This window comes from Mesoplodon mirus (assembly GCF_964341445.2).
Source record: "Mesoplodon mirus genome assembly, chromosome: 8".
NCBI lineage: Eukaryota > Metazoa > Chordata > Mammalia > Artiodactyla > Ziphiidae > Mesoplodon > Mesoplodon mirus.
In genome coordinates, this window is record NC_138984.1 from 57432211 (window position 1) to 57576389 (window position 144179).

Below are 144179 nucleotides of genomic sequence, written 5' to 3' on the forward strand. Positions count from 1 at the left end.
CAGTATGCATTAATACATATCAAATTCCATAATATGTTTTCCACCTACTCCTGTGGCTATCTTGTGCATATAGCAATTGAGAATTTCACATTAGGCCCAAACTATCATATCCCTCAGTATAATAAGTTATTCAGGGAGGCAAGCAGTATGAAGTTGTATTTATTCTCCATTAAGAAGAGAGAGAGAGAAAGAGAGAAAGAAAAAAATATTTACATGTATTCAATCAAATAGAAATACTTTTCTCCCCTTGTCCCCTTTCCTTCCCCCTTATGGGTTGTTACCTCTTTCCCAGTGAAGACTGACACTCTCTTCTCTATTAACATTTATAATATCTAAAAGATGTTCTTGTCAATCTAGAGTATCATCTAGATTGACAGTTATCATCCAATCAATCATCCATTGCTCCTTGAGTTTATTCATTGGTTTAAAAAAGATTTATTGAGTAGCTACTTTATGTCCATCACTGTGTAAGAAACTGAAGATACAGTGATGGCCATGAGAAATACTATCCTTGGCTTCATGGTCCTTGAGATTTGCTGGGAAAGATATTTTAAACGATATTGACTTACATAATTAATTTATATCAATAGCGAGAAATTACAGTAAGTAAAATTAGAGGATTAGGCATGTATATAAATGGACTCTAAAACATCTGAAGGTCAATGATAGCTTCGCTGAGGAAGTTAAGATCTAAAAGATGAATTAGTCACTGAATGTAGTGGGAATAACACTGTAGACTGCCAAACACAAGGAAGAGCAAACTGAACACACTCGCGGAACAAGAAAATCTAGCTTCTTTAACTAGCTGTTAACAATCTTAATTTACAATTAAGGAAGCTGAGGCACAGAGGAGTCAAATATCTGCTCGTGCCACATGCCTAATAAATGGCAATGCAAAGATATAAGCCACGGCTTTCCACCTCCATGGTTCACAAGTTTACTACTATGCAATACACATGCCTCTCCTATAACTTCATAAGTTCTTATACTTTTCAAGTTACTTCCTTCCAACCAACCATTCTAACTGATATAGGTGTTATCGTTTTAGAAATCTTAGTTCTCAGCTTTACAAATATTTTAGGACTCTTGAATTCTCTATGTCTTTATTATCTGTCTTTTGCTTCACCAGATCTCCAGAATTACCAACTACAGCAGAAAACTACACTTGCTTTGGAACAAAAGATGTGTTCACGAAGGAAGGGAAATGGAATCAGAAATACTGTGGTTGTTTTTCATAGGACTTAGTTGACCCATCATGAAACCTCATTTGTTTATACAATCAGTTTTGATTTTTAGAATTATATTGCTGATGAATAGAGTTATGAAACAGCACGGTATATGCTGGAAAGTACAAGATATTCAGTGTTGATGAAGAATAATACTTAAAGCAAGGAATACTAAGAGATAAGGCAGGACAAAGATCATAGACTGCTTTGTATGACATTTAAAAAATGCCTGTTTTATTCTGAAGATATTTTGTACACAAGTTAAGACTTCAAGCATGGAAATGATAAGTTAATATTTGCATTTTTAGAAAGACTGCTTTGATTGTAGAATAAATAGCATATTAATTTGAAGCAGACAGGACATGGAGTTCTGTTAGAAGCCACTGCCATAGTCAAGGCGAATGATGATTAAAGCCTGTATTAGAGGAGGAGCAGTAATGATGATGGAGAGGTAATTCTGTAAGAAATATTTTAGAGGTAGAATCTGAAATATTTGACATTTTACTGGATCTGGGGAAGAGTGAAGAATCAAGTCTAATCCCAGGTAATGAGATCCAGTGACTCACTGACTGGAGGGACCTCCAACAGAGAAACAGCATACACAAAGAGGAACATACAATTATTGGGGAATAATTAAATCTCTTTAGTGTCTATACGTGATTCTCTATAATAAAATAGAATTTCAAATCGAAGGAGTTCGAGTCATTTCTGCAAAAGGTTATAAAAGGAGGCTATTGACTCACTATTGCTATACAGAGATAATGTTTTCAACTCTTTTCAAAGGCAAACCTGATTACTCTTGTTAAAATTAATTTTAACAACGTTCTTATAATTTTAGGGTTTCAACTATTACCATCACTTCACACCATTTGCATCAAATAACAAACCAGAAAGAAATGTGGATCCCTCAACTGGACTCCATTTCAAAGGAGAAAAGTTTTAAATGGAGAATTATAAATGCCAAAGTGCAAGCTACTTTTAAAATTTCAATGTTACCTTCCCTTTCAAGTTTATTTACCAAACAACAATTGAGCGACTATTATGCATTCGGGCCCCTGCCTGGTTCTGCAGAAATAATCAGTTGAATTGCTTCTGTCTTATCCAAGTGGACAGACTTACAAATCTACCTTCCCTTTGTTCCCTATCAAACTATTCCACCTCCTGATTCCTACAGTTAATATGTTGCTACTCTTCTACACTGATTAGAGATTTTCAGTTTTTATATCTTTTCATTATATGTTTAAAAATTTGATAATTTTAGCATAGATTCATGTTCTGCCTCATATCCTAAACCAGAAAAATATTAAGATCATGTCCATGACAATTATACATGCAGTATTTTGTATATTTACTTATTTGAAACACTTTTTCTTGTAAAATAATTATTTTCCTTATATATTGAAATATTATATTCTGTGTAATTGATTAATATTTATTTTAATTGCCACAACAATCTGATAATATGAGATGTTATTCCCGCTTCACAGATGAGAAAATCTGAAGCTCAGCGCGATCACAGAGCTGAGAACTTTCCATAATACTAATCCATCTGAAAGCACTATAAAATATGCTTACCTTTCTAAAATACCTTTGTATAGCATAATTAAATTTCTTGTGAGTCCTCTTTTCCCTGCACCTCACTCCTCATTATCTTTGTAGACTTCAAGGAACAGAAAATGTAACAGTCTTAAAAATTCCAATCAGGGACATATCTTTGGTTTTGCCAGCTTTCCCATGGAAACTGTGTTAAAGTTAATACTTAATGTTTCAGGTAAAAGGTATATTATTTTTACATTTTATTGATGTTGCATTTTGCCTACTTTGGCTGTTGCAAAAGTTTTTTTCCTTCCAAAAGATTATGAAAATAATGTTCTTCAAATTTACATTTTTCCACAGGGACTTGAAAGGCATTATTGCTAGAATTCATTACACCAAATGATTTATTGCTTTTCTTAGGAAAAAATGTAAGATTTGGAGATCAAATTGAGCATTTTCAAACCTTTGCAAAATTTGCATCCGACCTTCCTTCTGACCAAAAGGAAAAGAAATAAGAAAAAAAAAAAAGTAAAGTGAAAAAGGCATCCTTGATTCTGAAATGATCACATGTATGCAACTCTCAAAGCTGGTGCTTCTGTCTCCACAATTTCATTGCTGACTTTCTGAAACATAATGTGGCCAAGAGCTTCTGAAAGCAGCAGGGTTGGGTAAAAAATAGCAGATGATAAAATATGTGTCTTTAGTTAACCTCAAGGCATAATCCCACCAATTGAGTGTAAAAGAAGTCCAGATGCAGAAAGTAACTTTCGATTTATATTTAACACCACTTTCTTAGTTCATAGATGATGAAATTAAGACACAGAGCAATGGAATTATTTACTCAGATCTTTGTCACACTCCATGCAATGTACATCAATGAAACCTTACTGGTGCCTTTTGCATCAGACATCAATGTAAATTCTATGCTGGAGTTTGGCCGACGGAGATGGAGAATGAGATATTTTAAATTGTTCTTCAAAATAAAATAAATATACAATCAATCAACAATATTTATTGAGTATGTACTTTAACTGTCAGCAATATCAAGAAGTTGCCAACTATAGGAGCTCATGAAATAGATTTCTTGCAGTAGCATTCTTAACTCAGCTAGTGTTTAGAGTCAGCTTGCTTCCCTCCATTCTTTCTCTCCTACAGTGATAAAGGGTAGTATTGCAAACATCCTATCCAAAGGTCACATCATGTCAAAATCATGAATTTTATTTCAATCTCCAAAGGGGCTTTGTGTGGGTGTTTCAACATTCATTAATTGCATTTCAGCCATGTTGTAAAAATATTTTACCTTACCTGCATGTCTTTCACATACAGTTCCCCAAGGATGCTACAAATGAGCAACAGTCACTTTCAGGTTTCAGAACAGTCTGCTAGACTGACTAGTGGGGTTTGAAGTTCTCCGAATCCAGATGATATAAAATTCACTGGATTTCTGAGCAGGCAATCACAGTAAGGTTTTGAAACAGGATGATAATCATCATTGGAGTTGGACATGATAAAGGAAAGACGGAAGTAGGTGTTAGGGAAATGAGTTACCAAAAAACAGACTTGCATCTGTGCATGGAGTTTTAGCATTTCCGAAGTGGGAGGAAAATTAGCTGTCACTTACCTTAAATGACTTCCCACTACATGTGAAGAAATTGAGGCCAGGACAGGGCAATGGATGTATTCCACATCATGTAGCTAGGTAGAAGAGAAGCAGGAATTAGAATCTATTTATTCTGAGTTTATAATAATTATGGCTATATAAACATTGAATATGCTTCGTTGTGAGGTAACATTTTATAAAATATATCCTTGATTCATTTGTGATTATAATGAGTTTAATCTGCTTTCCTGAAATGTTGATAGTCATCACAAAATTAACCGAACACACTTCATATGAGAACTCTTTCATATATGAAGACATGCTTAGTATCTATTCATTCTTCCCTAACTGTTCTCTCCATTTTGCTCCCCATCTATCTTATACATCAAGTTCACTTCACCATTGTGATCTGATTTAAACAAAGCACAGTGAAAGTCTAACCTCCCTTTTCCCTCCTCCCTTAAAACTGGGATTTTCGTTTTGAGAGGAAAAAAAAAACCCTTCCATTTTAATTCACACTGAGATTACAATCAAATAAAACCTCTAAGAAATAGAAGCACAGAATTTTTGGATTGGAGTGAGGCAGTAACCATTATCTCATTTTGCTACACTTTTATGCTTGAATGTCCCCTACAATTCCCCCTTGAAGGGTCTTTCCCCTGCCTACATTTGAACAGTTTCAGTGACAGGCTAACATACTGCCACCAAAAAAGCTTGCTTCATGTGTAAAATAGCTCTACCTGTTAGCTCTTCCTTATTTTTTGCTGAAATCCTGTCCCTGTAGCAACCAAAAATTGGCCCTAGTTTGCATTCTTGGGGCCATATAGCCTCATGGCAATACTTCAAATATTTACAAGCAGCTGTCTTATTCTCTCTGAATCTTTTCTAGTCCAAGCAAAATATCCTATTTTCCTCAACTGATCTTATATAATAAGGTTTAGTCTCCCTTAACTCTCTTGATTACCTAATTCCTGTTCTCTGGAACAAACTCAATTTGTTTATATCTTATTTCAAGTACTGTATAAAGAATGAAAAAGGTTTCTACAGATGTATCTGGCCAGTGCCAAATATTCTACTTAATATACGGATAGCAATAGATCAAAACTTATTTTTTGATGACTGTTTACTTCTGATGATCCCTCTGAAACTTGCTGATGGCTAAATCTCTTATGTCTTTTTTCAGATGTGCTGCCACTGAGCTGCATCTCCTCACCCTGAATCTCTGCCATTAGAATGTCAGAGCCAAGTGTAAACATCTATCAACTTGCCTTACATTTCAATTTCTTTTTTGTTTTTTTAAACATCTTTATTTGAGTACACTTGCTTTACAAAGGTGTGTTACTTTCTGATTTATAACAAAGTGAATCAGTTAATACATATACATATGTTCCCATATCTCTTCCCTCTTATGTCTCCCTCCCTCCCACCCTCCCTATCCCACCCATCTAGGTGGTCACAAAGCACCAGCTGATCTCCCTGTGCTATGCGGCTGCTTCCCACTAGCTATCTATTTTATGTTTGGTAGTGTATATAAGTCCATGCCACTCTCTCACTTCATCCCAGCTTACACTTCCCCCTCCCCATGTCCTCAAGTCCACTCTCTACATCTGCATCTTTATTCCTGTCCTGCCCCTAGTATCTTCACCTTTTTTTTTTTTTAGATTCCATATATGTGTGTTAGCATAGGGTATTTGTTTTCCTCTTTCTGACTTACTTCACTCTGTATGACAGACTCTAGGTCCATCCACCTCACTACAAATAATTCAATTTTGTTTCTTTTTATGGCTGAGTAATATTCCATTGTATATATGTGCCACATCTTCTTTATCCATTCATCTGCCAATGGACACTTAGGTTGCTTCCATATCCTGGCTATTGTAAATAGAGCTGCAATGAACATTGTGGTACATGTCTCTTTTTGAATTATGGTTTTCTCAGGGTATATACCCAGTAGTGGGATTGCTGGGTCATGTGGTAGTTCTATTTGTAGTTTTTTACAGAACCTCCATACTGTTCTCCATAGTGGCTGTATCAATTTATATTCCCACCAACAGTGCAAGAGGGTTCCCTTTTCTCCACACACTCTCCAGCATTTATTGTTTCTACAGTTTTTGATAATGGCCACTCTGACCTGTGTGAGGTGATACCTCATTGTAGTTTTGATTTGCATTTCTCTAATGATTAGTGATGTTGAGCATCCTTTCATGTGTTTGTTGGAAATCTGTATATCTTCTTTGGAGAAATGTCTGTTTAGGTCTTCTGCCCATTTTTGGATTGGGTTGTTTGTTTTTTTGATATTGAGTTGCACAAGCTGCTTGTAAATTTTGGAGGTTAATCCTTTGTCAGTTGCTTCATTTGCAAATATTTTCTCCCATTCTGAGGGCTGTCTTATCATCTTGTTTATGGCTTCCTGTGCTGTGCAACAGCTTTTAAATTTCATTAGGTACCATTTGTTTATTTTTGTTTTTATTTCCATTTCTCTAGGAGGTGGGTCAAAAAGGATCTTGCTGTGATTTATGTCATAGAGTGTTCTGCCTATGTTTTCCTCTAAGAGTTTTATAGTGTCTGCCCTTACATTTAGGTCTTTAATTCATTTTGAGTTTACTTTTGTGTATGGTGTTACGGCGTGTTCTAAATTCATTCATTAACATTTAGATGTCCAGTTTTCCCAGCACCATTATTGAAGAGGCTGTCTTTTCTCCACTGTATATTCTTGCCTCCCTTATCAAAGATAAGGTGACCATATGTGCGTGGGTTTATCTGGGCTTTCTATCCTGTTCCATTGATCTACATTTCTGTTTTTGTGCAAGTACCATACTGTCTTGATTACTGTACCTTTGTAGTATAGTCTGAAGTCAGGGAGTCTGATTCCTCCAGCTTCATTTTTCTTTCTCAAGATTGCTTTGGCTAGTCGGGGTCTTTTGTGCTTCCATAAAAATTGTGAAATTTTTTGTTCTAGTTCTGTGAAAAATGCTGATAAGGAATGCATTGAATCTGTAGAATGCTTTGAGTAGTATAGTCATTTTCACAATGTTGATTCTTCCAATCCAAGAACATGGTATATCTCTCCACCTATTTGTATCATCTTTAATTTCTTTCATCAGCGTCTTATAATTTTCTGCATAAAGGGCTTTTGTCTCCTTAGGTAGGTTTATTCCTAGGTATTTTATTCTTTTTGTTGCAATGGTAAATGGGAGTATTTTCTTAATTTCACTTTCAGATTTTTCATCATTAGTGTATAGGAATGCAAGAAATTTCTGTGCATTAATTTTGTATCCTGATACTTTACCAAATTCATTGATTAGCTCTAGTGGTTTTCTGGTAGCATTTTTAGGATTCTCTACGTATGGTATCATGTCATCTGCAAACAGTGACAGCTTTACTTCTTCTTTTCCAATTTGGATTCCATTTATTTCTTTTTCTTCTCTGATTGCTGTGGCTAAAACTTCCAAAACTATGTTGAATAATAGTGGCGTGAGTGGGCAACCTTGTCTTGTTCCTGATCTTAGTGGAAATGGTTTCAGTTTTTCACCATTGAGGACAATGTTGGCTGTGGGTTTGTCATATATGGCCTTTATTATGTTGAGGAAACTGCCCTCTATGCCTACTTTCTGGAGGGTATTTATCATAAATGGGTGTTGAATTTTGCTGGAAGCTGTCTCTGCATCTATTGAAATGATCATATGGTTTTTCTCCTTCAATTTTTTAATATGGTGTATCACGTTGATTGATTTGCATATGTTGAAGAATCCTTGCATTCCTGGGATAAACCCCACTTGATTATGGTGTATGATCCTTTTAACGTGCTGTTGGATTCTGTTTGCTAGGAGTTTCTTGAGGATTTTTGCATCTATGTTCATCAGGGATATTGGTCTGTAGTTATCTTTTTTTGTGGCATCTTTGTCTGGTTTTGGTATCAGGGTGATGGTAGCCTCATGGAATGAGTTTGGGAGTGTTCTTCCCTCTGATATATTTTGGAAGAGTTCGAGAAGGATAGGTGTTAGCTCTTCTCTAAATGTTTGATAGAATTCGCCTGTGAAGTCATCTGGTCCTGGGCTTTTGTTTGTTGGAAGATTTTTAATCACCATTTCAATTTCAGTGCTTGTGACTGGTCTGTTCATATTTTCTATTTCTTCCTGGTTCAGTCTCAGAAGGTTGTGCATTTCTAAGAACTTGTCCATTTCTTCCAGGTTGTCCATTTTATTGGCATATAGTTGCTTGTAGTAATTTCTCATGATCCTTTGTATTTCTGCAGTGTCAGTTGCTTCTCCTTTTTCATTTCTAGTTCTATTGATTTGAGTCTTCTCTTTTTCTTGATGTGTCTGGCTAATGGTTTATCAATTTTGTTTATCTTCTCAAAGAACCAGCTTTTAGTTTTATTGATCTTTGCTATCATTTCCTTCATGTCTTTTTCATTTATTTCTGATCTCATCTTTATAATTTCTTTCCTTCTGCTAACTTTAGGGGGGTTTTGTTCTTCTTTTTCTAATTGCTTTAGCTGTATGGTTAGGTTGTTTATTTGAGATGGTCCTTGTTTCTTAAGGTAGGATTGTATTGCTATAAACTTCCCTCTTAGAACTGCTTTTGCAGCATCCCATTGGTTTTGGGTTGTCGTGTTTTCACTGTCATTTGTCTCTAGGTATTTTTTTATTTCCTCTTTGATTTCTTCAGTGATCTCTTGGTTATAAAGTACTGTATTGTTTAGCCTCCATGTGTTTGTATTTTTTACAATTTTTTTCCTGTAATTGATATCTAGTCTCATAGCATTGTGGTCAGAAAAGATACTTGATACGATTTCAATTTTCTTAAATTTACCAAGGCTTGATTTGTGACCCAAGATATGATCTACCCTGGAGAATGTTCCATGAGCACTTGAGAAGAATGTGTATTCTGTTGTTTTTGGTTGGAATGTCATAGAAATATTAATTAAGTCCATCTTGTTTAATGTAGCATTTAAAGCTTCTGTTTGCTTATTTATTTTCATTTTGCATGATCTGTTCATTGGTGAAAGTGGGGAAGTAAAGTCCTCTACTACGATTGTGTTACTGTCGATTTCCCCTTTTATGGTTGTTAGTATTTGCCTTATGTATTGAGGTGCTCTATGTGGGGTGCATAAATATTTACAATCATTATATCTTCTTCTTGGATCGATCCTTTGATGATTATAATGTGTCCTTCTTTGTCCCTTGTAATAGTCCTTGTTTTAAAGTCTATTTTGTCTGATATGAGAATTGCTACTCCTGCTTTCTTTTGATTTCCAATTGCATGGAATATCTTTTTCCATCCCCCCACTTTCAGTCTGTATGTGTCCCTAGGTCTGAAGTGGGTCTCTTCTAGACAGTATATATATGGGTCTTCTTTTTGTATCCATTCAGCCAGTCTATGTCTTTTGGTTGGAGCTTTTAATCCATTTACATGTAAGGTAATTATCGATATGTATATTCCTATTACCATTTTCTTAATTGTTTTGGATTTGTTATTGTAGGTGTTTTCCTTCTCTTGTGTTTCCTGCCTAGAGAAGTTCCTTTAGCATTTGTTGGAAAGCTGGTTTGGTGGTGCTGAATTCTCTTAGCTTTTGCTTGTATGCAAACATTTTAATTTCTCCATCAAATCTGAATGAAATCATTGCTGGGTAGAGTAATCTTGGTTGTAGGTTTTTCTCCTTCATCACTTTAAATACGTCCTGCCACTCCCTTCTGGCTTGCAGAGTTTCTGCTGAAAGATCAGCTGTTAACCTTATGGGGATTCCCTTGTGTGTTATTTGTTGTTTTTCCCTTGGTGCTTTTAATATTTTTTCTTTGTATTTAATTTTTGATTGTTTAATATCTGTCTTTGCGTGTTTCTCCTTGGATCTATTTCGTATAGGAGGGACTCTCTGTGCTTCCTGTACTTGATTAACTATTTCCTTTCCCATATTAGGGAAGTTTTCAACTATAATCTCTTCAAATATTTTCTTAGTCCCTTTCTTTTTCTCTTCTTCTGGGACCCTTATAATTCGAATGTTGGTGCGTTTAATGTTGTCCCAGAGGTCTTTGAGACTGTCCTCAATTCTTTTCATTCTTTTTTCTTTATGCTGCTCTGCAGTAGTTATTTCCACTATTTTGTCTTCCAGGTCACTTATCCGTTCTTCTGCCTCAGTTATTCTGCTATTGATCCCTTCTAGAGAATTTTTAATTTCATTTATTGTGTTGTCCATCACTGTTTGCTCTTTAGTTCTTCTAGGTCCTTGTTTAACATTTCTTGTATTTTGTCCTTTGTATTTCCAAGATTTTGGATCATCTGTAGTATCATAATTCTGAATTCTTTTTCAGGTAGACTGCCTATTTCCTCTTCATTTATTAGGTCTGGTGGGTTTTTACCTTGCTCCTTCATCTGCTGTGTGTTTTTCTGTCTTCTCATTTTGCTTAACTTACTGTGTTTGGGGTCTCCTTTTCACAGGCTGCAGGTTCGTAGTTTCCGTAGTTTTTGGTGTCTGTCCCCAGTGGCTAAGGTTGGTTCAGTGGGTTGTGTAGGCTTCCTGGTGGAGGGGACTAGTGCCTGTGTTCTGGTGGATGAGGCTGGATCTTGTTTTTCTGGTGGGCAGGTCCACGCCTGGTGGTGTGTTTTGGGTTGTCTTTGGGCTTTTTATGATTTTAGGCAGCCTCTGTGCTAATGGATGGGGTTGTGTTCCTATTTTGCTAGTTGTTTGGCATAGGGTGACCAGCAGTGTAGCTTTCTGGTCATTGAGTGGAGCTGGGTCTTGGCGTTGAGATGGAGATCTTTGGGAGATTTTCACCGCTTGATATTACGTGGAGTTGGGAGGTCCCTTGTGGACCAGTGTCCTGAACTTGGCTCTCCCACCTCAGAGGCACAGCCCTGATGCTGGTGAGGCCTCTCCTGAGGATTTTAAAGATCACAATTCGCTGCCCTCTAATTCTGGATTTCTGAATACTTTCTGTTCTTTATTATTCCTCTTTATAGTCACTGAGCGTAGGGTTAATGATTAGGAGAAATGGTCTGGTGACATCCAAATTGTGCTGCTACAGCTTTAGTTTTCTATCCATTCTGTTTTCTTTTAGGAAGTCTGAGGTCTTCTGCCAGCGTTCAGTAGGTGTTCTGTAGGAGTTGTTCCACATGCAGCTGTATTTCTGATGTAGTTGTGGGGAGCAAGGCAATCTCCATGTCTCACTCCTCCACCATCTTGAAGGTCTCTTCTAAAGAATTCAGTTCAGAATAGGCAATGTAGGTTTAGGAGCATGTGATCTCCCTATTGATAGCTGTAACCAGTAATTGAAGCCTTCTTCATTCTATACCATCTGTAGACTCCATGTGGTCCTCCAAACTCTGAAACTCCACACTCCAGAGGCCCTCTTTTTGACATCACATTTCACTTTCTTAAATTTGATCCTTGAGTTTTGCTATTTATGTTTTTTGAGGAGAGATTCTGATTTAGTTCTCAACATATTTATTATTTCCCGCACTTTGTTTTGTTACTAAGTAGTATGAACATGTTTTTGCTTAAACTGATAAAAAGACAGATTTTCCTTAACTTATGTTGCCAAATTTTTAAAAGATCATTAATATCAGTATCGATGTGTCAGAAAATGGGTACTTTTTTTACTCTCCATATGGGAGTGATAAATTAATTTGGAAACAAATGAGTGTAAATTTTTTAATATTCATACCATGAATAATGAAGGGAATTAAGAATGATAACGTAGGTGCATAATTATTGACCTGGAGGAATGTTCATAATATATGGAGAATGATAAAATCAATCCAAAAAATAAGGTAGCTTATGTCCCCTTTCAGCTAATATAAAAACAAAAGTGTCTCCTTTATATCTGTTTAGTTAAGTCAGTCACAGCCTTTGCCTTCTATTTCCCATTCTTCACTATTATCCAAAATTGTATAGCAGTTTTTAAAGTGTAGTTATAAATTACAATTATTTTATAACTTTGAGATGTAAATTATAATTAAAAACAAAATACTTGAGGAAAGTAAATGCTAAAAGATACTATTTTTGAGTTCAATATAATATTTTATAAAATACTCAAATTATTGAAACTGTGCACAAGGTATTATCAATATTGTTGAAGTACAGTAAGTAATAGCAAACCATAAACACTAAAAATTTTTAACTTGCCTAGTCTGACTATGGTTTTTTCTTATACCTGATATCAATAATATGGGAATCACACATCATTATTTTTCATAATTTTATATACAAATGATTGCTGCTATTCATGGAGTGTTTACTCCATGACATTTGTTGCAACTGAAAACCAAAAAATATCCAGAATTTCTGCCTTAGAAAAATATATATATACTTGGGTGTTATTATCTAATAAAAGAAAGCAAGCTAATTTATACAATCCACATGAGTGGTAACTTGTCTTGATGGAAAGCACTAGACTTAGAATTAACTGTGCTCAATTTTTGTCTTTTTTCCCATTTGTGACATCCTGGGAAAATTCCTGGACTTTGTACAAAATATTTAAGTTCCAAAATGAGCATGGTGCATTCATCTCTAGGCTTCTTATCTAAGGTTTCAATGACACTCTGTTTCAAGAGGAAAATGATAGGCACCTTAAACTCATAATTGGATAGTTATATCTACCATGGATTCATTAGGTAATAAAATATCAGTGATTTTTTATAAAATTTCAATTACTGTGTTGTCAAAAACTATAGGATAATGGTTAAGACTATGAGCTTTAGCATATGAAAGATCTGTTTAAAATTCTAAATCCACTGCTCCTTATGTGGCCAACTGTATTCATTAGACTGTAAGCCACAGGAAAGCAAGGACTATGTCTACATTCTTTACCACTGATTACCAGGGACTAGTACCATGCTTAGATAGTTGGATGCTCAACAAAAGGAAAAATGAGGAATAAATGAATTTAACTCTCTAAATCAAATGTGGCTAATAATACCTACATCATAAGTTTGTTGTGAGAATGGGATTAGTTAATATATGGAAAGTATTTTGGGTTTTTTTTTTTTTTTTTTTTTTTTTTTTTTTTGCGGTACGCAGGCCTCTCACTGCCGTGGTCTCCCCCGCCATGGAGCACAGGCTCCGGATGTGCAGGCCCAGTGGCCATGGCTTATGGCCTCAGCCGCTCCATGGCACACGGGATCCTCCCGGACCGGGGCATGAACCCGCATCCCCTGCATCGGCAGGCGGACCCTCAACCACCGCGCCACCAGGGAAGCCCATGGAAAGGTTTTAATACAGTTCTTGGCAAATATTACAATTAAATAAATAGGAAGTATTTGCATTATAAACATGCAACTCATGATAATTACTGCATTATCCAGAATTCTCAGACAAATCTAAGAAAGGACTCTTTGAAAAAGATTATGAGAATGTTTTACCACTTACATATATCATGTAAATGTGTGGTCTCTAAATTATTGACATATTTTTCTTCTTTCATTTCTCAACATCAGGATCATAGAATTATGAGAATACACACCTTGGATTGCTAAATACCACTGCTTATTTCTGAGACTCTACCCTCATTTATGCAGTCCAACTGGAGTCTGACTTTTATATTTCCACATTTCATTTGGGTGATAACTGCATGAGTGCACACACCTACTGTGTCTTTGCATTATTGTCAATTGAGACTTTCCTCTGATGGCAAATTGCCTGCAGTTCTTTCTCTTCTTGAAAGAAAAAAACCTCACAACACAAAACCAAAAATGCTACCCACAGACGCTCATCATTATTTTCTCTCTTCCAGAGAACCAGCAAGTACAAAGAAAATCTCTTTACCCTCAACCTCAGGTAGTTTAGCATCGACCTTGGATGATTAGAGACATAATTACTCTCTTCTCTAATTTGAAAAGGATCCAAATAAATGTTTTATATCAACAGATACCCAACCAAAATAACACTCCCTTTTAATTTTTATGAATATCATGGTAGGTACGAGTGTAATTGTAGCATCTTCCCAATGACAATGAAATCAACTTGATAAAGAGATGTTGCTGTTGCTATTACTGTTCTTTGTTCACTAGAAATGAGTACAGTATACCAGTATGGTCTAACTTATATTTATATATAAATTAATTTGAATCATAGAATATTAGAAGGGAAGAGGACTACAGTCCAGCACCTTGTCTTGGACTGGGTTCCCCAGAAGAAGAAACCTAACTGAGGATTTGCAGCAAGTGATGTATTAAGGAAGCACCCTTAGCCAGATTGGTAAGAAAACAGAAGAAGCAGGACAGGGAAGAAGTCAAGAAAGGGTGTGATTTCAGGCAAAGTTCTAGCCTCAGCCTGATCATGAAGGGGAGCTCTGGAGGGTAAATAACACCTCAGAGTCTATTCCAACCAGCAACAGAGGGGCTAAGCCTTCACACTCCTGCATGAAGCAGTCTTTTGCTAAGTGCTGCTGCAGTGGCACGTAAATTATCATGTACTTTTTGGCTGCTTGCATTTTCCAGTGAATTGTGTCCTATTTTATGAAGAGCAGCAGAGATGCAAGTCATTAGAAGTTAAAGAACATGGACATTGGGGAAAGACCATACAGAAACAGTAAAAGGACCCAAGGGGAACATTGAGTGTCTATTACATGGGGTGAGGAAACCTGGGTTCTGAGATACTTATGTAAAATGGTCAAAGACACATAGCTAATTAGTGATGGAATCTGTCTCTTGATTCATAATCCAAGAGATCTTGTGCTAGTTTAAGGCAAGTACCAGTATATCAACACTTAATAATTCCAATTAATTTAAATAAAGGAAGATTTGTTAGTTTATGACTTGTACTGCAATTCCCCCATATGGCAATGGCAGTTTAAAAATTATTGTTGTGGGCCCTTCTACTACCAAAGATATTTACAGCTGTAATTCCCTGTGACTTTTAAAAACTCAGTTGAGCAGATGTTCAATCTGTGTTTTAGGGGATAAGTTTTTCATTAAAAAAAGCCTTCTAGAGAAAACGAAAAAATTTTTATGAATTATCTGACAAATCAGAAGATTTGCTGTTTGCCAAGTCCATAAACAAAACTTATAGATCTATTCCAACTTTAACACAATACTTACAATTTCCCTAATATTCATATTTGTGTTAGCTCATTTTTACTCAGCATCCTGCAAATGTAAATTTGTTGCACATATTTATGTCATTTAAGACTGTTTTGAATGAAACTTGATAGGTCTTTAGCATCTGGGAAGGGAATTTGTATTAAAGTCTTCAATTTGGACTTACACTAGATATACTGAATGAACACCTGCCCAGTGTTTGTGGTTTGCAAAGGATAATAATAAAATTGGTAGCGATACAATCATTGTTTCAACTTTCCTTAAAAATATTTTTATTAAAAATTTTATTAAAAATTAAAAAAACCTAAATTAAGCAATCAGGGAGAAAACAGGGAAGAGAATTACAGAGACATGTTAAAAGATTAAAAGATGCTTAAAAAGTTATCTCCTCACTTCATGCACAGATTTTCATTGCTTGTATAGTCAAAGAAAAAATAGACAGATACCCTGATAAGTAACAAACTATTTCCTTACTGTTTGTTTATGAAGACAAAAAATAGTGAGAATCCCTCTGCTATGAGGACAGATCATATGACAGGATGGATGGTTATCTCTTCAGGAGGGTGAAAGTTGGTTTGAAAATTGGTAATATAAATTATTATAATAGCATAAAAGAACACAAGAAGTCTTCTCAAGTTTACATTGTTATGTTTTGCCTGTGGCTTATGAAAGCAATTGAAATGAAATGTGAAAGATATAAAGATTATGGTTAACACCTGGCATGGTACTTTTGCATAGTAGGCATTTAAACTAGTATATGAATCTGCAAATGTTTTCCTTTTAAAAATACAAATGCAAAGTCAATTCTTGATAATATATAAAAAATATTATTTTCAGATTGTTTTCCAATGATGTTGTGCTTTGATTTTTCTGACTCTTACTTAGCTTGGTATTTTTCCCTCTTTCAATCTTCCTATCCAGCAGTGGACCTTAGAAACCCAAATACTTAATTAGCTATCTCTCATCCTATCTAGCCCATGAAAGATATGATCTAGGCAAACCTGTCTCCATTTTCATAAAAGAATTGTTTCTGCTTTAATTTTGCATTGCTTTAATTTCATATTTTATGGCTTAAAGCTCTTCAGCTAATAGATTATTTCAACTGCATATGTTTATTTTATACTTACATGTATACTGGGATTCATAAAGCTGATGGCTTTCAGGGACAATTTTCACATTACCTTAAAATCCTTCTGTGTTGTGATAATGATTGTAATTATCACTCAACACCTAATAAAATGGAATTCTTCTGCAGTTACATTCATCTTGAAATTCTAAGTCCCTTCTAACAACTGCTGAAGTCTGTCACAGCCCAGGAATTAACACAGAAGAATTTTTTGCATGTATTTCCCAGAACAACTCCAACCTAACACTTTCATTTGGAGATAAGAGAGTTCGCTTAGTTGTTATACTAATTAAGGAAGAATCCCAACAGCTCCGTGAGGAGGAGGTGTTGGCAAAGTACAAGGATATAGGGACTTTTACTCTCACATAATGAACTCAAAAACACAAACTTGGGAAATAAGAATATAAATACCAAGAAGAAACTTTGAAAGATTTTACATGTGTGACATGCTGTGGAGTAGACTATTATTCTATGATGGAACTACAGGAGCAGTGCCTGAGAAGAGAAGTAAATGAGAACTTAATCAAAGAGCAGGAAAGAAGAAAGAACCAGCATTTGTTTTTTCATCTGCCTCCTTGCTGTGAATAACCTCCAACTGTTTCTTCGTGGAAAACCAAGGAAGGAAAGAAACTAATATTTGTTTGAACACATACTATGTACTAAGCATGTATATATATATATATATATATATATATATATATATATATATATTCTTTATAGAGGGTCATTTTTACAGAACTTTTTGAGATAAGTAATATAAACATTCAAATGAAGAAAAAGGTGAGTAACGGCTATTTAGTGCCTGAACTAGGATTTATTTCAAGTCAGGGCAGGTGCCATCAGGTCAGACTGCCTCTCAATGATGGAATAAGCCATTGTTATAACCTAGTGATATTCAAAAGTCACAGAGTGAGGACTTCTAGTTTTCAATCTGACATGTAAAGAAGTTGGAAGTCATTACTCCATTCCCCATAACAAGGGAAAAAAAAACCAAATGAACTAAAAATCAACTACTCTTCTTAGATCCATTGAAGCATTATGGTTACAGGGCACACTGCTGCCCCCAAAACTGGAGAGACAAGGAGATACAGAGCAACACAGTTTACCAGGAATAGAAGCCCAAGAACAAAGTCCTGCCACTGGAACCAGTACCAGTAGGAATACTTTAACTATAATTACATTGACTGAAGGTTCAGTGTGGACTAGCTTGAGAGTTAAAAATGTGGGGTTCAGTCTTGGGGGACACCACATTTTTGTAAGTTTTACCTCCAAGAGCTCCATAAGGTTCTCATTATGAAGACAGGAGAAAAATTCCATTGCTCTTCTGGCAGGGAGAGAAGAAAAATAACCATTTTGAAATATTCCCAGAGTTTTATGTTATCTTTAACAACTCCTGTCCTCAAGAAAAACTACATTACCAAGACTAACACACTTGGGTTTTACCAAAGCCTAGTTAACATGGAAGAAGTGAAATACCCAACTCCATCCCCTTTTAGCCTTCCTGTCTCACCTATGGGCAGGGAGTACTGAGAAGCACTTGTGAAGGTCATAGCCCAGGGATATCCCTGACTAAAAGACTGAGATTTAATCATGGGGTTATAGAATAGTTCCCCTCCCCCCATACCTAACCATAAGCTCCTTTATAGTAACAGAAAGTGACAGCTGAAAAACCACAATCCTTAGACCTTATTTAATAAAGAGGCTCTAGGGAAACTTAAAGACAACAGAGGAGACAAAAACAAGAACACTAAGGACATTTTATTCTCTGACACCCAGGTATAGTAAACAGTAAACACAGTCTATTTCTAGCCAGATAAATATAAAACCTCACATTAAAGGCCTATTTTCCCCAGCTCCTTTCATCTGGTACATCATGAATAACTTTCAACAAAAAATTACAAGGCATGCCAAAAGGCAAAAAATAGTCTGAAGAGATAATGCATGCATCAGGTCCAAGATATGGTTGAGAATTTGGAATTATCAGAATTTGATTTTTTTTAAATTATGATTAAATTCTAAGGATTTCATGAAAAAAATGTATAACATACAAGAACAGATAAGTAATGTAAGCAGAGGGATGGACACTCTAAAAAGAATCAAAACAAAATCTTGGGGAAAAAAAGTATGTTTTGATGAGTTTATCAGTAGACTGGACATAGCTAAGGAAAGAATCAGTGACCTGAAGAGACATTAATAGAAACTTTCCAAACTAAAAAGCAAAGAGAAATGGAAATTTTTTAAAAACTGAAAAAAAACAAAAACAAAAACTGGAACAAAATATATAAGATCTGTGGTACAATTACCAAAGCTGTATTGAACATGAAATGGACATACCAGAAGAAGAAGAAATAGAAAAAGAAACAGAAGAAATATTGTACTATTGGCTGAGTAGTTCTAAAATTACTGACAGACACAAAACTACAGATCCAGGATACTCAAAAAATTCCAAGCTAGATAAATAAAAACAAAATTTACACTTACATGTATTATATTCAAACTTCAGAAAATCAAAGAGACAAAGAGAAAAACCTTGAAAAGAAGACACTTTTTTTTTGGGGGGGGGGTGCACCTTACCTATACAGGAACAGAATAAGAGCCATACCAGACTTTTTTAAGATACCATGGAAGCAAGAGGAGAGTAGGGTAAGATATTTAAAGTTCTAAAAGATTAAAAAACAAAAACAAAAAAATTAGAATTACATATCCAGCAAAATCATCCTTCAAAAGTGTAGGAGAAATACTTTGTCAGACAAACAAAAATTAAGGAAATTTGTAACCAGTAGACCTGATTTGCAAGAAATGATAAAAGAAGTTCTTCAGAGAGAAGGAGAATTTTATAGATCAGACCTACATTAAAAAAAGAAGAGCATTAGAGAAGGAATAAATATATAATAAAATACTTTATGTTTTGTATTCTTAATTGATATAATAGGTAACAGTTTGTTTGAAAGAATAATAGCAAAAATGTACCAGGTGATTATAGCTTATGGCTAAGTGAAATGAAAGACAGCAATGTGATGAAGGATGAGAAGGAGGAAGTGGGAATACTCTGTAACAAGGTATCCACACTTTCACTGAAGCAGTACAGTATCATCTGAAAGTATAAATAGGTTAGTAGTAAAAGTATGTTCCAACTTCAGGCAACTATTAAAAAAATTAAAAGTCAGAGTAAGTGTGAAAGAGTCTGCTTCTTTGTCCCTCCATCAACATTGTCTAACTCACTTTTCTGTGTCCAGACTTAGTGACCAGGTCTCCCAGACTTAGTTCCAGCTTCTTGGTGGGAAAGACATATATTGCGATTTTCAATGACTTCAAAAAACTGAAAAGAAATCTGAATTCTGAAATTTCAAAAATGAAATACACTCTTTACTTAAGCTTAATCAGAGTGGAAAACAAAAAGGATTTAAAAAAAAAAAAAAGTGGCTTCCCTGGTGGCGCAGTGGTTGAGAGTCCTCCTGTCGATGCAGGGGACACAGGTTTGTGCCCCGGTCTGGGAGGATCCCACATGCCGCAGAGCGGCTGGGCCCGTGAGCCATGGCCACTGGGCCTGTGCGTCTGGAGCCTGTGCTCCGCAACGGGAAAGGCCACAACAGTGAGAGGCCCACGTACCGCAAAAAAAAACAAAACGAAAACAACAGCATATGATATGAGATCATATATCACAAAGTGTTCAAAAAAATCCTCTGCTTAGAACAGACTATTCTGAAATGTGAATATGCAACCTAGAGGTTTTTGATCACAGATGAAGCATGCTGATAATCAAAAGTCCATGCCTGTCTGCCATTTTCAATAGTAATAGCTACAAAACAATCAGTGAGATGAAAGGAATGGCTACCTCAGCTGATGAAGAAATGAGCACGTTTTTACATAAAGTTCCCTTGTCTTTTTATGCTTATTCTTTTATCATTTAAGTCATACCCATGAGCTTCAAAGCAAATTTATGAAAAACTAAACAGAAAATGCAAACTGTAAATTGGTTAAAAGCAGCAACAATAGCAACAAAAAAAATCTACCCATTTCAGAGGAACGTGGCTATAAAATACAGAAAAAATATAGTTATGCACTTCAAGAAAATATATGATTATGATTTATTTCTCTTTCTAGCCAAACCAAATACGAGTTGGACAGATTCACACACATTAGGCTATTGGTATTGAAATGAATATTTCAATGATCACTTCCTCCAATCCCTAATCAGAAATCCAATCTGTTCTTTTAGAAAAAGATCCTGGCTTAAAATTTTTTAATCTCTGCAAAACTGTTTTATACTCACATTTTTTCCTTTAACAGCTCCATCCTCTTACCTCTTAACTGCTAAAGTTTTATGTGTATTTATGTAAGGCATGGAGTGCATTATGCACTATGCATCCTGCTGTTAGCTTCAGGGCAACAGGGCAGTGCTCCACGAATACAAGGGCGTCTATTGAAACTTTATGGATGATTCTGCATCTTTCCTGAAAATTAGTAATGATTTTTCAAGTTAAAGAAAAAAAAAAAAGATCCTGATGTGAGGAGAGAAAACATTATGAAAGGGAGACAAAAGTAAAAATGTTTCCCCTAGGCCTTCTGTTCCAAAATACATCACCAATAGAGAAAAGACAGCTTCTTCAATAATGGTGCTGGGAAAACTGGACAGCTACATGTAAAAGAAAGAAATTAGAACACTCCCTAACACCACACACAAAAATAAACTCAAAATGAATTAAAGACCTAAATGTAAGGCCAGACACTATAAAACTCTTAGAAGAAAACATAGGAAGAACATTCTATGACATAAATCACAGCAAGATCCTTTTTGACCCACCTCCTAGAGAAATGGAAATAAAAACGAAAGAGACTTAATGAAACTTAAAAGCTTTTGGACAGCAAAGGAAGCCATAAACAAGATGAAAAGACAACCCTCAGAATGGGAGAAAATATTTGCAAATGAAGCAACTAACAAAGGATTAATCTCCAAAATTTACAAGCAGCTCATGCAACTCAATATCAAAAAAACAAACAACCCAATCCAAAAATGGGCAGAAGACCTAAATAGACACTTCTCCAAAGAAGGTATACAGATTTCCAACAAACACATGAAAGGATGCTCAACATCACTAGTCATTAGAGAAATGCAAATCAAAACTACAATGAGGTATCACCTCACACCATTCAGAATGGCCATTATCAAAAACTGTAGAAACAATAAATGCTGGAGAGTGTGTGGAGAAAAGGGAACCCTCTTGCACTGTTGGTGGGAATGTAAATTGATACAGCCACTATGGAGAACAGTATGGAGGTTCCTTAAAAAACTAAAAATAGAACTACCATATGAGCCAGCAATCCCACTACTGGGCATATACTCTGAGAAAACCATAATTCAAAAAGAGACATGTACCACAATGTTCATTGCAGCTCTATTTACAATAGCCAGGACATGGAAGCAACCTAAGTGTCCATTGGCAGATGAATGGATAAAGAAGATGTGGCACATATATACAATGGAATATTACTCAGCCATAAAAAGAAACAAAATTGATTTGTAGTGAGGTGGATGGACCTAGAGTCTGTCATACAGAGTGAAGTAAGTCAGAAAGAGGAAAACAAATACCATATGCTAACACACATATATGGAATCTAAAAAAAAAAAAAAAAAAAAGTGAAGAATCTAGGGGCAGGACAGGAATAAAGACGCAGACATAGAGAATGGACTTGAGGACATTGGGAGGGGGAAGGGTAAGCTGGGACGAAGTGAGAGAGTGGAATGGACATATATACACTACCAAATGTAAAATAGATAGCTAGTGGGAAGCAGCCACATGGCACAGGGAGATCAGCTTGGTGCTTTGTGACCACCTAGAGGGGTTGGATAGGGAGGGTGGGAGGGAGACACAAGAGGGAGGACATATGGGGATAAATGTATACATATAGCTGATTCACTTTGTTACAAAGCAGAAACTAACACACCATTGTAAAGCAATTATACCCCAATAAAGATGTAAAAAAACAAAACAAAATACATCACCATTTAGTTTATCTTGAACTTCAGATTTTATTGCAGTCAGGTTCCAGTGTATCATTTCTCTGGGCCCACCTAGTAAACTTCAGATGGCCCACCATTGCTAATATCTGCTCTGGTGTGAGCTACTATAACCTCTTCTGCTAAAGCCTCTTAATCTGGTTCCCCTGCTTCTCTCCTACCTCATAGTCTATCACAGCTGACAGAGCAATTCTTATTAATATGCAAGTCAGACCTCTGACAGGGCCCTCCACAGCTCCCTGCTTTAGCATCCAACAACAACCTTCTAAAAGCCTACAAGTTCTTCCAGGATCCTCACCCTCCTCCCCACCCCTTTCCTCTTCCTCTTGCTTCTCCTCACTCACTCTGCTCCAGCGCTCTAGGCTTTGCTGTTTCCAGAGCAACCTGGGCACATTTCTGTCTCAGGACCTTTGCACTGGTTGTTCCTTCTGCCAGGAAAGCTCTTTACCCATATATTCCGGTGTGGCAAATTTCCCCCCCTCTTTTTTGGTATTTGCTCCTGTGAAACCCAATTTGAATACTTTATTTAAAGTAACCACTCTACCTCCACATTTATGCTTTTAATCCCCCACACTCTGATCTTATTTTCTTTGGGTATTTATTTTATTTGTCTGTTTCCTATTAATCTGTGTCTCCCAGCTATAATGTAAGATCCACAAGGGCAGGCACCTTGGGATTCTGTTAGCTGATATCCCCAGTACCTAGAACACTGCCAAGAACACGTTTGGTGCATAAAGTACTTGTCAGATCAACATGCTGATCCTCAACACCTTCCCCACCACCGACACCCTAGCACCACTCTTCCTGAACATTCAATCTTTTGCCAAACACACAGTCTCACAGATGATGAAAAAGTCTTTTTAATCCTTACTGCATGCCAAATTTCAGAAAAATTGCAACTATTTGGTTGATGACCATAATAACAAATAATGCAAGCAATGTATTTAATTCTTTTTTCAAATGAACAACAGAGCATAATAGAAAATACTCACAATTTATATTTCTACCCATTCCATTTCTTCTGATAAGAACCAGAGATCAACAACACTTTAAAATACTAGAATCCATCATTAATTGAGGCCAAGAAACTAGGTCTTTGAAGAACATGAATCAAATAGAATGGTGCTGGCACATTTTGTTCTACCATATATTTGAGCTTTCTGTTAATACTAATAATACCTGACATTTCTTTGATTCTGAAAGAACTGTGGCATTGAGCCATCTAGTCTTGCACAAGGCAAAAGTTTCTTTTCGCTGTCATCAATTATCAGAGACCCGTCAGTTTGGGAACACTGGACGACAGACTTGCAACCTTTTGCTTCTTCTGGGTATGTCAGTTTTATTTCCATATATTATGATTTTCTAATTTTCATTTGTATACATATTGGAGATGTTGTGTTTGATGTGATGTGCAGAATACCAAATTCTAACTCATTACTCACTTGGGAACCTAAAAGCATTGATATAAATAACAGTGGGACTTCCCGGAATCATTCTTGAATCTCTTGGTAATGTGTTGCTTGGTCCATCCACCTTCCATGTCTCATGTATTTGAGATAGCAACTCACGTTAAGAAATATAAATTGCAGTTTCGCTCAGCCTATAAATTCTAGATTTTCCTCCCCAACAAAAAGCACACTGTCTATATATACTCTTTAGAAAGCAGGAAGTCATTCTTAGCCTACTTCTGACTGACACTAGACTTGCAGCAGGCAAATCACTTGGTAAACCTCCTCTAGCAAATAATATGGCATTGTTGGAGAGTGAATGAGTTTGTCATGTATCCTTTTAGTTGTCAACTTTGGCATAATCATATCTTGCACGCTTTATTCTGTTCCAAAGATTTTCCCACATATTATCTTTTTGTAGCTGTATAAGCCCTGGAAAAAGATAGGATGTTTCTTATTCCCCAAATGTTACATGAAAAGAAACTAAGACCCAAAAAGGTCAAATGACTTCCCTCAGGTCAAACATTGAGGGAATTTTGCATTGCATGTTAGGAAAGCATCCCTGATGCCCTGATCCCTTTCAGTCTTATTTTAAAAATATTACTCTATATGTTAACCAGTATACATGCAGAGTCATTTATACGATAAAACATGAACTCACTAAGAAATCTGAAATGTCCTCTATGCTTCCATCTACCTTTGTTTAATCTCATCTCTTACACATCTCCACTGATACTTCTGGTTATCTCCAAAAAGGTTTTCATGTGTGTCCACAAACAAGCCTGTATCCACTCAGGATGTGGATCTTCTGCTAGTCTGTACTGGGAGCCCCATGTGTGCTCAGCTAATGTTTCTCTAGGTGACAATTGTCCTCCCAAGCCTGCTATCTCCCAAAGCCAGGCTGACATCCTGCTGCTTCCCTTTGGTCCTCATAAGACATTTTCTGCAGAAATGGGAATAATGGCCCCTTCTCCATGGGGCCTCTGACCTAATCCATATCAGATTGGGAACCGAAGCCTCCTTATTTGTTTTCTCTTCTCAGTCTCCCTTTTCTCTTACTCTAAACATATGAAAAGATGCTCAACATTACTAATCATTAGGAAGATGCAAAGCAAAACCACAATGAGATATCACCTCACACACTGGCATGGCTATTATGAAAACAAAAGGTGCTGGTCAGAATGTGAAGAAATTGAAACCCCATGCATCTCTGGTGGGAATCTAAAATGGTGTAGCCACTGCGGGAAAAAAAAGTTGTTCCTCCAAAACTATACATAGAATTATCATTTGATCGAGTAATTCCACTTCTGAGTACAAATAAAAACAGAATTGAAAGCAGAGACTTGAACAGGTATCTGTATGTCAATACTAGCATTATTCACAAAAGCCAAAAGTAGAAACAACCTTAAAGTTTATCAGTGAATGAACAGATAAACAAAATGTGGTATATCCATACAATGGAATATTTTTTAACCTTAAAAAAATCATGAAATTCTGATCTGTGCTACAACATGGAAGAATCTTAAAGACATTATGCTAAGTGAAATAAGCCAAACACAAAAAGACAAATAGCATCTGATTCCACTTGTATGAGGTACCTAGAGCTGTAGAATTCAGAGAGACAGAAAGTAGAATAGTGGTTACCAGGGGTGGTGGGAGTGGGGTGGTAAATGGGGAGTTGTAGTGTTTAACGGGTACAGAATTTGAGTTCTGGAAGATGAAAAAAGTTCTGGTCAACATGGTAGATTTTATGTTATGTGTATTTTACCAAAATTAAAAACTTTTAAAAAAGAGTTCATGTCTGATTGTCATCCATTGTATAATGCACTTTAGTTTCCATTTGTTCAAAATTCTTTAACAGGGCCCACAAAGTCCTACACCATCAAGCCTGTCTCATCCTGTGCCCATTTAAGCTTACCTCAGTGCCCCAGTCAAAGGGATCCTGTGCAGTTACCAGAACATACCTTAGGTTTTCCATGGCCTTTCTATATGTTCTACCTTCTAGGTGAATTATTCAACACCATTTAACTTTTGTAATTTTACTAGACAAACAATACACACAAATGTTTTGTGCTTTGAAAATGTATAAAATCTATGTGATATTAATAAATACATATTTGCAACTTGTTTTTCATACTCTACCTTAATGTTTTTTTACCTTTATCCACGGTAAAGACATTTTATTCATTTTAATATATAGCATGTGATTGCAGTACTACACTAGAGTTAATTTGTCTATCTCCATACTGAGGGAGATTCATTTCTTTTTCCTTCAATAACTTATTCCTGTTTCCAGTTGAATTTCTGAAAGAGTTTATTTAGAGTACTATAGGTAGAAACAAAATTGATGGATATTAGAATATGAAATATGAGCATCTTCAACTTTATTATTTTACCAAATTGAATTTTATGGTAGTTACCATTTACAGTCTCTTAAGGAACATGTAAAAATGTTTATTTTCCTGCATCTTTACCAGCAACTAGCATTATAGATTTTAAAAGCTTTTTTTCCATTCTAAAAGATGAGAAATTATATATTATTGTTGTTTCAATTTACATTTCACTGGTTAACAGTGCCAGTGAGGTGAGGATATTTTAATATGCATATTTGCCTTTTGGATTCTTCTTATGTAAATGGATTGTTCAAAACCTTGCTCCACTTTACATTTGTGTCATTTGTCCTTATTAAGTTTTAGGAGTTCTTTGTATATTCTGATTAAAAGTTTTTTCTTGCTTACGTGTGTAAATATCTTGGTAAGTCTGTCACTTGTATTTCTACTGTGTTTACGATACTTTTTCCTGTAAATAGTTTTAAAAGTTTAATCTAACCACATTTGTACATATTTGTACATATCTATAGTTTGTGTTTATTGGGTCTTATTTAATAAATCTTTCTCTGTGCTAAGTTCATAATGATTTTTTTTCCTATATTTGTGTAAGAATGTGTAAAATTTGAGTATTTTGTACAGAGTGAGGTAGGGATCTATTTTTTTTTCAATATGAGTATCCAGTTGTCACGATACTATTTTTAAGTGGCCCATAAGTATCTTCTAGTGTGATAAGCTTTGTACTTAATTAATTGGTTCCCAAATATATGTGGGCTCCCTATTGCATTTCTTTGGTTTGTTTATCTAGTGCTACAACATATCACAGTGTACTTTAAATAGGTATTTGGTAAACACTTCCCCACCTAAGAAGGTCTTAAAGCAGCCCAGCATATCTATATCTTAGCCTCCTAAACTCAGTCAATTCTCTATCTTTCAGTATAGAAAAAGGAAAAAGTCAGATAGGACATTACCTAAGTAAATAGCCTTGGATAGTAAGTACTCATAAGACCTGAGGAAAAGTAATAGCAGATACTCAAGTGTCAGATTTAAACAAGTTTCTTAGCTAGAAGGTCTTCAGTTACTTCCATTTCTGATAGTATATGGACCTTCATCTCATAGTAATCCTGCAAGAAAATCACTTGAGTATCTAGAAGGAAAGATATTGACCAAAGATAGGTAAAAGATACTGTAAGCATAAATTATAAATTACCAGAGACCCTGTGTTTTTTCTTCTTTAAAGAAAATGCCATAATATTTGTGAACTACATTGATTATAAGGATTTTTATAAGCAGTGACCTCATTTCCCCTTATAAACCAGATACCTGGATAAAAGTCTCAGAAACAGGAAAATCATGTATTTTTAGAAGAAATTACTACTATATTTATTTTCATGGATCTTTGAGGTCACCAATGAGGAGAGAAGATTCTGATACAGATGTCAAGGTATTAGCGTTAATGGGCAGGAAGGAGACAGTGTCCCACTATTTTCCCAAGTCAGACTCTTAGATGGTGCTGTAACACAGTGGACCTCAACCTTTGGTGTGTGTAAAGGTAACCTCAGAACTCTGTCGAGGTGTTGTTGATGTATGCATTGGACAGAGCAGGCAGACTAAACGGCAATTTGTATCTCTTTCTTCTGCCACTCTTCCCCATGACAACCACAATCACTGTGGACTCCCAAATGTACACATTCACAAACACCCACTATACCCAGACATGCTTCTTGGTCCAAAGATTTGGAGCCAAGTTTTCTCCCAAATAGAGTTCTGTAGCTTTGGGATTCCCTTGCTGAAGGGGCAGTGTGAAGTCAATGTGCAAGCCAGTGGTTGCTTATCTATAGAATATATTACTGTTTAAGGCTTCTTGTCCATGGCCAACTGACTTAACACATACAGATCTCTCTGTATAGAGGTGTTCTTATCATCTTCATAATCATAAAAGAGTATGTCATTCTCCTGATTAAAATCACTCATTTATTTTAGATTAACTTATTAGGTTAACTATTAGGTTAACTAAAATAGGTTAACTATTTTACGTTAACTTAAGTCATTTCATGCTGAGAGCAAAGAATTTTACCTTTGTTCTTCGGACTTTCATGTGTGGTCTTTTCTGTGGCAATTTAATCTCGCTTTACCCTTACAGCATGGTCTGTCACTGTCTATAGCTCTTCACACGTAAAGCATCTTAAAGCACAATTTTTATTTCTGCACATCTTATATATCAATAGGTGTATTTTATTTTTGTAAAGATAATACAGCTACATAGTAAATATCAACTAGAATTGGGGATCTTATCCAGGAATGTAATATCTTCCCATCTCATCCCTTAAGAGGCAACCCCTTTTATTCTTATTTATTTTTAGTTCTTCTGGCAGGTACCCCTATAATCCACAGTCATATGCTTTCACTTCTATTTCTTGATTTTCTCAATTTTGGATCATATTTGTTACCCTCATGATGTGAAAAAAGATTTACCTTCACTGATGCTTTCACTCATCCCACTATTCTCTTCCCAATGTTTAATTTTTGTATGTTATTTTAAATACAGATTATCAATTGCCATGTCCTTGGGTACTCTAGCTTTAAATGCCCTTTCACCTTTATATATGGAATTAAGGGCCTAAAATTATGCTATAAATTTGTTTGCAAGATATTCATGAAGGGATTTTTAAAAATATTTAATCATTGTCTCATTTTGGGGAGTAACTGTATATTTACCCTCCTTTATATCAGGTTAAGCATCTATATTTTTTTTTTCCAAGAAACGTCTATCTTAGAGCTGAGGGCTCCCAGACCTTTCCTGCTCTCCTTTACTAGAATGACTATTTCCTGCATTTCTGGTCTTCAGTTTCCTTGGTTTATTTTCTCCTTTTGTTAGAGAAATCCCTCCAGTAACTTTTTAAAAAATTGAAGGTAAACTATCTAAATTCCTGAAGTCTGAATATGTTGTTCTGCCCTTCTACCTGATTGATAATTTAGTGGTGTATAGAACTTTACACAGATAATCCATTTTCCCCCAAAACAATAAAACTCCATTGTTTATTGTGCTCTGGTGTTCTGAGTTGCTGATGAAAAGTCTGATATCAGTCTGTTTTTCATTTCTTTGTTTCTTGATTATTATTATTCTTGATTATTATTTGTTTCTTGCCCCATGTTGGAAGCATTTATAATCTCTTTATTGTTGTTTTGGTGAAATTCAAGATCATATATGTTCATTTGTGGTTGTTTTCATTCATTGTGCTAAATGGGCATTTGGTGAGACTTTTCAATGTAAAGACAATGTCATACCTTTCTTCAGTTCTAGGAAATAGTTTTGTAATATTTCCTTGGTAATTTCTTCCTATTTTTTTTAACTATACCTGTTCCTTTTATACTCTCAATCTATACATCCTTTTGCTCGATATGACAGGAACATGACTTTTCAGAAAAAATGAACATTATCCAGATGCATTAACTCCTCCTAAAGACACTTAGGTTTTTCAAGCTAAAATTCATTAAAAAAGGACATTCCAGTTGTTTTGGGGTGGTGTGTTTGTTTTGCTAGAGAGCAAATATTGATCATCCATACTTTCAACATTAGGGTGAGACAAGGGTTATCGGAGCTGATGGTTATAGTTGTCTTCCTCACTACTTTTTTTTCAGAAAAATTCTCACTCACACTTTCTGCTACACTTGCTGACTCTTAGCCTTCATGCTCCATGACATGGCAAAGAAGCCCAACTCCCCTCCAGCAGAAGAATCCCCTTCAAAATTGCAACTTGTCTCATCTGCCATCCAGGACCAACTGATTTCCATTTTTACAGCAATTTGTTGATAATTCTCACTAGTTTATATTTGGTGCTATTAAGTTATTACATTTTTTAGCATCTAAATATTTGTTTCAATGAGACTTTAACATGGAGAAAAACAAATATGTATGCCCTATTTATTAGCATAAATTAGTTATTTTCTAATATGTCTAACAGTCATTTTTCTAAGTTAGTGGGAAGAAACTTTTAAAATTTTTATTGTAGAAGTCAGACTGCATTTAAAATTAATAATAGAATCAAACATTTATCAAATTTCTAAAAGGTGCTTACAAATCTAAATGTATAAAACAAATAATACAGTTTTTAGAAACAAATACAGAGGAGATTATTTATAATACTGATGTAATTAAATAGTTCTTAATCTAAATATTAAAAGTGCCAATCAAAAAAAACCCCACAGACCAGAGGGCAGACAGCAGAAGTAAGAACTACAATCTTGCAGCTTGTGGAACAAAAACCAAATTCACAGAAAGATAGACAAGATGAAAAGGCAGATGGGTGTATACCAGATGAAGGAACAAGACAAAACCCCAGAAAAACAACTAAATGAAGTGGAGAGAGGCAACCTTCCAGAAAAGAAACTCAGAAAAATAAGAGTGAAGATAATCCAGGACCTTGGAAAAAGAATGGAGGCAAAGATCGAGAAGATGCAAGAAATGTTTAACAAAGACCTAGAAGAATTAAAGAACAAAGAAACAGAGATGAACAATACAATAACTGAAATGAAAACTACACTAGAAGGAATCAATAGCAGAATAACTGAGGCAGAAGAACAGATAAGTGACCTGGAAGACAGAATGGTGGAATTCACTGCTGTTGAACAGAGTAAACAAAAAAGAATGAAAAGAAATGAAGGCAGACGAAGAGACCTCTGGGACAACATTAAATGTAACAACATTCGCCCTATAGGGGTCCCAGAAGGAGAAGAGAGAGAGAAAGGACCAGAGAAAATATTTGAAGAGATTATAGTCGAAAACTTCCCTAACATGGGAAAGGAAACAGCCACCCAAGTCCAGAAGCACAGCGAGTCCCATACAGGATAAACCCAAGGAGAAACACGCTGAGACACATAGTAATCAAATTGGCAAAAATTAAAGACAAAGAAAAATTATTGAAAGCAGCAAGGGAAAAATGACAAATAACATAGAAGGGAACTCCCATAAGGTTAACAGCTGATTTCTCAGCAGAAACTCTACAAGCCAGAAGAGAGTGGCATGATATACTTAAAGTGATGAAAGGGAAGAACCTACAACCAAGATTATTCTACCCAGGAAGGATCTCATTCAGATTCGATGGAGAAATCAGAAGCTTTACAGACAAGCAAAAGCTAAGAGAATTCAGCACCACCAGACCAGCTCTACAACAAATGCTAAAGGAACATCTCTAAGTGGAAAACACAAGAGAAGAAAAAGCCCTATAAAAACAAACCCAAAACAATTAGGAAAATGGTTATAGGAACATACATATCGATAATTACCTTAAACATGAATGGATTAAATGCTCCAACCAAAAGACACAGGCTTGCTGAATGCATACAAAAATAAGACCCATATACATGCTGTCTACAAGAGATCCACTTCAGACCTAGGTACACATACAGACTGAAAGTGAGGGGATGGAAAAAGATAGTCCACGCAAATGCAAATCAAAAGAAAACTGGAGTAGCAATACTCATATCAGATAAAATAGACTTTAAAATAAAGAATGTTATAAGAGACAAGGAAGGACATTACATAATGATCAAGGGATCAATCCAAGAAGAAGATATAAAAATTATAAATATATATGCACCCAACATAGGAGCACCTCAATACATAAGGCAACTGCTAACAGCTATAAAAGAGGAAATCGACAGTAACACAATAATAGTCGGGGACTTTAACACCTCACTTACACCAATGGACAAATCATCCAAAATGAACATAAATAAGGAAACAGAAGCTTTAAATGACACAATAGACCAGACAGATTTAATTGATATTTACAGGACATTCCATCCAAAAACAGCAGATTACACTTCCTTCTCAAGTGCTCACGGAACATTCTCCAGGATAGATCACATCTTGGGTCACAAATCAAGCCTCAATAAATTTAAGAAAATTGTAATCATATCAAGCATCTTTTCTGACCACAACACTATGAGGTGAGAAATGAATTACAGGGAAAAAAAAACGTAAAAAACACAAACACATGGAGGCTAAACAATACGTTACTAAATAACCAAGAGATCACTGAAGAAATCAAAGAGGAAATCAAAAAATACCTAGAGACAAATGACAATGAATACACAACAATCCAAAACCTATGGGATACAGCAAAAGCAGTTCTAAGAGGGAAGTTTATAGCTATACAAGCCTACCACAAGAAACAAGAAAAATCTCATAAACAATCTAACCTTACACCTAAAGGAACTAGAGAAAGAAGAACAAACAATACACCAAGTTAGCAAAAGGAAAGAAATCATAAAGATGAGAGCAGAAATAAATGAAATAGAAACAAAGAAAACAATAGCAAAGATCAATGAAACTAAAAGCTGGTTCTTTGAGAAGATAAACAAGATTGGTAAACCATTAGCCAGACTCATCAAGAAAGAGAGAAAGAGGACTCAAATCAATAAAATGAAAAATGAAAAAGGAGAAGTTACAACACACCCCAGAAATACAAAGCATCCTAAAAGACTACTACAAGCAACACTTTGCCATTTCTGGAAGAAATGGACAAATTCTTAGAAAGGTATAACCTTCCAAGACTGAACCAGGAAGAAATAGAAAATAGGAACAGACCAATCACAAGTAATGAAATTGAAACTGTGATTAAAAACCTTCCAACAAACAAAAGTCCAGGACCAGATGGCATCACAGGTGAATTCCATTAAACTTTTAGAGAAGAGCTAACACCCATCCTTCTCAAACTCTTCCAAAAATTTGCAGAGGAAGGAACACTCCCAAACTCATTCTACAAGGCCACCATCACCCTGATACCAAAACCAGACAAAGATACTATAAAAAAGAAAATTACAGACCAATGTCATTGATGAATATAGATGCAAAACTCCTCAACAAAATACTAGCAAACAGAATCCAACAACACATTAAAAGGATCAGACACCATGATCAAGTGGGATTTATCCCAGGGATGCAAGGAGTCTTTAATATATGCAAATCAATCAATGTGATACACCACATTAACAAATTGAAGAATAAAAACCATATGATCATCTCAATAAAGGCAGAAAAGGCTTTTAACAAAATTCAACACCCATTTATGATAAAAACTCAACACCCAAAATTCAACACCCATTTATGATAGAAAGTGGGCATAGAGGGCACCTACCTCAACATAATAAAGGCCATATATGACAAACCCACAGCAAACATCATTTTCAGTGGTGAAAAACTGAAAGCATTTCCTCTAAGATCAGGAACAAGACAAGGATGTCCATTCTCACCACTATTATTCAACATAGTTTTGGAAGTGCTAGCCACGGCAATCAGAGAAGAAAAAGAAATAAAAGGAATCCAAATTGGAAAAGAAGAAGTAAAACTGTCACTGTTTGCAGATGACATGATACAATACATAGAGAATCCTAAAAATGCCACCAGAAAACTACTAGAGCTAATCAATGAATTTGGTAAAGTTGCAGGATACAAGATTAATGCAAAGAAATCTCTTGCATTCCTATACACTAATGATGAAAAATCTGAAAGAGAAATTAAGGAAACACTCCCATTTACCATTGCAATAAAAAGAATAAAATACCTAGGAATAAACCTACCTAGGGAGACAAAAGACCTGTTTGCAGAAAACTATAAGACACTGATGAAAGAAATTAAAGACGATACCAACAGATGGAGAGATATACCATGTTCTTGGATTGGAAGGATCAATATTGTGAAAATGACTATACTACCCAAAGCAATCTACAGATTCAATGCAATCTCTATCAAATTACCAGTGGCATTTTTTATGGGACTAGAACAAAAAAATCTTAAAATCTGTATGGAGACACAAAAGACCCTGAATAGTCAAAGCAGTCTTGAGGGAAAAAAATGGAGCTGGAGGAATTAGACTCCCTGACTTCAGACTATACTACAAAGCTACAGTAATCAAGACAATATGGTACTGGCACAAAAACAGAAACATAGGTCAATGGATCAAGATAGAAAGCCCAGAGATAAACCCACACACCTATGGTCAACTAATCTATGACAAAGGAGGCAAGGATATACAATGGAGAAAAGACAGTCTCTTCAGTAAGTGGTGCTGTGAAAATTGGACAGCTACATGTAAAAGAATGAAATTAGAACACTCCCTAACACCATACAGAAAAATAAACTGAAAATGGATTAAAGACCTAAATGTAAGACTGGACACTATAAAAGTCCTCAAGGAAAACATAGGAAGAACACTCTTTGACATACATCACAGCAACATCTTTTTTGACCCACCTCCTAGAGGAATGGAAATAAAAACAAAAATAAACAAATGTGACCTAATGAAACTTAAAAGCTTTTGCATAGCAAAGGAAACTATTAACAAGACCAAAAGATAACCCTCAGAATGGGAGAAAATATTTGCAAATGAATCAACGGACAAAGGATTAATCTCCAAAATACATAAACAGCTCATGCATCTCAATATTAAAGAAACAAACAACCCAATCCAAAAATGGGCAGAAGACATAAATAGAAATTTCTCCAAAGAAGACATACAGATGGCCAAGATGCACATGAAAAGCTGCTCCAAATCACTAATTATTAAAGAAATGCAAATCAAAACCACAATGAGGTATCACCACACACCAGTTAGAATGGGCATCATCTGAAAATCTACAAACAACAAATGCTGGAGAGCGTGTGGAGAAAAGGAAACCCTTTTGCACTGTTGGTGGGAATGTAAATTGATAGAGCCAGTATGGAGAACAGTATGGAAGGTCCTTAAAAAACTAAAAATAGAATTACCATATGATCCAGCAATCCCACTACTGGGCATATACCCTGAGAAAACCATAATTCAAAAAGACACATGAGCCCCAGTGTTCATTGCAGCACTATTTACAATAGCCAGGTCATGGAAGGAACCTAAATGCCCATCGACAGATGAATGGATAAAGAAGTTGTTGTACATATATACAAAGGAATATTACTCAGCTATAAAAAGGAACAAAATTAAGTTTTTATTGAGACGTGGATTGATCTAGAGACTGTCATACAGAGTGGTAAGTAAGAAAGAGAAAAACAAATGTCGTATATTAATGCATGTATGTGGAACCTAGAAAAATGGTACAGATGAACCGGTTTTCAGGGCGGAAGTTGAGACAAAGATGTAGAGAACAAACGTATGGACACCAAGAGGGGAAAGCGGCGGGGGTGTGTGAATGGTGGTGTGCTGAATTGAGCGATTGGGATTGACATGTGTACACTGATGTGTATAAAATTGATGACTAATAAGAACCTTCTATATAAAAAAATTAATAAAACAAAATTCAAAAATTAAAAAAAACTAATACTATACTTTCTTTGGGTTATTTGTATGGAAATATGTTAATATAAATGTATCAGACATTACATGAAACTCCTAAAAATCTTATATGTTGTTGTATAATAAGTCATAATTCTAGTTATTACTTTAAAATGTATATCTCAGAAATAACTAAATTTCCTTGTCAACTGCATTATTATGAAGTTTTATCAAATCTTTAACTGTGGTCATTTTTAAGTCTTTTATCATTTACAGACAATTCTGGGTGTACTCTGATGCTTTTGCAAAAATGTTCCTATAAAAGGGTTTCATCTTCAAGGAATTCATGGAAAAGACTCTGACAGGTACAGTTTTCTGGTAACTGACCATAATGCTGAACTGAATGAATAAGCATTTTCAGAACTCTAATGGAAAACTGATGAATTCATAAAATTGATAACAAAAGGTCAAGATGAAAAAAATTTAATTACATGGGACTGAGTGAACTGATGAGGATGCTTACAATTTTTGTGACTTTCTGTTTGAATTTAAAAAATGTTCTGTAAATTTATGTATAAAGAACAATGTAAAACAATGCCACTCTTCTCACATATTTTCTCTTGTTTTGGAAAATATAGATATTTTCTGTTAAAAACGTGATTTATGCTGAAAAAAAAAACCAAAACCCACAACCTATATCAGTTTTATTTTTGAAATTTAGAAATGTTGTTAATCAGGACACTTTTAAGAGAGTTGAAAGCCAACCATGGGATAAAAATAATTAGAGTGCATATAGATTATTTAAAGAACTACAAATCATTAAAAGAAAAAGAAAAATGGACAAAAGACTTGAAAATACTCTTTACAAAAGAGCATATCCAAATGATGATAACGGCAATGACAATGAAGAAAAACTAGGACTGGGAGTGGGAGAGGGAGGGGGAGAAGAGAAGGAAGGAGGTTATCAATTCATTGGTTGCTAGAAAATGCAAATTAAATGAGATACGTTACTCTCTGACTAAAGTAGCTAAATTGAAACAAACACGCAAACAAGTCTTGATGAGGACGTGGAGCAAAGGGAAAGAACACTCTGTGCTGGTGAGAGAATAAGTTGTAAATCACTTTAGGTAAGTGTGGCAGAATCTACTAAATCTAAATATAGACATACTGACTGTATGACCAAGGAATTCCATTCCGTTTATTTATTTATTTATTGGTACAGTGTTCATGGAAGCAATATTCTTAATACCCTTAACCTGAAACTATTCAAATAATTCACATCCTCAAATATAGAAAGCACAAGAAAAAAATTATGGTATATGCACATGATACATGCAGCATAACACTAAAAAAAAAAAAAAAAAAAAAAGAATCCTGACACAAAGAGTACAGGATATGTGATTCCATGAACATATACTTTATATAAACTGTGAAAAGTACAATAATAAGCAAAATTCATTTATATTCTTAGATGAATAGCATATTTGGGGGGAAATGGGTCTCCTCTGAGGACTGGTAATATTCTGTTTCTTGATCTGGGTACTAGCTCCACAAATGCGTTCAGTTTGTGAAATGTATTGATATTATGTGTACACTTGTCTGCATGTTTATGATGCTTCAGTAAAAGGTTACAAAAACAATGTCAGTGAGGGATGAGAAGAGGAGGAGAGGGCTGAGGATGAAGTAAATTTGATTGTATATTGATAACTGTTGAACTGTACGATGGGTACATAAGAGTTCACTCTACTATTCTCCCTACTTTTATAATTTTGAAATTTTCCCTAATAAAAAAGTAAAAATTAAAAAATATAGTAAAAAGTTTTTAAAAAAAGAACAGAACTCTTTCTTACCAGCAGATATGTCTGGAATTTAACACCATCACAAAATAACTTCTGGAAAAGCTAACATATTTAATCATGATGTTTACTGATATACAAGTCCCTAAAACAATGCATGGCACATAGTAGTTAACTCAGTAATACTTGCTGAATGAAATAATGATTAACTCTGGAAGACAACATGGTTGAGATAATTACATTGTAGCTATAAGGCATTAAAAAAGTCTCAAACTCTATATTAGGAGATTTTGTTTGTGGTGTATTAGTGCAGAAAAGATAAAATCTGCCTTTTATGTACTCTGGCTCTACATTCTTCCCCATAGGATTAGAAATCTAAGTCACTTCCTTTGTAAAAGTAAGCTCCTTGTTATTAAGTAACAATGTCTGTCCTCTCTGTGAAGAAAATGCTTCAGCTTTATAGTCCTATCCAAGCTACTCATTTCTTTGTGCTTTCTTCCATCACAATCATGAGCTCTTTCACTCCACGTAGCCAGTATTATTTTTACAGAAAAAGTCTATGAGTTTCCAGTTCCAAGGGATGAAAGCATATTTGAATTTTCACAGTATCTGCTTTTTTTTTTTTTTTTTTTTTTTGCGGTACGCGGGCCTCTCACTGTTGTGGCCTCTCCCGTTGCGGAGCACAGGCTCCAGACGCGCAGGCTCAGCGGCCATGGGTCACGGGCCCAGCCGCTCCGCGGCATGTGGGATCTTGCCGGACCGGGGCACGAACCCATGTCCCCTGCATCGGCAGGCGGACTCTCAACCACTGCGCCACCAGGGAAGCCCAGTATCTGCTTTTTAATAATGACAGAATAATCTTTTGGAAAATTTACTTTATTCTGTGCAAAAACAATTTTGGTTAAACATATAACTTTTCAGATTTTCTGTTTCTCACAAAACAAACACTCAATAAACTCATCTCTTTTAAAATGTTAATAGCAAATCTCTCTAGAAAATATTTGTATATAGTTTATTTATACTTCAGTTGATCCTGAGACTTAGAACTATGGTTAAAAGTTCAAGTTCAAGTACATTTCACATCAATTACAAAGATCTATAAAGTACTGTGGTATTGTTTAGTTTCACTTCCTATATTATGTGTCTGTATTCATGTCCCTCATAAATGTGAGTAAAATACCTTTAGATTATGACTATCATGCAAATAATAATAGATTTAAAAGATAATATACATAAATGCTATTATAAACTTCTCAAAGTTTCAAGTTATGTATTTAAGATGTTCTGGACATAACCTATTTGGTACTTATTTAACACTGACATAAATAACTACCTAGCCAAACAGTGGATTTGGACCCAAACTTAAAGTGGGCTCCACTCCAAATCAGATATGGTGTCTCATTATCGAAAATGAAATCCTAAGCTGTAAAATACCTTTAAGTGGTTTTAAAATAAGGATAAAATATACTCAGATTATTAAATATTAAAAATTGCTTTAAAATAAATATCTGAAGTTTGAAAATTTATTCTTTCAAAGAGCCTGCTTCCATTCACACTTACATCCTTCCAACAAATAAGTTTATTTGGTAAAGACTCCAGAAGGATGTCCATTTGGATATGTTTTCAAGCAACATTCTGTATTGACTGCAGGCCATTTGGCCGACAGTAATTAGTGGTTGAGTTTTACCACCTACCTTCAATGCCATCTGTTTTACAATAGAAGTGCTTAATTTAGAGTGTAGATTTTGCAAACCTTATAAAACAGGAAATCTGAGACAATGATTAAAGAAAGAATGATTGGGTTCCAAATTCTCTCTATTTCTAGTCCCATCTCCCTCCAATCCATTCTCCACACTGAAATAGAGTGAACATTCTAAAATATAAATTTGATTAAATTACAATCCTACTTAAAAACCCTTCATTGACTCCCTATCTTTCTTAGGATCAAGTCAATAATCATTTTGTAAGCCTTTATCTTCTGTCTTCTGAATACTCCTTCAGTATCATTTTTGAGGACTGCCTCTCTCACTTGCTGCTATGGTTTTTCCTATGTTCATGCTCTCTTTTGTCTTCAATGTATTGTCTTCTTTACCTAATATTTCCCCACTCAACTCTACCAAAGTGTAGACTCTCAAATTCCAATTTACTCTTCCTGTAAGACTTCCCTGGAGTCTAAGTTAATATTCCTTCCTATAGGCTTCCATAGCACAAATGTTAATAGTAATTATTGAACTTCTCTCTCTGTGTTGCAATTGCCTATTTACTTGTCCATCTCCACCATTTCTCCAGAAACTTCCTTTTGAGAGTATGGATTACCTTTCATTTGCAATTACGTACAAAGTATTTAACATCATATCTAGCTTATAATAAGTTCTCAACAAATATTTGTTGAGATAACTAATGAATAAATCAACAGAAACAAAGTTATTCAGTTTCAGTCCTGAAAACATAGGTCATAAACAGTACAAATGTAGTCCTATGTTATTGTAAATGTTCATGATCCTGAAAGCTTACACGCCAGGTAAAACATGCTTCTTCAACTTAAACTTGTAACATCCAGGTCCCCAGTTTTTAAAGTTCACATAGTGGCCTTTTCAATGTAATTCCCCCTCCATATTGAATTTGTTATTAAGCGACTTATACGGACAACTGAGTTTTTCTCAAAAGTCTCCCTTAAGAGATAGAAACAAAGAATATTTGACCAGCCACAGTTAAGTTTAAGAAAGATGAATGACTCATCAATTTCTCTGGCTTGTTTTGTTTTCCTCTTCCAAGTCACATGAATTGTTTGCCACCTGAGTATTTGTCATTTTTATTTTAATGTTCACTTATGTCAAATACAACTTGGATCTCTGACCAATGAATAATTTATGCCTGGGGACTCTTTTTAGATGGAAAAACTCCCTTCTGTGTATAGCTAGCTGTGCCAATTATAATAAGTAGCCAATTCTGAACAAAAACAAACAACCACCTGAAAGTTCCTGTCATAGCTAAACAGAAAATAGCTTATGCATCAATGGAGGGCATTAGAGCATCAATAAATTGAATTTGTTGCAGGGAAAAAATTGTCTGTGTAACTGCTATTCAAAGTTCCTCTCCCTGACAGGATCCAATTGTGTCAAGAAACTAAGTAAATATGCTTAAATTCAGACTCAGAGAAAACTGAAAAAGGCTATAGAAATCATCCAGCCAGACTTCTGCATAGAATAAGGCTCGTTTGGGCTTAGAATACGTCCGAGAATCTAAACAACTCTGTCCATAACCTTTAGTGACTATGCTGTTTCATTAATGGTCAAGACTGTATCCCTGTCTAGATGCAAGGCAAATGTGTACTCAGAAAATAAATTTGTTTAAAAAAATCAATCAAGGCCAGTCTACCTGACTTAAGGTACTTTAAATACAGTATTCTTCAACTTCCTTGACACCTGATTCTTTTTCCTTTTTTCCTTACTGTCATAAAGAGTATGAATGCATTTCTAACGTTTGACTGCTGACAGCTCTCAAGCTCCACCCCTCCCTCTTCGGCTTCAGCTCCACATCTGGGTAAGGTGGTAAGAAAGCCTGGGTGTGCTTTCCTTGGCTGCCAGTGCTAAGTTCAAATCACACAAGCCCCTGGTTGTGACAGACCCTCAACCCTAGCCCCACTACTCTACCACTATAAAAACCCAAGTTATTCCCCTCTCCCAGTTCTTTTAAGCTATTACAGACCTGCTTCAGAAGCCTGCCCTGCTCTCCTTCAGAAAGCCTCCTAATGTGAGTAATAAACATTTTCATACCATCTTGGAGTATGAAAATTACATGTGACTACATGAGTCTCAACATCCACATAAAATTTTGAGTGTTCACAGAATCTCACATATGGTGTATAACTGGAAGTCAAAGTATTAATGCACAAGAAGGCTGTGAATCTACAGAATATATTTTAAATAGGAGTGAGAAAGAAGCAGAATAAAATTATTAACAACAAAAACCAAAGATCAAAACAGGTTAAACTCACTTTAGAAATAAAATGTGTCACATAGATCCAAGAACAAATAGACCTGTTATTTCATTACAAATAATCTGGATAATCGTCAGGACTGTATAATCTGCAGAGAGTGTCAATCAGTTTACAAGGCCAAAGTAGAAGGTAAATAAAAAGAACTGAAACAGGTAGGAACTCTTCAATGTTCCAAATATATTTTACATGGTGACAAGATATTAAAACAAAGGTATATCTCAGCATGGGGAAGACACATTCCTGGAAAGTAATTTATAAAATAGTATAGCATTCTATTCTAACATTTTCTCAATGTTATATTGATCCCCAATATAAAATAGAAGATACATTCTATACAAGAAAAAAAATCATTAACCCACTTATTTAAAAGTTGTTTTTAAATAACTCATTCAAGATGGAGAAATTAATATCTTTCTCAAGCATAATAACATTTTTTAAACTTAATTCTATTAAGGTATAACTTACATATAATAAAATGTACACAAGTGAACAGTTTGATGAGTCTTAACAGATGTTTATAGCCATGCAACCACTGTAACAATTAAGATATAAAATATTTCCAACATTCAGAAAGTATTCTCATGCCCCTCTGCAGTCAATTTGTCTCTAAACTTCTGCCCAGGCAATCACAGATCTTATTTCTATCACCCTAGAATTAGTTTTACCTGTTTCCGAAATTCACAGAGATGGAATTATACTGCATGTGTGCGTTTGTGAATGATTTCTTTTGTTCAGCATGTTATTGAGATTCATACACTTTGTTTCATTATTTTCATTGCTGTGCATTATTCTATTAGTAATAATACACAACAATTTGTTCATTCATTCACCTCTGGTGGACATTTGGATTGTACCAAGTTTTTTTGGCTCTTATAAAGATGCTCTGAACATTCACGTGCAAGTTTTTAATTGCAAGGCCATAAAGTTTTTTCCTACCTTTTCTTCTGACAGTTTTATACCTTTTGCTTTTACATTTAGGTTGATTATCAATTTTAACCTAATTTTCTCTATGGAGATAGGTAAAAGTCAATAATCATTATTCTTCCTTTCAGAAATCCATTTTTCAAGCATCATTTAATTTAATTACCCAGGAGTCTTTGTAGAAAAAATAAACATATATATGTGGGTCTATTTATGGACACTCTATTTTGTTCTACTGATCTTTGTGCTTATCCTTACCCAAGTACCATAGAGATTTTATAAGTGAAGCTTTTATAAAATTCTAGAAATCAGGTAGTGTAAATCCTTCAAATATTTTTTTTTCAAAATTGATTTGGTTATTCCACCTTGTTTGCATTTCCAGATACATTTTTAAAACAATTCCAGTTTCTACAAAAATACTTTCTAGGATTTTAACTCACATGGTGTCAAATCTATAGATCAATGATCAATGTGAAGAGAATGGACATTTAACAATATTAAATCTTCCAATTCATGAAGCTGGTTAACTCTTCTTTAATTTTTCTCTCAGCAATGTTTTGTAGTTTTCAGTGAGGATACATTAAACAATTTTTCTTAAATTTATTCTGAAATATTTCGTAAGTGAAAACTATTAAACTTACTTTAATAATTATTGTAGCTTCTTTGTAGATTGCTTCAGATTTTCTACATAAACAATCATGCCATCTACAAATAGCAACAGTCATTTTTCTTCTTCTCCAATTATTATATATTTTATTTCTTATTATTACCTTATTCTGTTACCCATGACCAACATCAAAACTTTGAATAGAAGAGGTAGAGAGTAGGCATCTTTGACTTCTTTCAAAACTTAGGGAGAAAGCATTCAATATTAATCATTAAATATAATGTAAGCAATACCTTTTTCATATATATGTGCTTTATCAGATTGAGGAAATTCCACACTATTCCTAGTCAGCTGCAAGTTTTTTTCATGGATGGGATTGAGTCTTGCCAAAACCTTTCTCTGCAGTCACTGAGTTGATCACAGAATTTGTCTCCTTCGTTCTGTTAACGTGAGGAATTGAGTTGACTGATTTTTGAATGTTGAAACCACTTTGCTTTCTTTGGACTACCTCCTCCTCTTGCTAATGATATATTATCCTTTTTTATACTGCTGTCCTAAAATTTTATTGAGGATTTTTGCACCTATGTTGATAAGGAATATATATAAATTTTATTAATGATTTCAAGAAGTGAGTTGTTGGCATGGACAAATTTCTCTAATGTTTGGTTTTTAGTGGATAATTTGGTCTTCTATTTTTAGCTTGTAAAAACGTTTTTCCCCTCCAAGGACTCCCTTAGATGTATACCATAAAAAATTTTTAATATGTTACATTTTCAATATCCTGTATCTCAAAACTTTCATTTGTGTGCTTCTAATTTCTTCTTTGATCCATGGGCTATTTAGGAAAGTATAATTTAATGCCCAAATGTTAGGGGGTTTTACACTCATTATTTTGTTATCGAACTCTAATTTAACCCATCATCGTCAGAGAACACAAAATGTAGGATTTCTAGCTTCATTTATCTTGAGAGCTATGAAAAGTCCAAGGTGTTTTCTAATGTTCTCCACCTTGGCAAGACTCAAACACTGTGTCTCCTCTGTGGATTTTGTTGAGACTTTTCTTATTCTTAGAGTAAGTCTAAAGTAGATCTTCCTCTAGGACATGGTCATTATGACTAAGGCATGTTGGTTTCTGTTGTCTTAGCTGCATGTTCAGGGTAAGATGATTTCTTCACTCTGACTAAACCAGAGTTCCACCATCTCCCAGCACTGCTTAATTTCTAGTATCTCTGTTTTCTGCCCCGTAGAAGCCAATTTTTGGCAAGCCTTGCATAATCTCACCTTTTGCATGGGTAGCTCTACCTTTGGTGAAGAATTTGTGGGGATCCTTCTGTTCTGCATACACTTCCCCATGCAGTCCATTGCTCTCCAATGCTCTGCCCATCAGATTCCAGCCACTTCAGCTGCCCTGAACTCTGATGTCCTCAACTCAGTGGATCTACCATGATCTTCTTGTACTATAGCTATCTGCACTGCACTCAAGGAAGTGTCCCCATGCAGACAGGCAGAGGGAATATGGGTTTCATTTCATGACTTTCCCATTTTTATTACATCACAATCTTACTCTGCCTATTGTCTGATGTTTGAAAACTATTATCTTATATATTTTTTCCAGTTTTATAGTTTCGTTTGTTTTGTTTTTTTAAGTTAAGAAATCTAGACTAGTACTAGTTACTTGATCAGAACCAAAAGTGAAAGCTTGTTTAATTGTGTTTGTTTGTTTTAAATTCTTGGGTCAGCATCTTCCATCAATTCCAGTTTCCTTTAAAATGTATAAAAATGTCAAAGCCAGGTAATTTATTCAGGAGTGGGAGTTTTTTTGTTTAAAAAAAAAAAGTTGCCCGACTATGAAAATGTGAGAGAATTAGAAAAGGGGTCTTATGTACTCAGACACCCAGATGTTTAAAGGAGATACAGCCCTGATCAAAAGATAGTTTTTATTGCTATGAGAAGAACAAAAGAAAAAGGGAGAAGTTCTGCCTGAGATGTGTATGCAAGAGTGGAGACCTGACCTTCTAACAATATCCAAGCAGGAGGGGTTATTATGCAAATTGATGTGTCCAACTGTTGTTCTTTTCTGTGATGGATAAAAGGAAATAGGCTCAAATTGCAGGATGCGGGACTAAGGTTTGGCAGCTTTACAAATGGCCCTTTACTTACTGACCCAAGGAAAGTGATAGTTGATTGCAGGAGGGTATTAAGGAATACTGATTTCAGTATTTATTTATTGTTTCTCCATCCCCAATCAGAACACAAGCCAGTTGATGCTACACTGTTAGGATACTGTGTTTAACTTACATGCTATATAGAAATTTTATACACAGTAACGAGTACAGAGAAAATTTTATACATTAAAAAAATTTAGAATTATATTCTTCTAAAACAGAGAAAGTCATTTTCATCTCCCTGAATTGATTTTTTTAAAGTGCTTTAGTTCAATGGTTTCTGATTCATATATAGTACAATCATAATAGGAGAAATAGCTGATGTATATACAGGAATTTAGAGTTTTCAATAACTTTTCACTTCTATTATCTCATTTGTTGTTTCAGACATGCTATTTCCATTTTATAGAACAGGGAACTGGGGTCCATGAAAGGTAGATAACTTGGCCAAGTGAGTAGTGATAGGTCTTGAAATGCTATTTCAATATCAAACACCTCTTGTTCAGCCTACTAATCTTTTCACTGAAGCTTCTAGGGGTCTCTCAATAAAGTGGTGATGTGCAGCTCTAACGTTCTTCCGGACAGTGGCAAGGGGCTTAACCAGAAAAGCCAATCGCAGTGCCTGTCATACTCTCAGACTCTTTTAGAAACTCTTCTCAGGAACTTGAAGCTGGAAATAAACTGATAAAATAAGCAAGTTCTGCCAGAAAGTCTAGGAGCTAACATGGCAACCTGGAGTCAAGAGGAAGCAGAAATTATAAATATTCAGAATTAGATATGCAGTAGCAAAAGAATCACTATTAGAGGGTGGAAAGGGCAGATGGCTGTTGAATTTCAAGGGGAAAAAAGAGAAAGAAAGAACAAGTAGATGTACATGTGCATGTAACAGAGCAGGGTCAACATACAACACTAAGAGAATCAGGGAAAAAAGAGAAAGAACAAGTAGATGCACATGTGCATGTAACAGGGCAGGGTCAACATACAACACTAAGAGAATCGGGGATCTTTTGCTCCTTAGGTCCCCCTCACAGTCTCTGATTCTGAATCAGTTCCTGGGAAGACACCCTCTAGGGGCAGGTTTCTTATGATTCCCCTTCTACCTGAAGGCAGGCTCCACTATACTCCCTTGCCATGTGCGCTTTCTGAAGCTGCATTGTTGAGCCCTTCCTGGCTACCTGGGTATATGTATCTTCCCAATATCTCTACCACGTCCCAGTATTTCAGATTTCTTGAAGATTATTTGTCCCTTGTCAACAAGATACCTGAAATAAACCATATCCCATAGCACTGAGTCCAGCAGCTGATAAAGATTTAATGCTGACAGATCAGAATAGAAATCTCAGGCTTCCCTGGTGGTGCAGTGGTTGAGAGTCCGCCTGCTAATGCAGGGGACGAGTGTTCGTGTCCCGGTCCGGGAAGATCCCACATGCCGTGGAGCAGCTGGGCCCGTGAGCCATGGCCACTGAGCCTGCGCATCCGGAGCCTGTGCTCCGCAACGGGAGAGGCCACAACAGTGAGAGGCCCGCGTACCGCAAAAAAAAAAAAAAAAAAAAAAAAAAAAAAAGAATAGAAATCTCTGGGAAAAATAATTTAAAATAATAATGACACTAAGTTACATCAAGCTGTTTGGTTAGTAGGGTACTCAGAAGCGTGCATTGTTGTGAAAGAAATGTATGTATCAGAGATGGGGAAATGAGCAGAGGGCTTTTCCTACATGTCTTATTTCTTTGAAATCCTAGGGCAATTATTTATGGTCACTCCTGCAAGATGCAATTTTTATTCTAATCATTTAAGGTACTTTATCTTTTGCATGCCTGGCTACCTGTAGTGAAACTCTTTGGAGGTGAAGAATTCTGTATCATTTTCTTTATGTATTGCTTCACAGTACTGAAGCCGTGTGCTGTCCTGTACTCACAGCAGTACCTTTGAAATAGTCACTGACCAAAGAAAAGAGGGTTAACAGTACTGCATGCTTTATATTCCTTGGCATTTAATTTAATATTCATAAAAGCCTTAATAATTATGTGCTATCACACGTGAGTATATGGTGTCTCAGAATGACATAGCTGATGTTCCACAATTTATATGTCACAGAGTTAAAGTTTGAAACCGGCAACTCTGATTTAGTAGCCTCTGTTATTTCCACCACCCATGCCTAACTCCCATCAGCTCCTCCATTCACTCATACAACAGAAATTTAAGAGATGACTGCGCCAGGCACTGGAGATAGATTGTGGAACTGGGGATACAGAGTTGAGTAACAGCAACAACAATAACAAAACCCCAGACTCCATCCATTACGAAGCTTCTACTCTACTGAGTCTCTTGAACTTTATGGCTCACAGATTGTCCCCAGTCAGTGATCTCTATTCATTTCTTCTCCCTCACCTTGCATATATGAAGTCCAGTGTGTAAGACTATCACTTTTGCATATACGAAATTAAGCATCACACCCCTTCAGCTTTCTTCATACAGCCACCTGCCACTTACCCATCACAGACCTCCATGCCCATGGTTAAGAAATAAGCTTCTCTCTGAAGGCAGTGAAGGCATATACATGTCCAAAGGCCGGGTAGGGTAGATAATTTTTTCCACAAGATCCTCTGGCTTTCGATAAATTTTATTCTTGCTAGGTCACATTTTGAAATTAATTTTAATTGGCAAAACCTTCTTATTTATGGTACTGAATTATGTCCACCCAAGAGATATGTTGAAATTCTCTCTCCCAGTACCTCAGAATGTCATCTTCTTTAGAAATAGTGTTGCAGATGTAATTAGTTGAGGTCATACTAGTGTTGGGTGGGCCCCTAACCCAATCTGACTCATGTCATTATAAGAAAAGGGAAGTTAGAACACAGAGATTCACAGAGGGAGGACAACTGGAAAAGACACAGGGAGAAGACAGCCATGTGATGGGGGAGGCAGAGGAGGGAGTGATGCATCTATAAGCAAGGAATGCCAAGGATGGCTGGTAAACACTAGAAACTGGAAGAAACAAAGAAAGATTCTCCCCTTCAGGTTTCAGAGAGAACATGATCCTGTGCTGACATCTTGATTTTAGATTTCTAGCCTCAAAAACTGTGAGACAACGAACTTCTGTTGTTTAAACCATCCAGTTTGGATAACGGCAGCCCTAAGAAACTATTCCATCTTTCTTCCTCTTTCTTTTTTCATTATCCACCCCCTTCTCCTTTACTTCTTTTTTACTCTTTCTTTCCTCCTTCCTCTTCTTCTACTTCTTTGTATTCTGTTCCATCACCTCTCACTCATCTACTGTTATAGGTCCCAATGGCAAGAATCAAAAAGTCACTCTGCCACCATTCCTTCCTACTTGACTTCCCAGGTCTGACATCTTCTTGTAGCTCCATTGCAGAACCGCTGTCAGAGTTGTTTAATAAAGATCCCCTTTTATTTATGAATGTTAAGCAATGCCTAGAAGGTTCAGAAACTCTCCTCCCAGTCTATAGTACAAAATGCATGAACTGACGGAGAAGTCTTGGAGCAATGCTGCTGCTCCCATTTAAAGATGCTGAAGCATATGTTTCATTGGTCCTCTGGCATCTTTATGCCTTCAGAGACAGGCAATCTACTTCCTTCAGAGGTATTCAGTGCACAGCAAATGACTAGCAAGTCTTAGAACATGTAAATGTGTGGATGCTTCGCAGTACCAGGTAGAAAGGGCATTTTTCCTCAGTCCTCAGTGTCACAACTAATTGTGTTTTGCCTCTCACAGAAGCACTGGGTCACTTCACGAAGCAATTTTCTACTCCAGAAAATCACACTACCCCGCTGGCTATGCAAATAATCTAGTATAGAGCATCCTTCCTGAAAACCTTTTCTCAAGGAAATGTTATTTCAAGACCTGATTTTGTGCAATGAAAAAGGAACACTTGTCACTGGCTATTTCCTTCTCTAAACATCTCAGCTGGCAAAGTTTTCTTGGTTACTTTGCCCTTTGTTGTCAGGAACAATAAAGAACAAGAAAAAGGCACAAAACCATTAGCGAGACCTCACTACCTTTTTGTAGGTCAGTGTAATTTTATATGCATAATACACATTTTAAAACAGTAACAAATAATATTTTATAGGCTGTTTTGTGTATTTTATTTAGCAAATAATTACAAAGGGTTATTATTGTTCCTAGAAACTGATGTAAGAGGGTCAGAGCTAAAACCAATGTAATCTATTTCCTTATGGAGTTTTCAGTCTAGTGGGGGAAGCAGACACACATCCAGATGACTGCCTCTGTGTACAGGCTGTGTGGGGCAGGCTGGGTGGTACCCTGAACACTGCACAAGATCTGAAGTCTGATCATCTGGGCTCAAATCTTGGCTCAGCCACTTGCTAGTCTCCGATCTTGAGCAAATTAGTTAAACTGTCTAAGCCTCAGTTTTCCCATTTGTAACTAGATCCCCCAGTCATGGGGCTACTTTGAAGGCTTTACAATTTAATGTACATAAAGCCTTAGCATAGCTCTGGATACCAGGGAGCTCTGAGGAATAGTAAGCTTCTGTTCTACAAGGGGAAAGAGCAGTTGGGCAGAGGGACTGAGTGAATGTAGCCCATTGCAATAAGACATTGGTGTGGAGTATTAACTATCTGGAAGCTATTCAACTTTGGCTGTGCTGAGTAGCCTCACCGATCTGTTTAACACTCTCCATAGAGACCAACTAGTGACAGCAACCAAAAGAGGAGGGAAAAAACTATAGAACAACGACTTAAGAAGAGTCAGTGACATTATCACCACCTGCCCTCACCCCGTCTCCTGAGGTATCAGCAGCTGCTCCAAGGAAAACACTATGTGTGTCACACACAGCAATTACTTGGTTGATTTCTCTGCAAGCAGTTGCTATTTTTCTGTTGACAAGGCACGTTGAATTGATCATTCGGCATTACATAATATTCAATTTACTGTCTCATAACACTTTATTTGTTTTATATAAGGAGTTGTGTGCCAGAGGGCTCTGATGATGTTGAAAATGCATCGTTTCAGTCACTCACCTGTACTGCTAATGGTTTTGCTGCCAGCTTTTTAAGCTTGAATTAATTTGGCAACTTAGTGCTCAAGTGAAAAAAGTAGAGAATCTATTCCTGAACATAGGTAAAGCCAGATGGAGGCTGAGGCATAAGGAAGAGAATTTGTTTTGTTGGAGGTTGTGACGCAGACGTCAGATTTTTACCATTTGTAATACCAGTTGTTGTTTTTTTTTAAAATAAACTTTTAATTTTAGAATAGTCTTAGATTTACAGAAAAGCTGTGAACTAGTTCCAAGAGTTCCCATACCTGTAACATGCAGTCTCCCTGCTACTGTTAATGTCTTATATTATGTGTGGTACATTTGTGGCAGCCACTGAAGCAAGTGTGATACATTACTGTAAACTAAATTCCATACTTTATTCAAAGGTACTTAGTTTTTACCTAATGTTCTTTTTCTGTTTCAGGCTGTCATTCAGAATACCACATTACATTCAATCATCATGCTTTCTTAGGCTCCTCTTGGCTCTGACAGTTTCTCAGATTTTCTTTGTTTTCAATGACCTTGGCAGTTTTGAGGAGTAGTGTCAGGCATTTTGTAGAGTTGTCCCTAAATGTTTTTATATAATTTTTCTCTTTATGATTAGACTGAGATTTGGGGTTTTGTAAAGAAGATGACAAAGGTGAAGTTCTATTTGCATCATCACATCACATCAAGGGTACATGCTATCTGTAAGACATATCATTTTTGATGTCAACCTTCACTGCCTGGCCAAAGTGATGTTTGTTTCCACTGTAAAGCTCCTCTTTTCTTCCCCATTTCCATACTGTGTTCTTTGGAAGGAAGTCATATAAGAGGTAGGATTTATGCTCCACCTACTTAAGTTGTTTAATTTTCATCTGTGCTTGAGATTTGTCTGTTATCTCCCATTTATTTATTTATTCAATTATTTATATCCATATGGACTCACAGAAATTTATTTTATACTTTGGCTTCTAATCCAATACTATGTTTATTTTGTTGCTAAATTGCTCCAGCTTTGGCCAGTGGAGCTCTTTCTATTGGCTCTTGTGTCCCTTTTACATACCCGCATCATGGTGGGTTATTTTGTTTTGGGGGGCTTTTTTTGAACACTCCCTTACTTTCTGGCAACACAAGATACTCCAGGGTCATCTTGTGCCAGCCCTAGAATCGGTTATTTCTTCAAGCATGGATCCTTTTATTGGAGAATGGTATTAGAATCTGAGCTCTGGGTGTTGGGTATGCTTGTTGCTCCTGGAGGGTCCTTGCTTCTGATACCAGCTTTGTTACCACTAGGATTCCCTAGGATGCCCAGGGCCTCACACTGCCCAAGACCCCACCCTATAGTGGCTCATCCCACACAGCTCTTCTTCAGCAGCCTGCCACAGGACAGCTGGGCTAAACCATCATCTTTCCCTTCCCCCCCATCAAAAGCTATCCACCTGGGTCCTGTTCCTTCACTGCTCTTGCCATCAGCTTCTGAAGATAATTAGTTATTTGAACCTTGCACAGACTCTTCCAGGTGATTTTCAATAAATATTTGTTACACTGAACTGAATCTGATCATCTAATTCCCATTAAATTATCAAAAACTGATAATGGATTAAAGTGTCACTACTCACAGGAGATAACTAAATTTTTAATCGAGAATTTCTGAAGGCACAGCTCTTTCCCAAGAAAATGACACTGAAACATGGCAGATGCTTGGGAAGATGTATATAAGCAGATAAACCTTAATTTAGTGGGTCCTGGCCAGCATTTTGAAAAATCAAAAGAGAACAGGAAGTGTAATGCCTCACATATAATTAGAATAAACATTGCTTTGTGAAGCTTTGGGGGATGTGTGTTTATGTGTGTGTGTGCACACCGAGTCATGATGTACATCACAACATGGCTCACAATGTCTAAGTGGCTAGTCTTTCCATCATTTTGTATAAGCATATAGAGGATATTAGAAATTTTAAGGATTACTGTGCCAAATCTCAATTTGGCAAAGCAAATCACTTTGGTCCATTTTTTCTTAAATTCCTTTGGAAATATTTCACAATCATTGTTTTCGTCAGTGGCATGCCATACCGCTAAGTCTGGCTTTTATGTATATAAAAAGATATGATGCATATGTGATAGGGGATCACATTCTGTCCTTTTACTTTCTAGCTTATTATCTCTATTAAGGGGTAGTCCCATCCATCTAGATGTCTGGGTAAGCAACGAGACGATACAGTGTAGTGGTTAAGCATTCAGGCTCTGCTTTATTCATGACATAAGCTCTACCATTTCTTAACTGTGTGGTTTAGCCCAGGAACCTTAATTTTTCCTGTATGTAAAATGGGACTAATGTTAGTATTTACCTTACAGGGTTTTTGTGATAGAAAGGTTTAACATGGTCAATAAATAAGTCAGTACTTTGTGAACTGCAGATCACACCTCCTGGGTGGACCAGGAAATCCATTTAATGGGCTGTGTACAACATTAAACAATAAAATAGACTAACATATCATGGAAGAGTGCCTGCAAGTAGTTATATCATGGCAGAGTGCCTGCAAGTTGATTCACAAAACTTTGGTTCTGTGTCTGTGTGTCTGTGTCTATATTTATGTGTGTCTGTGTGTGTGGATATTGGGTCACTAGGTAAAGGGCATTCCTACTGATGGTCATAATCAGAATATCTGAAATGTCAGACAGATCTTTCCTCCCCCCAAACTAAATTTACCCCTCCCCATCCTTCCATTTCAAGCTCAGTTGTTCCTCTTTCAAATAACATTTCTTTACCTGCCTGTCTGATTTAAATCCTTTATCGCATCATGAAACTCTGAATTCCATCACTTAGCTGTAATTTTACGTTTGTTTATGTGATTGTTAGATTAGCAGCTGTATCACCCTTTTTAGGCTGTAAGCTCACTGACAGTCATGACTGTTTTTTTTTTTTTTTTGCTCACTCCTATATTCCTTGCATCTAACACATGTCTGGCACACAAGACCTGCTCCATAAATATGAAATGAATCAATGTATCCTCCATTTCCTCCAACATAACCCCATGTGTAATCCAGCCATTAAGTCCTGTGGATTCTTTCTCCTTAATATCTCTCAGGTCCACCAACTTGGCTGTATTATTTAGAGAACTTAATTCTTCTTGCCTGAATTTCAGCAATATTCTTCTAACTGATCTCCTTATCTACACCCTGCTGCTTTTCCTCCCACTCCAATGCAATTAATTTTCTCCCTAAGTGATTTTTTTACAAAAATAAAAATATGATCATGCCACCTCTCAGCTTAGTATCTTTCAATGGCATCTAATTGCCCTCAGAAAGAAGTTCAAATCCTTTATTATGTAGGGGGTACAGACATTTGCAATCATAGTGCCTTTGTGCAAAATTTTAACTTTATTTTCTTATAATTGAATTTAATTTTCTGATTCTGAACTGTATCTGGCTGGTTCAGAATCAATTTAGTCACTTTCATGTAAACTCAGTCCAACTTAGTGATTTTTCAGTCAGTTAGGATTATAACTCTCTTACTTCCTTGCACTCTTCTCCTACGGGCTGAATCTAATCTTTGGGTGATGAGGGAGGGTGACTGGGGTAGTTTACACAATTGCCACCACCACGTTTTAGGGAGAAGGCTTTTCCTTCTTGCTCTCAATCTGCTTCAGATCTACACTGGCCTTGTAATTCTGGCTGTGCTCTCTGATTCTCAGCTGGACATGAGCAACTCCATCAAGGGTCATCTGGGTAATCTAGGTCTGCCTTGACTCCTTTAGCATTCCAGTGATGGCGGTCCATGGTAAAGACAATCATTTACTCTCCCTGTCTCTGTAGGCAATTGTCTATGCCACAGTCTTCTAATGAGTGGCCCCTGTGTCACCATATTAATGCCCAAGTCCCCTCTGGTACTTGTGCTTTGTTCACTCATGCTCTCTCTCCCTCTCCCTCTTCTTCTCCTTTCCTCTTTCCTCCTTGAATATGATGCTTCACTCAGAACATATGGGAATGGTCATATGTCATGCCTTTTAGGAACTGAGACCTACTAATGGGCTCTCACACTGCCCCTAAAACCTTTCACTGAGTATTTGATTACCAGGCCCACATGCAGTTTTGAGAAGCATTGCTTTTCCTTTCTTTCCAATTCCCCAAACTTCAAGGCCTCAAGGGGGGATTCTAGTCTGTAAGAGACCCTTGTATCGCTCAGCACTTGCTAAGCCCTCCAGAATATGATCCAACTGTATTTTCTCTCCAAAGTTTACAGGCTTTTTAGTGCCAGGAATGAAAGGAAAACTTGAACTATGCCCACTTGCATCCTTTATTTCAACTTTGGAATTTATAAATCATAAGTTTGTTTCTGTTTATGCTATTGTCCCAATTTGAAAATCTCCCTCTGTAATTAATGTTAATCCAAACACTTCTGTAGGGACCTGTACGGCTGTAGTTAAAGACGGCATTTATTTTATTTTGCCAGACACTAGTCTAAGCACATCCTGTTGTTATTTTATTTAATTCTCACAACAAACTTCTGAGGAAGGTAGAATTATTTTTCTTATTTTACCAACGAGAAAACAAAAGTACAAAAAAGAAGAAACCTGTTTCAGGTTTTACAACAGGTAGTAAGACAAAATCTAACCCAGGAACTCTTAATCTGGAGTCTTTGCGGTCAATTATGTCGCTATGCTGCAAACACCTCCATGGTTTATAACACCTCAAACCCTGGTACCAGATGCACTAAGTTAGTGGTAGAATGTTCTTTCTCTGTTTTCCTTCTTATCATTTGAAATTCAGTTCACTTCACTGTGTCCTCTGAAAGGTTTCTTTTTAATCACCTGTCTCACTCCCCTCCTCTAGTCTGATTTCACATGCTCCAATGGCCGGTTTAACTAACTCTGGTCTCCCACTAGACCATGAGTTTATTGAAAGCAAGAGCCCCATTCTCCCTTTTTTTTAACTGAAGTATAGTTGATATGCAGTAATATGATATAAGTTACAGGTGTACAATATAGTGATTCACAATGTTTAAAGGTTATATATACTTCACTTGTTATTATAAAATATTGGCTATATTCCCCATGTTGTACAATATACACTTGCAGCTTATTTTATACCAAACAGTGTGTAACTCTTAATCCCCTACCCCTCCCTTCCCTCTCCCCACTGGTAACCACTAGTTTGAGAAACACATTCTCTTGATATCTGTATTTCAATGCCTGTTCTAGTGCCTGGCACATAAAAAAGTGTTTAGAACAACTTATTGAATGAATTAATGATGAATAAAGAAATTTGAAGGCTGAAGGTACTATGAAGTACTGATGTAGAAATAACAAAAACTTTTAAGAAATGGGAAACATGGCAGGTTTAAATGATGCCTGTTTGATAATAATATAAAATCTTATTTTTAAGTTGAGAGACTTGGGTGGAAAATCAAGCTCTCTGGAGGCTAATAAGCCTCACTGTCCTTGGATATCCATCTTGTTCCACATGTTTTGAAGGAAATATCTAAAGTAGTGTGTTTTCCCAAAGGTGTCTATCATTCATGAATTTTGAAGTCCCTGAAATACCAATAAAAGAACATTCTGCTGCTTGCAAGGATTATCTATGGTCTTTCGGGAGATTAATCCTCAGAATCACAACAGGGAAAAAGACTGTAGAAGTCAGTAAAAGAAAACCTAGGGGTCTGGTTTTAACAACAGCTATGGAAAGAGCTGTGGACAGCTGCCAGTGGGACCTGAAAAACTGAAGCTGCCATAGTACTGGGCCACAATTTGTTAGAACATATCCAGGAGAAGCAAAAAGAGTCTCATGGTCCAAGACATCTGGAATCTTGATGAATTTCCCATCCCCTCTGCCCACCAGAAATACCAGTATTGACTGCACAGAGCAGAAACGTGAGTCATGCCTACTACACACAGCATTCATGTTCTCTAGCCAAATGGCTAATTTTCAAGGCTACCCAAAGCAAATGCTCCAGCTTAAAAAACTGCCAGTACTTATTAACCCATTCAAAAAGGACAGATTTGTCCTGCTCCCTTTATTCCCTAGGACAGGTACCTATTAAAGGTCAGCAGTTGGTTTATTAAGATAAATCTTGAATCCAAACAAAATGTTTGCAGAATGTCAGAGACGCAAAAGGCTGAACTAATTACTTGAAAATAACTGCTTGGTATTTGACCAAGAACCAGTTCATTAGCATTCAACACCATCACTTTTGCATAAAGAAGGAAAATGAAACATGTCAAAAAGAATGGAAACTTTCTGGGACTGAATCAAGGAATAGCATTTTCAGAGTAAAACTGCATAATATGCTGTATATTTTAGGGGCAATTATCAAATGTTGATATGATATTCAGTTTGCTAATTGCATTTCTGAATTCAGTATGTGAACTATTGAAGGCATTTAAGAACCACTATAGTGGGGAATGCTTTCCAAGTGCTAATAGGTAATGGTTGAGCAATTTAGGAATGATGCACGCTACCAAATTCTTCAGACAGACATTTATACCTCTAAGCAAATGTAAATAAAAAGTCATAGGTTTAACATTATCTCCTTCCTCTGTTTCAGCTATCTCAACATGCAGATCTTCGATTAACTTTTAAATAAAATTGTGTTTTTCAAATAGCATAATAACTGATTTTTGAACAATCAGTTGTTTATGCAGGTGATTTTGCAAAACTTTCACTTATTTTAAATCAAATTTTTACATATTGTTATTCTTTGACTTTTGGTTCTTCACTTGTTGGGAGGTAGGGGAGAATAAAAGCTTCTGGAGGGAAATCTAGCTCCTTTACACACCACTTAACTCTTGATTGTACACAGCACATGTCTTCAACCTGTTCCCAGCGTTTTAAGAACAAGGACTGTGGTCCTCCTTCCCGTGTATCTCTAAAAGCACAAGTAAGGAGTACGCTGTAAGTAGAGTCGACTGACTCTACTAATATTCTTCCCAGAACACAGCAAAATTACGCCTGTTGCCTCATATAATGATACTGATTTATCTGCATTCTTTTTTTTTTGTCCCAGAGATTCTTCAGTTCTAACTAATCAATCTTTAAACCACTTAAGAGTCAACACTGTATATGATTATTTTTCCAATGATATTAGCCAGTTTCCAAATATTTAATAAGCCTGTTTTCAAGATGCAATGCATAGCAAGAAGTGATGAGAATTGTTATGCATTATAGTCTGGGTATTAATGACCATCTGGGAAAGCTGATAGTCAAAGGAAATATCCGATGGTGACTTTACAATTTCTATTATAGCTCATTTGTTTTCTTTAATTAGGTAAGGGAAAAAAAAGAAATCTCTTCCCCTACTGTGGCTGTCTGAAGGAATAACTGTGCCCTGAGCAGCAGGCATGGCCATTTTTAATGAATTGGCAACAAAAGTAGGATTCAATTTCCTAGAACTGATCAACATTTGGGGAAGGGGGACCTTGAAAGCACCATACAAATTGTCAGTGTCCAGCCTTCTAATGTATATATAAAATGTGTGTGTGTGTGTGTGTGTGTGTATACACACACACACACACATTATATATATATATATCATATAAATATAAATGAATCTACCTATGTCTGATTATAAAACACTTGCAAAAGTATTTTTTAGTAGTTTTAAGATTCTTTTGAAGAATCATCTGCAGAATATAGTGGATGTTTTCATAACAGAATAATGTGCTTTCTGACAGTGTTATATGAGTGCTTTTCAATGATCATATCCAAAATACTGCCTTTCCAACAATAACCAAAGATGTTTCTCATAATGATAAGTAGATTACATATGTCTGATAGTGAATGTTTAAAAATGTGCAGGCTTTCAGTGCTGCTATTTGGTTGGATAATTTAAAATAAATGAATATTGAAAATCCATGTGTCTTCAGAAATTCTTATTATTTATTATACATTATAATCAGCTATGGGACACTTCAAAACAAGAAACACAAAGCAAGGTCCTTTGCTCCATAAAACATCAAATGTAAATTAGAAATAAATATATTGTTTACTAAAGGGAATAGACTAATGTTTTGCTTGTCTGGTGGAGCAGAGAGAGGTCCATGAGAAAAATAAAACAGGACAAAGACAAGGAGGATTGAAGAAAGGCACTAAACAGACTGGTATAAAAATATGAAAAAAAACTGGGGAGATAATGAAAAGACAGCACTAAATGTGAAAAAAAGGATGATAGCAGGATATGAACCTATATATATATATATATATATATATATATATATATATATATAAATGTTAAGAATCAAAAAAGATTCAACTTTTTCATCTGAAAACTCCCTAATTTTATGTTTTAAGGGATTATGGAAATGTGTGTTTGTTTGTTTTTTCTTTTCCCCTGAGCTATTTAAATGAATACTTTATGGACACCACCTCATTAATCATTTTTTACTGTGCAGAATATAATTAATTCTGCTTTACATTTTGAAGAAACATGTTTATGGTCTATTTTGATACAGAGCATCACTGTTGTTCAATGAACATGAATTGGGAATAAAGATGAAACAACCTGGCTCCATTTGCCAAAAACATGCACAGGACTATAAATTTGGTTGGCAAAATGTAAAAAGAGACTCAATATGCATTTGTGTAATTTTGGTGTATGTGAACTGAAGTGAGAAATATAAAAATGAGCAGTACATCTCTTACCCTGCCCCCATTTCTGCATATATTTAACTTTGTAAAAATATATTGTTTTATATGTGTAGGATGGATATATTTCTCTAATTAAATAAAACACTTTTACAAAACAATTGGTATAACACAAAATCAACCACAATTACTTAAAACTATGTACAAGTGAGAAAATTAATACTTGCTAAGTGATGGTTTACCTTTGGAAAACTCCACACACATTTTATTTTTCTCTCATTACCAAAACACTTCTAAACTTCACATTTAGAATATATTTTAAGCAAGTGGTACATTCTTATGGCTGTCCCTTGGAGCAATAAAATGCATTCATGTTAAATATATATTATTTTGGGGAACCACCAAAAGTCACTTGATGTCAAGTCCAGAAGCTTGCCACAGTTTGCATAGAGAAAGAGAGTATTCTAGAAAGCTATAGAATATTTGGTACATGACACACTGAAAAAGGGAAACAATGAAGATACTCCTCCTATAATGCAAATTACATTATGAACAAGGTTGTGTCTGTGAGGGTGTTTCTGGATGAGACTAGCATTTGAATCAGTGGACTCAGTAAAGCAGATTGCCCTCCCCAAGGCAGGTAGGTATCATCCAAAGAAAAATATAAAGGGAAAAATAGTAACTTTCTATTGGAGAAACCTGGCAGACATACCTTAACTGGGTGATCATATAGCTCACATTGCTAGCAGTAAGAAATCTCTATATCATATACCTTCTGATATGGTATACTGAGAAAAGTACAACATCGTTTCTGTGCTATTCCTGCCAGAAATTCCTAAACTGAATTTAATCATGAGAAAACATGTCAAACACAAGTTGAGGGACATTATACAAAACAAATGGCCAATACTTTTGAAAGACAAAGATGGATGAACTGTTCCAGATTAAAGGAGACTAAATGCATGTGACAGCTGTGTGGTCCTGGATCAGATGCTGGTCCAGAAAATAGGGGCATTACTGAGACAGCTGATAAAATTGAAATAAGGTCTATAGATTAGTTAGTAGTGTTGTATCAATAATTCCTGGGTTTGATAATTAGCTACAGTTATGTAAAATGTTAACATTTGGGAAAGCTGGGTGAAGTTTACAAGGAAATTGTTAGGACTATCTTTGCAACGTCACAAGCCTGAAATTATTTCAAGTTAAAAATTAAAAAACTAGTTGGAAGACATGAGGACAGACCAAAAGTTTTGAACCTCCAGACCCCAATTCATAATCAGATGATTCTAAAGACAGCACTACAGGAGCAAAATGGCCAACTTAGGGTTCAATCATCACAGAAGGAAAATTTTTGAGCACACCATTTTGAATGTGAGAAAAAGTTTCAAACAGCAGGCAGTGTAACTTTACATTTTAAAAGACCACCTTTCCCTGTCACAATTCTATACAAGTATATGCCATATTTGCTTCTCACCCAAGACAAGAGCAAAACTTGACATCACTTAAAAGCAATGGATAATGCTATGTTAGTACTAAAACTATCCACACTACACAATGTAATAAGTCTACGTTGAGTCAGAGGACCTTAGATTTTTTATTACATATTTATAAGAAGAGCTTAGATTTTTATTACATATTTATAACAAAAGGCTGTAAATATTTAACACATATATTCATGTCCACTGTTGGCAACTACTGGACAAGGCAGACTAAAATAAATTGCACCCCCCCCACTGAAAAAAAATCAGAGATTGAAGCAAACATTCCAAATCTATACAAATGCCTGCTAAAATATATGGAGGACACATGAATTCTGAAGATCTACATAGCCAACTTCAGAAATCAACAGCACAGAATGAAACAAGTTAATACAGAGAAGCCAGGAGGCAATCAGTGTCTGTATCTGGGAGATCAGCAAGACAGGAATTAGCAAGTGTACATCATGATCTAGACAGACAAAACTGCAAAGTGAATGGATGTGTTCCCCAGGCCATAATCCTTTGGAGTATAGGTACATAATAATTACTCAATAAATGTAAGTTATTCCTATTATACTAACATGGGCTTCTCTTCCTTTTAGTACCTTATCATGTTTCAAATTTCTACTTATAGGAATGTTTTATGATGAACATTACATATAAGTTCTTACACATATATATTTGTAAATGAATACGCATATATGGAAGTAACTAAAACATGTTGTATTTGTGGGATAGACGGTCGCTATTGAACAGGTATAAAGAGGTTCAGTTACATAAGATGAATAAGTCCTAGAGACCTGCTTATGACATTGTGCCTACCCTTAACAATGCTGAATTGTGCACTTAAAAATTCAAGAGGGTAGATCTCAAGTGTTCTTATCACAATATAAATGAACGAATGAAAGTGAATAAGAGAATGTGATTAAAAAAGAAATGTTGGTGATGTCAGGAATGCTCCATTTCTTGTTATATTTCTATTTGATAAACCATATTATTAATGTTTGCACTTAGATATATACAGATATGTTTTGAGTACAGAAAGGGAAAGTGTTTGCAATCACTTGGTTTAAAAATTCTCCAAATTGGATACGGGTTGAATCAGGCATAAGGGCCATCTTGCATGGCAGTAACTGCCAAGGTGAATTTATCTGACCTAGCTGCCTTGTCAGGTCTGTATTTCTCTCTCTGCTCAGCCAAACAAAGCTATGTACACTGGTTTAGAATTAGAAAAATAAAGAGAAATACCAGTGAACTGATCTAGGACCTCTGGCCTCTGCTCTAGCATCATGTCTCTTGCTGGTTGAGAGCAGGATTGAGCACACAAGTGACAATCCTGGCAGGAAAGTCAGTCATAGATTGAGTGGTAGACTTTGTTCCTTGATGAGGTAGGCTCAGAGAAACTAACTTGACCACAGAAATATTAATCAGAAAGTATTTCTCTCTCCAGTTGCAGAAGTTACAGGAAATATGTCCACATATAACCTCCATGTAGATGAAAATGCATTCCAAAGTGGCAACCTGGGTTGCTATATGTGAAGAATGGCTTCTTCCTAAGATTGTTTAGGTTCAGCAACCTCTATGCCTGCAACATTAATCTCTTGCTATGAAGCTATCTCTACTTAAAAGAAATCCATGTGATACAAGAAGATATCCTTAAAATTTCAACAAGATTTAGCATTCAAAGTCTATGTCTTTCACCTTTGCTTTTGACCCACCTATTCACTGTAAATGACTTACAAAATCATACTTGTGCATTTTCTTCTAATTACCTGTTGAGAGGAGCAATCATGTGCAACAGGGTGAGAGGACCACTGAAGATTAAGAGGCAGCCCTGAGGCAGGGCAAGGTAAATGCCCTACCCTATCAGTTGGAGCAGTTAAAACAACCCCGGGGGTGGTCTTATATGTTAACAAAGGAAGCACAAAGATTTACAAAGGGAGGAAAGAAAACTCAGGAAGCTGCTCCATGTGCAGGCAGAAGGTGTGAATGTCTTACCCAAGACCAGGGGTGTGCCATCTCTACCAATCACTCAGTCTGGCGACAGACTTCCCTTCAAAATATTATTTTTCAAAAAAGTAATTGGTCACATTGTTAGCCGAAAATATTTACTCTCTTCCATCTTTATGCAGTTTTAAGACATCTGTAAGTAAAACATTTTAATTATCTATCAAAAAGGAAAGATGCAAGCAGAAAACTCAGCAAGTTGATGCTACAAAATGGAGATCTAAAGGAGATACTATCAACATAGTTGTGGATATCCCACAGGTCCAAAGCCTCAGAGGATGCCACCTGGGCCCTGTCGACCTTCGTTGTCCATATTTTGAAGACCCTTCAACAGGATCTTCATGCTTTAAGAGTCATGGTTTTTGTGGCTACTTTATCCTGCCCTTTAAAATTTTGTGTTTTACAGTCTTGGAAAAAATAATATTTTATAGTACATAGATGCCCAAATGGCCTATCTTTAGTTTCTGGCTGAAACCACACTGACTAAACATCTTTCTGACCTGCCACACTAGCCTCACACCATTGCCTCCTATAACCAATTCTGTCTTCCCCACTGTGATTGTTAATTTTATGTGTCAACTTAACTGAGCATGGGGTGTCCAGCTATTTGTCAAGTATTATTCTGGATATTTCTGTGAGAGTGTTTTTGAATGGGTTTAACATTTAAATTGATAGACTGAATAAAGCAGATCGCTCTCCTTAATGTGGGTGGGCTTCATCCAATCAGTTGAAGGGCTGAATAGAACAAAAAAGTTGACCCTCTCCCAAATAAGAGGAAATTCCTCCTGTCTGACTGCCTTGAGCTGGGACATAGTTTTTTTTTTTTTTTTTTTTTCCTGGCTTTGGACTCAAACTTAAATCTCAGCTCTTCCTGAGTCTCAAGTCTGCCAGCATGTAGACTGGACTATACCACTGGTTCTCCTAGGTCTTCAGCTTGCAGTCTTGGGACTTTTCAGGCTCCACAATCACATGAGCCAATTCCTCACAATAAATCTGTATGTTTATATAGAGATTATATCATATATGCATATAGATACACACATATCTATACATACATTATACATATAATAATCTATATAGAGAGTAATATACATATACATTCTATTGGCTCTTTCTCTGAAGAACCCTAATACCCCCACCATGTCTACTCAAACAGATACCTCCTCTCAAGGATGTAAAGTACACATTCTTTGATAAATAATAATCCCTTTTTTGAATTCAAGCATTTTAAATGCTTAAGTTGTCTAGTACTAGGAATGGTAACCAGATGTTGATACTGAGTCACTTTTTAGAGAAAGAAGATTCTCTTAAAGGAAACAGAAAGAAGAGAAAAAAGAGAAAGGAAAAAAAAAGAGATCTGGACTCCTGGGAAGACTACATTTCTAGACTGAGAAAGTGAAGGAGAGAAAAACCATAGAAAGAGAGAGAGAGAGAGAAAGGGGGAAGGAAGGAAGGAAGGAAGGAAGGAAGGAAGGAAGGAAGGAAGGAAGGAAGAAGATTGAGCATCAAATTGATTTCATCTTACCTACTACTTTGGACAGCCTAATGATTCTTTCCAGTAACATGGCTAAGAAAAAGTTAATAATAAATAAGTTGAACGTTTTCACTAAGCATAGCATATCTAATACATTTCTGAGTAGTGTCCTGAATTTCTAGAAAACCTGTCAAAGAGTGTGTATCACACATTAACAAGATTTTACTTATTCATATTCATGCAAATCAGGATAATCAGGAAAGCCCATATAGAATTGCAAGTTAAAAAAAGGAGCAAAAAACAACTCAAAGTAATATTTAAAAGTCCTTTTCTGCTTGACCGGTGGGCTTCATAAACAACACAAATATTTTCCTTATTACAGACTCATACAACACCCCTAGCCACCACTGCTCCATCTTCCTTCTAAGCAGCCCTTCTAGACACAGCTCTTGCTGTAATTTAGTCTTCCTGAGGGGCCACAGCCTTACCTGTCTGCACCACCACCCACTTGTCAAGAAAAGTCAAGAATTTTCTATCTATGTTATAGTCTAACTAGAAACCTATTTCCCACCATCAACAAATGGTGGTTAAAAGTTCACTAGTAAAGCTCAGCACTTCTTTAAGCACTATCTGGCTGGGGGAAAAGTTCAGTGTGTCAGCTCACTAAGAGTGCAGTAAGAAAGGAATATTAAAATAGTGACACTGTAGCTGAAATTGAAGAAAAGACATTGCTGTCTTCAATTCATCCAAAGAAATGATCTTTATATTAGACTGACATTCTTTTTCACAGATACCCTCTGATCCTTCCCACCTCTGTGGTCCTCTCTCATAATATTCTTTATTATTTTTATACTTGTTGTGGACATGTCTCTCTCCCCTGCTTATTAATAGACTTTTAAAAGCAGGCATGTGATTTTATCCTTCCTCATCATCATCCAATTACAAAACACAAATACAGACAAATGTTACTCATCTAAAAATAATTCATTTAAATCTTAATGCTGGTGTTTAATATGACTGCTTTCTTGATATTCAGACTTGTAAGCTTTCTTTCTTTCAGGTTCCATCATTATCTTGCTGTTAGAAAGGTCCCAGACAACTTTTGGACAGAGAATAGCATCAGCCTCTCTGTCACTATGGTTCTCTCCTTCACTTTCTCGGACTAGAAATGTAGTCTTCTTAGTAGTCCAGACCTCCCACTGCCCAGGTATCCTACCTGCTGTGGTTTCTGCTCTTACTCTTTCTATGAAGTCAATACCTCAATCTAATCCAGGAACTCCCCCTGACATAACTGCATTTCTTTAGCCTTAAAACACAAATCTCATACAGAATTTTACATGATATTATCTTGAGAATTATAATGACTAGCATTTTTTATAATGACTAGATATTTCCAAATAGCCCCAAAATATATAACCTTAGAAGGTAAGGAGAGGGAAAGGAGGAAACATTAACTTAGGTATATAGTCTTACTCAGAATTCCTGATGAGTTGGGAATATTTTAATGTGCATCACTAAGCATATCACTCTACCATTTCCAAATATAAATGATCAAATGATGGTGATTTCTCTGCTGCTGCTAATCTTTTAATCCACCCATCATTTATTTATGTTTTTTTCCTACATTTTGAGTAACAAATACTCTTGCTCATAATAACATCAGAGGAAGAGGTTTGTAAAGAAATATTTACTCTACCCCAGTAAGATATTAGCATTGATAAAATGAGTACACATTTTGTGTCCAGAATATCCATCCTATGCTAGCCTTACCAGTTATTCTGAAATTTCAGGCATAGAGATGTTAGCCCTCACAGTCACAATAGAACTATCCCTATTTAAAATTCAAGAACTTTCTGGTAACCAATGTGAACAGACTGTTAATTTTTTCACCCCCAAGGAATATGCATCATTCACATGGTATGTTAAAAAGTATGATTTTCAAAGTCATTTATTTTCTGTTCTCATTTGCTAATGTTAATATATATAATGTTATTTGTTTATTTTGTGAGTTGCCTTTCAACAGGGAACAGATTTCTCACATTTGCATATTAAATAAGAGTAGCAGAACACGTTTCCTACTGTGATACTGAACTTCAGTGATCATCTGCTCTGTTGCATTAACACGGACAGTCACATGTATCTGCCCCAAATAATGTGCTATAACTAACAGAAAAAGATATTATCCCCAAACCCCCTTTACTTGGTCACAAATGTTTTCTCCTCTTCTAACACCATGTTTTAATCTCAGACCTGGTGGTCTCAATTAAATTTTTTCAAAGCCGACCTTTCTCCCCCCTTACTTCCCAGAGATAGTAAGGTTGTGAAACTAGCCTTGCTCCAAGTCCATGTAATTTCTTACTAACCAACCATGTGGTCTGGGGTAAGCCACTTAGTTTCCACAGTATCTACATATGGATTGTGTACAATAACAACATCTACCTAATGAATGTATTGTGAAGGCTAAAAAAATATATATATGAAAGTAATTTATTAAATGTTAAGCAACATATATGTGCAATTCAAAAAAGATAAAAAGTGTTATATGAGTAAGCCACCTAACTAGATAGATCCTCAAGACTTTATTTTGGAACACAACCAGAATCAGGGAGAATATCTTTGCCTATGGCCAGCAAATAGAAGTAAAGAATATCAGAGGAGTAACATTAGCAACATGACTGAATAAGATGTCCCTCACTTGTGTCCCTCCCTCATTGACAAAATTACTTTGTGGAAGCTGTGGGATCAAGCACTTTACACCAAGAGACCTAGGAGGAGTCTTGTGCACACTTACATCAGGTAATACACAGACCTTGGTCCTGGCTGTGGACCCTGCAGTGGCCTGTGTATCAGCTCCATTTCCTCTCATCTGTGGTCTGAGAGGCCCTGGAGAACACAGTCCTAAACAGTCACCTATTCATAAGAGCCCTTGTGGAAGTCCAGGATAGATCATGTGATAGGTCACAAAACAAGTCTTAGCATATTTAAGAAGATTGAAATCATGCTAAATATTGAGTTGGCAAAAAAGTTCGTTCTGTTTTAAGTAAAAATAAAAGACACATTTTTCATTTTCACTGAGAACTTTATTGAACAATGTATTCATTAACCAAATGAAAATTTTGGCCAACCCAATATTTTTGCCTGACCATTACAGTACGAAACTAGAAATCAATAACAGAAGGCAAACTGCAAAATTCACAAATATATGGAGATTAAACAACATGCTACTGAACAACCAATAGGTCTCAGAGAAAAATCAAAAGAGAAATAAAAAACTATCTTGAAGACTTCCCTGGTAGTCGAGTGGTTAGGACTCCAAGCCTCCACTTAAGGGGGCATGGGTTCAATCCCTGGTCAGGGAACTAAGATTCCCTCATGCCGTGTGGCAAAAAAAAAAAAAAAAAAAAAAAAAAAAAACTATCTTGAGACGAATGAAAATGGAAACACAACATACTGAGACTTAGGGGATGCAGCAAAAGCAGATCTAAGAGGGAATTTTGTAGTGATAAACACCTGCATTAAGAAAAAATAAAGAGCTCAAATAAACAACTTTTAATTTACACTTAAACCCAAAGAAAAACAAATTAATCCCACATATGGCAGAAGGAAGGAAACAGCAAAGATAAGAGCAGAAATAAATAAAACAGAGACCAGGCAAACAATAGAAAACATCAAGAAACTAAGAGCTGTTTTTTTTGAAAAGGAAAGCAAAATTGACAAACCTTTAGCTAGATTAACTAAGAGGAAAAAAGACTCAAAAATGTAAAATCAGAAATGAAAGAGGAAGGGGCTTCCCTGGTGGCGCAGTGGTTGAGAGTCCGCCTGCCAATGCAGGGGACATGGGTTCATGCCCCGGTCTGGGAAGATCCCACATGCTGCGGAGCGGCTGGGCCCATGAGCCACGGCCGCTGAGCCTGTGCGTCTGGAGCCTGTGCTCTGCAACAGGAGAGGCCACAACAGTGAGAGGCCTGCGTACTGCAAAAAAAAAAAAAAAAAAAGAAAAAAAAAAAAGAAATGAAAGAGGAAATATTACAACTGAAACCACAGAAATACCAAGGATCATAAGAAACTACTATGAACAATTGTACAGCAACAAATTGGATAGCCTAGGAGAATGGGGTAAATCCCTAGAAACATAGAATCTATCAAGACTGAATCATAAAGACACAGAAAATATGAACAGACCAATAATGAGTGAGAAAATTTAATCAGTAATCAGGTATCTCCAAACAAAGAAGAGCTCAGGACCAGGTGGTTTCCCAGGTGAATTCTACCAACCATTTAAAGAAGAATTAACACCATCCTGCTCTAGTACTTCCAAAAAATTCATGTGGAAGGAGCATTCCCAAACTCATTTTATGAGGCTAATGTAACCCTGATACCAGAGCCAGAAAAGAACACTAAAAGAAAAGAAAACTAATGGCCAATATCCCTAATAAATATAGAGTAAAAGTTTTCAACAAAATATTAGCAAACCAAATTCAACAGCACATTAAAAGAATTATACACCATGACCAAGTGGGATTTCCCTCTGGGATGCAAGGATGGTTTAACATACATAAATTAATAAATGTGATAGCTTATATTAATAGAATTAAAAATCATATGATCATCTCAACAGATGCAGAAAAAGCATTCAACAAAATACACCATCCTTTCATGAATAAAACTCTGAAAAAACTGGGTATAGAAGAAACATACTTCAACATAATGAAGGCCATATTTGACAAACCCAAAACTAGCATCATACTCAACAATGAAAGTCTGAACAGTTTTCCTCTAGATCATGAAAAAGCCAAGGGTGCCCACTCTCACAACTCCTATTCAACATAGTACTAGAAGTCCTAACCAAAGTAAATAGGCAAGAAAAAGAAATAAAAGCTATCCAGATTGGAAAGGAAGAAGTAAAACTGTCTCTGCTTGCAGATGATGTGACCTTATATATATAAATTCCTAAAGAATTCACCAAGAAACTGTTAGAACTAATCAACAAATTTAGTAATTGCAGGATACAAAATCAACATACAGAGATCAGTTGTGTTTCTATACACTAACAGCAAGATATCTGAAAAGAAGTAAACAATCCCATTGACAATAGCATCAAAAGCAATACAACACTTAGGAATAAACTAATAAAGTGAAAAATTTGTATTGATACTCTGAAAACTGTAAGACTTTAATGAAGAAATTGAAGAAGACACAAAGAAATGGAAAGATATTTTGTGCTCATGGATCAGAATTAATATTGTTAAAATATCCATACTACTAAAAGCCATCAATAGAGTCAAACATGGTGACTATAGAGTACTCTATAATATTCTTGAAAGTTGCTAACAGAGTAGATCTTAGATGTTGTCACCACAAATAAAAAAATGGCAATTATGCGAGGTGACGGAGGAGTTAACTAAGTCTACTGTGGCAATCATTTCACAATATATAAGTGTATTAGATCATCAAGTTTTACACAGTATGTTAATTATATCTCAATAAAGCTGGAAATTAAATATATTATAATAGGTACATTCAATTCATAAGGAGACTTGCACAAACCTGAGATGGCTGCAGAATATGGAAAACAGATTACAAAGTCAATTTGTATGAATCAAAATAGAAAGCTAAGTTGACCTATGAACCAGCGGTTATTCATGTAGAGAATCAGAAGAAGAACATAAGAAAAAAAAGCCAAAAAAATTTTTTTGAACTGACAATCTGGGAAAAATTAGTTTCCAGGATCCATTCAGCTGCAAAATTGCTAGGACCATGTCTACAATATGGACCTCCAGATTTTTAAATTCTCTGGCTTGTTTTTAAACACGCATGCTTGCTAGCTATCGAAAGATCCAGTAAGGCCTTAAGATGGCATTCATGGGCAGTCTCTTATACAGCTTCTCAGAAGATGATCCTATGGGTGTGAGCAGTCAGTCATGTTCAGGACTAGATGGTGGTCCCTGAGCATTACACGCTGCTATGTATTCATCTTTCTTCCGTACCTCACTCCTTTTCTTCACTCCTGGTGTCTGGAATGGCAATCACTAATAAAGTAGCAGCAGGTTAAAAATTGCATTCATATGCTTCCTCTGAGGGACCTTATCTCAGAGGGTGAGTATTGGAAAAAGGTATGGTTCTTCCAGGACAAGGGCTTGGCTAGGTCCATCCTGAAACGTAGGTTGTTAAGGAATAAGTTAGGGTGTGTGAGGGTGAAGATTTTGTTTTACCTCATGTACCTTAGATTTAGAGTGTCAAGGGAGTGTTGAATGCTATCACATATTTTTTCTCACATATTTTTTTCTCCCATTGCTTGGAATAAGGTACTTAATCAGAATCTGTTAAAATTTCTCCTTTTTACTGGACCCAAACAGTGTCAGCATCAGTGATTCTTCTGAGAAAATGCTTTGGACTTTTACTTAGATCTGCTTCATGCAGGATGAGTTTAGGGGCAAGTCTAGAAAAGGTAGTTCCAAAGTGTCAAGTCTATGATCTCTTCCACTTCTGTAAATTAAAAGTAATATTTTAAATACTTAAGTGACTTGGAAATCTATTATCAGCATCAAGGAGAGAAATTAGCTCATTGATTGGCTCTGAAAATGGAGCAAAGGCTCAAAATGGAAAATCCCAGTTTCTACTGTCTCTTGGGTGCTGAAGTTGTTATCACCACAGAACTGTGAACATAGAACATTTTTAAAGGGCAAATTATCACAATGACTGAAGTGATGAGGAGTAACCACTAAACTCTTCATAAAAGACCCCAAATCTGGTTAGGAAAGGGGCAGTCTGCTGAGATATTTAATTACCCAAAATTCCTTTTTTTATTTTACTTCCTCTTATATGAAGGACGTTTTAGAGACAGGCTTGTAACCTGACAGTGCTTTAGTTTTAAACTTGTTGAGGTTACCTACACCTAATCACTAAATTCAAACCTACCCATACACAAGGAGGAGAGATAGGGTGTGAATTGTCACATACCCCATTTTCCAAGGTGCTTATAAATGTTGAACATTTCTGTCATTTGTCTACATAAGTGAGACCTGGTATACCTGAAAAATTCTGTCCAACACTTTTCAGAAAGATAAAAAGCTTGACACATATCCTTATTGCTTTTTGCTTGTCAAGGGAGAAGGACTGAAAGTCCAGCCTGGGTGAAAAGGTAAGGAGAAGGAAGAAATTCTTTTCCATAACTTCTGTGCAGTTGCTGTTTTACATTCCCTCCTCCTGCTTAAGACAGTGGGTTGTCAGCCACCCACTTACCCTCAACCACATTCTCAGGCCTGGTAAAAACAGCTGTTAAAAGGAAATACAGCATTTCCTTTCTGCTCATTTCAGAATATATTGTCTCCGTTTTTATCACATTACTGAGACTTTGGCACAGACTTTCTTACGGTTGTCATTATCTGACTGTGGTCCTAATAAAATATGGTAATATTTTTCTAACTATACTTCCTGCAAAATATCAAAAGATCTCATCTTCAAATGGCCATCTGAAGCAATACAACCAACCCACACTATTTTCTAACATAAAAATCCACTTGAAATAAGTATAGATTTAATATGCTGTGTCTTTATAAATACACGGGTAACTTTTTCTACCTAATACAGTATTACTGCATTACTGTATTAGGTATTTACTTTCTGTAAAGTAGTTTTCTTCTCTGTTTTGAAGTGTTTATTTTGCCTATGCTTTGGCTTTCAACTATGTTGGAATTTGCTCTGTTCATTAAAATAAGATTTGATTGCATGTGGGTAAAGTCTAATTTCTACAATTTCATGGTACATCTTGAGCTGACAGACTTGAGAAATTTTGTTACTTGAGCTAAAACAGTAAACTCTGCAAATATAACTCATTCCTCCACTTACTGTAATGTCTCTTAAATACTTCTTTGGTGATTTTACTCCATTAACCTGTGGTTATTTTCTCTTCTAATTCACATACAACTCTAGTTTTATGTGCATTTAGTCAAGCATTTTGAGCATTCACTTGTAATTTTAAAATAATTCCCTATAAAACAACAGTCTCAATATACCTGGTAGGATCATCCATATCTCAACAGGTGCCAGGTACCATTTGAATAGAGCAATGTTGACTACCTGGACACCAGCAGGTGGGTATGAAGAGACTATCCTCTTTAGTTTTTAATAATTTCATAGTACATAGGCATATTGACTCAAATAATTTAAATATATATTTAAGTAAATAAAATTTTACATCTAGCTTTGTTAATCACTCTCTTGGCTTTGTTCATTTCTTCCAGGCTCAAACATAACTCAATATATTACCAAAGAACATTTTTCATGACTTTGTAATAAAATCTCTATCCCAAAGGTATAAATAAAGCAAGAAATTAAACATTTTAAGAGTAAATGGAAATAAAGCAGATCAAGTGTTAGAGATATCAGTTGTGCGGAGGCAAAAAAATTATATAAATGGATTTCTGATAGGGACAAGAAAGGGCAGCCAGAAAGTACTTAGAGGCCATGGAAAAATGTTATCAATTTGAACCATGGAAAGATATGACTAGTTAAAAATGTTACTGGACATTAATAGATAGATTAATAGATAGATAGGTTAATAGATATACCATTAAAATAAAGGGATAAAAGATATGTACTAAAGGTGTTTTTCCTATAAGGCCTGACATATAAATTGCAATGGTTTAATAATTCATTGTCAGTTATGCTAAAGAATGTGTCACTTTCTGGTTCCATGTTTTTTTTTACTGATAATCTATATCCCACCCTAGGCAAATTATACAACCTCTGTGGCTGTCAGTTTCTTCCGCTCCAAACTGACAAAGAGTTTAAGGCTAAATATGTTATAGCTAAGATTACTTCCAGCTTATATAATATATATATATTTTAATTTTACAACAGCTTTTGATTTACAGAAAAATTGCCAAGATGGTACAGAGAATTCCTATATACCCCATGCCTAGTTTCCCCTATTATTAATGTCTCTTTTTTGTATTATACCTTTGTTACAATTAATGAGATAATACATTGTTATTAACTAAAGCCCATATTTTATTCAGATTTCCTTACTTTATATCTGATGTCTCAGTACCACATTGCATCTTGTCATCATGACAAGGCTCCTCTTGGTTGTGACAGATGTTCAGATTTAGCTTGTTTTAATGTTAAATACCTTGACATCTGGAGGTGCACTGGACAGGTATTTTGTAGGATGTTCTTCAATTGGTCTGCCTAGCTTACCCTCAAATGTTTAAAAACATTTTATTTATCAGTGATATTTGTAAAACAATTGTTGACACATAGAAACTAATAAGTAGCACATGAATGAATGAATAAACGAAAAACTGGATGTTTCATTCATGTGTAGAAAGTGATGTATCAATATTAATCAAGAAGTAATTCTTGGGTCTGGATTTTGATACCACACTAGCACTGTATCATTCAAGTTTAACAAAAACCAAACTGGAATCTTTCATTATTTTTTTGTTTTCTGAATCAACTTAGCCACATTTCAGAAAAAGACTAATTTAGGGGCTCAAGACGGTGTAGTAGAAGGACATGAGCTCACTCCCTCTTGTGAGAACACCAGAATTACAAATAACTGCTGAACAATCATCGACAGGAAGACACTGGAACTCACCAAAAAAGATACACCACATCCAAAGACAAAGGAGAAACCACAATGAGATGATAGGAGGGTCACAATCACAATAAAGTCAAATCCCATAACCGCTAGGTAGGTGACTCACAAACTGGGGAACAATTATACTACAGAAGTCCACCCACCGGAGTGAAGGTTCTGAGCCCCACGTGAGGCTTCCCAAAATGTGGGTCCAGCAACAGGAGGAGGAATTCCCAGAGAATCAGACTTTGAAGGCTATGGGGATTTGACTGCAGGACTTCGACAGGACTGGGAAAAACAGAGACTCCACTCTTGGAGGGCACACACAAAGTAGTGTGCACATCAGTACCCGGGAGAAGGAGCAGTGACCCCACTGGAGACTGAACCAGACCTACATGCCACTGTTGGAAGGTCTCCTGCAGAGTGGGGTGGGGGTGGCTGTGGCTCACTTCCAGGACAAGGACATTGGCAGCAGAAGTTCTGGGAAGTACTCCTTGGCATGAGCCCTCCTGGAGTCCACCATTAGTCACACCAAAGAGCCTGCAGTATCCAGTGCTGGGTCACCTCAGGCCAAACAACAAACAGGAACGGAACCCAGCCCCACGCATCAGCAGACAAGCAGATTAAAGTTTTACTGAGCTCTGCCCACCAGAGCAACACCCAGCTCTACCCACCACCAGTCCCTCCCATCAGGAAGCTTGCACAAGCCTCTTAGATAGCCTCATCCACCAGAGGGCAGACAACAGAAGCCAGAAGGGCTCCAATCCTGCAGCCTGTGGAAGAAAAACCACATTCACAGAAAGAGAGACAAAATGAAAAGGCAGAGGACTAGGTAACAGATGAAGGAACAAGATAAAACCCCAGGAAAACAACTAAATGAAGTGGAGATAGGCAACTTTCCAGAAAAAGAATTCAGAATAATGATAGTGAAGATGATCCAAGACCTTGAAAAAAGAATGGAGGCAAAGATTGAGAAGATGCAAGAAATGTTTAACAAAGACCTAGAAGAATTAAAGAACAAACCCCTAGAATAATTAAAGAACAAACAAACAGAGATGAACAATACAATAACTGAAATGAAAAATCCACTAGAAGGAATCAATAGCAGAATAACTGAGGCAGAAGAACGGATAAGTGACCTGGAAGACAGAATGGTGGAATTCACTGCTGCAGAACAGAATAAAGAAAGCCTAAGAGACCTCTGGGACAACATTAAATGCACCAACATTCTCATTATACGCGTCCCGGAAAGAGAAGAGAGAGAGAAAGGACCCGAGAAAATATTTGAAGAGATTATAGTCAAAAACTTCCCTAACATGGGGCAGAAAATAACCACCCAAGTCCAGGAAGTGCAGAGAGCCCCAGGCAGGATAAACACAAGGAGAAACACACCGAAACACAAAGTAATCAAATTGGCAAAAATTAAAGACAAAGAAAAATTATTAAAAGCAACAAGGGAATAATTAAAAATAACATACAAGGGTACTCCCATAAGGTTAACAGCTGATTTCTCAGCAGAAACTCTACAAGCCAGAAGGGAGTGGCATGATACACTTAAAGTGATGAAATGGAAGAACCTACAAGCAAGATTACTCTACCTGGCAAGGATCTCATTCAGATTTGATGGAGAAATCAAGAGCTTTACAGACAAGCAAAAGCTAAGAGAATTCAGCACCACCAAACCAGCTCTACAACAAATGCTAAAGGAACTTCTCTAAGTGGGAAACACAAGAGAAGGAAAGGCCCTACAAAAACAAACCAAGAACAATTTAGAAAATGGTAATAGGAACATACACATCAATAATTACCTTAAATGTGAATGGATTAAATGCTCCAACCAAAAGACACAGGCTGCTGAATGGATACAAAAACAAGACCAATATATATACTGTTTATAAGAGACCCACTTCAGACCTAGGGACACATACAGACTGAAAATGAGGGGATGGAAAAAGATATTCCATGCAAATGGAAATCAAAAGAAAGCTGGAGTAGCAATACTCATATCAAATAAAATAGACTTTAAAATAAAGAATGTTACAAGAGACAAGGAAGACACTACATAATGATCAAGGGATCAATCCAAGAAGAAGATATAACAATTATAAATATATATGCACCCAACATAGGAGCACCTCAATATATAAGGCGACTGCTAACAGCTGTAAAAGAGGAAATCAACAGTAACACAATAATAGTGGGGGACTTTAACACCTCACACCAATGGATAGATCATCCAGACATAAAATTAATAAGGAAACACAGCTTTAAATGACACAATAGACCAGATAGATTTAGTTGATATTTATAGGACATTCCATCCAAAAACAGCAGATAACACTTTCTTCTCAAGTGCACACAGAACATTCTCCAGGATAGATCACATCTTGGGTCACAAATCAAGCCTTGGTAAATTTAAGAAAATTGAAATCATATCAAGCATCTTTTGAATGGACCTAGAAACAGTCATACAGAGTGAAGTTAGAAAGAGAAAAACAAATATTGTATATTAACGCATATATGTGGAATCTAGAAAAATGGTGCAGGTGAACCGTTTGCAAGGCAGAAATAGAGACACAGATGTAGAGAACAAATGTATGGACACCAAGTGGGGAAAGTGGGGGGCGAGGTGGGATGAACTGGGAGATTGGGATTGAAATAGATACAGTAATATGTATAATATAGACAACTAATAAGAACCTGCTGTATAAAAAAATAAATAAAATTTAAAAAATAAAATAAAAAAACAATTAAAATCAAAAAAAAAAAAAAAAAGGAAGCAAACGTGGAGAGGGCGTATTTGGACTCAGAATACGCAGAGTTTGTGATGTCTACTCGAGTATGTTCGGTCTAGGCGAGGCTACCCTCTGCTGATCTAAATAGCTCTCTGAAGGCCGTGGGGCATTAGCTCCTGCTGTGGTTAAGGTGACTCTTTTACCAGCAGTTGCAAAAGCCATGCAGAAGCCCCATGAAGAAGATCATGCCCGTCCACACTGGCGCCTTCATTCCCTAGCAACCAGGGACTTTGCACTTTTGCTCTCAATGGGTTCAGCAGTCTCCTCCCAAGAGCCAACTCGTAGAAAGGTATACCTCAACTAAATTTATTCCCTTCATCTTACCTTGCTTGGAACAACAGTGTAATTAATCTATTATTAGTTTGGAATATGTTATTTCTTTATTAGTTTATTAAGAGACGTTATGTATGCTATTAGACACAGTATATATTAAGAGACGTTATTCATCCTATAGGCTACTGGCTTGTGAAATTATTATAATTCCCACAGTGAACCTGTGTTAAATAAAATATTGGCAAAAACAAAAAAAAAGACCAATTTAGAAGTTTAATGAGAAAAAATATTATTAGAAGGTATTTAATAATAAGATAAATGCAAATTTGAGAATGGTAAGGACATTTTCTAAATGGTGAGTTATTCTCAAATCACTACATTCATATTATCTTATTTTCCCACACAATATGGGGAAAGAACGCAAATCTAGATGAGGAAAGAGACCAAAAAATGCATTGAAAGACCAAGGATTCAGTCCTCCATTGGAATCAGGAAAGAAGTGAAATTAGGTTATTCTGCCTGTAGGGCAACAATGTGTTAGAAATTGAGTTATGCTAAACATAACCTTTCCCCAACCTTTATTCAAGGTAGTAGGTGAAAATTCTCTTTTCACACATAATTTCACCATGCAATTACCTTAGAGAAAAAAGATAATAAATACAACCTTGACAGGCAATGAAATCTTTTGAAGTAGCCTTTCCTTGTTCTAAAAATCTGGGTTCACCAGATATAATTTCAGACTAAATACAATGCTAAATTCTCTCACAAGAAAATGCACAAACACTATGCAGATTAACAATATATTTGATTAATATATTTTGTCCTAATTCAGTAATGTAATAGCTATTTATAGAGCATTTGGTTGCATCACTATTATTTCAATTATGAGCTCGGCTGGGTAATAAAACAACAAGCTTTTCCTCAATGGACCATTCCTCAGTTTGTGCAATTTACTTTAAATATTAAGTTTAAAGAAAAAAGAGCTTGCCATCTTATCACTTCTTTCAGGATGCTATATTTTACTGTAATATAGCAAACTAATAATTATCAATCCTTAAATGCCTTTTTTGCAAATTAGTTTCAGAAAAGCAATTTAAAAGTTTCTTTATTTTTCTCAGTAGACTACAAGATAATATTCTTTTAATTTAAAGGACTGGAATGCCTGATACTTTCCATTTTTAGTACAGCATATTGACTTTTGCAGTCATTATTCTATTTTGTACATTTCTAGTGATATTTACTTCACTGCTACTCTATTTCAGATAAATTAAGGAACACTTATTCTGATTCACCCTTTGTGCCAGGGTCAAAAGTGCCTGTTAGAGATGCAAAGAGGTAAAGGTATCTTTTCTAACACCACAATGGGGCTCTTGCATGCTCAGGCAGCAGAAGAAAAAATAGGCGCCACAGAGAATGAGACCCACTTCAATCTATATATGTGACTCTTCTGCAAATGCATACAGCTGATGCTACTTAGTGTACATAAAAGACATAATGAAAATCTGTTAATTATTATTATAAGGAAACTTGGTTGGCTTGATTAAAATTCACAAATTGTTTAAAACACAAATTTAAAATAACATAAAATCAATAGAATATAAATATTCTTGCTTATGGAAACAAGATTAATATTACCTCATTGATCATTTCATCATGAGGATAAAACAGAACAATGTACAACAAAATATTTTGTACTAATGCCAGGCATATGGTATACATTTAATAAATGAATCTGCTCTTCTCTCTATATTCATTTTTCCACATATTTATTTCACTGCATTTACCAAAACATTTTTTTACATATTTTGACCAAAATAAGTTTTAACTGTTTTGTATGTTTTCCTTCCTTCTTATGCAACTTCTTAGGATTATTTTTTTAAGTTTTCCAAAGTCAGCACCTGAAGTATCAGTATGACACACTTGTGTGTGAGTCTGTTTACTAAATGGTCCCAAGCTTCTATGATCTGGTTTATTTGAATTAGCTTTAAAAATACTTTTGTTAATTAATTTTGGACTGTAAATAGAGTTTCTTCTAAAAAATATACACCTGTAACTGTACTTACACTTCTAATTGTACTTTTTTATTCCATACAAATTGTATCTCCTGAAAACATAGCCCTGAAGTGATGGATATCTAGAGCACTTTGAATCTATTATCCTCCAGACTGTAGATCCTCAAAAAAATTATTAATATAAAACTTATTGACTTTTTAAAGAACCTAATTACATCTATAATATTGTGATCTGACTTTATTTATAAAGCTTAAGTAAAGGCATTAAACTTTATTCTTATACATAACCATTTATAATCAACATCATGATAAAATTAAGATTCAAATCATATCCATAGGAATTTCTAGTTAAGCCCAAAGACTCATATTGTAAAGCAGAGTGTTGGTAACTTGGCTGAAATGAATAGTCACTAAGAACCAAAAATACTCCTTTTACAAGTACATATGTTAGGTGTTGAGGGAGGAACACAAAAAGAGTTAGGATATAATTGCTTGGAATCATTGCTAGAAAGAACATATTCAATATCCTCACTAAAAATAATGAGTGTGGTGCTTAAACTTTCTGGTAGAGCTTATTTAACTTTTGATGATCCGGAAGATAGACTCTTTATAATTTAGAGTTCAAAATAAGAAGACATCATTACTGCTTAGGCAGCTGCCTAAAATAACATTTACCTGACATTTTCACCTATATGAAAAGGCATCTTACGAAATAAATGTTTTTTCAAGCCATGAAGTTAAAATGGTAATCATATCAGCAAAATTCTTCAAGATTACTCTTTCCTTTGAAAAATGTCATTCGGGGTTATTATATAGTAGATGTAAACTGTATTCTGACTTCTGGTATTGTATATACTCAAATGTTATACCTTACAACACTTATATCATTGAAAACAATACAATCTAGAATTTTTTTCCAATTTATTAGTTTTGATAAAATAATTATGTGATATTAAGCAATAAATAGCAAATATTCAGGTATCATTGGTCCATTAGTTAAGGCATTACACCTGGGTGGCCTAATTGCTGATAGCATAAATTGTATGACAGAAACCAAAATGGAGAAGCTAATGAAATCTTTCCAATTACTTTTTTAAAAATTAATAAAACCCTAATACTGAAACATGACAGATGTCACAGAGAAAAAGTATAGCTGGTTACCATATATCAACAAAGAAATTAAAACACAGAAAGGAAATTAAGTTAAGCAATATATTAAAATAATAAACATGAGCAAAAACTTTGAGTAAATATATATTGATATTATGGTACAAATTAATATAGTTTTGCAAATGAAAGGGTCAAAGGAGGAAAATAACAGGATATCTTTAGAGATGAGAAGAATATAAGGTCACTGACTTGGTAATGCTGGAGTCAGGATTACAAGCAGTCTTTTAATACCTATTTCATTGTGTTTTAAAATTTTTAACCCAATTAAGAAACTATCGACACTTGTGAACATTTAGAGGTGCGCATAAATTAACTGAATGGAATTTCTTATAACCTGAGTTTTCTAAGACATCTAATTAAGGTCTTGGTTAGAGGTTAGTTAGCTACATGCTTTAAAATCCAAAGAAAGCATCCAATAAAAGGCAATTCTTGCAAGATACAGAAGTGAGCTCTAAGGCCTGAATAACCTTTCACTGTGACTGATTTTTTCTTTTGCGATGTTTAAAAATGAAGACTGCCAGGGCTTCCCAGGTGGCGCAGTGGTTGAGAGTCCGCCTGCCGATGCAGGGGACACGGGTTCGTGCCCCGGTCCGGGAAGATCCCACATGCCACGGAGCGGTTGGGCCCGTGAGCCATGGCTGCTGAGCCTGCGCGTCCGGAGCCTGTGCTCCGCAGCAGGAGAGACCACAACAGTGAGAGGCCTGCGTACCGCAAAAAAAAAAAAAAAAAAATGAAGACTGCCAAACAGATGGAGTTCTAACCCAATTTTGAAAACAACATAACACAGGGAGGAAAAAAAAAAAACAGAAAAAAAACAACTTTTGGACAAAATACTACAGGTCAATCATATAAAGCTAAAAACAAAAAGAAAAGAAAAAACACATTATAGCTCACTGATCATTTAGTTGTGTGTGTGTCTGTATTTGTTGTTTGTTTTGTTTCTCCAATTTACAAAAGTAGGAGATTAAAACTGTACAGTTGTCCAAACCAGTTGGAATTTTTAATTCACTGATAACCCATTATACCTAGCAGACAGGAATTTAGGCTTATTTGTCTGAAGATGAGAGTTAACATTCTTCGTTTGATACTAGCTTACACTGCTATCATTAAAGTGTGCACTGTTTGTAAGAAATAAATAAACAAAGCCAATTAAACCCAATGAGAGTCTCAGGATATCTGTGCCAGCATTCATGATTGCTTAAGAAAATAGCATTAATCAATCTCAATTTCTTTTTTAAAAAGAAGAACTTCAGCATAGATTTCTTCCAAAAACAGCTTCCTTAGCACATTTTTATAGAAAAAAAATCATCCTCTCCCTCAGGAAAGCTGAAATAGAATGCTTTATTATCTCCAGTTTATTATTTCCTGTAATACATCAAAAAGTGTACTGTTAAGAACTAGCTTTGGCCAACATAAGTTACAATTCCAAAGAGGCTTCAGACCAATGACTACTGAATTTCCTCCTTAAAGTCTACCCACCCTCCTTCTTCTTAACAGTGGAAAAAATAAAAGATGATAATCAAGAATTGGAAAGAAAAAGACATAACACATCTATTGTTTATTTCAAAGACTGCATGACTATTTGTGTGAGTATAAAATACAGTAGATATTTCAATTTTACTTATTTTGATAGAACATGTAGAACAATTTAAATAGTTTTACTTATAGGCCCCATAAGAAAGGATCACTATAAGTAAATTTGAGGAAATCAAGTTTACATCTGTTTTAGAAAGAGTGACATGGGTCATTTGTATTTAAAAGGAGGTATATGAGAAACATATATCTTGAAATTCAGTTATGCGGTAATAATAGGCCAAAGCTTTAAACATATATGCCTCTACACAGTGAAAGGTTAACCCAATGCAGGTGGAAGATACTCCCAGGAAAAGGGTGGCAAGAGGTTCAGTCTAATTTCCTTGTAACATGCTAGTGACAGACCTGCTGGAATTAAAAAAAATACACACACACACACACACACACATTGCTAGCAAGGGGAATCCTTATCTGTTGAATAAGTTAAGACATGCACAGAGAGGAGACAGACACACAGGAAGAGAGACATGTGACTGCAGAGGGAGAGATTGAACCAATGTATCTATAAGACAAGAGATGTCAAGGATAGTTGGCAACTTCCAGAAATAGACAGAGGCCAGGCAGGATCCTCCCCTGGAGCCTTCAGAGAGAACACAGTCCTGCTAGCATCTTGATTTCGGACTTCTAGCCTTCAGAACTGTGAGACAATAAATGTCTGCTGTATTGAGCAACCCAGTTTGTGGTGCTTTGTTATAGCAGCCCTAGAAAATGAATACATCATCTAATGATTATATATATATTATATATATATTTTTGAAAAATATATATCTATATATTTGAAAAATAATATATTAAAATAAAAACATTACCATATTTGGTAATAGAAACATCTGCCTTATTATTATTATATTTATTTAGTAGGCTTTTCTATCAAGTATTTCTTTTAATCAGTTTGAGCATATAAAGCTGCAGAAATATATTCATCTTAAATATTAATTTCATAAGAATTAACATTTATTTTACATTTCATGAAAATAGTAATTTATATGTTAATATCTGCATTTAGAATTAATTAGCAGATCTTAATTTTTATGTCATTAATTCTATCCAAACATTGTTTTACCATGAACAGTATTAATTTTCTATATTTAATTTCTTGAAAATATAGGTGTGATTGAAATGTGGATTTTAAAGTAAAATCTAGGAAAAAACAGTGAATCTAAAATAGGAACATGAGATTAAAGGGATTTTTAGCTTGATTCCCGACTTAACGTAAATGTGTCTTTCTGACTTAAAAGTCCCTTTACCATGTAAGTATATAGCACAAAACACGGCCTTTTGTGAAATGAAAAATTTAGTAGATAATTAATCATGCCAACTGTTTTAAGATGGATATTCATTTTTAATGCATAATTTGAATGAAAACTACCAAATTATAGAAATAACACATGAAATCTTTGGTTTATGGGCATTTGGGGAAAGCTAAAGGATAGCAATAAACAAAACTTCCAGAAGAGATCACTTCAAAAGTTTTTCCTCTCATATTAGAGAATTTCTTCCTGTTCAAATTCTATTTATATTCAGGTGGAGAAAAAAAAAAAGTCCTGAGGAATATGAAGATGAGAGCATGGTGTCAGAAAGCTGTGAGAAAATGACTAAGGTGTGATTGAACCCTGTGAAGATTAAGGTGAGAACTGAGTAGCATAGTTTGCAGGGCATATTGAATACAGCAAGAATCCACAGAAATAATATAAAACTATTAAAAATCAGGAATTATTGGTCTATTTTTTCTATTGCTTGGTATATATTTGTTGTTGGTGGTTTTTAAATAAGTATGATTGTAAATAATCTTCTTTCTCTAAAAGAATCATAAACTTATGAAAAAGTTGGAATTTAAGTGTAAATAATATTTTTTACACTTTCTGGTCCATCATTCTCAAATATTTTAGTGAGTATTTTCTGCCAGCCAGGGAATTCTAATAGCCACAATAAAACCATCAAAAAAAAAGTTAACTTTAATATGTTACTATTATTTATCAAACCCTATGCAGATTTTGTCAGTTTTTCCAAAAAAATCTTTTACAGAAAAAGCATCCCATTCAGAATTACATGTTACATTTAGTTTCTCTTGTTTCTCTTGTCTCTTTTAGTTTGAACAGTTCCTTAAATTTTATGACATGAATATTTCATAGACTATAGGTCAGTTTTTTTTTTTTTTTTAAGAATGTTTCTCCAGTTTAGTTTATTAAGATTAACTGGATTCAGGGCTGCATCTTTGTCAGGAATATCACTTTAGGACAGATTCAATCTCTTAAAGTAGCTTGTCTTTATTTCCCTGCCTCTGCCCATTTTACACCCTCTTTCTATCTGGACCACACCACACACTCTCATCCTTTCCCCATCCCCAAATCCCAGAAGCTTCAGTGTTCTTTCCCGATTTGACATACTCGTGCCGTAAAGATTGTCCTTGACTTGCTCCACCTAAAAATACTGAGTGCTCTAAAACTTTCCCTATTTCTGCAATATATGTCATTTCTAGATGAGAATTACCTAGTAATTTGGCAGTTAAACTTGAGCTGATAATGACAAAAGGGATTACCTTTCTCAGACCATATTTGCATATTAACAGATCCCTTCCATCCTTACGCCAGGGGCAAGGGCAGAGCTGGCATCAGAGGAGGCTAACCCTGCCTTCAGCTCATTTCTCCTGGTAGGATTCTATATCGGTTTCCTGAATTGTGTTTAATTCATTCTTAAAATAAGTAAATAAGTAAAATAAAACTTCTGATATGCATCCAGCAAAATGTAATGCACATAATATCCCACATTTGTCGATTCTTTGACATTTATTTATTTTTAAATACCACTTCATCCCAAGAAATAGCAGCATGGTAACTTGCTAAGTATATCTTAGAATTACATGGATGTCTCATTTCACCAAAACTCTTCCTTTTCCAAGTTTTAAAGTGCAGAGCAGCAAGCTCCACAGAAAGTCTTGGCCAGTTCAAAAATAAAGTCTTTATTCTAATCTGCAATCCTCTCCTTCACTCTCCTTCCAAATTCCTTTAACATATAGGAACACCTTTTTCCAACCCAAGAGAACTTAATATTATAACAACTATACTTTTGGCAGTTTTAGAGAAATAAAACCTTCCCTGATGCCTCTATAATTGAACAAATGGTCTACTTAAATCTCTCATTCTTCCCACTGGGAAAAATTCACATCAGACAATTCAGAGAAATTTTATTTATTTAAAGGCTTTTCTACTCACGAATGTGACTACATTCCTAGGGGCTTGTAGAGGGTTAAGGCATTGCTTTGGTGGGCTTCTGGGAGAGAAAGCTCCTTGCTTAGTTCAGGGTCATCATCAGTCTAAGACATATGCACTGAAATAGACTCACTTGCATTTGCCTTATCATTATTGTTCCACGCAGGTAATTACAGCATATTATGTGTTCTGACAGCAAATCATCACCATGTTTCCCTCATTTCTAGCTACTTCTTTGCCACTCTTGGACCACAGGAGACAAATAACTACACTGGAATTTTGAGGCTATGCCAAGCCCACCTGCCAACATTGCCATCTTTCCATTCAGTGGTTGCCAGAAACTCCACAGAGAGGATGAGGAAGCTGTCCCTCTAATTCTCAGATATTCTAAATCTATTTGGATTTTCTATTTCCCTCCACTTCCCAGCAGGATGTTAGTGAGGAAGAGACCACAGAGTTAATTCCCAGGATCATCACCTAGCATTTAATTAGCTGTGTTCTGTTATGACTCTTTCTCTTTCCCCAGACTATGTAATTTGTAGCTAGTCTAGGGTTGGGGGACAGGGAGCCCTACGTCTGATGAGTACATATAGTTCTCAATCAATCATGTAGCTCTGGGTCTTACACTTAAGAGATGCTAAAGTCAAGGATTTAATTATGTTCTTCTATGTCTTTATTTCTCTAAGCAAAAAATAATTGTGAAAGATAACTGAGTCCATTGAATATTAAAAAACAAAACAACTCTCATGGGAAATACTTTTAAAATCTTGCTTCATACATAAGAATTCCTAAAGCACTCAGTAGTAAACTTCCCTACTTGTTGTCCTTTACGACTTCCTGTATTTATGCTCATTCCCAAAGCTACTTTTTAAAGTAAATGGAGACTGTGATTTGCAGCTTTCAATCTGAAAATGTCAGAAATAAAGGTCAACACTAGGTCGTGCTCTGGGAAGTTCAAAACATCTTGAAAACCATGTTCCTCCCCTTCACCAAATTGCCTTCTCCAACGTGGACGACTCTTACCACAGGGGTTGTGGTAAAGATGAAGATAAATAACAAAACCAATACTTGCCTGGAGGGATTCTTAAATATACTGATTCTTAGACAACAATCCAGAGTTACATTATCATAATTTTTAGAAGAGAGACAGGCCAGTATTTATATTTAATAAGCAATTCAGATGATTCTCTTCTTCAGTTTGGAATATTCTATCCTAGAAGATATTATGGATCATACATGAGACATAAAAACTGGGCTTTCAAATTAAAAAAAAATTAAAACCTGAAGATTGGGATCATTTCCAGCCAACTTGGGCTGTGTGAAAAAATTGCTCAAAGGGATAATTATAAAGAATCTCAGAAAATATTAGTGATCCCATTTCCTATGCCCACACACTAGAACAAATAGCATAATAGTACAAATCATGTCCCTAGACATTTACAGTCTAACTTCCACAGTGTTGGTTAAGGAATTCTATGTAGCTATTAAAATTAGTTCACTCAACAAACATTTATCAACATTTTCCTAAGTCAGGCAGTGTACTGATTCATCAAAATAGTGTACTCCTACATCTATTTACATGGAAAACTGATCATAATGTTTTAAAGTATAAATGTCAGTGACAAATTATAGGCACAATATGATTCATGTCAAAAATGCATATAGAGATACAAGTTTAGATGGACACAGAGACCAAACCCTTTACATTGATTATCTGTATATGTTAGAATCCTAGGTTATTTTTAATTTTCTTTCTCTGTGTTTTCTTTAGGTGTTGTTAATTTTCTTTCCATCAGGCTCACCACTCTACTTTGCCCCTCCCAGGAGACAGGTCGTGTGCCACCTTCTTATATTTACCTTCCTACCTACTCCACTTGGTTTTGATGGATGATACAGTTCTGAGAAATGGCATTCGAAGTGTTAAGTGGTATGATAATGAGATAAGCTTTGGCTATAGTTAGGGCTTAAAACTTGACACCCAAAAGCCTGAGCCCAAGAAAAAGTTTTGAATGACACTTTTTTTTTTACATGCCCCTTAGGATAGTTTATTAATATTGGGGCGGGGGGTGGAGGGGAGGTGGAAGACCTGAAATCTCTGGCTACTGAGACAAAAGGGTAACTAGAGGCCACTCACTACTCAACTCCACACTCATCTTACTTGCCTTCCTCTCCCACACTGACTGGAAAATCTAAAATGTGCCTTTCCAAAAATCCTGTTAGCTAGGGGAGGCCGGGGACTCCATTCTGGCCAAAGACACATCCCCTCCTCCACTTCCTCCTTCTCTGAGGGACAGGCTGTGATGCCTGAAGTGCAGCAGCCTCTGCTAAGAAGGGCTGGGCAGGAAGACAGAGGAAGCTGGCACCATGGAAAGCTGGACCGCCCTTGACCACCTACCCTAGCTGGCTTGTTGTTCAAGATGAATAACCCCCTAACTTGTCAAAGTCACAGATACACTTGGTTATATGGTTCTAGGGAACACTGAGTTGAAAGATATGTATGTGTACCTTTCCTTGTTTTTATGACTATAAATAAGATCTTATTCAGATATAGATTGTTCTATAAAACATTGCTAAAAACCAATCAAGATTTTCTAGACAACGTTTTGAAGAAGTGACTTCTTTTCTTTTTTCTAATTACATATAAAAAAGATATGTTTAGGGGATTCTCTTGTGGTCCAGTGGTTAGGACTGGGAGCTTTCACTGCTGGGCGCTTTCAATCCCTGGTGAATGACGTTTCTTTTACTCAGTTTTTTTCCTCCTTTTCTCTTTGGTTATCTTCCTTTTGATCTCTCCTTTCACCTTTTTTATTTTTTTATTTCTTATATATTTCTGTAATTCACACTTCACTCTCTCTGCCTGTATTATTATTTTTGTTTTTGTCTTCATTCCCTAACCTGCAACATTCTTTTTCCAATACTGCATCAAATGACCAAAACTAAGATCACTTTATATCACACTCATTTAAGAAGTATGTGGGGGAGTGCTGAGTTAGCGTATTTTTTATACAGGATAACTATTGTTTAGAAATATAGAATCACACATGTAACATGAAGTTTAGAGAGACCAAATGGCAGATGTTTCAGCAGACTTTTTAGGTTCCTCCTGTGGGAAAACAACAACAACTCTGAAACTTCTTCACTACGCTTGATTTCCACAGCAGAATCAAGTAAAATGGTTTGTGACATAAATACAGGTGGGTAGGAGAAGCCTGCTCTCTTAACATGTAAAGGCAAAAAAACACAACTGGATACACCAATAAAAAAGATGTAACTATGATTTTTAGGAGGAATACAATTTTTCATTTAGTTCAAAAAGGGGGAGCTCTCCTAAACCAGTTTTCAGAGAGTAAAAAATCTGTTTGATTTTAGAGATTTTAGGAGAAAAACACACCCTCAGCAGGAGGTCCCACCCACCTGTTCTGGACCTTTCATGGACAAGCCCGGAGGTGTCCCAAGTCAGGGCCAGCAGAGAGGGAGCAGTAGCCAGTCTCCCTCCTGTGAAGAGCAGCAGATGGCCGTGCAGGGAAAATCAACCTTACTCCTCACTCGCACCAGCCTGGGAGTACTTCTTCTACGGAACTATATCCAGTACTTTGTTACTTTAAGGAAAACTGAGCTTAGTTAATGAGGTTTGTTCCCCAAGCTCAAAAGGTGTTTTAAACTGTATCTACTACCTAACCATTGTCCTCTAACAAAACTATTTTATTCGAGGTGCCAACATCTCCCTCCCCCCACACACACCCATCTGCCCTACACACTAAAGTTACAAATCATCAGAAAGAGTTGATGGAAACTAAGTGGGTTATTTCAACAGAGAGGGGCAACTGAGGATGGGCATGTGCTGGTGACTCTGGAAATTCAAGGCTATTTGAATGGTAGCAGGAAATGAGAGATGAAAAGGAGTGAGAAAATAAGAAAAAGCAGGTAAGTTGTGAAATACTTCAAAAAGTCTCGGGAGGGGGCTTCCCTGGTGACGCAGTGGTTGAGAGTCTGCCTGCCGATGCAGGGGATGCAGGTTCGTGCCCTGGTCCAGGAAGATCCCACATGCCGCGGAGCGGCTGGGCCCGTGAGCCATGGCCGCTGAGCCTGCGCGTCCGGAGCCTGTGCTCCGCAACGGGAGAGGCCACAGCAGTGAGAGGCCCGCGTACTGCAAAAAAAAAAAGTCTCGGGAGTATTCATGAGTGGCCTCCAGAAACAGGAAGCCTAGGCATTGATGTCTCGTCTCTTGCGTCATATGAGAAGGAACAAGACATCTAGATTCGACTCACCACTTCATTTGTGTTCACCCCAACCCAAAATACAATTTCCTGTACTAAAATTCTTCTGTGGTGGTTTGTTTCTCTGACTGGTACATGGGCTTATTGTGGAGACAGATGTTAAACAAATAGACATAAAAATAAGTATAATCATACAGTTCTAAGATAAACAATAAAAAAAAAACCTATATGAGTTTAAAACAAATGGATGGATCTATTTCAGGTTGTGAGTGGGCCTGGACACATTTTGATGAAAAATCTCATTCATCTACATGCTTGTCCTTAGAGTTCTTATTTATTTCATCCACTTCAATCCCCATGCTTCAGTCAATGGCTTCCAAATCTTTTTTACTTGTTCTGACTTCTCTCCTGTGCTCTAGTTCTCTCTTCTCTCCTATTTCCTGTATATCTTCACCTGCTTTTATCTCGAATTCATCATGTTCAAACCACTTATCATCTTCTCCTGCAAATCTCTTTGTACATCACCCTCTGAGTTGTCACAGAGCCAAAATCTCTAGTTCATTTCTGTTAGACTAATTTGCATGAACACTACTGCTGGACATCACAATGAATCTCCTGGCTTCTAACCCTTCCCAACTTGGTCCACAAGTAAATCTTTCAACACAATTCTGGCTGTGTTGCTCCCTTTTCCAAAAATCTTCAGAAGCTTTCTTATATTGACTAAAACTCTGACATCAAGGCCACCTACGAATTACTGGTAACTGTTTTTTAAAATTTAAACCCCACAACTGTTCTGTGATCTAACTGGATTGGACTAATTGTAGTTCGTCAGATGTACTCTAAAGCTTTGTGTCTGCCTCATTTTTCCTCAGTCTGTTCTCTCCAAGGAATATATCTTACTTTTAAAAATCTTTTCTGTCTTAAGTCTATCCATTTTCTATTTTTATCTTAGATTTTATATCTTCCCTAAAAGAATTCCTGGTGCCTCTTGAATGATGTAACTGCTCTGTTAATGTTTACTGTGGTTTTTTTCTTTGTACAGTTCACATGAATTTTTTCATATGTTGTGTTTATGTGATTTTAACACCTTCCCATTCCTCCTTGATGTTTGGAAATCTCTACTCATCTGTGTATTCCTTAGTGTATATGGTAGGTACTCAGCACTGCTTCAGAATCCCTCAAAGAAGTTTAATCATACAGGCAGCATAATTACAAATGGCAGCATTCAGTAAGTGATTACAAGGTAGAAGAGAAATCTACCTGTTGCTTAAGAGGTCTTTCACTTAAAGGGTTAATTAGACACCATACTGGTGTGGTGGGGAAATGTGTGAACTGTTTTTTTCTCCCAGAGCAGGCTTAATGATTAAGTACTTTACACTTCAGAGCTGAACCACTGCACTTGCTGGAACTAAGCCAGGGAATCAGTTAAGCAGATCTTTAGATTCACCTTGCTACACTCTCAGAGAGAGATCATTTGACAAGCTGAAAACTTCCCCAGGTCAACCTGCAACAGCTATGGTGATGGCTGGAGAAGTCTAGTAAGCACAGAGTAGAATCCACAATAGAATTCTCTTCCCATAGATCTCTTACTCTCTTTTTTTTCTTTTTCTTTTTTTTACATTGGGTTCTATTTGCACAATACAATCTAATTTCACTTCTCAAGTGATGCCTTAAAAACTTACAAGAATACAGTTCAAACCTCTTCACAAATTATCAGATACTTAAAAACAATTTTTTTCAGATCAATTTTCTTTTCTTTATAATAGATATATAATAATCTATATATACTATGACTAGTGGAAAGAAGAAGACTGGAAATTTGCTTGATGATGATGTTTGTCTGTGATCACTGGATTTACCAGAGTTCTCATACAAGTGTCTGAGCTTTAAATCAGGTCGGATAAAGAATGTAAAGCCTGAGTTTCTCAATTCTTCTACCAATGGGAAGTGGAAGACAGTAGGAATTAATCATCTTGTTTCCTATGTCATTTGATTCCAACAGACTGAATTTCCTCTGACAAGGAAGGTAGCATGCAACATGTAACAGTCTTTAAATACCACCATAGATTGGCTTCAATACAATATTCTCTAAAAAAAAAGTATACACCTCAAGCTCAGGTATCAACAGCAGCATATAAAAATTCTGTTGGCAAGAACTACAAAGAGGAGATTTTATATTCAATTTTGTCAAAGGCCTTCAATTCATTTATCTTTCTTATTGTTTCTTTTAGCTTGACTTTTGTACAATTCTCAGAAGAAAAATGAATCAAAAAGAAAATGAATGCTTTTTCTATGTAATATTTATACAGAAATACACGTAGTTTTTTGATGATGATCCTCTAGGTTAACAATATAAAAATCATTTTAAAATGAAATTCGATGGTAGGAAATTTTTAAAAATGAAACAGGACAGGCATCTATGTCTCATCACTTAATTTAATCCATAAAGATGATATCTCCCCTAAATAAATATATTAAATGACAGGAATCTATGAAACTTGAGTAACATTTTATCAAACCGGTTTTCTATTAGCAAAAAGTAAATTTAATCACACATTTTTTAAAAAGGAAAAGAACTTTTTGCTTTCCAAATGGGCCTGGAAATATTTCTAAAATTCAGTTTTTCAGATTCATATATAGAAAAACTATAGATGAATACCTCAAAAGCAGAAAAGAGAAGGAAATGGGACATAATCATGAATGAGATTAGAAGGAACTTTATTCAGTCATAGTAATATTTTTGTTCCCTTAAAGGAGAAATAGTGATTTATCCCTATCTTAAATATGATCACTCATGGATTAACATCATCTCACAAAATTTAGCACACAATCTACCAGTTTATTTACATTCTTATTCACTAATGTATTCAAATCTACATAAACTGGCATTCCAACTAGAACACAAATTTATTAAGAGCAAATATCATCCTATATTTATCTTAATAGGATCAGCAAAGGTCTTAGAAATAGTAGTGTCATCCATTCCATAGTTTTGGATGACAATAGACATTTTAAAATTACCACCAGGAGGGACCTTCAAGATGGTGGAGGAGTAAGACATGGAAATCACCTTCCTCCCCATAAATACATCAGAAATACATCTACATGTGGAACAACTCCTACAGAACACCTACTGAATGCAAGCAGAAGTCCTCAGACTTCCCCAAAGGTAAGAGAATCCCCACGTACCTGGGTAGGGCAAAAGAAAAAAGAAAAGACAGAGACAAAAGAATAGGGGGGCAGTACCTGCACCTCTGGGAAGAAGCTGTGAAGGAGGAAAAGTTTCCACACACAAGGAAGCCCCTTCACTGGCGGAGACGGGGTGGGCGGGGGGAAGATTCGGAGCCACGGAGGAGAGTGCAGCAACAGGGGTGCAGAGGGCAAAGCAGAGAGATTCCCACACAGAGGATCAGTGCCGACCAGCACTCACCAGCCCAAGAGGCTTGTCTGCTCACACGCCGGGGTGGGCGGGGCTGAGAGCTGAGGCTCAGGCTTCGGTCAGAAGGCAGGGAGAGGGCTGGGGTTGGCGGCGTGAACACAGCCTGAAGGGGTTAGTGCACCACAGCTAGCCGGGAAGGAGTCCGGGAAAAGTCTGGAGCTGCCGAAGAGGCAAGAGACCATTGTTTCGGGGTGCGCGAGGAGAAGGGATTCCTTCTCCATCTGCCCACAGAAGGCAGAGCACTGCCTAAATGAGCTCCAGAGACTGGCGTGAGCTGCGGCTATCAGCTCGGACCCCAGAGATGGGTATGAAACACTAACCCTGCTGCTTCAGCCACCAAGAATCCTGTGTGCAAGCACAAGGCACTATGCTCACCCCTGCCCCTGGGAGCCTGTGCAGCCAGCCACTGCCAAGGGTCCCACGATCCAGGGATAACTTCCCCCACACAACAAACTGCATGCCCCAGGCTGTTGCAACATCAAGCCGGCCTCTGCAACCACAGGCTCGCCCCGCATTCCAATTATAACTACTTACCCCTCCCTCCCCTCATGCAAGAGAAGGAAAAGACCTACAAAAACAACCCAAAACAGTTAAGAAAATGGTAATAGGAACATACATATCGATAATTACCTTAAATGCAAATGGATTAAAGGCTCCAACCAAAACACATAGACTAGCTAAATGGATACTAAAACAAGACCCATATATATGCTGTCTACAAGAGACCCACTTCAGACCTAGGGACACATACAGAGTAAAATTGAGGGGATGGAAAAAGATATTCCATGCAAATGGAAATCAAAAGAAAACTGGGGGAGCAATTCTCATATTAGACAAAATAGACTTTAAAATAAAGACTATTACAACAGACAAAGAAGGACTCTATATAATGATCAAGAGATCAATGCAAGAAGAAGATATAACAGTTGTAAATATTTATGCACCCAACATAGGAGCACCTCAATACATAAGGTAAATACTAATAGCCATAAAAGGGGAAATCAACAGTGACAAAATCACAGTAGGGGACTTTAACGCCCCACTATCACCAAAGGACAGATCATCCAACATGAAAATAAATAAGGAAACACAAGCTTTAAATGATACATTAAACAAGATGGACTCAACTGATATTTATAAGACATTCCATCCAAAAACAACAGAATACACTTTCTTCTCAAGTGCTCATGGATCTATGCTCCAGCATAGATCATATCTTGGGTCACAGATCAAGCCTTGGTAAATTTAAGAAACTTGAAATCATATCAAGTACCTTTTCTGACCACAATGCTATGAGACTAGATTTCAATTATGGGAAAAAAAACTGTAAAACATGAGACCCATAGAGGCTAAACAATACACTAATAAATAACCAGGAGATCACTAAAGAAATCAAAGAGGAAATCAAAAAATACCTAGAAACAAATGACAATGAAAACACGATGACCCAAAATGTATGAGATGCAGCAAAAGCAGTTCTATGAGGGAAGCATATAGCAATACAATCTTACCTCAAGAAACAAGAAAAATCTCAAATAAACAACCTAATCTTACACCTAAAGGAATTAGAGAAAGAACAAAAAAAGCCCAAAGTTAGCAGAAGGAAAGAAATCATAAAGATCAGATCAGAAATAAATGAAAAAGAAGTGAAGGAAACAATAGCACAGCTCAATAAAACTAAAAGCCGGTTCTTTGAGAAGGTAAACACTTAGCCAGACTCACCAAGAAAATGAGGGAGAAGACTCAAATCAACAGAATTAGAAATGAAAAAGGAGAAGTAACAACTGACACTGCAGAAAAACAAATAATCATGAGAGAGTACTGCAAGCAACTAAATGCCAATTAAATGGACAACTTGGAAGAAATGGAATAATTCTTAGAAAAGCACAACCTTCTGAAACTGAACCAGGAAGAAATAGAAAATATAAACAGACCAATCACAAGCACTGAAATTGAAACTGTGATTAAAAATCTTCCAACAAACAAAAGCCCAGGACCAGATGGCTTCACAGGCAAATTTTAACAAACATTTAGAGAAGAGCTAACACCTACCTTTCTCAGACTCTTCCAAAATATAGCAGAGGGAGGAACACTCCCAAATTCATTCTACAAGGCCACCATCACCTTGATACCAAAACCAGACAAAGATATCACAAAAAAAGAAAACTACAGACCAATACCACTGATGAACATAGATGCAAAAATCCTCAACAAAATACTAGCAAACAGAATCCAACAGCACATTAAAAGGATCATACACCATGATCAAGTGGGGTTTACCCAGGAATGCAAGGATTCTTCAATATATGCAAATCAATCAATATGATACACCATATTAACAAACTGAAGGATAAAAACCATATGATCATCTCAATAGATACAGAAAAAGCTTTCAATAAAATTCAACACCCATTTATGATACAAACCCTCCAGAAAGTAGGCATAGAGGGAAACTACCTCAACATAATAAAGGCCATATATGACAAACCCACAGCAAACATCGTTCTCAATGGTGAAAAACTGCAACCATATCCTCTAAAATCAGGAACAAGATATGGATGCCCACTCTCAAGACTATTATTCAACATAGTTTTGGAAGTTTCAGCCATAGCCATCAGAGAAGAAAAAGAAATAAAAATGATCCAAGATGGAGAAGAAGTAAAACTGTCACTGTTTGCATATGACATGATACTATATACAGAGAATCCTAAAGATGCTCCCAGAAAACCACTAGAGTTAATCAATGAATTTTGTAATTTGTAGCAGATTAAAAAATTAATGCACAGAAATCTCTTGCATTTGTATATAATAATGATGAAAATCTGAAAAAGAAATTAAGGAAACACTCTCATTTACTACTGCAACAAAAAGAATAAAATACCCAGGAATAAACCTACCTAAGGAGACAAAAGAACTGCATGCAGAAAACTATAAGAGACTGATGAAAGAAATTAAAGATGATACCAACAGATGGAGAGATATACCATGCTCTTGGACTGGAAGAATCAACACTGTGAAAATGACTATGCTACCCAAAGCAATCTACAGATTCAGTGCAAGCCCCATCAAACTACCAACGGCATTTTTCACAGAACTAGAACAAAAATTTTCACAATTTGTATGGAAACACAAAAGACCCCAAATAGCCAAAGCAATCTTGAGCAAGAAAAACGGAGCTGGAGGAATCAGGCTCCCTGACTTCAGACTATACTACAAAGCTACAGTAATCAAGACATTATGGTACTGCACAAAAATAGATATATAGATACGTGGAAAAGGATAGAAAGCTCAGAGATAAACCCATGCACATATGGTTACCTTTTTTTTTTAAACCCCACATTTGTTTATTTATTCATTTTTGGCTTTATTGGGTCTTTGTTTCTGTGTGAGGTCTTTCTCTATTTGTGGCAAGCGGGGGCCACTCTTCATCGCAGTGCATGGGCCTCTCAATATCGCGGCCTCTCTTGTTGTGGAGCACAGGCTCCAGACGACAGGCTCAGTAGTTGTGGCTCACAGGCCTAGTTGCTCCACGGCATGTAGGATCTTCCCAGACCAGGGCTCAAACCCATGTCTCCTGCATTAGCAGGCAGATTCTCAACCACTGCACCACCAGGGAAGCCCCTGGTTACCTTATCTTTGATAAAAGAGGCAAGAATATACAATGGAGAAAAGACAGCCTCTTCAATAAGTGGTGCAGGGAAAACTGGACAGCTACATGTAAAAGAATGAAATTAGAACACTCCCTAACACCATACACAAAAATAAACTCAAAATGGATTAAAGACCTAAATGTAAGGCTAGACACTATAAAACTCTTAGAGGAAAACATAGGCAGAACATTCTATGACATTAATCACAGCAAGATCCTTTTTGACCCACCTCCTAGAGAAATGGAAATAAAAACACAATAAACAAATGGGACCTAATGAAACTTAAAAACTTTTGCAGAGCAAAGGAAACCATAAACAAGACCAAAAGACAACCCTCAGAATGGGAGAAAATATTTGCAAACGAAGCAACTGACAAAGAATTAATCTCCAAAATATACTAGCAGCTCATGCAGCTCAATATCAAAAAAAACAAACAACCCAATCCATAAATGGGCAGAAGATCTAAATAGACATTTCCAACAAACACATGAAAGGATGTTCAACATCACTCATCATTAGAGAAATACAACTCAAAACTACAATGAGGTATCACCTCACACCAGTCAGAATGGCCATCATCCAAAAATCTACAAACAATAAATGCTGGAGAGGGTGTGGAGAAAAGGGAACACTCTTGCACTGTTGGTGGGAATGTAAATTGATACAGCCACTATGGAGAACAGTATGGAGGTTTCTTAAAAAACTACAAATAGAACTACCATATGACCCAGCAATCCCACTACTGGGCATATACCCTGAGAAAACCATAATTCAAAAAGAGTCATGTACCAAAATGTTCACTGCAGCTCTATTTACAATAGCCAGGACATGGAAGCCACTTAAGTGCCCTTCGACAGATGAATGGATAAAGAAGATGTGGCATGTATATACAATGGGATATTACTCAGCAATAAAAAGAAACGAAATTGAGTTATTTGTAGTGAGATGGATGGACCTAGAGTCTGTCATACATAGTTAAGTAAGTCATAAAGAGAAAAACAAATACCATATGCTAACACATATATATGGAATCTAAAAAGAAAAAAATTGTTCTGAAGAACCTAGGGGCAAGACAGGAATAAAGAAGCAGGTGCAGAGAATGGACTTGAGGACACAGGGAGGGGGAAGGGTAAGCTGGGACGAAGTGAGAGAGTAGCATGGACATATATACGCTACCAAATGTAAAATAGATAACTAGTGGGTAGCAGCTGGATCGCATGGGGAGACCAGCTCGGTGCTTTGTGACCACCTAGAAGGGTAGGACAGGGAGAGTGGGAGGGAGACGCAAGAGGGAGGGGATATGGGAATATATGTACACACACAACTGATTCACTTTGTTATACAGCAGAAACTAACACAACATTGTAAAGCAATTATACTCCAATATTTTAAAAATAATAAAAAAAAACACACAGTGAGTTACTACTCCACACCTATTACAATGGCTGAAATTAAAAAGACTGACCATACCAAATATTGGCAAAGATGTGGCAAAACCAGAACTCTCATACATTACTGATGGAAAAGTAAAATGGTACAGCCACTTTGGAAAACATTATGACAGTTTTTTTAAGTTAAACATACACGCATGTGATCCAGTCATTCTTTTCCTATGTATTTACACAAAAGAAAGTATATGTCTTTGTAAAAGCTTGTACACAGATGTTCATAGCAGCTTTATTTGTATAAGCTAAAAATTATAAACAGCTTAATGTCCATCAAGAGGTGAATGGATACACAAATTGTAGTATATCTATACAATGGAGTACTACTCAACAATAAAAGGAGCAATTTATGGATACACACTAAAAAAAACAAAAAGGGAGCAACTATCCCATTATATTTGTAGGATCTGCCCCCACAAAAACAAAGGGATTACACACGGTGTGAGTACCAGACAGTGGTAGTCTTGGACTCCATTTCATTTTATTTATTTTTTTAACATCTCTACCAGAGTAACATTGCTTTACAATGGTGTGTTAGTTTCTGCTGTATAACAAAGTGAATCAACTATACATATACACATATCCCCATATCTCCTCCCTCTTGCCTATCCCTCCGACCCTCCTTATCCCAATCATGTAGGTGGTCACAAAGCACTGAGCTGGTCTCCCTATGCTATGTGGCTGCTTCCCACTGGCTATCTATTTTACATTTGGTAGTGTATATATGTCCATGCTACTCTCTCACTTCGTCCAAGCTTACCCTTACCCCTCCCCATGTCCTCAAGTCCATTCTCTATGTCTGCATCTTTGTTCCTGCTTGGACTCCATTTTAGAATTTTGCTTTCCATCCTATTTATTTATAAATCACTGTTGAATACTTAAAATAGCTACTGATCCATTACATTTTTAAATTTAGTTGTTTGGACTTCCCTGGTGATGCAGTGCTTAAGAATCCGCCTGCCAATGCAGGGAACACAGGTTTAAGCCCTGGTCCAGGAAGATCCCACATGCTGTGGAGCAACTAAGCCCATGTACCACAATTACTGAGCCTGTGCTCTAGAGCCCGCAAACCACAACTACTGAGCCCACACACCGCAACTACTAAAGCCCGTGCGCCTAGAGCCCGTGCTCTGCAACAAGAGAAGCCACTGCAATGAGAAGCCCACACACCACAACAAAGAGTAGCCCCCACTCGCCACAACTAGAGAAAGCCTGTACAGCAACGAAGACCCAACACAGCCAAAAATAAAGTAAATTTATATTAAAAAATTTAGTTGTTTAATTTATTTTCTATTATAACTCTTTGGAATCTAATCATCATTAGTATAAGATACCTTGTCTCTCTTTTCCAGTGCTGTCTTTCCATGCTTAGAGCAGAATATGAAACATGGAAGACAGTCAGTAATGCTGCATGTGTGAATATATGATACAATGGTTTCTAAAAATATATGGCCATACATTTCAGAAAAAAACAAACAAACTGTCTTTATCTCTACCTTAAAACTTAACACCAGAAAGAAATATAGATGAGATATGTGGTGAAATGTACAGATATAAAGCACACATAACATAAAGTACATACATTTCTTGTGAACTGAGGAGGCATATCTAAGAATGATATCAAATTCGGGAGCCATAAAACATAACAGTAGAAGATTTGACTATGTAATAAAATTTCTGTACACTGGTAAACACCATTAAGAAGTTTTGAAAAAGATAAAAACTATAAACTTATAAAATACTTTAAAATATATACAATAACTGATAAATGGTAAGAATATAAAATTTTTAAGAAAGACATAAACATTCCAATTTTAAAAAATGGACTAAAGTCATTAACAAAAAAATCTCTGAGGAAGAAATAGGACAAATGACAATGAATTGTCAACTTTTATTCTCAAATTCCTTCTTTAAGTATATGTCAAACAACAGTTAGCTATTATAATTGAAACTGTACTATAAGAAGTAAAAAATTAACATGGCTTTGCCTTTGAACAGTGTAGGGTATCTGTGAACTACAAGAATATGGCAGAGATAAGGATATTTTAAAAATATAGATAGGTATTCAATGTCTTTGAGTGCTTGAGATTGCATTATAGTGATAAGATAAAAGTGTGTGATTTTTGAGCAACCTGGGAACCATAGAAAAGGTTACTGATCAGCTGAGACTATTTTTGTTACAACTGTGAATGATGATGAAATTTGATGCACTTTCTCACATTTTTATTATTATTTAGTAACGTAAAAATATGGTGTTCAAAGTGTTTTGTTCACTACATTTTGGAAGCAAGAATTTTTTTTTAATTTAAAAATTAAAAAAAAAAACTCTTCCTCAAGTAAGTATTATCTGGTTAGGTGAAGAGCTATTATTTGTTTTATTTTTCCTTCTTTTTTTATTATAAAAATGTCACATGCTAGATAAAAAAAGGTCAAATACATAAACAGATATAATGGAAAGTAAAAACAAAAAATCTCAAGACTTTTCTCCCTCCTGTCTCACTACAACAATTTGGCAGATAATATTCTACTTTCTTTTATGATGTTTTAAATTAATTAAGCATATATAGTTTTCAGGACACATATAGGCTGAAAGCAAATGGATGGTAAAAGATGTTCCACGCAATAGTAATCAAAGGAAAACATGGATGGTTATACTTATATCTCACAAAACAGAAGTTAAGTCAAAAACTGTCAAAAGAGACCAAGAAGGTCATTATATAATAATTATAAGGGGGTCAGTTCATCAAGAGAAAATAGCAATCATAAATATATGCACCCCAAATTGGAGCACCTAAATTTATTAAGCAAATATTAACAGAACTGAAGAGAAAATAGACAATATAATAATGGTAGGGGACTTCAATATCCCATTTTCAACACTGGATAGATCATTCACACAAAGAGCCAATAAGGAAACAGTGGACTTGAATAACACTATAGATCGGATGTATGCAACAGACACTAACAGAATGAAGCATAAAAATCATCTATCTGATCACCACTATAGGAGCAGAAAAGCATTTGACAAAATTCAGCATGCTTTGATGATAAAAACACTCAACAAACTAGAAATAGAAGGAAAGTATCTCAACATAATATACACCATATATAACAAGCCCACAGCTAACATCATACTCAATGGTGAAAAGCTGTAAGCTCTAAGAGCAAGAACAAGACAAGAATGCCCATTCTCACCACTTCTATTCAATACAATACAGAAAGTCCTAGCCAGAGCAATTAGGCAAGAAAATGAAATTAAAGGCATTTAAATGGGAAAGGAAGAAGTAAAATTGTATCTATTATATATCTGCAAATGAGATGATCTTATACATAGAGAACCCAAAAGACTCCACCCAAAAAGCTGTGCAAACTAATAAACAAATTTAGTAAAGTTGAAGCATACAAAATCAACATACAGAAATCAGTTGCATTTCTATGCACTAACAATGAATTATCCAATAAAGAAATTAAGAAAACAACCCTATTTACAATACTATCAAAAAGAATAAAATACTTAGAAATAAATTTAACCAAGGAGGTGAAATATATACACACTGAAAACTATAAGACACTGATGAAAGATAGAAGACACAAATAAATTTTTTATGGATTGAAAGAATTAATATTATTATAATGTTTATATAACCAAAGCCATTCAATGTAATCCCTATCAAAATTTCAATGACACTTTTCACAGAAGTAGAAAAAAAAATCATACAATTTGTATGAAATGACAAAGGCCTCAAATAGCCAAAGCAATTTTGAGCAAGAAAAACAAAGGTGGAAGCATCACACATTCTGACTTCAAATTTTATTACAAAGCTACAGTAATCAGAACAATATGGAACTGGCATAAAAGCTGACATATAAACCAGTGGGACAGAGTAGAGAGCCCAGAAATAAATCTACACATTAACAGCAAACAGATCTTCCACAAAAGTGCCAAGAGCACATGATGAAGAAAGGATTGTCTCTTCAACAAATGGTGTTGGAGACACTGGATATCCACATGCAAAAGAATGAGTATCTTAGACTATATAGAAAATATCACACCATTTAAAAAAATCAACTCAAAATGAATTAAAGATTTAAATATAAGACTTAAAACCATAGAGCTACTAGAAGAAAACATAGGTAAAGAAAAAGCTTCTTGACATTTATCTGGGCAACCATTTATTGGATATGACACCAAAAGCACAGGCAATAAAAACAAAAATAGAGGAATGAGATTCCATCAAACTAAAAGGCTTCTGCATAGCAAAGGAAACAATCAACAGAGTGAAGAGACAATGTACAAAATGAGAGAAAATATTTGCAAATTACATATCTGATAAAGGGTTAATACCCAAAATACACAAGGAACTCATGGAACTCAATAGCAAAAAAAACAAATTACCCAATTATAAAGGACCCGAATAGACATTTATCCACAGAAGACATACAAATGGCCAACAGTGACATGAAAAGGTGCTCAACATTAGTCATCACAGAAATGCAAATCAAACCCACAATGAGATATCATCTCACACCTGTTAAATTGGCTATGTTAAAAAGACAAAAGAATGGAAATATTGGTGAGGATGTGGAGAAAAGGGAACCTTTGTACACTGTACAGTGTATAGTATACAGCCACTACAGAAAACAGTATGGAGATTCCTCAAAAAATTAACAATGGAATTGCCATGTGATCCAGCCATCCTATGGGGCATTGGTTGGGTATATACTGGGTATACATCCAAAGGAAATGAAATCAGATTCTTGAAGAGATATCTACAATCCCACGTTCATTGAAGCATTATTCATAATAGCCAAGTATGGAAACAACTGAAGTGTTTGCCAATGCATGAATGAAGAAAATGTGGTAAATATATACATTGGAATATTATTCAGCCTTTTAAAAAAAGGAAATGTTATTATTTGTGGCAACATGGATGAAACTGGAGGACATCATGCCTACTGAAATAAGCCAAACCCAGAAAGACAAATACTGTATGATGTCACTTATAAGTGGAATCTACAAAAGTCAAGTTCATAAATGCAGAGAGTAGATGACGTTTAGCAGGGACTGGGAGGTGAGGGAAATGGGAAGATGTTGGTTCAAGAGAATAAAGTTTCAGTTATGCAGGATGAATAAGTTCTGGAGATCTAATGTACAGTGTAATGACTACAGTTTATAATACTGGATAGTATACTTGACATTTGCTAAGAGAGTAGATCTTAAGCATTCCCACCACAAACAAAAGAATACAGTATATATGTGAGGTGATGAATATGTAAATTAGCTTGATTGTGGCATTTTTCACAGAAATAGAAAGAACACATATGTATATCAAAACCTTACATTGTATACCTTAACTATGTACAATTTTTATTTGCCAATTATATCTCAAAACTGGAAAAAAAATATAATACAACATGTAAATTATATAGTAAATATATGCACATTTTCAACTATATGTATTTTTTATGTTCTGTTACCAACATTTTTTAAATCTGGAAAAAAGCTCATTGAAGGATAATTTTAAAAAATGCTAACTCTCATACAATATTAACACACATTATAGAGTTTATGTAACTGAGGAAACTGCTCAGACGCTAACAATCCATTCAAAGGAGAACCAAAAGAAAACATACATTATAGTTCAGGAATACTGAAGTGAATATCCAAACAGAGGCAAAAACTGGCTTCTTCCACATTGGAAGAGGGAAGTAAATTGAACCTCTACAGGACAGAATTAGCAAAACTATGAACAAGATTTTGCATTGTTATCAATTACCTATAATTTGGAGTTCTAAAATAGCTCAAAGGCGATATAATGCTAGAATTGAATAATCAAGATGCATGTGCTCCAACAATGCATAATTTTCCATTGAAGCACAAATTTCTCCCTACAAAATAAGTGGAAAAAAATGTCATCACCCATATCAATTAAATCTTTTTCAGCCTACTCCTAATAAATCATCCATGGTAACAATTAGAAATGGTCCTTTATGTTTCACAAATTTTTATTGAAAATTTCTCACACACACATGCATACATGCACACACATACATTCTTTCCAGGATGTAACATGTGGAACACAAAACAAATAGAATATCACTGTTATTTCTACGTGCTCCTGGAACTGAACACAGTAAGCTGATGCCCAGAGACTTGCAGAATCTATGATTCTAAGTTCCTGGATCTAGAATTCACCTTCCCTCCAAAAAATGACAACTTCCTCTACTCCTGAATATACTAAACTTAGGACTAGTTTAGGACCATGTGTGGAACTAGATGCAGTCATGTGAGAATAGAGGCTTCCAGAATTGGTGATCACTCAGACCTGATCTGAAAGTCAGTCCTCTTTACTATCCTTTGTAGGTTTGCCTGTAAAAAATGTAAAATGTATTTTAAAAAGAAAAGTAAGAAATGAAATGAATACGATCATGTCAAAAATATCTCACCTGTCTCAAATGACATTATCTCTCCTTAAAAGGAACATTGACCTTCATCCAAAGCTTTTCTGCTTACTTGCTAGTTCTACTGTCTAAATATAGCCCAAACCTAGCCATTTTTCCAGAAGCTGCAGGAGTTGCTTTCTGCCATGTCTAACTTTGAGATGATAATCCTTTGACAGCCCTTCTGTTACTTGTTTAGTCTTTAACATTCTGATGCACCCCAATTTGCAGCCATCCAGGTGAAATCAAAACCTGGAAGTGATTTATCACTTTGAAGAAATTAGACACATTCTTTCATAGTCCTTTCTTCTTTTTTTCTTCCACATCCCTAATTTCTACCCCTGGAGACAGAGGAATATATAAACCTGACAAACAATAGATAAGTAAATGAAATCAGCAGCTCAGAAAGGAAGAGTTTAGACTCAAAGACAAAAAGTTCAAAAAAGAAACAACCTGATTAGTTTCATTAGCATTTCAATAGAATTTGGGCCTTCTGAAGAGGGTGGAGTAAGATTCCACCAAGTGTCATCTAAAATGAAGGCTTTGGAACTCTTGACAACTAGGGAGGAAGGTAATCATTTTACTTAATTTGTTTTTAGGTTCACTCATTTAAAAGAACTAACAGTTGCATTGCTCTTGGCAGAATACAACTGTGATTGCAGCTTTTCTCTTCAGCGCACTGGAAATATCAGCAAATGTCTCCAACTGAGAGTGAGACATTGGCAGTATTTCCTCATATTAAGTGCTTACTCATATTATTTTTTCCTCCACCCTTTGACAGTCCAATTTTGATAAACTTTAAAACAAATTCTTAAATAATGCAATCATCCAAATCATCGTTTCATGAGAGTATAGATACAAATGTATACATTAATTCAAGAACCCTCTGATGAGTTGCACTAATCACACCAATGTGAGCCTAATGTGGTTAATTTTAAACACAGCAGGATTTAACCATGTATATACTCTAAAGCTACGCAATTCTGAGTAAGGAGGTGTTTGAGCATGAAAATGACAAATTATATACTCCTTGTATCATATATGGCTTATTTTCCTCAAATATCTTCCCTATTCATCAATGATAGTTAAAGACAATTAAGTTTTTATATACAGGAGTTTGAGATTAAATTCTATTCACACTATGTCATCAACCCATGAATACTGTAGATTGCATCTACATAGGAAGTTTTTTTAATAGCTTCAGAATTGATAGTGTCTTTTTAGATATTCTAAACACTTTATATACGTATACACACACACACACACACACACACACACACACACACACACACACACACACACACACATATATATATAAAATACATTTTTATTTTCCGAAAAGCAAAGTAAGTGCATTCAATTTACCAGAACTACTGCAAGATTTTTCTCTCAAAAGTTGGGTAATAATTAAAAAGGACCCAAGTAGAGTCATGGAATTATGCAGAGGCAGCATAATATGATATGTTCTCATTCTTGTTTCCCAACACATTTGAGTGAGGAACAAGACTAATGGAAGACAAAAGAAAAAATAGTAATAATAAAGTAATGTAGTATTAATATAGTACTAATATAATATAAGCTTACATTTAAAGAGTTATCTCATTTTTAAGTGTCTCATTTAGAGTCTGTATACCATGTGGTAGAAATTATATAAAAATGTTCATGTCTCTGTCCAAAAACTGAAAGAACAAAGATAAATATTGATGCATGAAAGAACAGGAGTTAAGAGTGATTTAAGCATTTTAGTTTGCTCTTTTCCAATGAAAATAGTAATATTATTTCAGATATGGTGAAGCCCATCACATCCTCCTTAGGACATGGATACCAGCTATGATAATATTTAAGTTCAGCAATTATTTAATGAATATCTACTGTACATCTAACATTGTGTTTGATCTTGTAGTAATATAAAATAGAGTATAAAATACCTGCTATAAAAGTTACTCCAGTTTAGAGAAGAAAAAGCTCACTTTGGGAGGTAACTAAGAACGTTACAAAAGAGTGATTTGTTTTCCTTTCATTCCAGTCAATTCTCAGTGTTTGTATGTGGCTTATTGTACACATGACCCTGTGCCTCGTACCACCCAAATATGACTGCTACTTAGCGAGCACTTGCTGCATGCCAGGCACAGAATTAAGCACTTTGTATTTGTTATTTAATTTAACACACACAATAAACTTATGAGTTATTTCCTTATCCTTTTTAACAAATGAGAAAAATGAATCTTGGACATGTTAAGCACATTTCCTTAAGTCTCATGGGTCTTAAATATCACAAATGGGATGTGAACCCAGTTATATTAGAGTCCAAACGCTGTGTCCTCTCTCACTCCACAATACCCCTCCTACAGAATCTGCATGATTCTGGGACGGAGTGTGACTCTGGGGAAGGGCAGAAGGGAAGAAACAACTGAAAGGAACTGGTGTCAGGTGACTGAGAAGAGGAAAATGAGGAAGAGACACTAAGGAGCCACAAAAGACCTTTTGCTTATCTGAGGGAGATTCTGTATTGGACAGAAGGTAACCTGGGGAAAAAAAAATATTTTACATCATCTTCAAAGTGCTGTATGCTCAAAGTTGACTAATATTAATAATGTATTCTTGCTGGAAATGCAGTTTATCTTAGGTGTCATCAGATGGGGAAGGATTTGACTGAAGACCTGGAAGACTGATGGAAAATTCAGGAGGATCAGCTAAGGTCAGTGTGAGCCTGCAGGCTCCACCCTGACCTTTGGGCCCTGATTTCAACAAAACTGAGAGTCATTTTATAGGTTTGCTATTTATTCACTTCCTAGGCCTTCAGTATGTAAATAAACCTAGTAAAAAACAAGGTGATTATTAATGATGGATTACATGATTCTTACATCAAGCAGACATATCTAGGCTTGCCAATTTTCAACTTTACCAGAGACATATTCATCACTAACATACAGAGACTAAAATATTTATAAACAAATCCAAATGAAATTTGAAATTTGCTTTAAAATACTCCAGGGGAAAAAAAGCTGTGAACTAGATGAAACAAGAATGGCAAATTATTGATAATTATTGAAGTTGCATAATAATAATGAAAGGTTCTTCACAACATTTTTTCTTCCTTTCCATAATAAAAATAAATAAATAAAAGATAGAAAAATGTATGGGCAAATAGACAATTCTGATCAAGATACATATATATAAGATATAAGATATGTATACACACACACACACACACACATATATATATATATATATATATATCCATTCTTAAGACCATGGTTATTTTGAACTGTTTTGTGGGTGCGTGTGCATACATATTTGTAGTATTGAATATGTGTCATGTTTAATCCATCTGTTAAAAAACAGAATTCTGCCCCTGGTACTTTAACTTAAATTTGTTTCCCCTTTCATGTGCTCACTTTTATAGAAATAACATTCTCCCCCACTTATTTGACATTTGATACTAAAATTTCTCATTACGAATAAAACAATACATTGGGGAGAATTGAGCTGTGTTTCAGAAACAAGATTGTTAAGTCCTCCGTAAGCTATTTTCTCAACAGCTTTAAGTTGAGGAAGATTTAAGGATTTATTCTGCCTTTCAGGATTAGCTTATAAACACTTGCTCGTTCTTTTTATGAGTAAAGAAAGGGTTTTTTTACGTGGAAACACAGCACCTGGAGTGCCCTAGATCCTGCAAAACATTTCGAAAAAATGCAATAATTCTATCTCTGAAGCTTGTCATTTTAACTTTAGACAATTCAAACAATTCAGATCCAGTTTTCTTCAATTATCAAAACGGGGAACTTTCTAAAAAATCTCGTGACATGGAACTACTTACTTTGAAGTTAAAAAAAAACTTTGAAAAGTTTAGCAGAAGGAGCAGTGACAGGGAATATATATTTAAAATGAGAGCTATAAATGATAAACAAGTGGCCATGGGGGCAGAATAAAAGATAACCTAAAGAAAGAAGAAAAGTGACTGAAACCTGGCAGCTATACATGGGCTAAGCTTACTGAAGTATGTAGCTCCCACTGCAGGAAAGAGAAAAACAGAGAGAGCCTGGGGTGATGAAGCACTGGGCTAAGCCCCTTTCTCCAGTTCATCTGTGTATTGTACATTAAGACCACCCAATGCTAGTAAAGCATTCTTGGTTATTTTTAAGGTGAATTTTTTTGTTGTTCTTTTGTGGGTTTTTTGCGGTATGCGGGCCTCTCACTGTTGTGGCCTCTCCCGTTGCGGAGCACAGGCTCCGGACGCGCAGGCTCAGCGGCCATGGCTCATGGGCCCAGCCGCTCCGCGGCATGTGGGATCTTCCCAGACTGGGGCACGAACCCATGTCCCCTGCATCGGCAGGCGGACCCTCAACCACTGCGCCACCAGGGAAGCCCAAGGTGAATTGTTTTTAAATAATAGAATTTTAAAAATGAAATTTGGTAATGTGTGTGTGTATGTGTGTAAGCTTCCCAATTAGCACAAATGGGTCATGCTTTATAAATATCTCCAAACAATTGAGACTTGAAGTATCAATGCCAATTTTTATAACAATTTCTTTGTGTCAGCAGGCAATATAAATTTCAGTTGCCAAACTTCTATTCAAATACTTTGACTCCAACCTTACCTAGGAGGCATAAATTTCTCTGTGAACCTATTTTCAGTGGACAGGAGATTAAAAAATCAGACGATATTTAAGAGCAAATGGATACTCACAATTGTCTAAATGAAGCACCAAGTAGAATAAAAAGGATTCAATATTTTATTTCTTATACAAATATTTTGTTTCATCTATACAGATTCTTACATTCTTCTAAATTGTTGTAGATTAGTCATTAAAACAATAATGACAGATGAAAATAAATGTAAAGACTTTTTTATATTATAGAAAAAAAATACAACTTTTAGGTATGTCTCAGTAATTGTAGTCATATGTTTTGAGTTTCTCTGAGTAGCCAAATTATTAAAATATGTGGGCCTTGAAATAAAGGCGGCTAACAGGCAGTTCATTCAAAATAATTCAGTGGTAATAACTGCAGGCCAAAAAAGAAAGAAAACCCTAGGCAGACCTTTGGTTTCACGTGTTTAATGAGGGGCTGGAATTTATTATTTATTTTTAATGCACACCAGTGATTGCTTGGCAAGATATAACAAAAGAATAGAAATGGTTCCAATTATCAGTGTAGAATGCCAGTCACTTCATTTTTAATCCACCACACCAAGAAATACAACACACTAGCACAGCATCTGAAGATAAATTACTATTTCTATTTATTGAATTAAATCTCTGTCTCTGAGTAATTAAAAGTTCTGAACTTTGAAGGGTTTTACTTGAAGACTAAGCTCTAGCCTTTTCTTTTTTTAACTTTTAATTTAGGCCCCCAACTCTCTATCAAGCATCATCTGGGTTACTGTTCAGTATTTTCTGGTCTAACCTTCTTTCTGGAAGAGGGTTAGTGTGAGGTTCATAATACAATCATGTAACTCTAATTGGTGTAGATAAATTATACATTACTTAGGCAATTTTTTAGTATCTAGAGCTCATGTGACATAATTAGAATTCAATTATTTAATTGCTAACTGGAATTAAATCAGGTTATCCTGGTCTCAAGATAATATATAGTAAATACTTCACAGAATATAAAGTCAGTATTGTTTCCATGCTTTTGATATTTATAATTTTAAAAAAGCATGTTACAGAAGAATTAAATGCATTAGAATTATGAAGTAAAAGGACAGATTGTAATAGACACCTCTAAATGATTCGCTTACACATCCAAAAGCTTGAGGCCCCTTTCTAGTCATTTGCTTACAAGGGAATGCACACTTTTCATGAGGCTATCATAATTCAAAACCACTTTAGAATTGCTTTACCTACTTTCCCAGCCACAAAAATGAAATCAGATTCATTTCTTCAGAATGGCATCTTGTTTCTGACCAAAAATAGTATCAGCCAGTTCAATCAGGTACATTATTCACTAGAATGGCATCTGAAATTTTTCTTAGTATTTCAAAAGGAAACATTTTCAAAGAATGAAGATTTTTCAACCTTAAAAATATTATATTGATTGTATCTCAGATTTTAAGAGAAATTGATATAAAAATAAAATTATGACAGCCTTTAAATTATATAATTCTCAGGTATTTAATTTGATGCAGAGTATGGAAAATCAGATCTACATATTAGAGAGTTTGTTGAAATTTCAGACATTATTTTATCCTCTTCAACATTATAAAACTGTATCCTATAAATAGTAGATGCTTAAAAAAAAAAGCATCTTTTTTTTAAAGTACTTGTCATAGCCAACCTGGTATTTGGTGTGACATTTGATTTTTGGAGCTCTGAAGTGGTGAGCATGGAACTTGTTCATAATCACCTAAAGTGGTGACTATCCTGCTCTCTCTCCTACATATATATGCACCTGGACATACCTACTCATATACAAGTAAGGTTATTGCAAGAATCATTGTTACCTTTGATGAAAGTCATCAATAAAATACCAAATACACCTAAGGTGACATTAATGACTTTAATCAAAATATTGGGTTGGCCAAAAAGTTCATTTGGATTTTTCAGTAACATCTTATGGAAAAAACCCAAAAAAACTTTTTGGCCAACCCAATATATGAGCAGAATTGTTATCTAGTCATAAGAATTTGTTTTAGAAAGATACTGATTAAAATACCAATATTGTCCAATCATCCCTTATTTTTTAAGGCTCATAAGAACTTACTTAGCTATATGCTATAAGACAATTATTACTGTGCAATAGACTTATTTTTGGTGTAGTGCTGAAACCAAGCACAACACTGTGGGGACCTCCTGGGTACAAAAGCCTTTCCATGGCCCCCTTTTTGTGTTTGTAAGAAAAAGACTTCAGCCTCCTAGACCTTCCCTGAGTTCTAAAGGGCAGATTCAAACAGTTACTAATCAGGGAACGGACGGAATGCAGCAACAGAGGAGGAAAAGTCAAGAAACAATAGTGCAGAAATAAAGCAAGGTCCTGGTTCCTCCTGAAGGGATATACATAACAATATATATTTGAGCTCTTCTGCAGGAACTAAGGCCCCCACCCAGGTGGAGAATGGCAACTTCAGGCTGAGCACAAGATTCCTGGAGCACTGCCCTGTTACCTCACCACCAACCAATCAGAAGAAAGTCACATACTCTGAAGCCTTCACTCTAAATTTTGCCTATAAAAAGTCTTCCCTGAAACCATCAGGGAGTTTGGGTCTTTTGAGCACAAGCCACCCATTCTCCTTGCCTGGCCCTACAATGAACCCTTTTCCTCTCTGAAACTCCAATGTTTTGTTTGGTTTGGCCTCACTGTGCTTTGAGCACAAAAACTTAGTTTTGACAACAGTGCTCCTAAGTCATTAACTCAAACAAAATTTTCTTGGTAAAATATTTTGTGAGGGGATGTTGTCAACTTTGATGGATTAAATGCAGTTGGATTGGATGTAATAAATTTATTGCAATAGAGTGACAATTTGTTTCTATACTTAAAATGATATACTAGAACTTGGTCAAAGTAAATCTGGAAGTTGATACATTACAAAAACAACTAAAGAAAAAGAAAGATTATAATTAGCTCATAATCGAATCCATGATGTCAAAAATGAAGTTTTTTGTTATCAATTATTTTACATACTATAATGATATTATTTTTTACATTTTTTGAAATGAAAGCTGACTTTTTAAAGCCTGTGAAATAAAGTTCATATTTTATGGCAAGAGAAGAAACATTTAAACATAAAAAATTTTCTCTACCTCTTGACCTCCTCTCTCCCCTTTAGTTTGTATTGTGTATCAACATTATGCATTGACCAAACCTCCCCCATCTGTAGAAATATCTGCTGAACCTTATAAAGCAACATTCTCCTAGCACTGACAAGACAACTCCTTAAAAGATAACATCCTTCTAATGATGACACTTAGATCTGGATTGTGTAAACTGTCAATAATACATCATTTACTATGAAGCTCTCTGCCTCAAAAAACTTATATAACTGTGCCTTGACGTCTAATGTGCACAACAGTTCTAGGAGTTTTCCAAGACGCTGTTCCCAGGTTATAATCCTCAATTTGGTTTCAATAAAATTTTCCATTTATTTCTGAGATTAACTGATTAATTTTTCGCTAACAACTCAAAGTGGTCAGTTGTTTCCAAACCATAACTTTTTGTGGTTCATCTGTACCATTTTTCTAGATTCCATATACATGTGTTAATATACAATATTTGTTTTTCCCTTTCTGACTTACTTCACTCTGTATGACGTTCTCTAGGTCCATCCACGTCTCTGCAAATGACGCAATTTCATTCCTTTTTATGGCTGAGTAATATTCCATTGTATATATGTACCACATCTTCTTTATCATTCATCTGTCAGTGGGCATTTAGGTTGTTTCCATGACCTGGCTATTGTAAATAGTGCGGCAATGAACACTGGGGTGAGTGTGTCTTTTTGAATTATGGTTTGTTCTGGGTATATGCCAAGTAGTGGGTATTGCTGGGTCATACAGTAATTCTATTTTTAGTTTTTTGAGGAACCTCCATACTGTTCTCCATAGTGGCTGTATCAATTTACATTCCAACCAACAGTGCAAGAGGGTTACCTTTTCTCCACATGCTCTCCAGCATTTGTTGTTTGTAGATTTTCTGCTGATGCCCATTCTAACCAGTGTGAGGTGATACCTCATTGTAGTTTTGATTTGCATTTCTCTGATAATTAGTGATGTTGAGCAGCTTTTCATGTGCCTCTTGGCCATCTGTATGTCTTCTTTGGAGAAATGTCTATTTAGGTCTTCTGTCCATTTTTTGATTTGTTTGTTTGTTTTTTTAATACTGAGCTGCATGAGCTGTTTATATATTTTGGAGATTAATCCTTTGTCAGTTGATTCGTTTGCAAATATTTTCTCCCTCCCAAGAAAAGAGGGTTGTCTTTTCATCTTGTTTATAGTTTCCTTTGCTGTGAAAAAGCTTTTAAGTTTCATTACATCCCATTTGTTTATTTTTGTTTTTATTTCCGTTATTTTAGGAGGTGGGTCAAAAAAGATCTTGCTGTGATTTATGTCACAAAGTGTTCTTCCTGTGTTCTCCTCTGAGAGTTTTATAGTGTCCGGTCTTACATTTAGATCTTTAAGCCATTTTCAGTTTATTTTTATGTATGGTGTTAGGGAGTATTCTAATTTCACTCTTTTACATGTAGCTGTCCAATTTTCCCAGCACCACTTATTGAAGAGACTGTCTTTTCTCCATTGTATATCCTTGCCTCCTTTGTCATGAATTAGTTAACAATAGGTGCATGGGTTTGTCTATGGGCTTTCTATCTGTTCCATTGATCTATATTTGTCTTTGTGCCAGTACCATATTGTCTTGATTACTATAGCTTTGTAGTACAGTCTTAAGTCAGGGAGCCTAATTCCTCCAGCTCTGTCTTTTTCCCCTCAAGGTTGCTTTGGTTATTCAGGGTCTTTTGTGTCTCCATATAAATTTTAATATTTTTTGTTCTAGTCCTGTAAAAAATGCCATTGGTAATTTGATAGGGGTTGCGTTGAATCTGTAGATTGCTTTGGGTACTATAATCATTTTCACAATATTGATTCTTCCAATCCAAGAACATGGTATATCTCTCCAACTGTTTGTGTCACCTTTGATTTCTTTCATCAGTGTCTTATAGTTTTCTGAGTACAGCTCTTTTACCTCCTTAGGTAGGTTTATTCCTAGGTATTTTGTTCTTTTTGCTGTAATGGTGAATGGGATTGTTTCCTTAATTTCTCTTTCTGATTTTTCATTGTTAGTGTATAGGAATGCAAGAGATTTCTGTGCATTAATTTTGTATCCTGCTACTTTACCAAATTCAATAATTAGCTCTAGTAGTTTTCTGGTGGCATCTTTAGGATTATCTATGTATAGTATCATGTTATCTGCAAACAGTGACAGTTTTACTTCTTTTCCAGTTTTTATTCCTTTTATTTCTTTTTCTTCTCTGACTGCCATGGCTAGGACTTCCAAAACTATGTTGAATAATAGTGGCGAGAGTGGACATCCTTGTCCTGTTCCTGATCTTAGAGGAAATGCTTTCAGATTTTCACCATTGAAAATGATGTTTGCTGTCAGTCATATATGGCCTTTATTATGTTGAGGTAGGTTCCCTCTGTGCCCACTTTCTGGAGAGTTTTTATCATAAATGGGTGTTGAATTTTGTCAAAAGCTTTTTCCGCATCTATTGAGATGATCATATGGCTTTTATTCCTCCATTTGTTAATATGGTGTATCACACTGATTGATTTGCATATATTGAAGAATCCTTGCATCCATGGGATAAATCCCACTTGATCATGGTGTATGATCCTTTCAATGTGTTGTTGGATTCTGTTTGCTAATATTTTGTTGAAGATTTTTGCATCTATATTCATCAGTGATATTGGTCTGTAATTTTCTTATTTTGTAGTATCTTTGTCTGGTTTTGGTATCAGGGACCATCCAAGATTCTTAAATTAATTAAATTTCCAAAGTCCCAAAGTCATATAAACTAACATGTTCACATATTCTAGGAATTAGCATGTGGACACCTCCAGAGACTCTTATGTTGTCCAGCATACATACGGCATATTGAGCTTCTAACTAATGCCTCTCTCTGTTTCTAACTCTGTCTCTCATCACATACCACCCCCTCACACTATATGATAGCCTCTAAAATAATAACATAAACAAGAAAGTAATATAAGTGAGCTCTAATAATGTGTTCCCGCTAAGTGCTTTATACTCTCTGGATTAGTTTTGATGACACTGTGGAAGATGGTTACTCACCTTTTAGAGATGAAGGAATTGAGAGGTTTGAGTATGTACACATGGGACATGCAGCCACAGAGTCTGAATCCAGACTCACATCTTGGGCCCCAGATGTATCCTAGTAACTCTTAACCACTATTCCAATATGTTTGTAGTTTCTCCAAATATTTTCCCTGACATACCAGAAAAGTTCCTAACTCTACCTTTTCCTCCACAGCTCTCTCTGCCTTCTAACCTTCATTTAAGACTCAGCTCAATCATTAGTCCTCTCTGAATCCTTTTCCAAACCTACTCACCCGTTTGGAATTTGCCATGCTATCCACTGCATGCAGTATACACTTCTATTGCACCCACCACAAAATCTCTGAGCATTTATTTATCTGCAGGTCTCCCTTTATAAGATCTGAAACCCTCGAGGAAAGAGGTCATGCCTTTAGTGTTGTATTTCCCAAGCACCTTCTGCTATAACTGGGACATAGAAGGCACTTAATGAATGTCTGTTGAATAAATAATTTGAAATACAAAGTACAATAAGCGGGGGTGATAAGCTTTGCTTAGGAGAGTTAGGTCACAGAGGAGTAAAAAGGCATAGTTTATTTGAGAATCACGAGTATTTCAGCATGGTCGGAGCAGAGTACACAATGGGGATGAGCATCAGGAAGGGGGTGGAGAGACAGGGAAGGAGCAGATGACAGAAAGCTGATCAAACTACAAAGTGGGATTTTATCCAGAGGCTCTGGGAATATAATGGCAGAATTTAATCATAAAATGGATATTAAATTTGTACTCTAAAGGAATTTTTAGTTTAATAACTGATTTCAAGACCCCATGTAATTATTTTTTCTCCTCCAATTTAGTATGGTAGGATTAAAAGTCAGACAAATTACCTCTTTAGGCATCAGTTTTATCATGAAATAGCTCAGCATCAGCACGTCCATTCTGTTAACTCCATGCATCACTAGCTTTTCAAGCAAAATGAGAAATTGAGACGTTGACATTCTACAGACCTTGGTTCCCTGGATCTGGCTTATCAAGGGGAGAGAGGACATGTGTTTCTTACCCTCGTTAGCAAGTTTTGTCAAAGGGAATTCCCTGTTTTTAAGCAATGCCCTAAATGTTAAATGTCTTGGCGATGGAGCAGTTTCAGAAATTAATCACCAGGAATCCAGTAAATGTTTCATACCACACCATGCTATGACAGCACAGAGCAACTTGGATTAGTCTCTTCTCTGATGAGTTTGAAGATTAAAAAAAAAAAAAAAAAAAAGCAGTTGGGCCCTTCCTAGTTAGTTGAAGGTATCATTCAAGAGACCAACTGACTTCTTCCACCAGCAGAATTGGAAATGTGCACTAAAGACACTTAACATTTTTATGGGGAGAAATTGGATTATGATTTAGCCTGTACAAGGACTTAGATGAAAATACACACACTCACACAGACACACACACACACAGATGCAAATATATAACCGGCAAAAATACAAGTAGGTATTGTTATGCCAATTTCCTCATATTAAGAAACAGACATTTGAATAGGTTACTTCCAAGATCACAAACTTGGTAAACAGTGGAGCCAGCCCTCTACCTTGCTTGTGTCAGTCTCTAAAACCTATAGGATTTTCCACATTTTCTCCCTTATTCAAAAAAAAAACAGTTGAATATTTGTTATGTACATTTGGTTCTCTGAAACAGTCGAGTATCTCACCCTTGGGAGCTTCTAACTCAAATATCTAATTTATCATCCCTTCTCTTACATGCCATGGTCCTACTTTATGTCACCCAGGAAACAGGAGGCAACAGAGTTTCAAAGTTCAGTTTTAAAAACAAATACTTTTCATAAACGATATATGTAGCAGAAATAGGCTTTTGAATGTAGAAAATGGGGGAAAGGCTTTAAGAGCTGTAATTAGCTGTAAAACTTAACTGTCATTGCAGATTTCAACAGATTTAATTACTTAGTTAGATAAATTTATATTTGTCAGTGCCTGTGAAGTATAAAGTACTGTGTTAGGCCCTGGAGACAGGGAAGCCATAAACATGACAAGCCATAAACACTGACTTTGTCTTCAAAGAAAATGAAAAATTTAATAGAGTTACAGCAAAGTTTGTTAAGTGCTATGAAAATGTATTTCAGGGGATTTTAACCTAATCTGTAGTGGTCAGGGAAAGTTTCCAGGTGGAAGAGATGTTTAAGTTGAACCAAAAAGAATGAGTAAGATTTAATGAGATGAACAGGGTTGGCGATGCCAAAATGTAAACCATTGGCAGATGGCCTCTTATCATTAAGGAATACAACTTCTAGGAATGAAACAGAAAGCCAAGGGAAGGTAATGATCAGTTGTATCGAAGGTCCTGTCTCTCACAGTTTACTATTCAATGTCAAGAAATAAAAAGCACCAGAAGTACTGTAACAGGTATGATATTTCACAGTTACAACAGCCCATATAACAGAGGTGTAAAAAATGGAATTTTTCTTGACTAATTTTTGAGTCTCTGTCAGATGACTTACTGTATCAGCTTTCAGGTAAATTCAATACTATTGCACAAATTTTCAGGCCACTTCAGAAGAGTTTAGCCACTAAAGAAGCATGACAGTGATGCTCAGAAGTTCATCTCCATATCATTGTTTTCCCTCCAAGGCTCTTCTCCCTTTTCTCCCTTCTATATTCCTTTTAAATGCTCAGGACATGGTCCCCGCATGCCAGTTTCCAGTGGTAGTATTAGCAGTGTGTGTGGCAGGGGAAGGAGGGGTTCATTCCTTTAGGGTTTTAGGTGAAAAACATCTTAGTAGGGATTACAGCATCTCCTTAGACTCCAGAGCTGGTCAACGCTGGCCCATGTGCTAATGTCTCTGTATCTTGGATGGAGCCTTGGTGCACGTTCAGGCCCCTCCCCTCTCCCCATTAGCAATGCATGTGCACCTATCTGAGGTGAGTTCCCTTTTCCTTGGGATGGTTTCTTGGCTCACTCCCCAGCCAGACTCCACAGTTCACTCTGGCCCTGGGGGAAACATACATCTCCTCATGCAACCTTCAGACTTGTGGGAAACTAAGGGGATTATTTAAGTACCTCTCACACCCAGATGTCACCGTCTTTTTCCCAGGGTACATTTGTGGCCTTCCTTTCTTGTGCTGCAGTTGAAAAACAAGACGTCAGTCTTTTCTTCACTTAGGTTTGCCCTGATCTTGCCAGGAACTCTTTTGTTCCTTCCTCCTCCTTCCCCTGACCCTTGTTGGCAGAGGGGACAAAGACACCACTTTTTCTACTCTTTCTTCCTCCACCTCTTCTTTCAGTGTCTACTTCACTCCTAGCTCAGCATTTCTCAATCTTGGCACTATTGTTTTTTGAGGCCAGGTAGTTCTTTGTTGAAGGGGGGCCTCCTGTGCCCTGTAGAACATTTAGCAGCATCCCTGGCCTCTATTCACTGCTAACTCACTATCGCCGTCTAATTTTGGAGACATCAAAAATGTCTCCAGATGTTGTTAACTGTCCCATGGCAAGTAAAATTTCCACCCACCAGCCCTCCCCACAAAGTAGTAATTTTGTCTATTCTAGTGCAAAGGAAATAAACTGATTCTATCAAAACAAGTCTGTTTAAAAATATTTTCAATCCCATGCCTGAAATCTAAGTTTTATTTTTTCTCTATAATCCCAGGGAGACTTTAGAGTTAACATATTTTATTTGTGAACCCCATAAACCCTCTCCTTGTCCCCCAGGGGTCACTGTAACCCCAAATCTCTCAGCTTGAGAGTCAGCTTGAGAGTCAGAGGCCAGCAAAGGTTTCATGCCACAAATTAAAATTTGACCTGTCATCTGACACAATGGTTTTACCAAACATCTAAAAAAGAATTCATAATACAAAGTTAAACATTTAAAACATTTCTAAGATTTTGGCCAAGGCAATTATTTACTTATTTTTTTCAAAAACTGTGTATATATGTGTAGAATCCAAACAATGGCTATACAGCTAACCCTAGATAAATCTCATATTAGCTAGTTTCACTTTTTTGTTCTCTCACCTTGAACTTAATTATCATCAGATTGTTTATATTTAGAATCCCAAACTGTCATTATTACTCCATGTTACTGATCTATCACATCTTATCTCCTTTACTTTCTACTTTCTGTTCTTTCTACTGTGAAAGAGGCAGAAAGATTCTGAGAACCAGCTCATATAACTCTTGGTCACACCATGCTGTATTTGTTTTATTGTGATACACAATCCAGTAGATAGACTTCTAGGAACCACATGTATCATTCTGGTCGGTCTTAGAGCAGTTGTTTTCCATATTATAGCTATGTGCTTGGTAGTTTCACAATTAATTTATGATATATTTGAGAGTAAAGGAGAAAAGCAATTTGCAAAGGGAATACAACTTTAAGTTTAATGCAAACTAAATCAGTAGTATTAAAAGAGAGAGAGAAAACTGCAACTGTTGTGAATATGTACTAGTCTAGTTCACTTTAATGTTCCTACTATAAATGTCTGGGTTCACACATTATTATAAACAGGAATTTAAATCATTGCAGCCAGTTTAATGGCATAAACAAAACATTAATAGGAACAACAAAATTGAAGCAATAATGAATTTTCAAACAAAGGTATTTATCCTGCCATGTTCTAAAACCCAAACACATAACTAACCTGATAGCATAATTCTCAAAGTATACATTATACCAAAGACTAGTTATTTTTCTATAAAAATACTGTTACAGAATTAAGTTTTAAAAGGTCACTTCAACTGTAAAGTAAAGCTAATTAAATTATACCTAAAAATTGGTGTAGGTTAAAAATTTGAGTCCTTATTCATTTCAGAAATTCCAATATTTAGTACAATTTCAGGTGCATAGTAGGTGGTTAATAAATATACACTGAATGAGTAAAGGAATTGAAGTTTTATACAATAATATGCATGCTAAATAGAGTAATGAGAAATGAAGACCTATGTTATAGTTTAGAAGTGTCTGCACAAATTAAGTGTTCAATAAATGCTTGTGATCTAAGCTGAAAATGTTATTATGGAGGAGTTGAAGAGAGAAACCATAGAGTATTGACAAAGAGGTTTTGATTTTGGGGTTGTTTTTTTTTTTTAGCCATGAAGTATGCAGGATCTTAGTTCCCCATGTGGGATCTTAGTTCCCCAACTAGGGATCGAACTTGTGCCCCCTGCAGTAGAAGCATGGAGTTTAACCACTGAACCACCAGGGAAGTCCTGATGAAGAGAAAAAGTTTAGTTATCACATGAGGTATGCTCCCAGTGAGCTCGGCTTCCTGTTAGTCACACCACTGTGTAATCCCCTCCCTCAAGTGATGACTGGACTTAATGACTCACTTCTGATGAACAGAGTACAGCATGAAGAGATTCAGTGACAAAAGGTCATGTTTTTTATCTTGCTTCCATATCCTCTGGCTCTTCATGTTTGGATGAAATCAGCTGCCATGTTTTGAGCTGCTTTACGAAAAGACCCAGGTAACAATGAGCTGAGGGTGACCTCCTCCGGCAACAGCCAGTGAAGCACTGAGGCCCTCAGTCCAACAACACCCAGAACTGAATCTTGACAACCACGTACAAGATCTGGAAAGTGTTTCCTCCCCCACTAAAGCCTTGGCAAGACTACAAGCCCAGCCAACACCTCAGTTACAGCCTGTGAGGAACCCGGAGTCAGAGGACCCAGTCAGTCATGCCCAGATTTCTGACCCATAGAATCTATGAAATAATAACTGTTGCTGTTTTAAGCTGCTGAGGTTTGGCGTAATTTGTTATGCAGTAATATACTTCAAAAGAAGAATTCCCTCCCAACCCTACCCAGGAAATCATTCTTGCTTTTATCTATAATGCCATTACAACTCTGAGGTCAGTAAACTAGCAAACTCACTTGACCTAGAGGTTATACGTTTAAAAAAATTAATACAAATGAACACTGTTTTTTTCCACAATCACTAAATTATGAGTTTTATCTAAAATCTTGCAAAGAGGTAGAACAGTAGAAGGCAAAACTCTGGGACTTAGAACAGTATGAGTGGTTGTATTAAATGGAAATAATAGTTGGGAAGGAGATGAGACAGTAGCTGATAAAAGCAACAGAGAAGAAAATGTGGTTCAGTGACTGGCCTATTGGCAATTTTGCCACTCAAGACACTACTGAGCTCTTGCAGTATACCACATTATTGTGCAAAGGTCTGTGATACAAAAATCAATAACACTTGCTCTCTGCTCTCAAGAGCATTATAGAATAATGGGAGACACACACACACACACACACACACACACTTCTCACTATGATACAATGTGACAAGTGCTATAGAAGATGTCTGCCTGGTGAATAACAGAAGAAAAGCATTGACTTCTCAGTGGATGTGTTCAGTGTGTCTGCTGGGAAGCAGATAGTGAGACAGAATAAGGAGCTTTCTTGGGGGCTAACACCTGTGGAAAGGTAATAGGCAGAAGAAACAGGAATGACAAGAGGAGCCTCCGACCAAGATGTAGAGCTAATGACGTCTAGTCCAACAGGGAGTTCCTGAGTAAAGATTGCCCTTTCAAGGAGGCTTGCTTCAGATAAAAGGAGAGGCCCTTGTAATTCTGCTGTAATACTCAGCACTGGCTGGGGCTACCCAGGTCCTAGAGCATGACGACAGTGGTTCAAAAGCTGAGAGGGATCCGGAAGGGGCCGACAGCTGGAGGTTCACAGCTAACTGCGCAGTGTGCAGCTGAGTGCAGTCATCTCTTTCAAGGAGATCTGATCCTTCACAGTGGAGAAGCAAGGAAAGCTCTCTAAGGCACAGTACACTTGAACTGAGCTTGGAAGGAGGGGAGGCTAGGAATGAATGAGACAACAGAGCAGGGGAACTGCATGGTCAAAGGCACAGAGGCTTGAGGCAGTACTATGTGTGGCTCAGAGAGCCTGGAGGGAAGAATGCTTGTGGAGAGAGAACTAGATTTGACAACAGAGGTAGGCAGGGGCTGGATAATGAAAGCACATGTGCCACTTAGAGCTAAAACTTCATCTTAAAAGCTATAATGATATTAAAAAACTGACAATTTTGATCAGAGAATTATAATAATCAGATTGACATTTTTATAAACTGCTGTTTAAACCAATATAAGAAAAATAGCCCATGCATGTAGGTTGCTGAACCCATTAATTGCTTTATAAAACCGTAATACATCTGTTGCATCACAGCATGTCTGCTGAACAGTAATTATCATATTGTCGTGATTTGCACTGGAACTAATAATCGGACATACTGACTTTTAAAGGTGGATGTCTCTTGAAAGTTCACCTTAAGCGTCTAGGATAATAAAATATTTAGCAATTAAACTAGTTTCTGGCCAGTTCCTCTGATTTGTTTGATATCTAAGAATCTAATAGAAAAAGACTTGAACCTTGTGTACCACTGGGCTCTAGACCTAAACAGACTTATCTGATTAACTGTGAGAGACTTAGGAGTAGACAACAAAGGTAAGACTTCAAGGACTGTCTGCAGGACCCTGGGAGAAAATATCCAGTTTGATGGGAAAGATGGAGAGGTTGGAGTGCAGGGTGAGTAGCCAGTGTACATGATCTTCCCTGGAATGCTCTGCTGTGCAATTTTTTATGACTATTTTTCCCTTTGTTAAAAAAAAAGGTTTTGATAAATGTAGTATGTATTCAGACAGTCAGTCAACAAAGGAGAAAAAAGAAAACGAGAAAGTGGAAGTCTTCTGACCCTGCCCGTAATCGCAGAGATAAAGTACTGTTAACAGTTTAAGATATATCTTTCTAGACACCTTCATCATATTTATAAACTATTTTTTTAAATATATGGGATTGGACAAGAAGGCAGGTGGTGGGCTGCACATACTTTGAAAGAACCTGGATATATGAAGGGGACCTGACACTCTGAGAACACCTGTGTGGCCCAGGGAGGAGAAACCTCTACTAAAAATAAGGAACTGTGTTACCCAAAGTTCCATACACACTGAATGCATCCCATTTGCGACAGACAGCTTTGAAATGATACCCAGTTGACACCAGACTACTGGAATTCACACACTTGTGTAATCTCAAATTGAGCACAGGCTGGATCTGGTTACTTGTTTCTAATGAATATAAATGACAATGGGATGGCAATTCTGAGATTAAGCCGTAAAGACTATGACACTCTGTGCCTGTTTTTTTTCTCTCTGTCTGTCTCTCTGTCTCTCTCTCTCTGTCTCTCTCTCTCTCCCCCTGGCTCTTCTCACATTCCTGTTCTGATGAGGCTGGTTATGTTGTGAACTATCCTGTGAAGAGACCCAAGTAACTAGGAACTGAGGACTTCCTCTAGCCAACAGCCAGTAAAGGACTGAAATCTACCAACAGCCATGTGAGTAAACTTGGAAGTGGATACTTCTCCAATCCAGCTTTTGGATGATACTGTAGACCCAAACAGTACTTTCATGGCAGCTTGATGAGAGACCATAAATCAGAGAAACTAGCTAAGCCTGCCTAGATTCCTGACCCACAGAAACTGGATAGTAACTGTGTTATTTTAAGCTATTAAGTTTTAGGGAAGTTTGTTATTGAGCCATAGCCAGCTAATACATTATCATAAAAGCAATGGATCCAGAAAGAGAAAAAAAGTTTTCCCACGAGCTAGAGAGACGCATAAGGTATCTGACCCTGAAACAGGCTTCAGAGGGTGAAAATAGAGAGTGAAAAGAAGCTCGAAGGATATCAGAGATCACAGAGGTTAGCACAGGTTCCTGGACAACCTGAACAGAGTGTAAGCAGCATGCCTGACTGACAGAGTCAGGTGCTTGGTGGCGTCAGTCTAGAGGCAGCCTGTGACACCTGAGCTGCAGGTCTGCAAGATGCAAGTAGTGGCCCTGTTTTTATATGAAGCCTGTTTCTCCTTTCTACTCTCCCCAACACTCCCCCTTTCCACCCTCCCAAACGTAGACCTTGAGAAGGGATACGTTTGAGATCCTGCCATAGAAAGATGTGACCTATTGATCAGTTATAGAATACTCTCTCACCTTTAAAGGTTCTCTATTTCTTTGCATCTTCACCACTACCACGCTAGTCCAACTTTTTACTCTCTCCTGCCTGAACTATTACAAAAGCCTCTATTAGACTCACTCTTTATCTTGCTTTAATCCATTTCACATAAAATGCTGCATGTAACAGGGACATTTTAAATACACAGACAGGATTGGGTATTTTATACTTTAAACACTTCAGTGGCTTTCCATCACATATACATATATGCGGTGGCCAAAAAGAAGCGCTGCACATTGTTTATCTTACTAGCTTCATCTTATATACACCTTTGTCATTGTCTGCTTATTTCTCAGTTTTTTTGTTTTTTGTTTTTGTTTTTTTTTTGCGGTACGCGGGCCTCTCACTCTTGTGGCCTCTCCCATTGTGGAGCACAGGCTCTGGACGCGCAGACTCAGTGGCCATGGCTCACGGGCCCTACCGCTACGTGGCATGTGGAATCCTCCCAGACCGGGGCACGAACCCATGTCCCCTGCATTGGCAGGCGGACTCTCAACCACTGCGCCACCAGGGAAGCCCCTCTCAGATATTTTTAAATGTCACAACCTCACTGATCACTCACCAAGCTCTGACAGTTTTATTTCACATACTTCTGAATCCACCTCCTCTTCATTACAACTAGGTCAGTCCTTAGGTTATATGGTCTGTTCTCTGTCACGTTTTATAACTTTTTTAATAGCACTTATATTTGTAATTAAATATCATGTATTTAATTAGTTGCTTATTTCATCCATTAGGTGTTTATTTCCACCATTTCTTTCCTCATTCATTAGAATTTAAGCTTTATGAAAACAGAAATCACATGTATCTTGTTTACTCTTGTATTCTCAGTACCTAGCATAGTAGAGGTTCATATTAGGTACTGAATAAGTATTTGGTAAATGAAAAGATAGAACTGGGTAATATGACTATCTCCTCCTTTATCCCAGATTCCATTAAATGACATCCAGAATTACCCAAACTAGAAACCGAGTACTCTATCCAAGAAGTCTCAGGCTTCTTTACCCCCCACCATCCTCCCCAACCTAGCCTCTCACTTACCAAGCTCTGAGAGTTTTACTTCACAAATACTTCTGAATCCATCTCCTCTCTCCATCACAACTACCATTGCTATCTCAACGGAAAAGAACAACTTCCTAATTACACTTCTATAATCTTTTAAAATTTTAAAATAAAATAAAAGAATGACTTTAATTGGTGTCTTATAGTTCTTATTTATACAAATTTTTAAAGGTGTTTTATAATTCATACATTTAGTTAAGTGTGCTTACAATTGACAAATTTAATGCCTTTAATGCTCATAATAACACCTTGGTGGAAACTATACTGATTTTAATCTCATTTTTACAGAAAAGAAAATTGAAATAGTGCATAACTTTTCAAAGCCTGCATGGCTTAAAAGTGAAAGTTTAGAATGTGAACATATTAGTGGGTTTGGAACCAACGGAAACAGTGGAACTGGTGCGATTGGAACTTAAAATTCTGGTTCCATATTCCATACTCTTAAAGCCCTACTTTCCTGAGACTTACTAAAATTCATCCTTCACATATTTGGCATAATTGTCTTTCTAAAGCACAGATGTGGCTCCGCCATACTCTCATACTCACCCCACACCCCTACCATTGACAATGGGACAAGACCTAAGTTCTTTAGTGTGACATACAGGACTTTTCATATCCTGGTATCTTCCAAAATCCCCATGCTCCTCTTTTGTCACTGCTGGTTTGTACCTTGCCCTCGAGCCTTACACAGTTGGTCACACATTCCCACACATACTGTGTTCATTCAGGTCTCTGTACATTTGCTTATGCTCTTCTCTTCCCCTGGAAAAGCTTTCCTCATTCTGAGCTTGGATGCTTGGATAAACGTCAGTCATCCTTCAAGATTAAGTTTAGGTACTACCTAATCCAGGCAACTTTTCCAGTGTTAGGTGTCTTTCCTCCATACGTCCATTATTTTACTTTCTCTATTTTTTTGACAGCGTTTTTTTTTTGTTTTTTTTTTTTTTGCTAATGTGTTTTCTTCTCAATGGACTGTAAACACTTGAAAGCAAGAACTGTATCTCATATTTTGACATCCAGTGGCAATCACAGTGATTGACACATGGTAGACACTCAAAAAGTAATTGTCAAAGAGCATTAAGAGGGGATGGATAGGAAACAGAGAAAACAAACCTCTATTGATTTGGACCAAACACTATAGTAGACATTTCAAACTTGTCATTTTCATCCAGGTTCATTGAAATTGTTCAAATGTTTCAAATTGTTTCAAATGTTCACTGAAATTAGACAACGTGTCCAGGTTTTCTTAGTGGACAACTTGTCTATTAGTGGAATTTTTTTTTTTTTTTTTTTTTTTTTGTGGTACGTGGGCCTCTCACTGTTGTGGCCTCTCCCATTGCGGAGCACAGGCTCCGGATGCGCAGGCTCAGCGGCCATGGCTCACAGGCCTAGCCGCTCCCCGGCATGTAGGATCTTCCCGGACCGGGGCACGAACCCGCATCCCCTGCATCGGCAGGCGGACTCTCAACCACTGCGCCACCAGGGAAGCCCCTATTAGTGGAATTTAAATGTAACTTTGACTGTATAAAATACAGTACATCCCCTGGAAAAAAAATTATCTTTATAACAATAGCTACCGTTTATGGTGTAATTACCATGTTCAACATATTCCACCAAGCATGTTCTTTTCATTCATTTATATTCATTCCAATGAGTGTTTATTAAGCACAGGCTATAATCAGACAATATTCTAGTGATTTGGGATATTAGCAGTAAATAAAACAGAAAAAAATCCCTTCTCTCCATGGAATTTACATTTAAGAAGAAAAGGAGAAAGATGATAAATTAATACATTCATGAAATATATCAGTTGGTTAATAAACACTATGGAGAACGATGATGAGTTAATACGTATGGGGCATGCAGGGGGAAAGTGGGAGTGTTGCATTTATAAACAGGATAGTAAGGAAGCTCTCACTCTGGTGACATTTGAGTTGAAACTGGAAAGAGATATGATTCTGTGCTTGGCATGTACAGCCAGGAAGGTAATGTGGCAGGAATGGGAGAGAGGGAGGAGATGTTAGTTGAAGATGAGGTCAGAGAAGTAGGGACTGGAGTTGAAGGTGCAGACAGGGTAGACCTCTGACTTTGACTTTTACACTCACAAGTCATAAAATTATTGAGCAGAGAAGTAACACGATCTGATGTGTTTTGAAAAGATCACTCTGGCTATTGTGTTGAGGAAATACTGCAAGGGGGCAAGGCCCAAAGTAGGGAGACCAGTTAGGAAGATATTTCAATAATTTATCTAAGAGATTGAGGTGGCTGAAACGAGGTGTCAATAGAGATAGTGAGAGTGGTGAAATTCGGGACATATTTCAAACAGAAAACAGAAAGAATATGCTATGAATTAGATGTTTGTGAGGAAAAAAAAAAGGAGTCAAATGTAAAATATCATTGTGGTTCTTGATTGAATGTATATAATGGTTGTGTAAAAAAGTCCAATAAGATTCAGTAAATGTGAAAACATTTAATGTACTTGCATCATTTTTTCTTAATAATAATACTATAAAGATTACTGTCCAATTACTACATAGTAATTTGGATATCTGTATTATTTGAAGAGAAGTCTATATTAGTATTTAATTATGTAAGTGGTCAAAATTGCTATTTCAAAAAATTTCACAAAAATTACTGTTTCAAAACATTTAAAGTAGTTATAACATTCTGCCTTCTGTTTTTAATTTATTTTATTACTTGTATTGGTACTTACCGCACTTGGCAAACATTTAGCCTGTCTCAAAGAATTTGCAATGGAGAAGATTTTTTATACTTTTTTATTCCACTGCCAATGAGAAATCAAATGACTAGCAGGAGGAAGCAATCATAATGCCTCTGACATGTTCCTTGGGGACTGTCCTTGGGGACTGTAGCTACTTTCACGGCCTATGAAAGGCAGGACTTGTCATGTTTATTGCCTAAGAAGACCTTGAGCTCTTTTTATCCACTGTGCATATATAAAATTAGAGTTTTAACTGAGGCTATTGAGCAGCGACATAAAAATAATCATCAAGGGCACTACCATTTTTTGAAATGTAAGTGTCTTTGTGTGACTATAAAAGTGATATAATAAAGCAGAAGAAATGAAGCCAGAGAAGAAAAAAGGATGGAAAGCACAGTGAATGCAGTAGTAAGAGGGCATCATTAAGATCTCAGAAGTAAAGGAAAGATATTTTTTCCTTTGGGTGGTGTGAACACCTGATAAAGAACTCAAATAGACCAACTGTCAATGGTAATGCTTCCTTGGTTACGCTTATTAGGTGATTCTAGTTTAGATTCTAGCTGAGCTGGAAGCATCACAAGGGAAGAAATGTCAGAAGAATATAACACTATTGATCTGACATTTACTTATGAAATTATCTTCCAACAATCTTTGCTGAGGCATCCTATTACTACCTTTATTTTCTCCACAATGCACAGAAAAATAAACTCAGTTCATCTTGAACATTAGAAATGCTGTAGGAGTTTGGCATGAACTTGCATTGCTGTTTCAACCCTCCTGTAAGTATTAGCTGAGTAAGGCAATGGGAGAGATAATGACTATACATAGAATTGATTATTTCTCCGGAGAAAAAAGAAGAGAGAAGGGGTAGATAACAATAAATCAGATTCTCTCAGCTTGGTAGTCAACATCTGGCAGTATACAAAATGCATTTGAAAGTTAAATGACAGTTACCAGTATTGGATAGTCATTTGTTAAATGATGTAAAAGATTCAGTGTTTAAAATAACAAGTATAAGATGGGAAAAATAATGACTTAAAAAAAGAGAAAAATATAATAATAGTCAACTGAAACCTACCTTGTCAAATAGTCACTTTGGGAGAACATACAGAAATGGAATGCATGTATCACTGGTAAAAATTTTGGGAGCTGCTATTTTGAAATTGTCTTGAGAATTAGTTTTTAAACTACCCAAGAAAATGAAGAAGGTGAACAGAAAATTCAAACTGAAAGATTACCAAAGGAAATGAAGCAGAATAATGAAAGCAGCTAAAGCAAATATCTTCAAGTATGGTCTTGGGATAAAGTGTGAATTGTCAGCATCACTCTATATCCCACTCTTCTCCCTCCCCCTACAGTCCAGCACTCCCCAGACCAGTAGACAAGAGGAATAACAGATTCTTGCTAAAATGAAATAATTACTAAAATTATATGTACAAAATATGGAGAACCTACTCAAGTCAAAAAGCCAACTACATGCTTCTCCATTGTTCAGACTGACCAAATCTCAATAAAAACTCCTATCTGCTCAGTTCTACCATAATGACACCCACAGAATGACCAACAACATGAACATTTCTCTTTTAAATGAAGCCATGTAAAATAAATGATTTTAAAACTAGATTATTACCCAAAGAATTTGAATAGAAACAAACTTTCAGTGACTTCTGAAAGAAGTGTATTTCATCCTTAGTAAGAAAAAAAAAAGTCTTCATTTCCATTCTTCCCTTGATATAGAACTATTATGTCTCGATACATAACAGTTTATAAGTTTAGGTTACTTTCTGATCTATCTCATCATCATCACAGCATAGCATCTTGAGATAGGATTTTCCAAATTCTCCTTGGTTTCTATGTTGTAAGTGCACAAAATTTCCATTTCAACTTCATAATTTCGGAGATAGTAAAAGGTAAGGAGCCCAATTAACACACAAATGTACAGACAGAGTAAAGGAATACATACTATAAAGTTTACTCCAAAGGTGAGAAGAACTGAAACAGTTGTTTTACCTGGGACCATAACAGTTCAGAGTGGAAGAGGTGAGAGCCTGAGGGTTATGGCACATTGAAACATTCTGAGTAGGTGTTGATGTATTTTTAACTGTGAGGGGGAAGCAAGCTTGATTTACTTCATTTGGAACCAGAAACCAGCCTTGGCAGGTGTTTTACTGCATTAAGCATATGGGCCTCAAAATGTCGATGACACCCCTACTGCTTTCATTTTTTAAGTCAGCCTATTAATAACACCTGACAGCTGGGTCAAAAGCATAAGCTATTTAGCCTTATTGTGATATTTTGCCTCATCAGGACACCACCAGTGATTATTCAACCTTGAGAGTGTGATCATGTAGTCTTTTGAAATTATGACTGCTCAACAGAGTAAAACAACCCATAAATTCTAGCCAGAAAACTTTATAAGGTTGTCTGTATGCTGTAACTGAGTTTACCAGCCCAAGTAGTCAAATCTTTTTGAGTGTGAAGCAAAATCAGCCTTTAGACTAGATGGAATGGGTGGATCTATAATGTTTTGATTTAAGGGGTCTTGGCGTGGAATGCTTCTCAATACAAATACTCCCAAAGAGGGTTAACACCCGTTTACTCTCATTTGCTAATGTACATAATGAAAACATCTCCACAACTAGGTTGGGTATGCAGAGGAGAAAGTTAAGAAGTTTAAGAGGGAGATCGTTTAAGAAAGGAGCACATGAGGGTGGGCATAAAGAATCTACAGTAGAAATATGATTGGTACTACTAATTGTAAAATCTAAATTTTTTCTGGGGCTCACTGTGTGAACGTTTATGCACTGCACATTCATGGATCCATCTATCTTCACAGCCAAAGGTTACTAGAGTCTAGGGATTAAATGCATAACACACAATGGCTGAGAAGCAGGTCTGGCACAAGAATCAAACACCAAGTGAACCAAGAAAAATATCCAAAGTCAACATCCATCCCTCATAATAGACATTGGAGCAGAGAAGTTCAGAAAAAGACAGAGGAGCATGTGATGTGTGAGCATAAATATATTCCGCTTTTTATGGATCAATAACCCAGAACTCTATTTATTGGATTCCATAAACATAAAGTAATATCAAATCTCACTCAAAGAAAACAAAGTAAAAATCACTCCTAGATTCTTCCTTCCTTCCTCCCTCCCTCTTTCTTCCCTCACTTCCTCTCTTCCTTCCTTCCTTCCCTTTCTTTCTTTCTCTTTCTTCCTTTCCTCCTTTCTTTCTATTATCTATCTGTCTATGGATCTATTGATCTAATGATCTATTGATCTATCTACTTCTTTTTTTAATTGAGGTATAGTATATACTATATATCTATATGTCTATCTACTTCTTTATTTTTGTTGGAGTTCTCTCCCAATCTTCTCTAAATTAATCTAGATTATTTGTTAGTGAATCCTGGGCGGGCAGAAGTAGGGACAGAGAAATCTGATGTGGAGGTCAACACTTATTTTGAGGATGTCATTAAAATTAAAAGCTGCCAACATGATTCTGCTAAACAGTCTTCAAACATTCTCCACCTGACAGAACACAGGATAAGCATCTGGGCGCTTCCTATTACAGGAATAAGAGCAATAAAATATGAATTTTATGACAATATTTTGATGCTCTGGCCAGACTCCCTGCCAGGAATTCTCATGAAGGGGCTTTCTGAAATGAGTTTCGAGGACTGCAAAATCTTGGAACACGCTGACCATCAAGGAGCAGGAATAAAGCCAGCACTAAAATTACTGAAGTTTGGGGAGAAAAGCAACAACTGCGTCTTCTTTCTTGAAAAGGTGAAAGCTGTACCAGAGTCCACAGAGTCTACAGTTGAGACTACAGCTGTAGCTCTGGACCAGGGCAAAATAGCAGCAGAGGCACCTTCTTTCAGAGAAGTATGTGAATTTCATTTTCTTGGCACCATACCAGGAACGCTGACCATCTCCGAAGTAGTACTCCTCACTGAAACCTGAAGTTGTTTTTGTGTGAGTGTGCACATGTGTGAGGGAGTGTTTTCTGTATTTCTTTAGGGAATTAGAAATAAATGTAAGTGACGCTATTCAGCCCTAAATCCACCGTTGAAATTTACATTATCACCAGGCTAGTCAGAGAACGTTCCGTTAAACTTCTGTCCATTTTTGTGTGAAATCATTGTTAAAATGTATCATTTACCTTAATAACTGCAACATACACACACAAAATTGGTTTAACTTTTAAATGAGACATTGGACCCATAAGTAGAACAATCTAGAACTCATTTAAAAAAAAAACAAACTTAGATGACAAAACTTTTAACACTGGTTTTCAGAGGTATGCATTATAATTGGTTTTGGTTGTTTGTTGTTGTTTTTTGGTTTTGCTTTTTAGAATATTTAGTAGTATATTTTTTTGGTCAAGCATCTTCTCTGCTCCCAGTAGGATTTGCTTTCCACGCAGTGAAACTGACTTACTATGAATCTGAGGAAGTGGAGAAATGTGCTCCTGTTGATAGGTTTTGAGTACTCAGTGAAAAAAAGGTGTTCGCCTTCACTATACTTGGGGTGATCCTTGGGAGATGCAGAATTTGAAATACCATGTAACCTTAACAGCACCAATTTTTTTCTTTCCCTCTGGTGATTGAACAGAAAAAGTACCCTCCCCTCTCCTATTCCTGAACCAAAGATGCTGCACAGTAATTATTTCTTATTTCACTCTTTGATTTGTATTTTACCAGATGCCATTTATTTATCCAAGTTGAAAAACTAAGCTCTGAAATATTTTAACCAAGGATGGTATTCGAGATGATTTTAATCACTTCCATCATTTTCTCTAACCTTTAAAAGACATCAATAGTTTCTTTCTCCTCTTTGTAGAATGACTGAGGTTATGTAACACTGATCATTTCCTGTTATATTTTAAAATGAAATGCTAGTGTGAAAATGCAAGTGTTTAATGTAACTAATGCTTCAGTAAAGAAAATGCATGGTGAGGAAAGGTGAGATCAGCAAGAGAAATGCTTGCCAGCTTCTGGTGAAGTGGAGCTTGCTTAAAAAGAAAGGATCATACACAATGAGGAGAAATATGTGCTCTAATAGGGTGCCTCAAAGTACTCACAGTGAAATAAAGTGGGACCCTGTGGGGCCCTTGTGAGTGCAAAGACCTTTCTGTGACCCCCATTTCTTGTTTGTAGGAAAAAAGCTTCAGCCTCCTAGACCTTCCCTAAGTTCCAAAGGGCAGATTCAAATAGCTACTAATTAGGGAAGTGAGGGAATTCAGAAACAAAGGAAAGGCAGTCAAGAAACAATAGTGCAGCGATGGGGCAGGGTCCTGATTCCTCCTGAGAGATGTGCATAGCAATCTGACACTTATCTCTGTGTTCTTCTACAGGAGCTGGAGTTCCCACCCTGGTGGAGGACGGTAACTTCAGGCTGAGCACAAGCACGGGACCCCAGACTGGTTGGAAGGTAAAGGCTGATGACTGAGATTCCCGGAATACCACCCTGTTACCTCACCACCAACCAATGAGAAGAGAGTCACACACCCTGCAGACCTCCCCCTCTCCGCCCACAAATTTCCCTTTAAAAACTCTTCTCTGACACCCTTCAGGGAGTTCAGGTCTTTTGAGCACAAGCTGCTTGTTCTCCTTGCTTGGCCCTTGCGATAAAATTTTTTCTGCAATAAACTTTTTTCTGCTCCAAACCCTGAGATTTCAGTTTGTTTGGCCTCACTGTGAGTCAGGCACAGGAACTTATGTTCAACAACAACAGTACTTCTGTCTGGTAAGCACAATGTCTTGGGGTGTCAGGATGTCCTACACAGTAGAAACTTGCAAGAACTGGGACTTGGGCTAGTCACAGCAAATGTCAATTTAGGTGAGCGTTTATCACCACTGAAGATTTTAGAAGCTACACATAAGGCTTCCTTTCTTCCTATTCTGTTATGAACGCCTAGAGGAGCACATCCTTTCAGCCACCATCTCTGTTAGGAATCTTGTTACTTGTCTGGAGAGTACAGTATATCCCATTTCTTTGGTGGGCTAGGACACTAAGCATGTGATAAAATGATCTTATCCTTTCCAAGACAAATTGAGACCATTTCAAGATCCATGTCTTCCTAAGTAAGTTCAAGAAAACTGGGCATTGTTATCCAGCTGCAATGTTCACAGCTGACGATAATGTGAAGGGGAAAAATCTGAAGCCACCACCAGCACCTACTCTTTTATTCCCTCATAACCTTTCAAACTCCTGCCTTAGTTACTGTATTAGATGTTCAGTGTGGTGATGCAGGAGAGTAAGGGCTTGGAGAATCTAAGGTGTTAGAGAATCATAGGGATGATGAACAAATAGGTCAAGACTAGGTAGATAATGAAGAGAGAGGTAAGAAAGTTGTGTATGTGATAGGGACAGAGTAAAGGGACAAAGTAGGTAATTAAATAGTTAATCCCACTAGGGGATTACAGGAAAAGAAAAAAGTATGAGAGACCCCTGTAAGTTAATGATCACTCAAGAAAGCAGGTTTGCTTAACCACAAAGCCATGCAGGCTTGCTTAGCAACAAAACCATGCAACAGAAGCATGAGACATACCCCCAAACAATAAAACAGTGGTGGCCTGAGACCTGTCCAGTGAGCTCAGTAAGTTAATGACCGCTAGGACGTGCTCTTTGCACACATAAAAAAACAATAATTTATGGAGAGGTGACATTTCCAAGTGAAAGACCCTCATTGTACTGAGACCTGAAATAATTTTTCCATAGTGCCATGACAGTCCCGGCTGGCTTGACCATGCAGGGATGAGAAAACTCCCCTGCCCAACCTGGAGGAGAAGCTGATGATGGAAGTCTGGTGTCTACTCAGGAATGAGGAAGAAAGTGGTCTTTTCCCCCTCCCCACTTTCCTTTGATTATAAAACTGTAGCCCACTAAGTTCTTGGGGTGTGGCACCCTCTCACCTGCCTGCTTGTAAGCCTCACAAGCATCCTATTCTAAAAATCACTTCTTGTCTATCACTTTGCCTCTCACTGAATTCTTTCTGTGCTGAGACATAAGGAACCAGAGCTCCTTGGAGGCCCCCAAAATTCCACCTAGTGGTTTCATATGGACTGGGGCCAGTGAAGACAAAGTGGGTAAAGAAGCCCCTGTGAGTTTAAAGCTAAGGAACCATGGGAGAGCCATGCCCACCAAGCCATTCAGTTCTTATAGTTCAGAATTTCCTAAGAAGCAGCAGTTTGGAGTATTCCTGGCAAGAATCACATCGCACCCACCCACACCAGTATCAGGCAGGAGAACAAGACAAATTTATGATCATCCTTTGTCCCATATCTTTATGCTCTTCCCCCAAGAAATCAGCCTGGCTCTCTCCCTTACAACCATCAGCCTTTTTTCTCAAGACCCCTATTTTAAGGAACCTTCCTCAATCACCCTATTTAAAATAGCATTCCCCCACAGGCAGACCACACCTCTCTCTCCAGCTTCATCCATTTTCTTCACAAAACTGATTATCAGCTGACACATACAGGTATTCATTTAATTGATTATCACTTGCCCACTCCTACTATTTTAAGCTTCAGGAGAATATGGACTCATCTATTTTGCTTACTGCTGTACCTTCAGTTCTTAGAACAATATTTGTCACATAGTAGGTGCTCAAAAAAAAAACTAGTTGTATCTTTGCTGATAATTTTTGGCCCAAGGATTACAGGTTTCTGAAAACTGGTTGAAAAATAAAATGAGCCTGAAATACCTTGGATAAGCATCCACCAGGTTTGCAGAGGGACTGGGAAGGGTCCTATCTTGCAGAGGGACTGTGTAGAGGTGTTCAGGGTAGAGATGGAGGTGTAGGGCAAGAAATTCCAAGAGTCTGGGAAGCAGTAGAAGGGTTGTTTGGTCCAGAGTATTATGGTGTCTGCAAGGCTTTACTAATGAGGAAGCAAAGCCAGCCATGACAATCTGGACTGGGACATCCTGTCACTAGTGTGGATCATCCTTACTGCTCAGTTCTACTCCAGCAGGAAATTCATATTACCCTGGGCAGACACCACTACTGGATTCCAAATAAGCAAAAAATATGCCACGCTGAAATGATTCAAATTCATATTTAAAATTTTGAAAAATACAATGTAATAAAAAGAATCATTTCCTTGCCTTTATTTGATCTTACTCATCCCCCCCAAAATACACTTTCTACTCTTTTACTATCAGTAAGCAGAATAGTAAAGAAATCACCATCAGATGGAGTTTCTTCACCATTTCCTCCAAGCTCCCCAGGTTACTGCTGACTCAGCTCCCTGATACTCTCTGGCCATACATTGGTATCAGGTTTCCCCAGCCAGAAGGTACATAACAAGTTTTGAATACAATGGATTTTCTAATTGATGAAGGAGCATGTAAGTCACTTGCCTTCTTAGTGCTCCTTTTGTGTGCATTTATGCTTGATTACTACAACTACTTTCTTTGTTCATTTATTTGTGCTTGTTCAATTACTTACCTGAATTCTTGACTTTGGTTTCCCTGAAATTCTAATTCAACTGGTTGGTATAGTACAAAACTCCTATCCTATTTTCAACTATAAACACAATAGGGAATGCATCCTTTTGTCCCATGACTACTTTTCTATATTCTAAATTGGTCACATTTATTCTCTTATTAGAAATTGAGAGGGTGGGTCCTGTTTTATTTAGCAGCATGCTACCTAGAAACCCTGTGAATAATTAGAGTGTATTTAACCATGGGATGTAAGCATGTTTTTGTTGCAAATTACAAACACCTACCCATAGTTGTTAGTGAGAAACTTCACTGAAAATTTTTAATCAGACCTTCACCATCTCTTATGTATTCTTCTAAACTGCGAATTTACAGAGGACAGGAATTGCTATCTTCATTCAGTCAGTTTTTCTAAAGCACCAGCATCTCATGTCATGCCTCCTGGCACTGAATATATACTGATCTATGAAAATCATAAATTGGGAGATAATGATCTCTATTAATCAATGGGGAAGATGATGGGGAGTTTACAGCTGCAGTTCAGGGACAGTGAAACACTGAATAGTATATTTTGATGACTTCAGTGTTATAACCATTGAGTAACATCACATCAGACTTTGTGCGTGTGTATCATTTGTGCATGTGTGCGGTAGACATGCATGCCTAGATTCTACATGCTTCTAGGCAAATATAGGAGAGAGACAGAGGAAATTTCTTTAGTTTTGAATGTCATGATGTTTGCTGCTAGAAAGATTCAGTAATTTACTCTTCCTGGCTTAGCTCTTTTTATTTCACTATTCTTGTAACCCTTTCTGCTCTTATGTAGCAGCAAATAATACCATATTTTCCTTTGTTAGCAAGATCTTACACTTTCACTTCACTAATAGGAAGGGGACAAAAATACAAATTCAAAATTTAAGTATGAAATAGTCATAATTTTTCTCCTTTTCAAAAAATTTTCATATTTTATAGGTTTCACTCTCATTTATGACAAGATATATTTTGATATTTATTGGTCCTTAGACTTTTAGAGGAAGTGAGAGAATACCTCAACTTAATTTCTCCTGAATAGTAAGTAGTCCCATTAGATGGTTCTTTAAAAAAAATATGCTTTCACATGTTTGAGAAAGGCCAGAGTCTAACCATTTTTAGAGATAAGCAATGCTCATTAATGAATTTGCAAAAAGTATTATAAATGATGGTTTTCTCATCATTGTGACCAATATTTTTCCATATTACTTGAATGTGAAAGCTTTTTTTTAACATTTAAAATGGATTAGCGGGAAGGAGCTTCAGGATGGTGGAAGAGTAAGACATGGAGATCACCTTCCTCCCCACAAATACATTAGAAATACATCTACATGTGGAACAACTCCTACAGAACACCTACTGAACGCTGACAGAAGACCTCAGACCTCTCAAAAGGCAAGAAACTCCCCACGTATCTGGGTAGGGCAAAAGGAAAAAGAAAAAACAGAGACAAAAGAATAGGGACGGGACCTGCACCTCTGGGAGGGAGCTGTGAAGGAGGAAAGGTTTCCACACACTAGGAAGCCCCTTCACGGGCGGAGACTGCAGGTGGCGGAGGGGGGAAGCTTCGGAGCCACGGAGGAGAGCGCAGCAACAGGGGTGCAGAGGGCAAAGCGGAGAGATTCCCGCACAGAGGATCGGTGCCGACCGGCACTCACCAGCCCAAAAGGCTTGTCTGCTCACCCGCCGGGGCAGGCGGGGCTGGGAGCTGAGGTTTGGGCTTCGGTTGGAGCGCAGGGAGAGGACTGGGGTTGGCGGTGTGAACACAGCCTGCAGGGGTTAGTGCACCACAGCTAGCCGGAGGGAGTCTGGGAAAAAGTCTGGACCTGCCGAAGAGGCAAGAGACTTTTTCTTCCCTCTTTGTTTCCCGGTGCGCGAGGAGAGGGAATTAAGAGCGCTGCTTAAAGGAGCTCCAGAGACGGGCGTGAGCCGCGGCTGAAAGCGCAGACCCCAGAGACAGGCAAAAGACGCTAAGGCTGCTGCTGCCGCCACCAAGAAGCCTGTGTGCAACCACAGGTCACTCTCCACACCTCCCCTCCCGGGAGCCTGTGCAGCCCGCCACTGCCAGGGTCCCGTGATCCAAGGACAACTTCCCCGGGAGAACGCACGGCGCGCCTCAGGCTGGTGCAATGTCATGCTGGCCTCTGCCGCCGCAGGCTCACCCCTAACTCCGTGCCCCTCCTTTCACCCAGCCTGAGTGAGCCAGAGTCCCTGAATCAGCTGCTCTTTAACCCCGTCCTGTCTGAGCAAAGAACAGACGCCCTCAGGCGACCTACACACAGAGGTGGGGCCAAATCCAAAGCTGAACCCCGGGAGCTGTGAGAACAAAGAAGAGAAAGGGAAATCTCTCCCAGCAGCCTCAGAAGCAGCAGACTAAATCTCCACAATCATCTTGATGTACCTTGCATCTGTGGAATAACTGAATAGACAATGAATCATTCCAAATTGAGGAGGTGGACTTTGGGAGCAACAAAGTATTTTCTTTTTTCCCTGGTTCTCTTTTTGTGAGTGTGTATGTGTATGCTTCTGTGTGTGATTTTGTCTGTATAGCTTTGCTTTTAACATTTGTCCTAGGGTTCTGTCTGTCCATACTTCCTTTTTTTTTTAGTATAGTTTTAAGCGCTTGTTGTCATTGCTGGATTTGTTTTTTGGTTTGGTTGCTCTCTTCTTTCTTTCTTTTGTTTTTTATTACTTAAAAATTTTTTTTAATAATTATTTTTATTTTTTATTTTCATAAATTTATTTTATTTTATCTTCTTTCTTTTTTTTTTCTCCATTTTATTCTGAACTGTGTGGATGACAGGATCTTGGTGCTTCAGCCAGGCATCAGGGCTGTGCCTCTGAGGTGGGAGAACCAAGTTCAGGACATTGGTCCACAAGAGACCTCCCAGCTACACGTAATATCAAACGGTGAAAATCTCCCAGAGATCTCCATCTCAACGCCAAGGCCCAGCTCCACTCAATGACCAGCAAGCTACAGTGCTGGACACCCTATGCCAAACACCTAGCAAGACAGGAACACAAACCCATCCATTAGCACAGAGGCTGCCTAAAATCATAAAAAGGCCACAGACACCCCAAAACACACCACCAGACGTGGACCTGCCCACCAGAAAGACAAGATCCAGCCTCATCCACCAGAACACAGGCACTAGTCCCCTCCACCAGGAAGCCTACACAACCCACTGAACCAACCTTAGCCACTGGAGACAGACACTAAAAACAACGGGAAATATGAACCTGCAGCCTGCGAAAAGGAGACCCCAAACACAGTAAGTTAATCAAAATGAGAAGACAGAGAAACACACAGCAGATGAAGGAGCAAGGTGAAAACCCACCAGACCTAACAAGTGAAGAGGAAATAGGCAGTCTACCTGAAAAAGAATTCATAATAACGATAGTAAAGATGATCCAAAATCTTGGAAATAGAATGGAGAAAATACAAGAAACGTTTAACAAGGACCTAGAAGAACTAAAGAGCAAACAGAGGGTGATGAACAACACAGTAAATGAAATTAAAAATTCTCTAGAAGGGATCAATAGCAGAATAACTGAGGCAGAAGAACGGATAAGTGACCTGGAATATAAAATAGTGGAAATAACTACTGCAGAGCAGAATAAAGAAAAAAATATATAAAGAATTGAGGACAGTCTCAGAGACCTCTGGGACAACATTAAATGCACCACCACTGAATTATAGGGGTCCCAGAAGAAGAAGAGAAAAAAAAAAGATACTGAGAAAATATTTGAAGAGATTATAGTTGAAAACTTCCCTAATATGATAAAGGAAATACTTATTCAAGTCCAGGAAGCACAGAGAGTCCCATACAGGATAAGTCCAAGGAGAAACATGCCAAGACACATATTAATCAAAATATCAAAAATTAAATACAAAGGAAAAATATTAAAAGCAGCAAGGGAAAAACAACAAATAACATACACAGGAAACCCCATAAGGTTAACAGCTGATCTTTCAGCAGAAACTCTGCAAGCCAGAAGGGAGTGGCAGGACATATTTAAAGTGATGAAGGGGAAAAACCTACAACCAAGATTACTCTACCCAGCAAGGATCTCATTCAGATTCGATGGAGCAATCAAAACCTTTACAGACAAGCAAAAGTTAAGAGAATTCCACACCACCAAACCAGCTTTCCAACAAATGCTAAAGGAACTTCTCTAGGCAGGAAACACAAGAGAAGGAAACGACCTACAATAACAAACCCCAAACAATTAAGAAAATGGTAATAGGAACATACATATTGATAATTACCTTAAATGTAAATGGATTAAATGCTCCCACCAAAAGACATAGACTGGCTGAATGGATACAAAAAGAAGACCCATATATATGCTGTCTACAAGAGACCCACTTCAGACCTAGGGACACATACAGACTTAAAGTGAGGGGATGGAAAAAGATATTCCATGCAAACGGAAATCAAAATAAAGCTGGAGGGGCTTCCCTGGTGGCGCAGTGGTTGAGAGTCCACCTGCCAATGCAGGGGACACGGGTTCGTGCCCCGGTCCACGAAGATCCCACATGCCGCAGAGCAGCTGGGTCCGTGAGCCACGGCCGCTGAGCCTGCGCTCCGCAACGGGAGAGGCCACAACAGTGAGAGGCCCGTGTACCGCAAAAAAAAAAAAAAAAAGAAAGCTGGAGTAGCAATTCTCATATCAGACAAAATAGACTTTAAAATAAAGACTACTACAAAAGACAAAGAAGGACACTACATAAAGATCAAGCGATCAATCCAAGAAGATATAACAATTGTAAATATTTATGCACCCAACATAAAAGCACTTCAATACATAAGGCAAATGCTAACAGCCATAAAAGGGGAAATTGACAGCAACACATTCATAGCAGGGGACTTTAACACCCCACTTTCACCAATGGACAGATCATCCAAAATGAAAATAAATAAGGAAACACAAGCTTTAAATGATACAATAAACATGATGGACTTAATTGCTATTTATAGGACATTCCATCCAAAAACAACAGAATACACATTTTTCTCAAGTGCTCATGGAACATTCTCCAGGATAGATCATATCTTGGGTCACAAATCAAGCCTTGGTAAATTTAAGAAAATTGAACTTGCATCAAGTATCTTTTCCGACCACAACACTATGAGACTAGATATCAATTACAGGAAAAAATCTGTAAAAAATACAAACACATGAAGGCTAAACAATACACTACTTAATAACCAAGAGATCACTGAAGAAATCAAAGAAGAAATAAAAAAATACCTAGAAACAAATGACAATGAAAACACGATGACCCAAAACCTATGGGATGCAGCAAAAGCAGTTCTAAGAGGGAAGTTTATAGCAATACAATCCTACCTTAAGATACAAGAAACATCTCAAATAAACAACCTAACCTTACACCTAAAGCAATTAGAGAAAGAAGCACAAAAAAAACCCAAAGTTAGCAGAAGGAAAGAAATCATAAAGATCAGATCAGAAATATATGAAAAAGAAATGAAGGAAACTATAGCAAAGATCAATAAAACTAAAAGCTGGTTCTTTGAGAAGATAAACAAAATGGATAAACCATTAGCCAGACTCATCAAGAAAAAAAGGGAGAAGACCCAAATCAGTAGAATTAGAAATGAAAAAGGAGGGGCATTCTCTTCCTTTCCATGCGGTAGACGAGAGCGGTCGGCCTATTCTGCTTGTCCTGAGTGATGCCGGGGAAACTTCTTAGTGACGCGGATTTGGAGTCGGATACGGCCATGGCGAGAGTGGAGATGCCGCGAAAGCAAAATGAGAAGAAAGGTAAAAAAGAGAAGCCAAAATCTAATAAGACTGAAGAGGCAGCAGAAGAAAAGGACGAAACGATTTCTCCCAAAGCTAAAAAGGTTAAAAAGAAAGCAGGGCCTTCTGAGGCTGACATGAGTTCTCCTAAATCCAAAAAGGCAAAAAAGAAAGAGGCGCCATCTCAAGATGACATTATTTCTCCTAAAACCAAAAGTGCGAAAAAATCAAAGGAGCCCTTGTGAAAAGACAGTTGTTTCTCCTAAAACCAAAAAACTAATAAAAAATGAGGAGCCTTCTGAGGATGACTTGGGTGCACCTAAGTCCAAGAAAATGAAGAAAGAAAAAGAAATGAATGGAGAAATAGGAGAGAAAAGCCCCAACCTGAAGAATGGATTCCCTCACTCTGGACCTGACTCCGACTCCAAGGAAGCTGCCAGTGAAGAAAGTAACAGTGAGTTAGAGCAGGAAATAACTGTGGAGCAAAAAGAAGGAGCTTTCTCTAATTTTCCCATATCTGAAGAAACTATTAAACTTTTCAAAGCCCATGGGGTGACCTTCCTGTTTCCTATACAAGCAAAGACGTTTCACCACGTCTATAGTGGGAAGGACTTGATTGCACAGGCACGGACAGGAACTGGGAAGACATTCTCCTTTGCTATCCCTTTGGTTGAGAAACTTCAGGGAGAACTGCAAGACCGGAAGAGAGGCCGTGCCCCTCAGGTACTGGTTCTTACACCCACAAGGGAGTTGGCAAGTCAAGTAAGCAGAGACTTCAGTGACGTCATAAAAAAGCTGGCAGTGGCTTGTTTTTATGGTGGAACTCCCTACGGAGGACAAATTGAACGCATGCGGAATGGGATTGATATCCTGGTTGGGACACCAGGTCGTATCAAAGACCACCTGCAGAATGGCAAGCTAGATCTCACCAAACTTAAGCATGTTGTCCTGGATGAAGTTGACCAGATGTTGGACATGGGCTTTGCTGATCAAGTGGAAGAGATTTTATGTGTGGCATACAAGAAAGATTCAGAAGACAATCCCCAAACATTGCTTTTTTCTGCAACTTGCCCTCATTGGGTTTATAATGTTGCTAAGAAATACATGAAATCTACATATGAACAAGTGGACCTGATTGGTAAAAAGACCCAGAAAACGGCAATAACTGTAGAGCATCTGGCTATCAAGTGCCACTGGACTCAAAGGGTAGCAGTTATTGGGGACGTGATCCGAGTGTACAGTGGTTATCAAGGACGCACTATCATCTTCTGTGAAACCAAGAAAGAAGCCCAGGAGTTGTCACAGAATGTGTCCATAAGGCAGGATGCCCAGTCATTACACGGAGACATTCCACAGAAGCAAAGGGAAATCACCCTGAAGGGTTTTAGAAATGGTGATTTTGGAGTTTTGGTTGCAACCAATGTCGCTGCACGTGGGTTAGACATCCCCGAGGTTGATCTGGTTGTACAGAGTTCTCCACCAAAGGATGTGGAGTCCTACATTCATCGTTCTGGGCGAACAGGTAGAGCTGGAAGGACTGGGATTTGCATCTGCTTTTATCAGCACAAGGAAGAATATCAGTTAGCCCAAGTGGAGCAAAAAGCGGGAATTAAATTTAAGAGGATAGGTGTTCCTTCTGCAACAGAGATAATAAAAGCTTCTAGCAAAGATGCCATCAGGCTTTTGGATTCTGTGCCTCCCACTGCGATTGCTCACTTCAAGCAGTCAGCCGAGAAGCTGATCGAGGAGAAGGGAGCCGTGGAAGCCCTGGCAGCAGCCCTGGCCCATATTTCAGGTGCCAAGTCAGTCAACCAGCGCTCCTTGATCAACTCAGATGTGGGTTTTGTGACCATGATCTTGCAGTGCTCAACTGAAATGCCAAATATTAGTTATGCTTGGAAAGAACTTAAAGAGCAACTGGGTGAGGATATTGATTCCAAAGTGAAGGGAATGGTCTTTCTCAAAGGCAAGCAGGGTGTTTGCTTTGATATCCCTACTGCATCAGTAACAGAAGTACAGGAAAAATGGCATGATTCACGGCGCTGGCAGCTTTCTGTGGCCACAGAGCAACCAGAGCTAGAAGGACCACGGGAAGGATATCGAAGCTTCAGGGGACAGCGGGAAGGAAACAGAAGCTTCAGGGGACAGCGGGAAGGCAATCGAAGTCTCAGGGGACAGCGGGAAAGAAATAGAAGCTTCAGAGGACAGAGATCAGGAGGTGGCAACAAAAGTAACAGATTCCAAAACAAAGGCCAGAAGCGGAATTTTAGTAAAGCATTCGGACAGTAATTTGAAGTAGAGTATTTATGTGGCAAAAACAGAACTATGTTCGGCAACAGGAAACTGAACATTATTTTTCATACAAAGTTAAAAGCACATTGTATTTCCTTCCTGACTACTTGCCCAGTCCCCATCTCTTCAAGAGAGACAAGCTTCATCTAAATTATTTCATCTGATCATTGTCATTTATAACTTTGTTGCTACTTCTGTATCGGGTATTCCTTTGGAAAAGGTGTGTGAATTCATTACATATTCTAATGCAGTGTCTATAGATTATAAGATAAAATCAAGCATGTATCTGCTGATACTTGTGAAGTTGACCTGTCTTTATACTTAGAGGTGTCTCTTAATAGTGTCCTTCCTAAATACCATGGGGAACGCAACAGTTTCTGGAGAAGCACTTTGAGCACTCAAGGCTTTGTTCTGTAATTGGTATTCCTCAGCCACTTGCCTAACATTTACTCCTATGGTCCTATAATGTATCTTCTGAGAATTAATACTGAGCAATGTTTTGAAGCAAGATTCAAACTCAGCTGGGATGTAACACAGTTTATGCCAGCATATGCTCTAGATTTGGAGGTGGTGATACATTTGATAGGAGATAGTATATAGATTAGCCATTGTTATGTGC

General features: G+C 36.7%; 1 pseudogene across 1 annotated transcript in view; it reads left to right on the forward strand.

Annotated features, from left to right (window-relative positions):
* The first annotated feature begins 141140 nt into the window (after nucleotides 1–141140).
* The window catches only part of LOC309809453 (nucleolar RNA helicase 2-like), a 4673-nt pseudogene continuing 1634 nt past the window's right edge, over nucleotides 141141–144179 (forward strand). The window contains exon 1 of the transcript in view: nucleotides 141141–144179. This exon is cut by the window's right edge and continues 1634 nt beyond it. The product of the transcript in view is annotated as a nucleolar RNA helicase 2-like (transcript).